General features: G+C 43.5%; 7 protein-coding genes and 1 non-coding gene across 13 annotated transcripts; 2 read left to right on the top strand and 6 right to left on the bottom strand.

Annotated features, from left to right (window-relative positions):
• Positions 1-38,073: 38,073 nt before the first annotated feature.
• On the bottom strand, positions 38,074-39,099 carry LOC116373409 (transmembrane protein 275-like). Its single transcript, XM_031821972.1, has one exon. The coding sequence runs from the start codon at positions 38,998-39,000 to the stop codon at positions 38,257-38,259; it is 744 nt and encodes a 247-aa protein (XP_031677832.1). The 5' UTR covers positions 39,001-39,099; the 3' UTR covers positions 38,074-38,256.
• A 3,410-nt stretch (positions 39,100-42,509) lies between these two features.
• Positions 42,510-54,156, bottom strand: mknk1 (MAPK interacting serine/threonine kinase 1). Its single transcript, XM_020480209.2, has 14 exons — positions 53,819-54,156; positions 53,026-53,088; positions 52,347-52,461; positions 51,693-51,884; positions 51,445-51,542; positions 49,849-49,928; positions 49,675-49,748; positions 49,259-49,363; positions 49,123-49,178; positions 48,898-48,993; positions 48,513-48,707; positions 48,041-48,205; positions 45,804-45,847; positions 42,510-45,523 (listed from the first exon to the last, which is right to left on the bottom strand). Exons 1-14 carry the CDS (start codon positions 53,867-53,869, stop codon positions 45,286-45,288), a joined length of 1,572 nt encoding a protein of 523 aa, XP_020335798.1. The 5' UTR covers positions 53,870-54,156; the 3' UTR covers positions 42,510-45,285.
• Positions 54,157-54,268: 112 nt separating this feature from the next.
• Positions 54,269-65,394, bottom strand: mob3c (MOB kinase activator 3C). 4 transcript variants are annotated; one of them, XM_031822451.1, is made up of 5 exons: positions 64,724-65,394; positions 63,761-63,944; positions 60,724-61,313; positions 57,191-57,393; positions 54,269-55,234 (listed from the first exon to the last, which is right to left on the bottom strand). In XM_031822451.1, exons 3-5 carry the CDS (start codon positions 61,139-61,141, stop codon positions 55,205-55,207), a joined length of 651 nt encoding a protein of 216 aa, XP_031678311.1. In that variant the 5' UTR covers positions 61,142-61,313; positions 63,761-63,944; positions 64,724-65,394; the 3' UTR covers positions 54,269-55,204. The 4 variants fall into 4 exon arrangements, 2 of the variants coding, with proteins under 2 accessions (XP_031678311.1, XP_020335800.1); XR_004209648.1 differs by having other exon boundaries at positions 60,728-61,313; positions 63,761-65,394; XR_004209649.1 differs by lacking the exon at positions 64,724-65,394 and having other exon boundaries at positions 57,171-57,393; positions 60,728-61,313; positions 63,761-64,437.
• elovl1b (ELOVL fatty acid elongase 1b) lies at positions 64,470-99,608 on the top strand. 3 transcript variants are annotated; one of them, XM_031822448.1, is made up of 9 exons: positions 66,091-66,285; positions 88,896-88,994; positions 95,962-96,061; positions 96,202-96,392; positions 96,770-96,850; positions 97,064-97,120; positions 97,225-97,330; positions 97,465-97,601; positions 97,896-99,608. In XM_031822448.1, the coding sequence occupies exons 3-9, from the start codon at positions 96,001-96,003 to the stop codon at positions 98,220-98,222; spliced, it is 960 nt and encodes a 319-aa protein (XP_031678308.1). In that variant the 5' UTR covers positions 66,091-66,285; positions 88,896-88,994; positions 95,962-96,000; the 3' UTR covers positions 98,223-99,608. The 3 variants fall into 3 exon arrangements, with proteins under 3 accessions (XP_031678310.1, XP_031678308.1, XP_020335795.1); XM_031822450.1 differs by lacking the exons at positions 66,091-66,285; positions 88,896-88,994 and adding an exon at positions 64,470-64,555; XM_020480206.2 differs by lacking the exon at positions 88,896-88,994.
• Positions 93,182-93,236, top strand: LOC116374048 (U7 small nuclear RNA). The gene has a single exon (XR_004209877.1). It is a non-coding gene; the product is annotated as a U7 small nuclear RNA (small nuclear RNA).
• A 3-nt stretch (positions 99,609-99,611) lies between the features above and the next one.
• Positions 99,612-112,953, bottom strand: zfyve9b (zinc finger, FYVE domain containing 9b). Its single transcript, XM_031822447.1, has 16 exons — positions 112,791-112,953; positions 109,122-109,942; positions 108,816-108,915; positions 108,467-108,678; positions 107,863-107,995; positions 107,320-107,442; positions 107,019-107,174; positions 105,887-106,111; positions 105,166-105,248; positions 104,857-104,961; positions 104,409-104,559; positions 101,556-101,636; positions 101,132-101,294; positions 100,776-100,881; positions 100,475-100,654; positions 99,612-100,192 (listed from the first exon to the last, which is right to left on the bottom strand). The coding sequence occupies exons 1-16, from the start codon at positions 112,852-112,854 to the stop codon at positions 100,031-100,033; spliced, it is 2,865 nt and encodes a 954-aa protein (XP_031678307.1). The 5' UTR covers positions 112,855-112,953; the 3' UTR covers positions 99,612-100,030.
• Positions 112,954-113,440: 487 nt separating this feature from the next.
• btf3l4 (basic transcription factor 3-like 4) lies at positions 113,441-116,534 on the bottom strand. Its single transcript, XM_020480205.2, has 6 exons — positions 116,429-116,534; positions 115,755-115,822; positions 114,617-114,730; positions 114,198-114,399; positions 113,907-113,966; positions 113,441-113,814 (listed from the first exon to the last, which is right to left on the bottom strand). The coding sequence occupies exons 2-6, from the start codon at positions 115,806-115,808 to the stop codon at positions 113,768-113,770; spliced, it is 477 nt and encodes a 158-aa protein (XP_020335794.1). The 5' UTR covers positions 115,809-115,822; positions 116,429-116,534; the 3' UTR covers positions 113,441-113,767.
• A 21,933-nt stretch (positions 116,535-138,467) lies between these two features.
• Positions 138,468-142,758, bottom strand: ptgfr (prostaglandin F receptor (FP)). The gene is made up of 2 exons (XM_020479690.2): positions 141,940-142,758; positions 138,468-139,027 (listed from the first exon to the last, which is right to left on the bottom strand). Exons 1-2 carry the CDS (start codon positions 142,744-142,746, stop codon positions 138,698-138,700), a joined length of 1,137 nt encoding a protein of 378 aa, XP_020335279.1. The 5' UTR covers positions 142,747-142,758; the 3' UTR covers positions 138,468-138,697.
• Positions 142,759-143,386: the final 628 nt, after the last annotated feature.

Genomic DNA, 143,386 nt, shown 5'->3' with positions numbered 1-143,386 from the left:
TCCCCTCCCATTGCCAACATCACCCCCCCCCCCTCTCCCCTGCCTCCCCATGCCTTGCCTCCAACCCTCCTTCTTCCCTCCCCCTCTCCCCTGCCATTGCCTCCAACCCCCATCCCTCCCTCCCCCTCTCCCCTGCCTCCCCTGGCCTTGGTCGTCTCCCTCCTCTTCCACCTTCTTTAATCCACCTCCACTTGCTCTCATCTCGCTCTTTATCTTGCCTAAGTAAGCACCTGTCACATAGCTTCTGTCCGTTAATGGGAGGCAGCGAGAGGAACATAAATATGTTTTCCCCTCCCTCCATCCTCCTCCTAGCTCAGTATACTCACTGACCTCCATGGAGTGTTGTTATCAAGGAGTGTTAAGCTTTTGGGATTGCTTTTATTGATGTTCAACCAGGAGAGGGGAAGAGTGCTTTTTACGCTCTCTGTGTTGGTTTGCATGCCACTCAAGCCTCATATTAAGAATGGGTATTTAGGATATTTATGCATTAGGGAAATATTTAATCCATCGTTTTTTTCTCCTGAGAAGAAGTAATGAAACCTAGGAGGATAGCAAAATGATGCATCAAGCTGTGTATCAAACATGTGAGTGAGATGCTTCGGGCCTTGTATCAAATTACAATTTAACTTTGCATCTGTCCACTGGGTTTGAATCTAGAGGCCATGGGAACAAAAACAACATCGTATGACGCCCTACTGTGTAGACCTATTTATATACTGTATTTTGGCACTCCAACACAGTCCACACCTCCATAGTCACCAGTTCTCTACAGAAACCCAACTGTGCATAGTAAAGCAGGGCAATAAGAAAAAAAGCATCCTGAGGATCCACTGCATGCGCAGAAAGTCTTTACTGCATTCAGCTACACTTTACTGCAGCTTGTTTCACTGACTCTGCAGCCTCTCACCAGATTGTCACCCAAAGACTTCTTTCATCCTCCTTTTTTCTTTCCATTCAGTTTCTTCTTCCTCCCTTGTTATTTTTCTTCCTTTCTGGATCAGCATTCTGGGAGAAGAATAACAGACGAGAGAAATAAGAGAGAAAGATGGATGAGTTGAGCATGCTAAAAAATCGAATCAAATCAAAGTTTATTGGTCGCATACGCAGATTTGCAGATGTTATCGCAGGTGTAGCAAAATACTTGTCTTTCGAGCTCCATCAGTGCAGTAATACCTAGTTAAAGGCTGGTGTTACTAGCTCCATCAGTGCAGTAATACCTAGTTAAAGGCTGGTGTTACTAGCTCCATCAGTGCAGTAATACCTAGTTAAAGGCTGGTGTTACTAGCTCCAACAGTGCAGTAATACCTAGTTAAAGGCTGGTGTTAGTAGCTCCATCAGTGCGGTAATACCTAGTTAAAGGCTGGTGTTACTAGCTCCATCAGTGCAGTAATACCTAGTTAAATGCTGGTGTTAGTAGCTCCATCAGTGCGGTAATACCTAGTTAAAGGCTGGTGTTACTAGCTCCATCAGTGCAGTAATACCTAGTTAAAGGCTGGTGTTACTAGCTCCATCAGTGCAGTAATACCTAGTTAAAGGCTGGTGTTACTAGCTCCATCAGTGCAGTAATACCTAGTTAAAGGCTGGTGTTACTAGCTCCATCAGTGCAGTAATACCTAGTTAAAGGCTGGTGTTACTAGCTCCATCAGTGCAGTAATACCTAGTTAAATGCTGGTGTTAGTAGCTCCATCAGTGCGGTAATACCTAGTTAAAGGCTGGTGTTACTAGCTCCATCAGTGCAGTAATACCTAGTTAAAGGCTGGTGTTACTAGCTCCAACAGTGCAGTAATACCTAGTTAAAGGCTGGTGTTACTAGCTCCAACAGTGCAGAATTACCTAGCTAAATGCTTGTTACGCTCGTCGTTGGAAGGAGTAGACCAAGGTGCAGCGTGGTAGGCGTTGATCTTTCTTTTATTGATGACACTGAAAAAAAAAAATGAAAAAAAAGTTCTGTAGGGCTGGAAGGCAACAGTACAAAAACAAGATCCCACCAACTAAGGTGGGGAAAAAAGTAGTATGTAGTATGATCCCCAATCAGAGACAACTATAGACAGCTGCCTCTGATTGGGAACCATACCCGGCCAACAAATAAATAGAAAACATAGATTGCCCACCCTAGTCACACCCTGACCTCACCAAATAGAGAATTAAAAGGCTCTCTAAGGTCAGGGCGTGACAATGCTGGTTTTATTAGCTCCAACAGCGCAGTGATAACTAGCTAAATGCTGGTGTTACTAGCTCAAACAGTGCAGTAATACCTAGCTAAATGCTGGTGTTACTAGCTCCAACAGTGCAGTAATACCTAGCTAAATGCGGGTGTTACTAGCTCAAACAGTGCAGTAATACCTAGCTAAATGCTGGTGTTACTAGCTCCAACAGTGCAGTAATACCTAGCTAAATGCTGGTGTTAGTAGCTCCATCAGTCCGGTAATACCTATCTAAATGCTGGTGTTATTAGCTCCAACAGTGCAGTAAAACCTAGCTAAATGCTGGTGTTTCTAGCTCCAACAGTGCAGTAATACCTAGCTAAATGCTGGTGTTATTAGCTCCAACAGTACAGTAATACCTAGCTAAATGCTGGTGTTATTAGCTCCAACAGTGCAGTAATACCTAGCTAAATGCTGGTGTTACTAGCTCCAAAAACTACAACAACTGTCTTGTTTTGCACAGTTTGTACAAAATAATACAATGCAGTACTACAGGATATTTCTTAACGTAGCTCTTTATTAGCTAGCTATAACTGGCATGTTCACGTATCGCCAACCAGGATCAAACTGACCATGACCTAACCATTTGGGTGGTCTTAACCAATCACAGCACAGTATGATATGTCAGTAAAATGCATCCAATTACAATTCAGTATGTTTACACATATGAATATTACAGTGCAGTAATACCTAGCTAAATGCTGATGTTATTAGCTCCAACAGTGCAGTAATAACTAGCTAAATGCTTGTGTTTCTAGTTCCAACAGTGCAGCAATACCTATCTACAAAATAAATGTAAAAAACTATACACACATAATACAGATTTTTTTTTAATTAAGAAATGTGTATAGACTGTATGGACAGTATAGGAATAGAAAAGGTGTGTATAGCAGTAGTTATATAGGATTAGCCATGACTAGAATACAGTATATAAAAACATCCCTTTTTCGGGACCCGGTCTTTCAAAGATAATTCGTAAAAATCCAAATAACTTCACAGATCTTCATTGTAAAGGGTTTAAACACTGTTTCCCATGCTTGTTCAATGAACCATAAACAATTAATGAACATGCACCTTTGGAACGGTCGTTAAGACACTAACAGCTTACAGACGGTAGGCAATTAAGGTCACAGTTAAGAAAACTTAGGACACTCAAGAGGCCTTTCTACTGACTCTGAAAAACACCAAAAGAAAGATGCCCAAGGTCCCGGCTCATCTGCGTGAACATGCCTTAGGCATGCTGCAAGGAGGCATGAGGACTGCAGATGTAGCCAGGGCAATATATTGCAATGCTCGTACTGTGAGACACCTAATACAGAGCTACAGGGAGACAGGACGAACAACTGATCGTCCTCACAGTGGCAGACCACATGTAACAACACTTGCACAGGATCGGTACATCTGAACATCACACCTGATGGGCAGGTACAGGATGGCAACAACAACTGTCCGCGTTACACCAGGAACACACAATCCCTCCATCAGTGGTCAGACTGTCCGCAATTGGCTGAGAGAGGCTGGACTGAGGGCCTATGGGCACAAACCCACCGTCCCTGGACCAGACAAGACTGGTAAAAAGTGCTCTTCACTGACGAGTCGTGGTTTTGTCTCACCAGCGGTGATGGTCGGATTCGCGTTTATCATCGAAGGAATGAGCGTTACACCGAGGCCTGTACTCTGGAGCGGGATCGATATGGAGTTGGAAGGTACGTCATGGTCTGGGCGGTGTGTCACAGCATCATCGGAATGAGTTTGTTGTCATTGCAGGCAATCTCAACGCTGTGCGTTACAGGGAACACATCCTCCTCCCTCATGTGGTACCCTTCCTGCAGGCTCATCCTGACATGACCCTCCAGCATGACAATGCCACCAGCCATACTGCTCGTTCTGTGCATGATTTCCTGCAAGACAGGAATGTCAGTGTTCTGCCATGGCCAGCGAAGATCCCGGATCTCAATCCCATTGAGCACATCTGGGACCTGTTGGATCGGATGGTGAGGGCTAGGGTTATTCCCCCCAGAAATGTCCGGGATCTTGCAGGTGCCTTGGTGGAAGAGTGGGGTAACATCTCACAGCAAGAACTGGCAAATCTGGTGTAGTCCATGAGGAGGAGATGCACTGCAGTACTTAATGCAGCTGGCGGGCACATTATTCAATTTCTGTTAGTCACATGTCTGTGGAACTTGTTCAGTTTATGTCTCAGTTGATGAATCTTGTTATGTTCATACAAATATTTACACATGTAAAGTTGGCTGAAAAGAAATGCAGTTCACAGTGAGAGGACGTTTCTTTTTTTGCTGAGTTTACATATAAAGTGGGTAAAACAGTGACCAGTGGTCCTTGACTATGTACATAGGGCAGCAGTCTCTAAGGCTCAGGGCAGAGTACCGGGTGATAGCAGGCTAGAATAGTGATTAAGATTCAGGGCAGGGTACTGGGCGGAGGCCAGTCTGATGGCCTGGAGATAGAAGGTGTTTATCAGTCTCTCGGTCCCAGCTTTCATTCACCTGTACTGTCTCTGCCTTTTCGATGGTAGCGGGGTGAACAGGCCGTGGCTCGGGTGGCTGAGGTCCTTGATGCTCTTCTTGCCGTTCCTGTGACACCCTGGGTGATATCCTATTCCCTGGCACACAGAGGGATAAATCCTATTCCCTGGCACACAGAGGGATAAATCCTATTCCCTGGCACACAGAGGGATAAATCCTATTCCCTGGCACACAGAGGGAGAAATCCTATTCCCTGGCACACAGAGGGGGAAATCCTATTCCCTGGCACACAGAGGGATAAATCCTATTCCCTGGCACACAGAGGGATAAATCCTATTCCCTGGCACACAGAGGGAGAAATCCTATTCCCTGGCACACAGAGGGAGAAATCCTATTCCCTGGCACACAGAGGGGGAAATCCTATTCCCTGGCACACAGAGGGAGAAATCCTATTCCCTGGCACACAGAGGGAGAAATCCTATTCCCTGGCACACAGAGGGAGAAATCATATTCCCTGGCACACAGAGGGGGAAATCCTATTCCCTGGCACACAGAGGGGGACATCCTATTCCCTGGCACACAGAGGGAGAAAGAGAGAGAGAGAGAGGCACAGTGCTGCGTAGTGGTCAAAGTAAGAAACACAACTGGACTGGTTCTACTGGTCGGGCCTGGTCGGTCCTCTCTGGACTGGTCCGGTCCGCTACTTCCTCCTACCTCACTTCCTATTTCCTTCCTGTTACTTCCTTGCGGTTACAACAGTGAAGTGAGTGACTGGTGTATCTGGCAGAGAAGGAGAGGGGGAGTTAAAGCCACAGCTCACATATTTGTTCTCTCTCTTCTCTCTCACTCTCTCTCTCTCTTCAACTATGAGAAAAGGAGGATTGTAGATGATGTCTGGCACTATCCAAGCCAGTGAGAGTTGAGGACTGGGAATCACTGTACGAAGAGTTTAAAAGAGGAATGGTCTCACAATAGCGGTCATCCTTATCTGATTGACTATTTAGACTCTGGATTAGGTTTGTGTCTTTGTTTTTGAGGAAAAGGCACAATTTAGACCAGGATACAAGATGTCTATTCAAATTACCTTTAGCCGAGCATGGAGTAGTCACGATATAATCAAGACTTGTTTTGATATGCAAACACACACACACATCGTCTGGGAATGTTTTGGGGGGAAATAGCCCTCATTTGTTATCGCCCCTCTCATCTCGTTCCTCCTCTCGGTTCAGCGGGTGGGCAGCCAAAAGCATGCCTTCCCCCGACAATGTCACACAATTACCTCTTAACTGCTCAAACATCTTAACGCTTAAACAAATAGAGCAACCCACAGAGTGACATGGAATCAAAACTGTCACAGGTGATTGAGTCTTCTCATCAAGGCAACCCGTGTCATGCGAATGAAGAGAACAGAAGTGTAGAGGGGGACAGTATATGTAATGGTAATGATAGGGAACCATGCCGGCTCTGCTCCTGAAAAGACATTGGATACTAATGGGGTTAGATTACATAGGGTGGAGGTTCTAGGGTGCATCCCAAATGGCACCCTATTCCCTGTTTAGTACACTATTTTTGACCAGGGGCACATAGGGAACAGGGTGATATTTGGGAGGCAGCTCTACTAAACTCAACCACATCACTGCTCTGCCACATAAAATACACACAGCTAATGGACAACACAGACAACTTTTATGAGGGAAATGCAATGATCCAATCACATGGCGACTCCCTTATGATTAGGTGATGTTGCGAACTGTATGCATTAGCCTAGGAAATGGAACCCAAACCAGATCCTGTATTTTAGAATGATTTTCACACACAAATCATAGGAGAGAGAGGGGGAGAGAGAGAGATTAGCAACAAGATGATGTTGTCAGTGGCTGATGTCAATTGGAGAGTGACAGTCAACAGACATGGCTGACTGGTTGCCATGGTAGAGCAGTGCGGTGGGGCCGTGACACTGACAAATTTAATATTTTGGGAGGGCAATGGGCTTTGGTCTGCAGGTGACAACTGTCCTATTCCAACACAGACAACACTGACTGCCTGCCTCCAAAACCCCACCATCCCTCCATCTCTCTTCTATTCTCTTAATCTCTCCCTCTTTTCTCTCTCTCTCCTTTCTTCTCTTTCACCACAATCTAAAAATACACCGCCCCCATTATTATTATTATTTATAATAATACACATAACAATAACAACAATATATTATACAGATGTTTAACACAACATTCACACGACAGTATTCATACCTTCGTTTTTGTGGTAAATGTGAATGGAGAAAAAAATCTGTTTTGATAAAGTTTTTCATACACATACCTTGTCCATAATGTAGAGGCCTATTTTTGTTGAAGAGGTAAAGGAAGAGGATGGTACATGTGATTTGCATAACATAACAATACCAATTTACATACCTTTGTATGCCTCCTCGTCTGCATACCTGCAGACACAGACACAAAAGCGAGCAGTTCAGTCATGTGCATCCAATATTGTTAGCCTTCAATATATTCCTATAGCCGACATATTCTTACCTCTGTTGATTGATATCCATTAAATTGTGTCTATTTTCTGTTTTAGAAAGATTTGCACAAATATGAAAAGATAGATGGTATCATCATAAAACAATATCAATTTAGACAAACCTAACTTTAAATTGAGGAGATCTTAACATTTTTCAGTTAAATGCCTCAAATTCAAATCCAACTGTTCCAGTTGGGCAGTTGCGTTCATTTTTGCGTCTTTTACCTTCGGTTTTGTACACCAGCTTCAAACAGCTGAAAATACAATATTTTTGGTTATTGAAAATATATTTCACAGCAGTTTAAATGGTACAATGATTCTCTACACTATACTTGCTTGTTTTATCACAAAAACTGAACTCAGGCAAACTATTAGACTTTTAACAACCAGTAAAAGGCGAAACGATTTCTGCATCGTGCATCCAAATCCCTATCTCCATCCATGGATAATTTAGGAAAGGGACCATTTTAACTAGCTAGCTAGCTACCGGAGGACAAAAACACAACAAAATGCAACAATTCAAGTTTTTTTCTGTCAATTACGTTTTGCTCTTGATGAAATATGAGGGAATCCCATCTGACTTCCCTTGATACGTCTTTCTGGTGCGCCAGGACCAATCACAGTTGAGCTCACTCAGTTTAGCCTAACGCTGATTGGCTATTATTTTATCGTTTTTTTAATCAACGGAGGCCAAATGCTCACTGGCTTCCCTTGCATTCAATGCTACGGCCGGCAACAAGGTCATATTCTTTTTTGACCAGACAGCATCAAATAGATGGCCTACACATACAGAGACAGAGGGGCGCTGTTTCGCTTGCTTTCTCCATTGAAATACATTCAGCCTATTTTGAATTGAAGGGAAATTATGAAACACAGAGAGACGAAAGATACGTTATTTGGTATGTTATTTTTTTTTTTTCTAGGTAAATTTTTTGGGAAGCCTGGCTTCATGAATGCATTCCACTACTCCTTCAACAGATTTTGCTGCTACTTCACTCAATCCTGTTTTAAAAGCTTCTATTCCAAACTGAATGACATTCCCTGAGACCAACCACAAAAGTTTCCTTGGCCAAATATTCCCAGATTTGCATAAAACAGCCAGGTGTGGCATGCCCATTTTTTTTCTCTATGTACTCTTCCATGAACTCGTTCGGTGCAGCGGGAGCAGGGGTGTATTCCTGCCAGAGTACACTGGAGCGTCCTTCGCCACGTCTCACTGGAGCGTCCTTCGCCACGTCTCACTGGAGCGTCCTTCGCCACGTCTCACTGGAGCGTCCTTCGCCACGTCTCACTGGAGCGTCCTTCGCCACGTCACACTGGAGCGTCCTTCGCCACGTCACACTGGAGTGTCCTTCGCCACGTCTCACTGGAGCGTCCTTCGCCACGTCACACTGGAGTGTCCTTCGCCACGTCTCACTGGAGCGTCCTTCGCCACGTCTCACTGGAGTGTCCTTCGCCACGTCTCACTGGAGCGTCCTTCACCACGTCTCACTGGAGCTTCCTTCGCCACGTCACACTGGAGTGTCCTTCGCCACGTCACACTGGAGTGTCCTTCGCCACGTCTCACTGGAGCGTCCTTCGCCACATCTCACTGGAGCGTCCTTCGCCACGTCTCACTGGAGCGTCCTTCGCCACCTCACACTGGAGCGTCCTTCGCCACATCTCACTGGAGCGTCCTTCGCCACGTCTCACTGGAGCGTCCTTCGCCACCTCACACTGGAGCGTCCTTCGCCACGTCTCACTGGAGCGTCCTTCGCCACGTCTCACTGGAGCGTCCTTCACCACGTCTCACTGGAGCGTCCTTCACCACGTCTCACTGGAGAGTCCTTCGCCACATCACACTGGAGCGTCCTTCGCCACGTCTCACTGGAGCGTCCTTCGCCACGTCACACTGGAGCGTCCTTCGCCACCTCACACTGGAGTGTCCTTCGCCACGTCACACTGGAGTGTCCTTCGCCACGTATCACTGGAGCGTCCTTCGCCATGTCACACTGGAGTGTCCTTCGCCACGTCTCACTGGAGCGTCCTTCACCACGTCTCACTAGAGCATCCTTCGCCACGTCACACTGGAGCGTGCTTCGCCACGTCACACTGGAGTGTCCTTCGCCACGTCTCACTGGAGCGTCCTTCGCCACGTCTCACTGGAGCGTCCTTCGCCACGTCTCACTGGAGCGTCCTTCGCCACCTCACACTGGAGCGTCCTTCGCCACATCTCACTGGAGCGTCCTTCGCCACGTCTCACTGGAGCGTCCTTCACCACGTCTCACTGGAGCGTCCTTCACCACGTCTCACTGGAGAGTCCTTCACCACGTCTCACTGGAGAGTCCTTCGCCACATCACACTGGAGCGTCCTTCGCCACGTCACACTGGAGCGTCCTTCGCCACATCTCACTGGAGCGTCCTTCGCCACGTCTCACTGGAGCGTCCTTCGCCACGTCTCACTGGAGCGTCCTTCGCCACGTCATACCGTAGCGTCCTTCGCCACGTCTCACTGGAGCGTCCTTCGCCACGTCTCACTGGAGCGTCCTTCGCCACCTCACACTGGAGCGTCCTTCGCCACGTCACACTGGAGCGTCCTTCGCCACGTCTCACTGGAGCGTCCTTCGCCACGTCACACAATGGTGCTCCATTGTTACATTTAGATCAAAGCTGAATCAATGTCTTGGAAGGTCACATAGTGACATATTTGTATTCTACATAACAGAACCAAAATATAATAGCATAGTATAACGTTACTGTTACAACCTTGTATATAGTTTGTTAACACCACCTGCTCTAGTTTGCTCCAAAAAAAAAGTAATTGAAGAAGATCTAAATGAATATTAACATTGGACCTGATTGAGATCAAATGATTGGCATGCAGATGCAGTTAGTTTGGATGTTTCATCTGTAAAACGTGAAGAATTATCATTCATGATTAACAGTGACGATGGCCTATTTTGGAAAAATGTGTTTGAATGTATTAAAATATAACATTTTCTTGAGATAATATGTGTGGGGATTGGCAGATATTATGCATGTTATGCATATTCCATAATGATATTCAATAGGCTACATATGTGGTAAAAACTTTGAGAAATGATGAACTCATTTACAGGGGTTCTGCCAAAATGGTCTATTTATGTTCCTTCTATGGTGGTCGTGAGTGTGGCTTTAGGCCTCACTTGTTCCAATTACCACCAAACAGAGAGAGCCTATCCTGATATCCTCTCCACGACCCCTTCCTCACCCACTGTGGCCTGGCTGCACCGCTCCCTCTCCCCTCCACCCCGGCCCAGGACTCCCCATCTCTCTCTCTCTCTCTCTCTCTCCCCTCCACCCCGGCCCAGGACTCCCCATCTCTCTCTTTTACCTCTCCCCTCCACCCCGGCCCAGGACTCCCCATCTCTCTCTCCCCCTCCCCTCCACCCCGGCCCAGGACTCCCCATCTCTCTCTCCCTCTCCCTCTCCACCCCGGCCCAGGACTACCCATTTCTCTCTTTCTGTCTCTCTCGCTCTCTCTTCCCCATCTCTCTCTCCCTCTCCCCCTCTTTCTCTCTCTCTCCCCATCTCTCTCTCTCCCCATCTCTCTCGCTCTCTTTCCCCCATCTCTCTCTCTCCATCTTTCCCTGTTTCTCTCTCTCTATCTCTCTCTCTCTCCCCATCTCTCTCTCCCCATCTCTCTCTCTCCCCATCTCTCTCACTCTCTCTCCCCATCTCTCTCTCTCCCTCTCCCCCTCTTTCTCTCTCTCTATCTCTCTCTCCCCATCTCTCTTTCTCCCCATCTCTCTCTCTCCCCCATCTCTCTCTCTCCCCATCTCTCTTTCTCCCCATCTCTCTCTCTCCCCATCTCTCTTTCTCCCCATCTCTCTCTCTCCCCTATCTCTCTCTCCCTCTCCCCCTCTTTCTCTCTCTCTATCTCTCTCTCTCCCCATCTCTCTTTCTCCCCATCTCTCTCGCTCTCTCTCTCTCTTCCCATCTCTGTCTGTCCGCCCGTGTCCGTGTCCGTGTCTGTGTCTGTGTGTAAGGGTTGAGGGGGACAGATTTATCACTGCTGATCCGTCACTGTGATCATCTACAGCTGAGTGAGAGGAGAGAGACCCAGACCCAGCATGTGGCATCACACACTGTGTGCATGTAGTACCAATTTGTTAAAATATATATTTAGTAATTTTATTGGGCGAATGCTTTGTGATGCCAGTAGTTGTTGTTCTCACAAGTAGAATACCATAGAAGTCTCGTGTGTGAGTGAGATATTGAGTGACACAGTGCATTTATGACATATTGATATGCTCTTGTCTTGCAGAAAAAAACATAATTTGCAAATAAATTCATTAAAAATCCTACAATGTGATTTTCTGGATTTTTTTTCCTCATTTTGTCTGTCATAGTTGAAGTGTACCTATGACGAAAATTACAGGCCTCTCATATTTTTAAGTGGGAGAACTTGCACAATTGGTGGCTGACTAAATACTTTTTTGCCCCACTGTATATATCTGATACAGTAAGAAGTGGGCCTTGGTAATGTTCACCCCGTTACCATCCAAAAGGCAAGGTCAGTGCAGGTGTATCAAAGCTGGAACCGAGAGACTGAAAAACAGCTTCTATCTCAAGGCCATCAGACTGTTAAATAGCCATCACTAGCCGGCTACCACCCGGTTACTCAACCCTGCACCTTAGAGGCTGCTGCCCTATATACATAGACATGGAATCACTGGTCACTTTAATAACAGAACACTAATCACTTTAATAATGTTTATATATTGCTTTACTCAGTTCATATGTATACAGTGCCTTGCGAAACTATTCACCTCTATGGCATTTTTCCTATTTTGTTGCCTTACAACCTGGAATTAAAATAGATTTTGGGGGATGGTATCATTTGATTTACACAACATGCCTACCACTTTGAAGATGCAAAATATGTTTTAATGTGAAACCAACAAGAAATAACAAAAAAAAACTGAAAACTTGAGCGTGCATAACTATTCACCCCCCCACTGTCAATACTTTGTAGAGACACCTTTTGCAGCAATTACAGCTGCAAGTCAATGGGATTTCTGCCCGAAGAATGGGCAAAACTGTTCCAGCTCCTTCAAGTTGATGACTTTTTTCAATGACTTTTTTCTGGCCACTTTTTTCTGGCCACTTCCATATGTGGGGATGGTGTTCTCTGGGTGATGGGGGGTGTTGGGTTTGCGCCAGACATAGCGTTTTCCTTTGGCCAAAAATCTCAATTTTAGTCTCATCTGAACCGAGTACCTTCTTCCATATGTTTAGGGAGTCTCCCGCATGCCTTTTGGCGAACACCAAACGTGTTTGCTTATTTTCTTTAAGCAATGGCTTTTTTTCTGGCCAGTCTTCCGTAAAGCCCAGCTCTGTGGACAGTATGGCTTAAATAGGTACTATGGACAGATACTCCAATCGCCGCTGTGGAGCTTTGCAGCTCCTTCAGGGTTATCTTTGGTCTCTTTGTTGCCTCTCTGATTAATACCCTCCTTGCCTGGTCCGTGAGTTTTGGTGGGCGGCCCTCTCTTGGCAGGTTTGTTGTGGTGCCATATCCTTTCAAATTTTTACTAATGGATTTAATGGTGCTCCATGGGATGTTCAAAGCTTCTGATATTTTTTTATAACCCAACCCTGATCTGTACTTCTCCACAACTTTGTCATTGACATGTTTGGAGAGCTCCTTGGTCTTCATGGTGCTGCTTGCTTGTGGTGCTGCCCCTTGCTTAGTGGTGTTGCAGACTCTGTGGCCTTTCGAAACAGATGTATATATACTGAGATCATGTGACAGATCATGTGACACTTAGATTGTACACATGTGGACTTTATTTTTTTTAAATAATTTCATTTCACCAATTTGGACTATTTTGTGTATGTCCATTACATGAAATCCAAATAAAAATCAATTTAAATTACAGGTTGTAATGAAACAAAATAGCAAAAACGGCAAAGGGGGTGAATACTTTTGCAAGGCCCTGTATACTGTACTCTATACTACTGCATTTCAGTCAATGGCACTCCGACATTACTCGTCCTAATATTTATGTATTTCTTAAATCCCTTCTTTTACTTTTGATTTTTGTGTATTTTTGTGAATTGTTAGATATTACTGCACTGTTGGAGCTAGGAACACAAGCATTTCACTACACCTACAATAACATCTGCTAAATATGTGTATGTGACCATTAAGATTTGATTTGACACAGTGAGAAGTGGGCCTTGGTAGTGTGATCTATGGAGTGGATACTGTGAGAAGTGGGCTTTGGTCAAAGCTTACACTGAAAAGAGCAAACACACACACGCACGCACCACGCACGCACGCATCTACCCACCCACCCACCCACCCACCCACCCACCCACGCATGCACGCACACACACACACAGATAGACAAACATTCCCCCTGATCTGTATGGTGGCAGCCTTCAGCTTCTCTCCTCTTTGATTTCTCAACACTCCTCCAGATCCCTTGTTTTTCTCCTCTCCTTTTATAATCCGGTCACACCTGTAATCAGGCTCTACGACAGGAAACTTCACAGAATCAATTAGTCCTCTCCTCATCCAGGAGGCAAGACGATTCCTGGAGACTTGTGCCTCAAACTCCTTCACCCAGCCTCCTCTCTCCTGAGCCCGGATACGTTTGACTGTAAGCCTCTAAAATGTTGACAACGCAAAGCGCCTTTCTCTCTTTCCTCGAACCCCTACTGCCTGCCTCCCTCACCCCAGCCCTTCTCTCTTCTCTTCTCCTCTTTTCTTCTGTCTCTAAACAAAGCTACAGATGTAGGATATTAATTTGAGCCAGTTTGCTACGGCAGGAAAATAAAAATCCTGCAACAGGAAATGTGAATTATTATGTGGATTATAATTACTGGACATTTAGGTAGGAGTTTTTTGTTAGGGCAAACAAAGTCTGATATTTCAAAGTGGAAATGACAAGACTTTTGAAGCATTTTAAAAACTCAAAAACTCAAACTACAAGTTTGCATTTCCTGCTGTGCAGAAACATTCTCAGCAACAAAAAGGTGATCAAATTAAGATCCTACATCTGTAGGATTTGTTTTCACTTTCGCAGCCGGTGATAATGGCTGCCACGTTATATGGCATTTCATCCGCAATTAAATAAACAGTCCTTTTTAAGAATCTCTGAATCTCCCCCTTCTCTCTCTCTGCCACCGAAGCCTGCTCGGGCTCCTGTCTCCATTCCTCCCTTTCTCAAGGCTTGGTGACAAAGAACTCTGGGGGCAAAGCCAACGACTCAAGCCTTTCTTTTGTCGTCCTGGGTGAAATTAGCGACTGAAGAGGCTTCACTGTGGGGGCCGTTGTTTTTAAACGCTGACGCGTCACACAAAGGCAAACCTGGGGGCCTCTCCCTCCTCTCCGGACCCTCCAAAGCCCTCCACTCAGGGAACAAACAGCACATTGAGGGGTCATCTTTAATCCCCCTCCGCCCCTGCCTTTTGTATTCAGATTAGAGACTAAGAAGGATTTGCAAGAGCCCGAAGCCTCTTGTTAAAAGGCGGTTCCCCACTTAACCTGCAATTTACCTGTCACTTAAGCCCGCTGCAGAAATCATACACAGCCAGTCACACACACATCTCCTGCAGTAAGAGACACACACACACCTACCACAGTAAGAGGCACAAGAGGTATACACATACCCCTCCTGCAATAAGAGGCACACACATACACCTCCCGCAGTAAGAGGCACACACACACCTCCCGCAGTAAGAGGCACACACACACCTACCACAGTAAGAGGCACAAGAGGTATACACATACCCCTCCTGCAATAAGAGGCACACACACACCTCCCGCAGTAAGAGGCACACACACACCTCCCGCAGTAAGAGGCACACACACACCTCCCGCAATAAGAGGCAATCACACACACCCCTCCTGCAATAAGAGGCACACACACACCTCCTGCAGTAAGAGGCAATCACACACACCCCTCCTGCAATAAGAGGCACACACACACCTCCTGCAGTAAGAGGCACACACACAACTCCCGCAATAATAGGCAATCACACACACCCCTCCTGCAATAAGAGGCACACACACACCTCCTGCAGTAAGAGTGTCTGTGTTGTGTTACTCCCTCAAGCCACTGCTCTGACTGGAGGCTTTGTGATGAATGTGGATGTTTATTTTTTATTTTTTTTTCACCTTTATTTAACCAGGTAGACTAGTTGAGAACAAGTTCTCATTTGCAACTGCGACCTGGCCAAGATAAAGCATAGCAGTGTGAACAGACAACACAGAGTTACACATGGAGTAAACAATTAACAAGTCAATAACACAGTAGGAAAAAAAAGAGAGTCTATATACATTGTGTGCAAAAGGCATGAGGAGGTAGGCGAATGATTACAATTTTGCAGATTAACACTGGAGTTATAAATGATCAGATAGAGCAAAGCAGTGCAACACAAACAACACAGAGTTACACATGGGATAAACAAACATACAGTCAATAACACAATAGAAAAGTCTATATATAGTGTGTGAAAATGTAGTAAGAGTAGGGAGGTAAGGCAATAAATAGGACATAGCAGCAAAATAATGGTTCTCTCCAGTGATTCTCTCTCCACAGAACAAAGGAACAGCATGTAGTTGTATAACCCAGCCTTAGCCTATGGTTGACCAATTAGAATTCCTTGCAATAAAACTAGCCAACGGCCAAATAACAAGTGTCCTATTTCCGGTGGCCATTTGATAAATCGGCACCCATATAAGGCTCTGGTCAAATGGCACCCATATAAGGCTCTGGTCAAATGGCACCAATATAAGGCTTTGGTCAAATGGCACCCATATAAGGCTCTGGTCAAATGGCACCCATATAGGGCTCTGGTCAAATGGCACCAATATAAGGCTATGGTCAAATGGCACCAATATAAGGCTCTGGTCAAATGGCACCAATATAGGGCTCTGGTCAAATGGCACCAATATAAGGCTCTGGTCAAATGGCACCCATATAAGGCTCTGGTCAAATGGCACCAATATAAGGCTCTGGTCAAATGGCACCCATATAAGGCTCTGGTCAAATGGCACCCATATAAGGCTCTGGTCAAATGGCACCCATATAAGACTCTGGTCAAATGGCACCCATATAAGACTCTGGTCAAATGGCACCAATGTAAGACTCTGGTCAAATGGCACCAATGTAAGACTCTGGACAAATGGCAGCAATATAAGGCTCTGGACAAATGGCACCAATATAAGACTCTGGTCAAATGGCACCAATGTAAGACTCTGGTCAAATGGCACCAATATAAGACTCTGGTCAAATGGCACCAATATAAGACTCTGGTCAAATGGTACCAATATAAGACTCTGGTCAAATGGCACCAATATAATACTCATGACAGATGGCACCAATATAAGACTCTGATCAGATGGCACCAATATAATACTCATGACAGATGGCACCAATATAAGACTCTGATCAGATGGCACCCATATAAGGCTCCATATCAGAAACAGGCTAAGAAGACATTATTTATCCATATCCTCCCTCATGTGAGTTATGCTGTCCAACACCACCACTGGGCTGCGGTTGGCTAATGCCCCTCTAAATCTTCCCTGTGACTTGGGCTCTCCGGGTCCACGATGGTCTTCAAGTGACCCATTCGTTCTCAATTGTAGAGCCAAAGAAAGAAAATAAGAGTAGCTTTGGTAGTAGTGTTGCTGAGACAGAGTCACCCATTTTTTAACCAATAAATTCTTATTTACAATGACGGCCTACCCCGACCAAACCACAACCCGGAGGACGCTGGGCCAATTGTGCGCCGCACTATGGGACTCCCAATCATGGCCGATTGTGATACAGCCTGGAATTGAATCGGGGTCTGTAGTGACGCCTCTAGCACTGAGATGCAGTGCTTTAGACCGCTGCGCCACTCGGGAGCCCCACTATATAGGGAACAGAATGCCCCTATGAGCCCTGGTCAAAAGCAGTGCACTAAATAGGGAATAAGATGCCATTTTGGATGCACACTCAAAACTGGCTGCCAAAGCTCTGCTCCAAGCCCTTCGTGCTTTTAAAACCATGAAGCATCAGCCATCCGTCGATACCCAGGACCAGACAACCGCTCCGTTTCTGCCGGAGCTTTGATTCATTCTCTCTAATCTCTCCATAAAATATCCCACTGGTTTTAACAATAACACCCCAGATCTGTTAGCCTGTCTTATAACTTAAAAGAGTTTCTTGTTATATGCGCAAAATATAGCTATGTTTTTTTCAACTCTGGATTTTAGAACTCTGGGCAGCTTGAATGAGCAGCATACCGATTGATCCATTGTCACAATGCAATACAGGACGGGGATATTGTCCATTGTTTTAAAAATGAGATCCCTACTGCCATTGAGCCATCTCAGATTAAAACCATTTGAAAACTCATCATTTCACCATTTAGGAAATACAATCATCTGGACGGTGGAGATCATTTCCCCTTCATCCTGATTTGTTTAAGTCCCCTACTACAACTGAGAAATGCACCCAAAACAAAATACAACTTGTTTTTTAAACGTCTTCTCTACTAGACCAAAGTAAAGAGCAGCAGTACGGTGTCCATATTAGTACAGCCTGACATTGAAACTAGTCATGCGGAGACTGAGATTGTCCAAATATGGACACCGTACAGGAATATGGAGGATAAAAAACAGGTCAATCATCCAGTGGAAAACGACTTAATTTCCTCCTTGTGTTAAACTGGATCCGTTGCTGGCCTGTTTACATTTCCTCCTTGTGTTAAACTGGAGCCGTTGCTGGCCTGTTTACATTTCCTCCTTGTGTTAAACTGGATCCGTTGCTGGCCTGTTTACATTTCCTCCTTGTGTTAAACTGGATCCGTTGCTGGCCTGTTTACATTTCCTCCTTGTGTTAAACTGGATCCGTTGCTGGCCTGTTTACATTTGAGCCTCTCTCCTCTTCTTTCCTCTGCCCTTAATCCTCCCCTCAGAACCCAAGAGAGTTGCTCCCTTCCCTGTGGAAAAACCCACCTGTCTGGCTGAACATCACGCAGCCTGTCCCGGTGGGGCCCCCGGTTGAATTCCAGTATTAAAACCCATTACAGAGCTATCAGCCCTCTATCAGCCCTCTATCAGCCCTCTATCAGCCCAGTCATAGGATGTGTCCTATACACTCTTTCTTTCCATGACACAGACTGACCAGGTGAATCCAGGTGAAAGCTGTGATTCCTTATGGAAGTCATTTGTTAAATCCACTTCAATCAGTGTAGATGAAGTGGGGGAGACAGATTAAAGAAGGATTGAGACATGGATTGTGTATGTTTGCCATTCATAGGGTGAATGGGCCAGACATAAGATTTAAGTGCCTTTGAACGGGGTATGGTAGTAGGTGCAAGGTGCACCGGTTTGTGTCAAGAACTGTAACGCTGCTGGGTTTTTCACACTCAACAGTTTCCCAACAGTTTCCTGTATCAAGAACGGTCCACCAACCAAAGGACATCCAGCCAACTTCACACAACTGTGGGAAGCATTGGAGTCAACATGGGCCAGCATCCCTGTGGAACGCTTTCAACACCTTGTAGAGTCCACGCCCCAACGAATTGAGGGGTCTGGTGGCGCAACTCAATATTAGGAAGGTGTTCCTAATTTTTTGTACACTCAGACTAATGGCCCCTAGTCAAAAGTAGCAGTCACAGGAGGCTCCGTTGGCCCAGGCTGCCACCACACACCACCGCTGTCTGAGGCTTCCGTCCACTGTGAAGCATCGACATCTCCGCCACCCTCCGGCGCTGCGTGGCCAGTCCTCGTCAAAAACAGGATAGAAATGCTCAATCCGTGGAAATATGTCAAGGCAACTGGGGAGGGAGAGATAGAGAGAAAAAAACGCTTGGATATTAATCAGAGCAGCACAGTCAATCAGGGCCCCATTTTGATTTGAGGTCAGGCACAGAGAAGAGGATGAGGAGAATTGGCACATGATGGCTAAATGGCTGCCGGTCATGGGTTGGCTATCCAAGCTCAACCGTATCAGTCAGGAGGAGTAGGTGTGTATTAAAATAGATGATTACTGAAGTGATCAGACCACTGCTCCAACTCCTGCCCTGGACAGCTTAGGAGGCAGCAGAGAGTGTGTGTGTGTGTAAGTGTGTGTGTGTGTGTGTGTGTGTGTGTGTTTGTGTTAGTGGGTCTTTGTGGAAGAGTGCGTACATGCGTGCGAGTGTGCGTGCATACAAGTTAATGTACACTGCGGCTTTCATCTCATTTCCCTCCTATCCTACTCCCTAGGTCCTTCATCTCATTTCCCTCCTATCCTCCTCCCTAGGTCCCTCATCTTATTTCCCTCCTATCCTACTCCCTAGGTCCCTCATCTCATTTCCCTCCTATCCTACTCCCTAGGTCCCTCATCTCATTTCCCTCCTATCTTCCACTCTAGGTCCCTCATCATCACTCTTGAGGACTGTACCCTCTCTTTAGGACTATACCCTCTCTTTACGACACTCTTTACGACTGTACCCTCTCTTTACGACATTCTTTAGAACTGTACCCTCTCTTTACGACACTCTTTAGGACTGTAGACTCTCTTTAGGACTGTACCCTCTCTTTAGGACTGTACCCTCTCTTTAGGACTGTACCCTCTCTTTACGACACTCTTTAGGACTGTAGACTCTCTTTAGGACTGTACCCTCTCTTTAGGACTGTACCCTCTCTTTAGGACTGTACCCTCTCTTTACGACACTCTTTAGGACTGTACCCTCTCTTTACGACATTCTTTAGGACTGTACCCTCTCTTTCCGACACTCTTTAGGACTGTACCCTCTCTTTACAACACTCTTTAGGACTGTAGACTCTCTTTAGGACTGTACCCTCTCTTTAGGACTGTACCCTCTCTTTAGGACTGTACCCTCTCTTTACGACACTCTTTAGGACTGTACCCTCTCTTTACGACATTCTTTAGGACTGTACCCTCTCTTTCCGACACTCTTTAGGACTGTACCCTCTCTTTACAACACTCTTTAGGACGGTACCCTCTCTTTACAACATTATTTAGGACTGTACCCTCTCTTTACGACACTCTTTAGGACTGTAACCTCTCTTTACGACACTCTTTAGGACTGTACCCTCTCTTTCTGACATTCTTTAGGACTGTACACTCTCTTTATGACGGTACCCTCTCTTTACGACACTCTTTAGGACTGGACCCTCTCTTTACGACATTCTTTAGGACTGTACCTTCTCTTTACGACACTCTTTAGGACTGTACCCTCTCTTTAGGACTGTACCCTCTCTTTACGACACTCTTTAGGACTGTACCCTCTCTTTACGACATTCTTTAGGACTGTACCCTCTCTTTACGACACTCTTTAGGACTGTACCCTCTCTTTACGACATTCTTTAGGACTGTACCCTCTCTTTACGACATTCTTTAGGACTGTACCCTCTCATTACGACACTCTTTAGGACTGTACCCTCTCTTTAAGACATTCTTTAGGACTGTACCCTCTCTTTAGGACTGTACCCTCTCTTTCCGACACTCTTTAGGACTGTAACCTCTCTTTACAACACTCTTTAGGACGGTACCCTCTCTTTACAACATTATTTAGGACTGTACCCTCTCTTTACGACACTCTTTAGGACTGTAACCTCTCTTTATGACACTCTTTAGGACTGTACCCTCTCTTTCTGACATTCTTTAGGACTGTACACTCTCTTTATGACGGTACCCTCTCTTTACGACACTCTTTAGGACTGGACCCTCTCTTTACGACATTCTTTAGGACTGTACCTTCTCTTTACGACACTCTTTAGGACTGTACCCTCTCTTTAGGACTGTACCCTCTCTTTACGACACTCTTTAGGACTGTACCCTCTCTTTACGACATTCTTTAGGACTGTACCCTCTCTTTACGACACTCTTTAGGACTGTACCCTCTCTTTACGACATTCTTTAGGACTGTACCCTCTCTTTACGACATTCTTTAGGACTGTACCCTCTCATTACGACACTCTTTAGGACTGTACCCTCTCTTTAAGACATTCTTTAGGACTGTAGCCTCTCTTTAGGACTGTACCCTCTCTTTACGACACTCTTTAGGACTGGACCCTCTCTTTACGACATTCTTTAGGACTGTACCCTCTCTTTACGACATTCTTTAGGACTGTACCCTCTCTGTACGACACTCTTTAGGAATGTACCCTCTCTTTATGACATTCTTTAGGACTGTACCCTCTCTTTACGACACTCTTTAGGACTGTACCCTCTCTTTACGACACTCTTTAGGACTGTACCCTCTCTTTACGACACTCTTTAGGACTGTACCCTGTCTTTACGACATTCTTTAGGACTGTACCCTCTCTTTAGGACTGTACCCTATCTTTACGACACTCTTTAGGACTGTACCCTCTCTTTACGACATTCTTTAGGACTGTACCCTCTCTTTACGACACTCTTTAGGACTGTACCCTCTCTGTACAACACTCTTTAGGACTGTACCCTCTCTTTAGGACTGTACCCTCTCTTTATGACACTCTTTAGGAATGTACCCTCTCTTTATGACACTCTTTAGGAATGTACCCTCTCTTTATGACACTCTTTAGGAATGTACCCTCTCTTTACGACACTCTTTAGGACTGTACCCTCTCTTTAGGACTGTAAATCGCTGCCAAAGGTGATTCTAACATGTATTGACTCAGGGGGTGAATACTTATTTAATCAGGATATATTAGTGTTTTATAAATGTTAGAATTTTTCATCCACTTTAACATTACAGAGTATTTTGTGTAGATCGTTGACCAGAAATGACAATTAAATCCATTTGAATCCCATTTCGTAACAACAACAAAAAGTCAAGGGGTGTGAATACTTTCTGAAGGCCCTGTAGTGGAGTTGTTACCCTTATACTCCTGGTCATTCACCTGCAGCTGATAGTTTTGTCCAAAGATCGTCAAAAGACATGTTCACCTTGCTATTGTTCCATCTTCCAGAATCATCTTGCACATTGGTATATTTCCCCTGGGAAATGTGTGTTTTAGCATGTCAAGTGGGCAGACTAGAGCGGTTCAGGGCCAATGGAGGGCACGTCCTCTCTTTCTCTCTGAGCAAAAAGTTGGAGAAATTGGGTGCCAAGGACATTGCATTAATATTCCTCTCCAACGTTGCAGAATACCAATCAGGATTCTGGGAAAACCTCTGAATTTTTGCAACCGATTTCTTATTTGACTTCAATGACTTCAATCGATCAATAAATGATAATCCTTTGATCTACAGTACCAGTCAAAGGTTTGGACACACCTACTCATTCAAGACATCAAAACTATGAAATAGCAAATATGAAATCATGTAGTAACCAAAAAAGTGTTAAACAAAATAAAAATATATTTTATATTTGAGATTCTTCAGAGTAGCCACCCTTTGCCTTGATGACAGCTTTGCACACTCTTGGCATTCACCATTTGATGAACTGTTCAACTTTCTTATGGCTTGGGGGTAGAAGCTGTAAAGCAGCATTTTGGTCCCAGACACGGTGCTCTGGTACCGCTTGCCGTCTTTCACAATTTTTAGGGCCTTCCTCTGACACCACCTGCTATAGAGGTCCTGGATGGCAGGTCTTAACTGAAAGGAAAAACCAAAAACTAGCAGACACTAGGCCCTCCATGGAATGAGTTTAACATCCCAGCTTTAGTAAAGCTTTCCACTCACACTTTCTGCCTTCTGTCCTGTACTATGAATGGTTAGACCTCCCTCTAGTGACTAAATTGTACGCTACATACAAACTAACTGTTGGTGTATTCCCCCCCACTCATATCCACTAGATGAGGATTGATAAACTTAGTTTGACTTTCAATTAAAACTCTTGCCTGAGTTGTAATAATGCTGTACGATGTGTTTCAACCAGCGCATGTCAGCGGAGTTGAGTGTTTGGCACTCCATGTCGTTTCCTACCGCTCCATGTCCTTTCCTGGTGCTCCATGTCCTTTCCTGGGGCTCCATGTCCTTTCCTGGTGCTCCATGTCCTTTCCTACCGCTCCATGTCCTTTTCCTACCGCTCCATGTCTTTTCCTACCTCTCCATGTCCTTTCCTACCACTCCATGTCCTTTCCTGGTGCTCCATGTCCTTTCCTACCACTCCATGTCCTTTCCTGGTGCTCCATGTCCTTTCCTACCGCTCCATGTCCTTTCCTACCGCTCCATGTCCTTTCCTACCGCTCCATGTCCTTTCCTACCACTTCATGTCCTTTCCTACCACTCCATGTCCTTTCCTGGTGCTCCATGTCCTTTCCTGGTGCTCCATGTCCTTTCCTGGTGCTCCATGTCCTTTCCTACCGCTCCATGTCCTTTCCTGGTGCTCCATGTCTTTTCCTACCGCTCCATGTCCTTTCCCACCGCTCCATGTCTTTTCCTACCGCTCCATGTCCTTTTCTGGTGATCCATGTCCTTTCCTACCGCTCCATGTCCTTTCCTGGCACTCCATGTCATTTCCTACTGCTCCATGTCTTTTCCTACCGCTCCATGTCCTTTCCTACCTCTCCATGTCCTTTCCTACCGCTCCATGTCCTTTCCTACTGCTCCATGTCCTTTCCTACCTCTCCATGTCCTTTCCTGGTGCTCCATGTCCTTTCCTACCGCTCCATGTCCTTTCCTACCGCTCCATGTCCTTTCCTGGTGCTCCATGTCTTTTCGTACCGCTCCATGTCCTTTCCTACCGCTCCATGTCTTTTCCTACCGCTCCATGTCCTTTCCTGGTGATCCATGTCCTTTCCTGGTGCTCCATGTCCTTTCCTACCGCTCCATGTCCTTTCCTGGTGCTCCATGTCTTTTCCTACCGCTCCATGTCCTTTCCTACCGCTCCATGTCCTTTCCTACCACTCCATGTCCTTTCCTGGTGCTCCATGTCCTTTCCTGGTGCTCCATGTCCTTTCTTGGTGCTCCATGTCCTTTCCTACCGCTCCATGTCCTTTCCTGGTGCTCCATGTCTTTTCCTACCGCTCCATGTCCTTTCCTACCGCTCCATGTCTTTTCCTACCGCTCCATGTCATTTTCTGGTGATCCATGTCCTTTCCTACCTCTCCATGTCCTTTCCTACCACTCCATGTCCTTTCCTGGCACTCCATGTCATTTCCTACTGCTCCATGTCTTTTCCTACCGCTCCATGTCCTTTCCTACCTCTCCATGTCCTTTCCTACCGCTCCATGTCCTTTCCTACTGCTCCATGTCGTTTCCAACCGCTCCATGTCCTTTCCTGGTGCTCCATGTCCTTTCCTGGGGCTCCATGTCCTTTCCTACCGCTCCATGTCCTTTCCTACCGCTCCATGTCTTTTCCTACCTCTCCATGTCCTTTCCTACCACTCCATGTCCTTTCCTGGTGCTCCATGTCCTTTCCTACCACTCCATGTCCTTTCCTACCACTCCATGTCCTTTCCTGGTGCTCCATGTCCTTTCCTACCGCTCCATGTCCTTTCCTACCGCTCCATGTCCTTTCCTACCACTCCATGTCCTTTCCTGGTGCTCCATGTCCTTTCCTGGTGTTCCATGTCCTTTCCTGGTGCTCCATGTCCTTTCCTACCGCTCCATGTCCTTTCCTGGTGCTCCATGTCTTTTCCTACCGCTCCATGTCCTTTCCTACCGCTCCATGTCTTTTCCTACTGCTCCATGTCCTTTTCTGGTGATCCATGTCCTTTCCTACCGCTCCATGTCCTTTCCTGGCACTCCATGTCATTTCCTACTGCTCCATGTCTTTTCCTACCGCTCCATGTCCTTTCCTACCTCTCCATGTCCTTTCCTACCGCTCCATGTCCTTTCCTACTGCTCCATGTCATTTCCTACCTCTCCATGTCCTTTCCTGGTGCTCCATGTCCTTTCCTGGTGCTCCATGTCCTTTCCTACCGCTCCATGTCCTTTCCTGGTGCTCCATGTCTTTTCGTACCGCTCCATGTCCTTTCCTACCGCTCCATGTCTTTCCTACCGCTCCATGTCCTTTCCTGGTGATCCATGTCCTTTCCTGGTGCTCCATGTCCTTTCCTACCACTCCATGTCCTTTCCTGGTGCTCCATGTCTTTTCCTACCGCTCCATGTCCTTTCCTGGTGCTCCATGTCCTTTCCTACCACTCCATGCCCTTTCCTGGTGCTCCATGTCCTTTCCTGGTGCTCCATGTCCTTTCTTGGTGCTCCATGTCCTTTCCTACCGCTCCATGTCCTTTCCTGGTGCTCCATGTCTTTTCCTACTGCTCCATGTCCTTTCCTACCGCTCCATGTCTTTTCCTACCGCTCCATGTCCTTTTCTGGTGATCCATGTCCTTTCCTACCTCTCCATGTCCTTTCCTACCGCTCCATGTCCTTTCCTGGCACTCCATGTCATTTCCTACTGCTCCATGTCTTTTCCTACCGCTCCATGTCCTTTCCTACCTCTCCATGTCCTTTCCTGGTGCTCCATGTCCTTTCCTGGTGCTCCATGTCCTTTCCTACCGCTCCATGTCCTTTCCTGGTGCTCCATGTCTTTTCCTACCGCTCCATGTCCTTTCCTACCGCTCCATGTCTTTTCCTACCGCTCCATGTCTTTTCCTACTGCTCCATGTCCTTTCCTACCTCTCCATGTCCTTTCCTACCTCTCCATGTCCTTTCCTGGCACTCCATGTCATTTCCTACTGCACCATGTCTTTTCCTACCGCTCCATGTCCTTTCCTACCTCTCCATGTCCTTTCCTACCGCTCCATGTCCTTTCCTACTGCTCCATGTCCTTTCCTACCTCTCCATGTCCTTTCCTGGTGCTCCATGTCCTTTCCTACCGCTCCATGTCCTTTCCTACCGCTCCATGTCCTTTCCTGGTGCTCCATTTCTTTTCCTACCGCTCCATGTCTTTTCCTACCGCTCCATGTCTTTTCCTAGTGATCAATGCCTTTCCCTACCTCTCCATGTCCTTTCCTACCGCTCCATGTCCTTTCCTGGTGCTCCATGTCTTTTCCTACCGCTCCATGTCCTTTCCTGGTGCTCCATGTCTTTTCCTACCGCTCCATGTCCTTTCCTGGTGCTCCATGTCCTTTCCTACCACTCCATGTCCTTTCCTGGTGCTCCATGTCCTTTGCTACCACTCCATGTCGTTTCCCACCGCTCCATGTCCTTTCCTACCGCTCCATGTCGTTTCCTACCGCTCCATGTCCTTTCCTGGTGCTCCATGTCTTTCCCTACCATACCATGTCCTTTCCTACCGCTCCATGTCCTTTCCTACCGCTCCATGTCTTTTCCTACCGCTCCATGTCCTTTCCTACCGCTCCATGTCTTTTCCTACCGCTCCATGTCCTTTCCTACCACTCCATGTCCTTTCCTACCGCTCCATGTCCTTTCCTACCGCTCCATGTCCTTTCCTACCGCTCCATGTCTTTTCCTACCGCTCAATGTCCTTTGCCACCGCTCCATGTCCTTTCCTGGTGCTCCATGTCTTTTCCTACCACTCCATGTCTTTTCCTACCACTCCATGTCTCTTCCTACTGCTCCATGTCTTTTCCTACCGCTCCATGTCCTTTCCTACCGCTCCATGTCTTTTCCTGGTGCTCCATGTCCTTTTCTGGTGCTCCATGTCTTTTCCTACCGCTCAATGTCTTTTCCTGGTGCTCCATGTCAGTTCCTGGTGCTCCATGTCCTTTCCCACCGCTCCATGTCCTTTCCTACCACTCCATGTCCTTTCCTACCGCTCCATGTCCTTTCCTACCGCTCCATGTTTTTTCCTGGTGCTCCATGTCCTTTCCTGGTGCTCCATGTCCTTTCCCACCGCTCCATGTCCTTTCCTGGTGCTCCATGTCCTTTCCTACCACTCCATGTCCTTTCCTACCGCTCCATGTCCTTTCCTGGTGCTCCATGTCCTTTGCTACCACTCCATGTCTTTTCCTACCACTCCATGTCCTTTCCCACCGCTCCATGTCCTTTCCTACCGCTCCATGTCCTTTCCTACCGCTCCATGTCCTTTCCTGGTGCTCCATGTCTTTTCCTACCATACCATGTCCTTTCCTACCGCTCCATGTCCTTTCCTACCGCTCCATATCTTTTCCTACCGCTCCATGTCCTTTCCTACCGCTCCATGTCTTTTCCTACCGCTCCATGTCCTTTCCTACCGCTCCATGTCCTTTCCTACCGCTCCATGTCCTTTCCTACCGCTCCATGTCTTTTCCTACCGCTCCATGTCCTTTGCCACCGCTCCATGTCCTTTCCTGGTGCTCCATGTCTTTTCCTACCACTCCATGTCTTTTCCTACCACTCCATGTCTCTTCCTACTGCTCCATGTCTTTTCCTACCGCTCCATGTCCTTTCCTACCGCTCCATGTCTTTTCCTGGTGCTCCATGTCCTTTCCTGGTGCTCCATGTCTTTTCCTACCGCTCAATGTCTTTTCCTGGTGCTCCATGTCAGTTCCTGGTGCTCCATGTCCTTTCCCACCGCTCCATGTCCTTTCCTACCACTCCATGTCCTTTCCTACCGCTCCATGTCCTTTCCTACCGCTCCATGTCTTTTCCTGGTGCTCCATGTCCTTTCCTGGTGCTACATGTCCTTTCCCACCGCTCCATGTCCTTTCCTACCGCTCCATGTCCTTTCCTACCGCTCCATGTCTTTTCCTGGTGCTCCATGTCCTTTCCTGGTGCTCCATGTCCTTTCCCACTGCTCCATGTCCTTTCCTACCACTCCATGTCCTTTCCTACCGCTCCATGTCCTTTCCTACCGCTCCATGTCTTTTCCTGTTGCTCCATGTCCGTTCCTGGTGCTCCATGTCCTTTCCCACCGCTCCATGTCCTTTCCTACCACTCCATGTCCTTTTCTACCGCTCCATGTCCTTTCCTGGTGCTCCATGTCTTTTCCTACCTCTCCATGTCCTTTCCTGGCACTCCATGTCCTTTCCTACTGCTCCATGTCCTTTCCTACCGCTCCATGTCCTTTCCTACCTCTCCATGTCCTTTCCTACTGCTACATGTCCTTTCCTACCACTCCATGTCCTTTCCTGGTGCTCCATGTCCTTTCCTACCGCTCCATGTCCTTTCCTGGTGCTCCATGTCCTTTCCTACCGCTCCATGTCCTTTCCTACCGCTCCATGTCCTTTCCTACCACTCCATGTCCTTTCCTGGTGCTCCATGTCCTTTCCTGGTGTTCCGTGTCCTTTCCTGGTGCTCCATGTCCTTTCCTACCTCTCCATGTCCTTTCCTGGTGCTCCATGTCTTTTCCTACCGCTCCATGTCCTTTCCTACCGCTCCATGTCTTTTCCTACCGCTCCATTTCCTTTTCTGGTGATCCATGTCCTTTCCTACCGCTCCATGTCCTTTCCTGGCACTCCATGTCATTTCCTACTGCTCCATGTCTTTTCCTACCGCTCCATGTCCTTTCCTACCTCTCCATGTCCTTTCCTACCGCTCCATGTCTTTTCCTGGTGCTCCATGTCCTTTTCTGGTGCTCCATGTCTTTTCCTACCGCTCAATGTCTTTTCCTGGTGCTCCATGTCAGTTCCTGGTGCTCCATGTCCTTTCCCACCGCTCCATGTCCTTTCCTACCACTCCATGTCCTTTCCTACCGCTCCATGTCCTTTCCTACCGCTCCATGTCTTTTCCTGGTGCTCCATGTCCTTTCCTGGTGCTCCATGTCCTTTCCCACCGCTCCATGTCCTTTCCTGGTGCTCCATGTCCTTTCCTACCACTCCATGTCCTTTCCTACCGCTCCATGTCCTTTCCTGGTGCTCCATGTCCTTTGCTACCGCTCCATGTCTTTTCCTACCACTCCATGTCCTTTCCCACCGCTCCATGTCCTTTCCTACCGCTCCATGTCCTTTCCTACCGCTCCATGTCCTTTCCTGGTGCTCCATGTCTTTTCCTACCATACCATGTCCTTTCCTACCGCTCCATGTCCTTTCCTACCGCTCCATATCTTTTCCTACCGCTCCATGTCCTTTCCTACCGCTCCATGTCTTTTCCTACCGCTCCATGTCCTTTCCTACCGCTCCATGTCCTTTCCTACCGCTCCATGTCCTTTCCTACCGCTCCATGTCTTTTCCTACCGCTCCATGTCCTTTGCCACCGCTCCATGTCCTTTCCTGGTGCTCCATGTCTTTTCCTACCACTCCATGTCTTTTCCTACCACTCCATGTCTCTTCCTACTGCTCCATGTCTTTTCCTACCGCTCCATGTCCTTTCCTACCGCTCCATGTCTTTTCCTGGTGCTCCATGTCCTTTCCTGGTGCTCCATGTCTTTTCCTACCGCTCAATGTCTTTTCCTGGTGCTCCATGTCAGTTCCTGGTGCTCCATGTCCTTTCCCACCGCTCCATGTCCTTTCCTACCACTCCATGTCCTTTCCTACCGCTCCATGTCCTTTCCTACCGCTCCATGTCTTTTCCTGGTGCTCCATGTCCTTTCCTGGTGCTACATGTCCTTTCCCACCGCTCCATGTCCTTTCCTACCGCTCCATGTCCTTTCCTACCGCTCCATGTCTTTTCCTGGTGCTCCATGTCCTTTCCTGGTGCTCCATGTCCTTTCCCACTGCTCCATGTCCTTTCCTACCACTCCATGTCCTTTCCTACCGCTCCATGTCCTTTCCTACCGCTCCATGTCTTTTCCTGTTGCTCCATGTCCGTTCATGGTGCTCCATGTCCTTTCCCACCGCTCCATGTCCTTTCCTACCACTCCATGTCCTTTCCTACCGCTCCATGTCCTTTCCTGGTGCTCCATGTCTTTTCCTACCTCTCCATGTCCTTTCCTGGCACTCCATGTCCTTTCCTACTGCTCCATGTCCTTTCCTACCGCTCCATGTCCTTTCCTACCTCTCCATGTCCTTTCCTACTGCTACATGTCCTTTCCTACCACTCCATGTCCTTTCCTGGTGCTCCATGTCCTTTCCTACCGCTCCATGTCCTTTCCTGGTGCTCCATGTCCTTTCCTACCGCTCCATGTCCCTTCCTACCGCTCCATGTCCTTTCCTACCACTCCATGTCCTTTCCTGGTGCTCCATGTCCTTTCCTGGTGTTCCGTGTCCTTTCCTGGTGCTCCATTTCTTTTCCTACCGCTCCATGTCTTTTCCTACCGCTCCATGTCCTTTCCTGGTGATCCATGTCCTTCCCTACCTCTCCATGTCCTTTCCTACCGCTCCATGTCCTTTCCTGGTGCTCCATGTCTTTTCCTACCGCTCAATGTCCTTTCCTGGTGCTCCATGTCTTTTCCTACCGCTCCATGTCCTTTCCTGGTGCTCCATGTCCTTTCCTACCACTCCATGTCCTTTCCTACCGCTCCATGTCCTTTCCTGGTGCTCCATGTCCTTTGCTACCACTCCATGTCGTTTCCCACCGCTCCATGTCCTTTCCTACCGCTCCATGTCGTTTCCTACCGCTCCATGTCCTTTCCTGGTGCTCCATGTCTTTCCCTACCATACCATGTCCTTTCCTACCGCTCCATGTCCTTTCCTACCACTCCATGTCCTTTCCTACCGCTCCATGTCCTTTCCTACCGCTCCATGTCCTTTCCTACCGCTCCATGTCCTTTCCTACCGCTCCATGTCCTTTCCTACCGCTCCATGTCTTTTCCTGGTGCTCCATGTCCTTTCCTGGTGCTCCATGTCTTTTCCTACCGCTCAATGTCTTTTCCTGGTGCTCCATGTCAGTTCCTGGTGCTCCATGTCCTTTCCCACCGCTCCATGTCCTTTCCTACCACTCCATGTCCTTTCCTACCGCTCCATGTCCTTTCCTACCGCTCCATGTCTTTTCCTGGTGCTCCATGTCCTTTCCTGGTGCTCCATGTCCTTTCCCACCGCTCCATGTCCTTTCCTGGTGCTCCATGTCCTTTCCTACCACTCCATGTCCTTTCCTACCACTCCATGTCCTTTCCTGGTGCTCCATGTCCTTTGCTACCACTCCATGTCTTTTCCTACCACTCCATGTCCTTTCCCACCGCTCCATGTCCTTTCCTACCGCTCCATGTCCTTTCCTAACGCTCCATGTCCTTTCCTGGTGCTCCATGTCTTTTCCTACCATACCATGTCCTTTCCTACCGCTCCATGTCCTTTCCTACCGCTCCATGTATTTTCCTACCGCTCCATGTCCTTTCCTACCGCTCCATGTCTTTTCCTACCGCTCCATGTCCTTTCCTACCGCTCCATGTCCTTTCCTACCGCTCCATGTCCTTTCCTACCGCTCCATGTCTTTTCCTACCGCTCCATGTCCTTTGCCACCGCTCCATGTCCTTTCCTGGTGCTCCATGTCTTTTCCTACCACTCCATGTCTTTTCCTACCACTCCATGTCTCTTCCTACTGCTCCATGTCTTTTCCTACCGCTCCATGTCCTTTCCTACCGCTCCATGTCTTTTCCTGGTGCTCCATGTCCTTTCCTGGTGCTCCATGTCTTTTCCTACCGCTCAATGTCTTTTCCTGGTGCTCCATGTCAGTTCCTGGTGCTCCATGTCCTTTCCCACCGCTCCATGTCCTTTCCTACCACTCCATGTCCTTTCCTACCGCTCCATGTCCTTTCCTACCGCTCCATGTCTTTTCCTGGTGCTCCATGTCCTTTCCTGGTGCTACATGTCCTTTCCCACCGCTCCATGTCCTTTCCTACCGCTCCATGTCCTTTCCTACCGCTCCATGTCTTTTCCTGGTGCTCCATGTCCTTTCCTGGTGCTCCATGCCCTTTCCCACTGCTCCATGTCCTTTCCTACCACTCCATGTCCTTTCCTACCGCTCCATGTCCTTTCCTACCGCTCCATGTCTTTTCCTGTTGCTCCATGTCCTTTCCTGGTGCTCCATGTCCTTTCCCACCGCTCCATGTCCTTTCCTACCACTCCATGTCCTTTCCTACCGCTCCATGTCCTTTCCTGGTGCTCCATGTCTTTTCCTACCTCTCCATGTCCTTTCCTGGCACTCCATGTCCTTTCCTACTGCTCCATGTCCTTTCCTACCGCTCCATGTCCTTTCCTACCTCTCCATGTCCTTTCCTACTGCTACATGTCCTTTCCTACTGCTCCATGTCCTTTCCTACCACTCCATGTCTTTTCCTACCACTCCATGTCTTTTCCTACCGCTCCATGTCTTTTCCTACCGCTCCATGTCCTTTCCTACCGCTCCATGTCTTTTCCTGGTGCTCCATGTCCTTTCCTGGTGCTCCATGTCCTTTCCCACCGCTCCATGTCTTTTCCTACCGCTCCATGTCCTTTCCTACCGCTCCATGTCTTTTCCTGGTGCTCCATTTCCTTTCCTGGTGCTCCATGTCCTTTCCCACTGCTCCATGTCCTTTCCTACCACTCCATGTCCTTTCCTACCGCTCCATGTCCTTTCCTACCGCTCCATGTCTTTTCCTGTTGCTCCATGTCCTTTCCTGGTGCTCCATGTCTTTCCCACCGCTCCATGTCCTTTCCTACCGCTCCATGTCCTTTTCTACCGCTCCATGTCCTTTCCTGGTGCTCCATGTCTTTTCCTACCTCTCCATGTCCTTTCCTGGCACTCCATGTCCTTTCCTACTGCTCCATGTCCTTTCTTACCGCTCCATGTCCTTTCCTACCTCTCCATGTCCTTTCCTACCGCTACATGTCCTTTCCTACTGCTCCATGTCCTTTCCTACCACTCCATGTCTTTTCCTACCACCTACCGCTCCATGTCCTTTCCTGGTGCTCCATGTCCTTTCCTACCTCTCCATGTCCTTTCCTGGCACTCCATGTCATTTCCTACTGCTCCATGTCCTTTCCTACCGCTCCATGTCCTTTCCTACCTCTCCATGTCCTTTCCTACCGCTACATGTCCTTTTCCTACTGCTCCATGTCCTTTCCTACCACTCCATGTCCTTTCCTGGTGCTCCATGTCCTTTTCTACCGCTCCATGTCCTTTCCTACCGCTCCATGTCCTTTCCTGGTGCTCCATGTGTTTTCCTACCGCTCCATGTCCTTTCCTACCGCTCCATGTCTTTTCCTGGTGCTCCATGTCCTTTCCTGGTGATCCATGTCCTTTCCCACCGCTCCATGTCCTTTCCTACCGCTCCATGTCCTTTCCTACCGCTCCATGTCCTTTCCTGGTGCTCCATGTCTTTTCCTACCGCTCCATGTCCTTTCCTACCGCTCCATGTCCTTTCCTACCGCTCCATGTCCTTTCCTACCGCTCCATGTCCTTTCCTACCTCTCCATGTCCTTTCCCACCGCTCTGTTAAAAACTGCTAAGCAGCACTCACAGGTAAAATGCTCCAAATTCGCACCATTCATTAAAATACCAATTTAACCAACATCCATCTATTTTTGTGACTAACTGGACCTACCAATTGTTTTTTAAGTATTGAAACCAAACCATAAGGATTTGAAAGAAAAGTATTTGAATGTAAGAAGCAAACATAATGTCAAATAGCCAGACAGACAGGGAGCCTAAGAAGTAACGAAAATGAATTATTTAGACTATATTATTTATATTATTTTAAGGCTACTACAAAATACAGTGCGAAGGATTTGCGAGTGAGACACAAGAGGCTGGAAGGGACTACAGCGTTCAGCAATAAACAACATTTCGTTGTATTAAATCATTATAGTCTATAAATTGCGCATAGAGGCTGTGACTTACTTATAATGAAATACATATTAAAACGAAAAGTGACTTATTAGTGCCTTTGAATTCATTTTTAGAATTCATTTTTTGAAACACGAGTTTGGCCAGTCTGGGGCTTCAGGCTCATGTGATGGTGCCTGGAGAGCCGGACAGCAGCGGAGAATTTCCTCTCCACACTAGTAGAGCCACTGAAGATGCTAAACACCATGTAGGCTTCTCTAGCCAGGCTGGGTAGAGATGCATAGTTGTTTAAAAAATATATCTATAGGTAGGCCTAATGTTTTTCTGCAACATTTCACAATCGAAACGGAAAGCTCATTGAACGTGGGAATATGCCAGGCCTATTGGGCCATTGTGTAGATAATAGATGGAAAATGAACGAAATGTTAATGAGATCCTATTTTTTGTTTATAACTACTTTGCTACAATGACACACTTAGTTATCTCCCCACCTCGTTCCTTTATATTAGCATGTGCACATATTAAGTACACCATCATGCTTTTGGGAAATGTGTCTTTTCAGATTCCACAATGATTCTTCAGTTATGGACACTAGCTGACATCACCGCACATTCTCTCTTGCTTTTGGTCCTCTCTTTGTAAGTCACCTTGATTTAGCACGTGTCTTTTATCAGTTGGTTCAAATATTTTGCGAATTCCATGACAGGAGCTAAAGCAAGGTTTATAGCAGAACACAAGTACACTACAAATGCATGCTGGGGCGGGCAAGCCCTGGGCTCGTGACCTGAGCACTACTGGAGCGAAACTGGAGTGGGTGAGAAAGCCGATGCTCCAGACTTTGGGAATCTGGCTCCATGTTCCAGTCAAATTGGGCACGCTCAGCTCCCTGCTCCGCTCAAGCTCCTCTCCGCTCACATGCTCTGGTTTCAACCAAGCATACTGCTCTTTTTTTCTGATGACAAGAATGAGAATGATCGGAATGACACATTATCAAACCCACATATTTGTATTTCCAATACCCCACTTTACTTACCTCCGAGTCAGAGTAATGAATGCATTCTTTATTCAAAGCGTCACATTTGCATGACAAGTGTTGCTTAATAATAATTAATTGTAATGGTCCTTAGCACAGGGCTAATGAGTGATGCAATGTCTTTCTGAATTATCTAGCCAATAGTCTTGTGCTCTGCCCCTGACAACCAAGTGATGGGGCCTTTAGTCTCAATGAGAGGAGAGACAGGGAGATGGCATTCAAATCACATTAGAATTTCTCTCTGTAAGCAATTATTGGAGCCAGTGATTGTGATATGGACAATATGTAAAGAATATTCCCATGAAGGTATAGAATTAATCTAAGGCCACTATGACTGTGCCTGTGCCCCAAATAGGTGTTATTTAGGATGCACTTGTGGCTCATCATAACACATCTAATCTTCTCTGAATGCATCCTAGCCAAATTAGATCACAGGAAACATAAATCATCCTAACTTCCGCTGTGCTGTCCCTCCTCCATCTCAAGACTGCCAACAAAGCCAGTCGCCAGATCTGTACTGTGTTATTGTGATACCAGATGGCCATTTTGTGTCATCTTCCTCTGTGGACAGTCTTGTCTGCTGTGATCTCTGCTTGTTGTAATGTGTAGTTGGGTGGCTAGCTGTGTTTGTGGATGGTGGATGAGTAAACAATCTCGTCTTGCCACCAGCTGTTGCGTAAAATGTCAAGTGTTGGTGTTGGGCATCATGCTGGGGAAAGAGCTGAAGGAGCTGTTTGCATTGGCTGTCCAGGCTTGCTCCTCTCTGATTAGACAGAACTGTCCACACATTCTGCCTGGTCTAGACTATACTGGCCTGTCTGAAAAGTGTACTGTCTGGTGTCAGCTACATGCTAACCTCATTCCCAGGCTAGGGGGAGGAAGTCTGGTGTCAGCTACATGCTAACCTCATTCCCAGGCTACGGGGAGGAAGTCTGGTGTCAGCTACATGCTAACCTCATTCCCAGGGTAGGGGGAGGAAGTCTGGTGCACGAGGCTCGCTACTTTAGACTCCCAGAATGTTTGTCCTCCAGTATATCTGACCTGTACACCTTTCCACATATCTGAGCCAGTTTTTTAGGGTGCAAAATTATTTTCTTTATGTATGTACATTTTTCAGAAGAAAACATCAATTGGTTCTTAATTTTTGCAATTATACATATCACTTTCATTGCACAAACATTACAGAACATTACTTTCAATAGTCAATTGTCCTCTTTTACAACATCTTTCCTTCATCCCACCATAGAAAGAATAAAATACAAAGGACATATATAAGTTTACATTGTACTATACATTAATATTAAAATGCAGCACTTGTAGTCGGTACAAAGAGCCAAAGAAAATGACAGCAGTCACATATTGCATCCCAAATGGCACCCTATTCCCTACATAGTACACTACTTTTGACCAGAACCCTGGTCAAAAATAATGTAGTACTTAGGGAGTCGGGTACAATTTGGGAAACAGACACCATTTCTGTGTGAATGACTGCTAGTCAATGAGTCATCAGCTTTCATTACTTAGGGAACCTTACTTTGCTGAAGATACTAAGTTGTCCCTTTTACAGTATACAGTGTTCAAGGTAACAGGACAAAACAAGAAGCTAAGGAAAAATAGATGAATATCTCAAAATAACATCCTTTTTTATAGGGTCTATCACAGCAGCACTGTGATGTTTTTTAAATCTTAAAGGCATAGTTTACCTAAATTATAAAATCAAATATTGTCTTCCTTACCAAAGCACGTATTTCTGTCTTCCCATGTCCATATACTGCTTACAGGGTAACACCCAAACCAGACCAGCCACGTTGCGTCAACGAGTGTTGCAAAATAAATGTACACGTTATTGGGTGAACTGTCTTTTTTTTTAGCTTTAAAGAAGCAGTGAAGTTAAATTATATTTCCACATTATGAGGTCGAAATAACACTATGGAATTGTGAAAAAGATGTTTGTGTAAGCGCTGTTTGAAAATGCCTGGAATGTCAGGCTGTTCAGGTGGGATGGAACTTTTGGCCCACGTCATGAAGTCACAACGGGATCTGAGTTATTTTCAGTAAATAAACACAGTTATTTATTAGACACATAGTGATGATTTATAGTGATGCATGTGGACTTGAACTGTACTTCATATGAGCTGTATCCTCACTAAAGGCGGTTAGCTGTAAATGAAGCCCGCATCCCTCCCACAGTCCCCAGATCTGAGTAAACCATCTGAGTCATCCAACAAGATTAACAGTGATTATTCTAACATTGATGACTGAGCTCAGCCAGACAGCCAGACAGGGAGACCAATCTACACCAGATCAGAGACTTAGTTCTCCTCTTCTTCATCTTCTCTCAAATTGTTTGCATTTCAAATGTGACCCTCTTTCCTTTATAGCGCACTCCTTTTAACCAAAACCCTATGGGCCCTTGTCAAAAGTAGTGCACTATGTAGGGAATAGGGTGCCATTTGGGATGTAGTCTTTAACTTACAATACGTTGAGACTGACTGACAGAGCTTGCTCTCATAATATCTGAGATAATCTAGTCAACACCTCGTTCACGTATTAATTCATCTCGTCCTCCATCCGGCTCCCTATATGCGGTAGCAATATTGCCTGTGGACGAGGTTACATTTGAAGGACCTGCTGTAACAGTGATTTAAAAACAGGCAAAGTAGCACTTATTGATTTGTTTTGTATTTCAAACATTCATTACATCACCTTTTACGTTCATAACTTTTATGATGGCCTAGTTAATTCCTGCCAATGAGCCTGAAAAGGTCCAGGTTGACCAGAGACTCTAGTGGCTACAGAGAAGTATAAAGTACCAGTTTATAGTACCAGAGGGGTATATAGTACCAGTTTATAGTACCAGAGGGATATATAGTACCAGTTTATAGTACCAGAGGGATATATAGTACCAGTTTATAGTACCAGAGGGGTATATAGTACCAGTTTATAGTACCAAAGAAGTATAAAGTACCCGTTTATAGTACCAGAGGGATATATAGTACCAGTTTGTAGTACCACAGGGATACAGTGGGGCAAAAAAAAACATAGAAAATCTTTGGAGGGAGTTGAAAGTCCGTGTTGGCCTTCAACAGCCCCAAACCATCACTTCTCTAGAGGAGATCTGCATGGAGGAATTGGCCAAAATACCAGCAACAGTGTGTGAAGATCTTGTGAAGACTTACAGAAAACGTTTGACCTCTGTCCTTGCCAACAAAGGGTATATAACAAAGTATTGAGAATCTTTTGTTATTGACCAAATACTTATTTTCCACCATAATTTGCTAAAAAATTCATTAAAAATCCTACAATGTGATTTTCTGGATTTTTTTTCTCATTTTGTCTGTCATAGTTGAAGTGTACCTATGATGAAAATTACAGGCCTCTCTCATCTTTTTAAGTGGGAGAACTTGCACAATTGGTGGCTGACTAAATACTTTTTTGCCCCACTGTATATAGTACCAGTTTATAGTACCAGAGGGATATTTAACCTTTATTTAACTAGGCAAGTCAATATATAGTGATACACAGGTAATTGTCACACAGGATATAGTACCAGTTTATATAATAGCCAGTAGACAGCCATGCTACGTTGGGCAAGGCTTGTATAGTGCCGTCATCTGGATGCTCCCCTTATCTTCAATATCAGCAGTCAATGCCTGGTCCTCAGAGGTCAAAAGCTGGTCCTCAGAGGTCAAGAGCTGGTCCTCAGAGGTCAAGAGCTGGTCCTCAGAGGTCAAGAGCTGGTCATCAGGTCTCACATCTATATCATAGGCCTCTGAGCTGGCGAGATCACAGGCCCTGGAGGCGGGGCCATCCTCACAGGCCCCTACTGCAGAGGTATCCCCATGGGCGGAGTTACTAGACTTGTGGGAGGAGCTCTGAGAGTTGGTGGGACTGAGCTGCACAGCAGTGGTGTCCTGCAGCGTGTGCTCGCTCGTCTCCATCTCAAATGTGACTCCGGCCCCTATCCGCGTCCGACCCCAGCTCTCGTCCCCCTTGGCCTTGCCGGCATTGTGGGTTGGTGGCCGCCGCCCACACACACAACACGCCCCAAAAAAGGACAGGGCCACCAGTAGGAGGAGGGGCCCGATGACGATGGGTGGGTTGCTGGTGGGGATGAAGGACTTGAAAGCAAAGGCCCCCACCAGGGTGATGTTGATGCCCGCCAGCATAATGCACAGGCCACAGGCGCAGCACAGGGCCGGGGAGGGGAGACTCTGGGGCCGTTTCCCGAATACCGTTTTGGGCCCCGAGCTCTTATCGGGAAGGACCATCTCTCCAGGCTTTATGTTGTATACTGTCGAATTCAGATATTTTTGGGATTGCATATTACTTAATTATTTTATGGTGTCAGCTAAAATACAATTTAATAGTCTTGATTAATGACAACATAATCCAGCCCAAATGCAGGACAGGTCTGAGTTTTCTCTGCCCTACAAGAGATAGACAGAAGAGTCAGATGGTGTGTTCCTGTCATAGACATAGGTTTTCTACAAAATAAATCATTGTCACACAGGTCTAAAGGCAACTGACATTGAGGGAGAAAAGCTGATGCATTATGCATACATGACGAGTAATAAATGCTACAAAAACTAGATAAATCAACGGTATTATTATCTTCAGCTCTGCAACATATTGATGCCCAGTTTTTTCACAGAGAATAAGAAATTCTGATTTTCTTGTCTTTTGTTCATATATATATTCCTAAGTACACAATGAACAAGTACACTGGCTTCGGACATGTAAGCAGCCAATCATTACATTTTGAAGAGGTATTGGTCTTATATTACATGGTTAAAAGTGTACTAGACTACATAAATATGTGTCTTAGACTGACACATAGCCAATAAACTGGAGCATTTTGACAGATTAGATTACCCTGATAAAACAATAAAAAATATAATTACCATTACAGGAGTTATTTTATTTAAATGGTCGTTTAATCACTGATTGGCATTGGACTATTCATTCATTCAGAACAGAAAATATTGAATATTCTTTTGGTGATGAAAACAAATACGTCACTGACAGCAATTGCTTTTACTTACAAATGATGAGTCCCATAGTTCAGGTAATCTTGTTTGAAATACAACACTATTCCCGTCGTTTGCCTCTCATTTCAATCGAGTCGTGGACTTTCCATGACACTCTCTCGTGAGCTCGCTCACCCAAGCAGGTGGAATACGACAGAGGAAAAGAGAAGAGCGCTCATGAGTTTTGTGCATGGTTAACCACTAGGGGCGCCATATGAGCGTCATGAACACACACAAGTACAGCGAGACTAATGGTTGAACAAACCAACACAGACACGTGTATTTAAGCAAATAAACATTTTAAAAAAGGTATTCGAGATATCTGTAGAAATTGATTATGAAAGGAAATTATATGTTTTGCAGGAATTGAAAGAGCCCAATATGTATTATTGGGATAGTGTTCATTTGGATGATTAATTAAGCAAATGCTTTGGATATAATCAAACTCTGATAGAAGCACTGAAATATTGCTTGCTTAGAAAACCATCCAGACATGTAGCCCAGATAAACTGCACCACTCTTTGTTCTGAACTACCCACAATGCAACAAAGCATGATTCTGAACTACCCACCCCATACAGTGCAACAAAGCATGATTCTGAACTACCCACCCCATACAATGCAACAACGCATGATTCTGAACTACCATCCCACACACACAGTGGTACAAAGTACTTACGTAAAAGTACTTTAAAGTACTAGTAGGTTTTTGGGATATCTGTACTTTACTATTTCTATTTTTTTGAACTTTTACTTCACTGCTTTCCTAAAGAAAATAATGTACTTTTTACTTCATACATTTTCACTGACACCCAAAAGTACTCCTTACATTTTGAATGCTTAGCGGGACAGGAAAATGGTTCAATTCACGCACTTATCAAGAGAACGTGGTCATCCTTGCTACCTCTGATCTGGCTGACTCACTAAACACAAATGCATCGCTTGTAAATTATGTCTGAGTGTTGGAGTATACCCCTGGCTTACTGTAAAAAAAAATGTAAGAAGAAAATGGTTGTCTGCTTTGCTGAAAATATGGAATTTGAAATGTACTTTTACTTTTGATACTTAAGTATATTTTAGCGATTATATTTACTTTTGATACTTCTGTATATTTAGAACCAAACTTTTTTACTCACATAGTATTTTACTGGGTGACTTTCACTTGAGTATCTTTCTTTTAAGGTATCTATACTTTTACTCAAGTATGACAATTGGGTACTTTTTCCACCACTGCCCATACAGTGCAACAAAGCACGATTCTGAACTATCCACCCAAAATACATGTGAACAAAGCATGATTCATGATGTCTTCCTCTCCAGCTTGTGTGTGTATATCTCCCTCAAGGATGGCATAAGATTTTACTAGACACTCTTATCCAAAGCTACTCCCTGCGGGAATTGAACCCACAACCCTAGCATTGCAAGTGCCATGCTCTACCAACTGAGCTACACAGGACCATAAAAGTGTCTGCTCGTATATCGTTACTGTTACCTTCTTCCTTTAGGCGCTCTAGACCAACCCCCGTACTCCTCTCTTCCCTGTTACCTTCTTCCTTTAGGCGCTCTAGACCAACCCCCGTACTCCTCTCTTCCCTGTTACCTTCTTCCTTTAGGCGCTCTAGACCAACCCCCGTACTCCTCTCTTCCCTGTTACCTTCTTCCTTTAGGCGCTCTAGACCAACCCCCGTACTCCTCTCTTCCCTGTTACCTTCTTCCTTTAGGCGCTCTAGACCAACCCCCATAGTCCTCTATTCCCTGTTACCTTCTTCCTTTAGGCGCTCTAGACCAACCCCCGTACTCCTCTCTTCCCTGTTACCTTCTTCCTTTAGGCGCTCTAGACCAACCCCCATACTCCTCTCTTCCCTGTTACCTTCTTCCTTTAGGCGCTCTAGACCAACCCCCGTACTCCTCTCTTCCCTGTTACCTTCTTACTTTAGGCGCTCTAGACCAACCCCCATAGTCCTCTCTTCCCTGTTACCTTCTTCCTTTAGGCGCTCTAGACCAACCCCCGTACTCCTCTCTTCCCTGTTACCTTCTTCCTTTAGGCGCTCTAGATCAACCCCCATACTCCTCTCTTCCGTTACCTTTTTCCTTTAGGCGCTCTAGACCAACCCCCATAGTCCTCTCTTCCCTGTTACCTTCTTCCTTTAGGCGCTCTAGACCAACCCCCATACTCCTCTCTTCCGTTACCTTCTTCCTTTAGGCGCTCTAGACCAACCCCCGTACTCCTCTCTTCCCTGTTACCTTCTTCCTTTAGGCGCTCTAGACCAACCCCCGTACTCCTCTCTTCACTGTTACCTTCTTCCTTTAGGCGCTCTAGACCAACCCCCGTACTCCTCTCTTCCCTGTTACCTTCTTCCTTTAGGCGCTCTAGACCAACCCCGTACTCCTCTCTTCCCTGTTACCTTCTTCCTTTAGGTGCTCTAGACCAACCCCCGTACTCCTCTCTTCCCTGTTACCTTCTTCCTTTAGGTGCTCTAGACCAACCCCCGTACTCCTCTCTTCACTGTTACCTTCTTCCTTTAGGTGCTCTAGACCAACCCCCATACTCCTCTCTTCACTGTGTGGTCAGGTGAATCACAATCATCCATGTCCCCGTTTCATTCACACGCTACAATAGGCAACTGGTGAGTGACGGGCCCCAAATAAACCCATTCAATCATTTCTTCCAGCCATAAACTGAGCAGTCTCTGTTTATGTACTCAACCTAGAGTACATGTACTGAACCTAGAAGAACAGTCAATCTGCCTAACTTGTTACATGATGTCAGAGTTCTGCCTAGAAGTCAGAGAAAGAAGAATTTCATAAGAAAGAAATGGGTTTTATTGGGAAAACAGCATACCACAGGGGCTATTGATGTACATTGGGTTTTATTGGGAAAACAACATACCACAGCGGCTATTGATGTGCAACATTGTAAGAACATTTGCCATAAGACCTCATACACATGGGTTATAAGGTATTTAGATGCATAGCTTATGCCAATGAATGTATCTTATCCCATCGGATTTGAGTTGTGTTTGTCCCAAATGGCACCCTATTGCCTATGTAGTGCCCTACTTTTGACCAGGGCCTATAGGGTGCCATTTGGGACTAATGAGAGTGAGAGGGCTTTACCATAGCCACTGGGAGATCCCTAATGTGTTACACCTTCTCTGACGGAGAGTCCGTGCCCGCTTAGGAAGGCCCCTTGGTTGCTATAGCGATTGAGTATCCATGGCAACCGGGGGAGATCCAGGCATTGGGTACAAGTTTTACATGGGGGTGGGGGATGCAATACATGAAGTTAAAGGGTGAGGGGAATAAGTGCTAGACTTCCATCAGTGTCCCCACATTAATAAAATGACAAGATCTTACAGAGGTGAAACAGTCAAACTGGTAGAGGTAAATCAAATAATTTCAGTAACCAAAGAGCATTTCAGTAACCCAAGAGCATTTCAGTAACCAAAGAGCATTTCAGTAACCAAAGAGCATTTCAGTAACTATGTTACACAGGATAAAATGGCCGTCTGAACAATTTATGCTTAAAAATCTGAAACCAAATTAATGTGACATGCTAGCATTCACATTCGTCACAAGTTATTTCTATCAGTCTCTATGGTTTCTTTGGCACACTTATTCAGATCCATTTGCTGACAAACCAACCCGACAATACACAAATAAAACTACTACTAAAAAAACCGATATAAAACTATAATTCCCTTTCCGCCAGAGAAAGGTATATTTATCATGGCATCCCCTCTGGAATATAGAATATATAAAAAATAAAGTTATGGACGTTTAAAAAAAACACAATATTAAAAAACAAAAAGACATTTCCAGATTTCTATATCACTTAAACAGATTCTAACAATATTCAGTGAAGTGTGAATAGCCAAAATAGTCATTAATTTGCGTAAAAAAGAAAGCTGCACGTTATTAGTGGTATGACTGAAAATAAGTTAAACACATTTGAAGCAAGCAATGGCAGAATGGTCCTGGAAAAAATGTGCAAAGACATCATACAAATTCTAGCTTGGTCCCCAGATCTGTTTGTGGCATCATGTCAACCCTTTGTAATGTCATGTTTTGCATGACATTAAGTGACAACATAACACAAACAAACTGGCAACCAGGCTAGTGCAATTCGGGTTTCTGAGGTAATCCTTATAGTTTATCAATACTTCAAATGTCAAAAAAAAAAAAAATACTGATGAAATGCAATCATATCAAATAATCTCAAAATACATATGACGAGTGAGTTGTTTCAAAGTATAGAAGTGTTCCAGGTAGCTGATGTTTCGATAAGGAGATAAGAAATGGAATTCCAGGGTGATTGAAATAATAAAATGCTTTTCAAATGAATGATGCACTCTCAAATCATTCAGTAACCCACCTTCCACAAGCACAATGTCTTAAAAGTTCTAGGCCAAACACTCACACTCAACATACTGTAGATATCGACCCATCTGTCAATAATAGGGCCCCAGAATGCTTACTAGGATAATCAAGGAGAGAGTACATTCCCTGAATACCAGGCCATAGTCACAGTGTCTGCTTGCCTTGCCAATATTGGGTTGCAGAATTCTCAAAACATTCCAAAAATTCCCCCAAAAGATTCCAGAAATCCTGCATGAAAAATTAGAGGTTGGATGCTTCATCCCTGCTGTTTCCAAAAATCCTAAAACTGGGATTTCTGGAAAAACCAGGACATTTTGGGAAAGTTTTGAAACCCTCCTCACAGCCTATGTATGACCAGCCCTAAAAACAGGGTCATTATTAAGGGACTGAAAAGTAATGCTCTACTTTTGCAGCATTCAGTAACTCTATAAATAACGCTAAAACCTTTTCACAGCTTGACCAACACAACGTAAATTAAAATGTTTTTTGAAAATTAAAAGGATTTTTACAATAAGACATGCGGACATCATCAAGAATCCATTCCTAACGGAAATAACCGTGCAATTAAGTATAGCTAGCATAAAGCAACCATCACTAGCAGTCTTAACCATAGAAAAATAATCACTAGGACAGGCTTAGACCCGTTTTAGTGACTATTCCTGTCATCTTAACATGGGATTGCGGTCTGTATAGACTGAGGTTATTATCAAATGCAGGAAACTACCTCAACCCAAACTAATCACTGAAACCGATACAAAGCTGGGACTCAGTGTGTGTTAGCTTAGTAGAGGATAAAAGTGCTTCCCTTTGTGCTCCGGTCTCTCTGTTTCTAGGTGATAAAAAGACCACTGGCCATGAGAGCTTGGACAATGAGGCTACCAACCCTGTGAAGCTACACAGGAGTCTCCTGCCAACGGAAGCTATCGTCCATCTCAGATGGTGTGACATGGTAAACACCACGTAGAGAGGAAGAGAGACTAGCACCAGGATGGAGAGAACAGAGGAGAAACAAAAGAGGGGAAAGGAAGGCACAAAGAGCCTGGCAGCAGTTCTGAGGCTGACATTGTTAAATCAGAGAATCTGACCCTGTTGGGATCTTAGAAGCACACGACTATATTAGAAGGATAAACCAGGTGCGAGGGAACTCCGAGCCTGCAGTAGCACCAAAACGGGGTCTTCCTGGGGTTAAACCAGGAGCTGGTTAGGTGACGAGAGTGTCGAGGTTGTCGTCATCAGCAGGCAGGAAGTCCTGGGTGGTGCGCTGAGCGTTGGACTGTGCCCGTCTGCGAGCCAGCCGGGAGTTGGAGGGGGGCGAAAGCCTCATGGAGGTCACAATGGTGGTGACCACTTCCTCCTGCTCCTCGTCGTGCTGCGACAGCTGGCGGTTGAAGGCGATGGCGTCGGCGGCAAACTGGGTCAGGTCTTTGGTGCTGCTGTTCCTGTAGAGAACGAGCAGACGAGCAGTCAGAGATTGATCAAATTATAGATCACATGTTTAGCTCTAGGAGACATACACTCAATTTGTCAGGAACATTCCTAAATCTAATTGTGTCCGATGTTTTCAGGCCTCAAAATGTCAAGTTGAGTCCATTATGCTATTTTGTAGGTCTGGAAAACAAACTTTGATTTTGAAGTGTAACGTCCCTTCAACAATTGAATTTATTAGCCATCTGCTGTAATGTACTGCACATTCTGTGAAATGAGCACTGAGTGGATTACCTTTGGAGGAAGTGTGGGGTTGGGAGACCTCTCTCTGGTGCATTCTAGGGGTAAATAACACATTTAAATAAGATATAACAGGAAAACGGAATCCATTTATTTTAATTGTACCTTTTCCTTCACAGATATACAGTTTGGAGGAAATGTACTGGTGAAAACAAGCCCACTGGTTCCTTGGATGTCTCTTTCACACATTCAGCCTTCTTAGACCAGTGTAGAATAGACAAGGCAAGAAAGCCACTTCAGAATATTGACATCCACCGGGAACAACATAAAGTACAGACCTGGGTTCATATACTGTTTAAGGTATTTCAATTGATTTCAAAAGTAATTTAGAACTTAAGTATTTGGATATTTTTGGATAAGTAGTATTGGAATCTATTTGGAAACACTTGTTTAGTAATGACACATACATACATATACTGCTCAAAAAAATAAAGGGAACACTAAAATAACACATCCTAGATCTGAATGAATGAAATATTCTTATTAAATACTTTTTTCTTTACATAGTTGAATGTGCTGACAACAAAATCACACAAAAATTATCAATGGAAATCAAATTTATCAACCCATGGAGGTCTGGATTTGGAGTCACACTCAAAATTAAAGTGGAAAACCACACTACAGGCTGATCCAACTTTGATGTAATGTCCTTAAAACAAGTCCAAATGAGGCTCAGTAGTGTGTGTGGCCTCCACGTGCCTGTATGACCTCCCTACAACGCCTGGGCATGCTCCTGATGAGGTGGCGGATGGTCTCCTGAGGGATCTCCTGCCAGACCTGGACTAAAGCATCCGCCATCTCCTGGACAGTCTGTGGTGCAACGTGGCGTTGGTGGATGGAGCGAGACATGATGTCCCAGATGTGCTCAATTGGATTCAGGTCTGGGGAACGGGCGGGCCAGTCCATAGCATCCATGCCTTCCTCTTGCAGGAACTGCTGACACACTCCAGCCACATGAGGTCTAGCATTGTCTTGCATTAGGAGGAACCCAGGGCCAACCGCACCAGCATATGGTCTCACAGGGGGTCTGAGGATCTCATCTCGGTATCTAATGGCAGTCAGGCTACCTCTGGCGAGCACATGGAGGGCTGTGCGGCCCTCCAAAGAAATGCCACCCCACACCATGACTGACCCACCGCCAAACCGGTCATGCTGGAGGATGTTGCAGGCAGCAGAACGTTCTCCACGGCATCTCCAGACTGTCACGTCTGTCACATGTGCTCAGTGTGAACCTGCTTTCATCTGTGAAGAGCACAGGGCGCCAGTGGCGAATTTGCCAATCTTGGTGTTCACTGGCAAATGCCAAACGTCCTGCACAACCCCTGTAAGCATAACAACCCCCACCTGTGGACGTTGGGCCCTCATGAAATCTTTTTCTGACCGTTTGAGCAGACACATGCACATTTGTGGCCTGCTGGAGGTCATTTTGCAGGGCTCTGGCAGTGCTCCTCCTGCTCCTCCTTGCACAAAGGCGGAGATAGCGGTCCTGCTGCTGGGTTGTTGCCCTCCTATGGCCTCCTCCACGTCTCCTGATGTACTGGCAGCGCCTCCATGCTCTGATCACTACGCTGACAGACACAGCAAACCTTCTTGCCACAGCTCGCATTGATGTTCCATCCTGGATGAGTTGTACTACCTGAGCCACTTGTGTGGGTTGTAGACTCCGTCTCATGCTACCACTAGAGTGAAAGCACCGCCAGCATTCAAAAGTGACCAAACATCAGCCAGGAAGCATAGGAACTGAGAAGTGGTCTGTGGTCACCACCTGCAGAACCACTCCTTTATTGGGGGTGTCTTGCTACTTGCCTATAATTTCCACCTGTTGTCTATTCCATTTGCACAACAGCATGTGAAATGTATTGTCAATCAGTGTTGCTTCCCAAGTGGACAGTTTGATTTCACAGAAGTGTGATTGACTTGGAGTTAAGTGTTCCCGTTATTTTAATAATTAAATTCCCATGCATTACAACTAGGTCTGTTTGGTATTTGAAATGATGTATTTCCTTATACTTATTTCAAAATACTAGGCTATTTACAGGAAATTATTTGAAAGTACTTTCAAATACTTCCAATAGAAGTAGGTGATTCGAGCCACATTATTAGAAAATACTCAGTTACACAGAAAATAAGTATTCAATAACAAATAATAGACATGTATTTGAACCCAGGTGTGGTATGTTATGACCATACACCCACACAGTGTACAGAAGGGTTAGGAAATTGACACTCACCCCCTGAACCCAGGAGTGCTGCAGGACCTGGGCAGCACTGAGGCGGAGGGTGGCATCCCGCACCAGCAGCCTAGAGATGAGGTCCTTGGCCTGGGCAGAGATGTGGGCCCAGTCCTTCTCTGGGAACTCATACTGGCCATCCTGGATGTTGTCAAACAGATTCTTCTGCAGGGGTGGGACACAATATATTAAAATGGAAAATCATGAATAGTATAATTTTTTGGGCATTCACTTATGACATGAATCAGAAACAGTTTCTAAATTACTATAAGTTTTTATGAATTATAATGGTTATAACACCAATTGCTACTTGCTAAATGCATGGCAGATTTTTTAAATTATTTTTTTATAAACGGTCTTGAAGGTCCAGAGTTTGTGTTCCTTCGAGACAGATATTTATTTTTTTAAATAGTGCTGTTAATGTCTAAGGTGAACCTGGGGGTTTGAAGAAGACTGGTGATGGCTTGTGTACCTGGCAGGTGCGGCAGGTCTCTCCACGGTCCCAGCCACAGTCAGTCCCACAATGACCAGTGAAGGGGGGGCTTCCGCTGAGCAGAATATAGAGGATGACCCCCAGGCTCCAGAGGTCACAACGCTTGTCATAGAACGATGCCTCGTCTGTGAACACCTCCACCACCTCTGGAGCCATGTACTCTGCCGAGCCACACTGAGTCGGGGAAACCAAACACCGTGAGGACATATGTCAAATCAAATTGGATTTAAACGTGCATTTAAAATCGCAACACTCTTTACAGTAAAAAAAAAAAGTGCACTTAGGGACAATTAAGACATTGCCAGACGAACAGATAGACACACAAATATCAGGGTTAGTGGTAGGTTCAGGTTGTGGTATTTACCGGTGTGGTGAGCTCTGGAGTGGTGATTGGAATACAGGCACTGCTAAGCTTCACTCCACTGCCCAAGTCAAAGTCACAGATTTTCACCGGAGACACCTGCAGAGGGAGAGAAAAATAGCAAGCATTCACTAGCTATAACCACAATAACTGTTTGGCAAACATGAGATTTTCTACAGAAAACATATGTTGTTGTTCCGTAGCACATTGGGGGGAAACAAAGGTTACCTGGTCAGTAGACTCACACAGGATGTTCTCTGGCTTTAGGTCCCGGTGGGCGATACCTGTAGAACAGAGAATGTTCATGAGGAAACAATCACACTGTAATTCTATATAGGCACAGCCCCATGTTCAGGGGTCTTACCTTTGTTGTGGAGGAAGTGGAGAGCCTTGGAGATGTCCCTGACCACACGGCTGGCCTCCAGCTCATCAAAGTGCTTACGGTTCTGGATGTGAGTCAGAATGGAGCCTGTATGGGTAAAGAGGAGAGCTTTCAGGAGGAGAGAGAGGAGAGCTTTCAGGAGCAGAGAGAGGAGAGCTTTTAGGAGCAGAGAGCTTTCAGAGAAACACCTAATAGTTTCATGTAATCTGGGTCATGTTCATTAGACCACAAAGCACCACTATGTTTTGCAACAGAAAACAACATTGTTTTTATTGGACAAGTTCAGTTACAGCAGTATCTCCCTAGTTTACCTTTTTCTTCCATTTTATGCATAATGAACATGACCCACCTTCACCCTCACAAAAGTGGGATAATATGGTAAAAACAGGAAGACATACCTCCACGCAACTTCTCAAACACCAAGTAGAAGCAGGAGTCATCTTCAAAAAACTGTATTAGTTCCAGAATGTTCCTGAAAATGTTAATAGGAACACATTAGTGGGTGACGTTTTTTTTTGTAATTATCATTTAACCTTCAGAACTTTCACTTTGTAGAGTGAAAGAGCACATACTTATTGCCCTGGCACTGGTAAAGGGTCTCCACTTCACGGAAGACACGGCTGCGACTGTGCCCCGCGTTCTTCTCAATGATCTGAGACAAAACCAAATAGACACAGGTATCAGTGAGTGAAGAAAGCTTAGTCGCCAAACCCACTGGCTCCATGTCATCTACAAGACCCTGCTAGGTAAAGTCCCCCCTTATCTCAGCTCGCTGGTCACCATAGCATCTCCCACCTGTAGCACACGCTCCAGCAGGTATATCTCTCTAGTCACCCCCAAGACCAATTCTTTCTTTGGCCGCCTCTCCTTCCAGTTCTCTGCTGCCAATGACTGGAACGAACTACAAAAATCTCTGAAACTGGAAACACTTATCTCCCTCACTAGCTTTAAGCACCAACTGTCAGAGCAGCTCACAGATTACTGCACCTGTACATAGCCCACCTATAATTTAGCCCAAACAACTACCTCTTTCCCAACTGTATTTAATTTGTATTTATTTATTTATTTTGCTCCTTTGCACCCCATTATTTTTTTATTTCTACTTTGCACATTCTTCCATTGCAAAACTACCATTCCAGTATTTTACTTGCTATATTGTATTTACTTTGCCATCATGGCCTTTTTTTTGCCTTTACCTCCCTTCTCACCTCATTTGCTCACATTGTATATAGACTTGTTTATACTGCATTATTGACTGTATGTTTGTTTTTACTCCATGTGTAACTCTGTGTCGTTTTATCTGTCGAACTGCTTTGCTTTATCTTGGCCAGGTCGCAATTGTAAATGAGAACTTGTTCTCAACTTGCCTACCTGGTTAAATAAAGGTAAAATAAATAAATAAATAAAAGTCACAGAACAATGAGCCTGATGTATAAATGTTTCCCAGCAGTGGGAAAATATGGAATCAGATGGATTTTGGCTGACATTCTGCACATTTTCACATCAATGAAAAATTTGATCAATAGTTTTCTGTTCCCAAAACTAAAATCTGTTTGGCCAGAGTGGACTAAGATTTGTTGCCCTTTGCCAAAGTTTCTAAAAATGACATTGTCTAGGAGTCCAAGGGCGAATTGAGCTATTGCACAAGTGCACTTCACAGGCGTTCCCTAACGGAAATATGCAACTACATGCTAGAACGCACCAATAGGATCTCATTAGCTCGTGCTCTGCCTACCTCCTGCTAGTTCTGCCCACTATGATTAACTTGCTCCCATTTGAAATGGCAGGCTGTGGGTGTATCTTGGATTAGTTATAAAAAATCTTTGGCTTAGTGGGTGGTATACGTGCACATCCATAAAACAAAAAATATGTCCCAGGTGCTGGATCAGAGAGGACAATGTAGAACAAACAGCTAATCTGCACACTCGTATAACGCTTAACTGTTTAATAGGACAACGTTTGGACAACAAACCGGGCAAAGACAAAACTGTTTGGGGTTGAAACAGCATCCGTTAGTGACTAATTATACTTCAACTACCCTGGAATGACAATAAAACCTTTGCATGTGATGTATGACATTCATCACAAGTCCCATATGTCCTCTACGCACCCTGGTCAAAAGTAGTGCCCTGAATAGGGAACCGTTTCATTCGCAGCCTCAGACTCACCTTCACAGCATATTCATTCCCATTCTGAAGACTGATGCATCCTTGGACCTTTGCATATGCACCCTGACCCAGCATTTCATCTGTCAGTTTGTACAGGTCTGGAGAAAAGAGAAACGCACAAAAGCCTGTCTCTGGTATCTATGGTGTGGGTGCATTTATTAAAACTCTACATTTTGAATGACATGAGTGATTGGATATTTGACAGGCTTGACTGACAGGCTTGTCTGATTTATGTGCACAATGATTACCGTTGAAGTTTCCTGTAAAGCTGTCTGTTGCTCTTGACCTCCTTTTCTTCTTCTTTGGTTTGGCTGAGTTTGGAATGCTTACTGGCTGGTTGGCTTCCATTGGTTTGGCTGAGTTTGGAATGCTTACTGGCTGGGTGGCTTCCATTGGTTTGGCTGAGTCTGGGATGTTTACTGGCTGGCTAGCTTCCACCTCTGTATAAACAAGTCGACTGTTAATTCACGTCAACCACATTGTAAAATATTGCTTGAATTGCAAAGTGTTTGCAACATGCATACTGACTAACATCTATTGACTATGTGCCAATCAACAAAAATAAAATGTTTTCTTAAATTGTGAATGATTGTTTAAAACTGTGACACATTGATAGAGCCTTGAATGGATTAACTATGTTAAGCAAATAAATGATTGCTTAAAGCGTAGTGTGTTCAATGTGTATATTGACTAACATGTAGGACTGCTATGTGCCAATGTGATAAAGCAGACAGGGAGAAGCTGGTTGTGGTGCTGGGTCAGTATCCACAAAGCATCGGAGTAGATGTGCTGATCTAAGATCGGTTCATATAATCTTATTCGTTATGATCTAAAAGGCAAAACTGATCCTAGATCAGCACTGCTACTGATAGGACCCTGGTCAGAGGCCTGAAGTGCAGTACCTGGAGGGCCCTTTGAGAGGCGCTGTCTCTCCTCTGTGGCAGTGGGGGGCACCACATTCTGCTGTTCCCCACAGCTGTCCCCTACTGGGCCAAGGGCCAGAGAGTTACTCTGTAACTGAAAGAGAGAGAGTGGGGAGAGAAAGTGTGAAAGTGAGAGCAGAGCCAGAGAGATCAGGTGGTGGAGAGGGACAGAAAGAACAAGAAGAAGCACAGTGTGTCACTTTTGTTCTTAAAGTACCAGTGCAGTCCTAAACCAATGTCAAATCTACTGATATGGCATATTCTAGATAAAATAACAATACAGTATAATTAGAACCAAGCTTCTGGTTTAAAACAAGGTTATCTTCCCCTGTGGCAGCCTGCCAATAGGGTACACTGATATGCAAACACAAACAGGAAAGCTTACAAAGACCTTATCTGACCCTGGATATTCCCAAACACACTTTCACATCCAGTGATAGCATAGGCATATTTGTACTACTCATTGAAAATGATGCAACATATCCAGTTTAACCTTAAGATAAGCATAATTACTGGCAATCTGTTACTACTAGAAGCTACTCTTATCTGAGCAACAGGACAGAATAAGGGAAGTAACAAGTGTGACAAAACCAGAAGCTATGACAAGTTTGTAAAATAGCTAGTTAGCTAGCTATTTCTGACAGCAATATTGATTTACCTGGAGAGAGTGCTGGAAGGCTTGCAACTCTGCCACCGTGCTCTGCCTCACCATATCTGCCAACTGAAGAAAAAAAATGAAACATTTCAGATAGCTAGCACGTTTTCAAGTAGCGAGCTAGTACAGTAAAGTCATGTCGATGGGGGCAGAAACAGGGAGAGAGGATTAAAAGTTACACTAAGGAATTCCATCAGTGATGATGCGATGTGTTTTCACTTGAACACACATTCCAGAACTGGTTGGACCTTTCCTTACACACATACGCCGGACGGTTTTTTGTAACGTTGGTGTTATTCTGCTAGCTGTAGGTTATACGTCAAACCTATCTGGATAATTGGGTGAGTTATTGAGTCATTCCAGAAAACTCAGCTCCAAATATGCTGATGAAAGCAGCCACGACTTGGTCGTGCCTGACTGGAGGCGGCAAAAATACAGCTACTTAGCTAACACGTTATAGTTAGTTCAATCAAACAGTCAGCAGAAGTAGGCTATGCAATCACACACATTAGCTAGCTAACTATAGTAAAGATACTCATTAGGTTATAAACAGGTCGACCTTATTAGCTGTCTAGCTAGCTGGCAATCCATATATCAGCTCAGTCATAACGATGTTCGGAAAATAATTGTATCAGATGAGTGTGTTATGAAAAGCCAAAACAAATACATTTGCGCTAGCTAGCTACAGTAACGTTACATAGTTAACTATTTTACGTTGGCTAGTTACTATGTCACCTAATCCGTCTTGCTAATGACGTTATGAATTACTGATGATATTAAAAAATATCTATCTAACCTGGAGTCTGTGTCCAAACAGGCCGAAATCCTCCTCCAGAGCCTCGGTCATCCTCTGGGGTTTGCGGTGGGTCGGGGTGGACAACAGAGTGAAATCCAGCTAGTGACGTAAGGCGGTAAACGCAGAGCTCCCGCCTCCTGCATGTCCTGTAGTTTATTCATTGGACGAAAAGAATAAGCCACTAGGACGTCAGGTATTGCAAAACAACTTCCCCAATTTCATAATAGGGAATTTCTGGTGTATGACAGCACTCTCATTCATAGAAAATATACTAGTAGTAGCAAGGTAGGTTATATTATAGTCTAAGGCGTCGTATTTAAGTTAAATAAAGGTTAAATAAAATAAAATACATTTGTAGTGCAAGTTATATTAATGAGTCATGAGTATTTTAAGATGAATGAATAATTTTCCTCAAAAATGAACACAATTAACTCAACAGGAGAGGCCAGGAAGGGTAAAATAGGCTCTTAATACTTGGAAATTGAATCAGTTACACATCAGATCAGTCTCACAGAGTAAGGTTTAAACTGGTTTTGTGTAAATTAAAATTAAGTCAGTAATTCCCAGTATGAGTCCATACTTGTCATTCTGCACATCCCTGGACACTTGTTTTTCAAGTTGTCTGGCTGGGACACATTCCACACATATTTGTCATAAAAATGCAAAACACTGGAGACAGGTCTAGTGTTGTTACCATAGAGAATGATAGAGGCCTCTAGTGGCCAAAAGGCCATATTAGCATGGGCAGCACCATTTAGAGCTTCCACCATTTTAATGTAGTCAACTGGGCTGGACTTCCAACTTCATTGGTTGATCCCTCCTGGTGACCCTGTTGGAGTCATGTCCAATCAGGTCATCATGAGGGATCACCCAATTGTGAAGAAGAAAATGTACTACTTCAAAATGGAGATAGCCTCAATGCCCATGCTGTCACAGACTCTATAATTGCACAGATACAAAGATGAGTCATCTATCTATCTCTATGGTTGTGACCTTCCATCCATTACACAGTGTCTCAAACACCTCGAAGCCGCAAACATTTCCAATGTTGATGATGTCAAGAACTATACATGCGTAATAAAACAGAGCTAGAATAGTTATTACTAAACATTACTACAATTACAATAAAGCTCAGAAGACTGGAGTGCTGCATCATGTCACAGCACTATAGGAAGCAGAACAGTCCTTTTTCATAAAACATAGACTATTGTCTGAAAATGTCACTTTATGAACAAACTTTGTAATGCTTGGGATGGATAACACTTTAGTTCTTCAAATCCACTCAATCCATTCCTTTAGTTTGAGTGTTTGGTTGTATTGAAGCTGTGGGTCTCTTGAAGGCCACAGGGAATGCTGAAATGATGTAAACTCCATTTTCCAAGTGGTTTAGTTACAGATCTTCTCTGTCATTGCCCTCTGAGGGTAGAAAAGAGAGAGTAAAGTTGGGGGATTAACATGATATTGACAAATAATTGCATTATATGCCTACCTTGCTGCAAAAACAAGACATAGGAATGGTTATTACAAAGCTTTCTCCATTGAACAGGGCTACGATTAAAGGGCCATCTGGGAAAACCAAAACAAATAGGTCACTCGTCCCTGTTTTAGTAAGACATATTCTTCAAGAATAACTGTCTATCATTAAGTCCAAAAATGGATGTACCAATCCCAGATCGCCCTGTTCATTTGAGGTGACAGACAGAACTACATGCCTATGCTGATATGCTATATGATGCTAAAATAATTTCCTAACAGATAGGCTAAAGCCATAATCTGAGGAGAACTCATTCGGCTGTTTCCACTCACAAAACAGATGACTTATAGTCAACCAAAAGCAGAAAAACTAAATGCTCAATCCATCACACTGTCTTATGTTAACAAGGTTGATTTCCCCTCATTTTGCAGTGTTGACATAATGTCTCATTGTTATTTATAAGTAGAATCTGTACTTCATAATGATGATAACAGAAGACGTTCATTGTATACCTCAGAGCTCCTACCTTCAACGGTTCAGATGTAATGAATCGCTGCACTAAAGAAAACAACTTGAAAGTGACATCATTCTTACGTATGGCTGACTAGACTGCAATTTCACTTATAATGGTTATATAAACCAAACCAGACTTTTAATTTTTTTTTACAAAGACTAACACTTTTCTTTTATGATTCAAATTTGGGAAACAAGTAGTGCATCACTAATTTCAATGACTGTGGCAAAGGGAACAATTAAAGACAAGCATCTCTTGTATAATTATCTTATACTAAACTGTGATTTAGTCATTATGTTCTATGCCCAGAGAGTGATTGTGTATAATCGCCCAGGTTTGAGCAGACACGCTTGTAGTGTAAAATAACGGTGACAATCCACTGCTTCTGTTTTATGACAGTAAAGCTCCTTCTTCATTGAACTACAGCAAAATTAGACCATCTAAGTCTGAAGGACTGCACTACAGTATGTGAAGGATATTCCCTCATAAATGAATATCCAGACACCCCCTGCACTACACTGCATTCGGAAACTATTCAGACACCTTCCCTTTTTCCACATTTGGTTATGTTACAGTCTCATTCTAAAATGGATTAAATCTTTTTTTCTCATCAATCTATACACATAGCCCCATAATGACAAAGTGAAAACAGGTTTTTAGAAATGTCTCCTGACCCCTCCTGTCTCAGCCTCCAGTTTTTATGCTGCAGTAGTTTATGTGTCGGGGGCTAGGGTCAGTTTGCTGGTCATTTATGAACATTTGAACATGTTGGCCATGTTCTGTTATAATCTCCACCCGGCACAGCCAGAAGAGGACTGGCCACCCCTCATAGCCTGGTTCCTCTCTAGGTTTCTTCCTAGGTTTTGGCCTTTCTAGGGAGTTTTTCCTAGCCACTATGCTTCTACATCTGCATTGCTTGCTGTTTGGGGTTTTAGGCTGGGTTTCTGTACAGCTGATGCACGAAGGGCTATATAAATACATTTGATTTGATAAGTATTCGGACCATATGCTATAAGACACCAAATTGAGCTCAGGTGCATCCTGTTTCCAATGATAATCCTTGAGATGTTTCTGTAACTTGATTGGAGTCCTATGCAACGTAACAAAATGTGGAAAAAGGGGTCTGAATACTGTCCGAATGCCCTGTATATATGTACTGTACATATATTAATAAAAACCTCTCATCCAAGTGTAACAGAGTTAATATCGTGCCGTAAGCTCACCCCTAAGGTTGCAAAATTCAGGTAACTTTCACAAAATTTGATGGTTTTCCAGAAATCCTGGATGGAGGAATCTTCCAACCAGGATTTGAGAAATAAACTGGGAATTTGGGGAAAGTTACAGAAATGTGCAACCCTACTCACCACCACACCTCCTCTCTCACCAGGGGTTCCAGTTCTGAGTGCTCGATGAGGCTGAACTCAGAGATGAAGTAGTAGTAGTGTTTGTAACAGGTATTGATGTGAGCCTCGGCGCCCATGCTACAGATGCTGTCAAAGTGGTGGATGTAGACATGCACAAAGACCCGGAAAAGACGGCTCAGAATCTTCTTACACACCTGCTGGAAGTTCTTAGGGAAAGGAACACCTACAACAAGAAGGATAAAACAGTCAATGAGGAGGAACACTGTACAGTTAGTTACCTTATAATTAAGTATTGCGTCTTTGCAACCACATTAAATGCCTTTTAGAGACCATCCCTGGAAGCATTAATGAAAATCAGTTTGTAATTTTCAGAATATCATTATATTCCATAATTATGTTCCATTATTTTTTTGATAATTGCTTTAAAAAAAAACTAGCATTAAAACACAAATCACATGAGTTTCCATTGAAGATCATTTAAACCCACACGCTGGACATCAGTTTCCATTACATCAGGTATTCCCAAACTGGGGTACGCGCAATGCCGTCAGGGGTACGTCAAACAAAAATGGCATTCACACTTTTTTTTTTTTAAACAATAGTAATTCTTCACATTTTCAAATCCTGTATGTAGGAATCTTCCAACCAGGATTTGAGGGGAAAAAATGGGAATGTTATGGAAATGTGCAACCCTTCGGGGCTATACATTTGGGTGAGTTTTTTCCCCTCGCCTGAGTAACCTCATTTCATCTAGTGTTCAGCAAAAATAACTACACAATATCAAATACAGGTAGCCTAGTCAAATTAACATCCAATCACATTAACCATCACTCTCTTGCGGGAATTCCACTAACGTTCCGTATGTAACCAAATGTAGCTGCTGCTCATTCAGTTTGCTCGAAAATGGATTTAAAAAAGTAAGGCCCATAGAGATACATACAGTACCAGCTCTACTGGTAGTACTGCTACTACCAGCAGTACTACACCTGCACCTGTCAACGACACAAGTGTTTCTGTTTCCATGAGCACATCCAATGCTAGCATCAGTAACTACATTTGTTGTTAGCCCAGCTAGTATGGACACTGACAGTTGTGAATCTGATGTAGCGGAAGAGCTACTGCCCCCTTACCCGGGAAAGCACCGAACAAGAAACAGGGACGTTGGACCATCGAAGAGGCGCAAATATGATGAGAACTACATTGATTTGGGGTTCACATATATTGGGAGTAGTGCCTTTCCTCAGCCACAGTGGATTATATGCGCAAAAGTACTCTCTCACAACTCGATGAAACCTCACTCTTCCGCAGACATTTAGAAGCAAAACATGCCCATTTGAAAAATAAGTCACAGGAGTTTTTTGAGCGAGAATTAAGATGACTTTCGAGTAGTAAGACATGTATAAAAGCAACAGATGCCATTAATAAGAAGGGTCTAGAAGTGTCTTATATGGTGAGCTACCAAGTGGCTAGGACAGGCAAGCCTCATTCTATTGTGGAGGACTTATTTCTTCCTGTTGCTGCAGATATGGCTGGGACAATGCTGGGGGAAAAGGACAAAAAAACTATAGAGACAATGACTTCATCAAACAACACTGTTTCACGACGCATCAGTGACATGGCAGGAGATGTTTTGAAACAATTACTGCTTCGCATACAAGCCAGTGAATTACATGTGTTACAGCTGGATGAGTCAACAGACGTGGCGGGCCTGGCACAGCTCCTGGTATATGTCGTTACGTTTATGGGGGGGTCAATTAAGGAAGACATCCTCTTCTGCAAACCACTGGAAACCAGGACAACAGGAGAGGATATTTTTAAAGTACTGGACAGCTTTGTGACATCAAATGGACTTTGGTGGTCAAGATGTGTTGGTATCTGTACTGATGGTGCAAAAGCCATGACAGGGAGACATAGTGGCGTGGTAACGCGCATACAAGCATTTGCTCCCGATGCCACTTGGGTAAACTGCAGCATCCTCCTAGAGGCTCTTGCTGGCAGGGGAATGCCTGACAGCTTGAAAGTCGTTTTGGACACAACAGTGAAAATGGTTAACTTTGTTAAAGCAAGGCCCCTGAACTCTCGTGTATTTTCTGCACTATGCAATGATATGGGCTGCGGCCATGTAACGCTTTTACAATATACAGAAGTGTGCTGGTTATCAAGGGGCAAAGTATTGACACGTTTTTTTTTTAAATTGAGAGACGAGCTTAAAGTTCTTCACTGACCATCATTTTCACTTGGGTAAATTCACTGGCTTGTGTGAAAAACTTGTCATCGTGCAAGCGGTCAGACGTCTGGCCTATCTGAGTGATGTTTTTCTCGCATGAATGATCTGAATCTAGGATTACAGGGACACTCACAACTATCTTCAATGTGCGGGACACAATTGAGGATATGATTAAGAAGTTGGAGCTCTTGTCTGTCTGCCTTAACAAGGACAACACACAGCTCTTTCCATCATTGTATGATTTTTTGTGTGCAAATGAACGAGGTTAAGGACAATGTCAAATGTGATATAGCAATGCACCTGAGTGAGTTGGGTGCGCAGTTACACAGGTACTTTCCCGAAATGGATAACACAAACAACTGGATTTGTTATCCCTTTCATGCCCTACTTCCAGTCCACTTACTGATATCTGAACAAGAGAGCCTCATCGAAATAGCAACAAGCGGTTCTGTGAAAATTGAATTTAATCAGAAGCCACTGACAGATTTCTGGATTGGGCTGCGCTCAGAGTATCCTGTCTTGATTTAATGATTTAAGACTGAGACTCTCCCCAATACAACCCAACACTGCAGAGTTATGTGCATCCTTTCAAGCACACCTTTCTCATTAACCTGTGGTGAGTTATTCACAATTCCCGATGAACAATAAGATTTTATATGTAAGATGGTTAAATAAAGAACAAAATTATTATTATAATATTATTATTTGTGCCCTGGTTCTATAAGAGTCACTTCTCACAAGCTGGGTTGTGACAAAAACTCACACTCACTCTTATGTTCAATAAATGTATCGTATCATATAGTGTGTGTGTGGCAGGCTGACTCTGGTGCTAGAGGGGGTATGCAGCAGGAGGTTGAATGTTTGAAGGGGAACCACTGCATTAGATAATCTCCCTCCCTAAACAGAGGTTGATGACAACCCTTTAACAATGAACAATAGGCTCAGAGTACCTCATTCAATTTCTTCTAAATGCCACCCTCATTGTATAATTAACCTATCCTTGAACCTTTCTAGATACATTAAAGGTATTGTCAGAGAAGGTGGGGTATGATGCAACATCACAGAAGCATTCACTATCATCCACTTAGATCAACATCAAAGAGCTTTCGTTTTAATTACTGCTGTAAAATGTTCTGTACATTGACTTTCTATAGGACCATTGCAGCCAAGAATGTCTCCTGAACATCAATATACCTTTGCACCCTGAAGCACCCTTATATAGCTAGTAGCTTCCATGGTCACACACCCCATAGATTCAACTCTAACTTCAAAGACAGTCCCCCTACAGAGGAGTCCCTCAGGGTTTAGTATGAGGTCCTCACACACCTACTCTTGTGGGGAAGATGTCCTCATTGTTGATGTTGGTCTCAATCCAGTCCATCAGTAGGTTCATGTATTTCAAGGCAGGTAGCTTGGTGGGCTTCTTGTAGTCGTCTCCGTCCTGCCACCTGTACTCGTAGCGCAGGCCCCCGGACATGATGGGGCAGGTGCGCTCGGTGCAGAACTCGCTGACCGTGCCGTAGATTAGGTTGATGCGGTTGAAGAAGTCCACCACATGCACAGCGATCCAGTCATTGATGTTCTCTCCTTCAGGAAGCTGGACCACTTTCCTCAGGTCCAGGCCGGACTTCAGAGAGGCCTGGGCCTTCTTGTATAGTTCAAAGCGCTGGGTCCCAGGCTCGAAGCGCTTCCGAGGCCTGAACGTTTTGTCTTTGCTGAAGACTTGTCCGAGACAGAGCGCCATTGTCTTAATGGTGGACTAATGGACAGTGTGTGTGTTGGGTGCGGGGGGGTTCCTGAGAGGTAATTGGACACGTTTCACGAACATAAGTTTGTTCAGGTTAAGGTGTTCTCTGAGGAGTTCTGAGGGCAGTGACCTCTACATTGGAGGCGGTTGGGAATGCAGGGACATTTCTCTGAAAAATAGAGAAAACAACAAGAAAGGTCATGAGAAGTTAGAATGGCTTCTACCCCCATGATATCATACCTGCAAACAAAGTACCACAATACTATCATGCCTGCAAATTAGGCAACATGATAGAAATCAGCAAACTAAATCAGCAAAGTATAAACAGTATTGTCAGCTTGTTTACAAAGGAAATAGCTTGAAGGACTTGATAAGCAAAGCTGTGATTGTTGTGATTGTGAAACTGCTCTGAATATAAAATATGACCCCAAATATGAGGACAAACCAACAGTGGAGTGAGTGAACAAGAATCCATTTGTGGCATTCATTTCTGGTGGCTGCTATGTCAAATGAGTTGTAGGTTACAATACTGACAACCATCTGGCCCTTGAAATAGGTCATTGTATGTATGCATGTATTTGAAGTCGGAAGTTTACATACACTTACGCTTCATCATCAAAACTTGTTTTTCAACCACTCCACAAATTTCTTGATAACAAACTACAGTTTTGACAAGTCGATTAGGACATCTATTTTGTGCAAGTTATTTTTTCAACAATTGTTTACAGACAGATTATTTCACTTATAATTCACTGTATCACAATTCCAGTGGGTCATTAGTGTACATACACTAAAACACAGCAACTCTGCCTTTCTGAATTATCGAAGGAGTTCAGTGCAGGGCAGTAGTAGCCCACTGAGTATCTAGCTACTTGGCTCCATGGTTTAGAAGGTTTACTTTTCTTTACTGAGTTAGTTTCCATGACAGAGTTTCATGTGGAGAGCTCTGAAAAGTCAAGCCATATTTACAGCTCTCAAGAAGTCATACAGATATTGTTTTAAAAGGCATACTGAATATAAAACAAACAGTGTGATGTTCTAGAATAGTTTTGAATCTGCTGTTGCTCCTTTCAACCATTCTAAATGACAATGTCTGGTGGTGATGTGACTATATCCGCATTTATGTCCCACGTCCCGTTTCACACAGCAACTCTCAACACTTCCTGGGTTTGTTATGGTGCAGCTTGTGTGGTTAAACTGAGCACCAGTTTCTGTTCTTACAATATATACACAGAGTGTACAAAACATTAGGAACATACAAGTAGACTGCCCAGGTGAATCCAGGTGAACGGTATAATGCCTTATTGATGTCACCTGTTAAATACACTTCAATCAGTGTAGATGTAGGGGAGGATGGGTTAAAGAAGGATTTTTAAGCCTTGAGAAAATTGAAACATGGATTGTGTATGTGCACCATTCAGAGGGTGAATGGGAAAGACAAAAGATTTAAGTGCCTTTGAACAGGGTATGGTAATAGGTGCCAGGTGCACCGGTTTCAGTGTGTCAAGAACTGTAACGCTGCTGGGTTTTTCCACACTCAACAGTTTCCCATGTGCATCAAGAATAATCCACCATCCAAAGGACATCCAGCCAACTTGACACAAATGTGGGAACTGGGAAGCATTTGCGTCAACATGGGCCAGCATCCCTGTGGATCACTTTTGACACCTTGTAGTCCATGCCCCGGCTAATTGAGGGTGTTCTGAGGGCAAAGGGGGATGCAGCTCAATATTATGAAGGTGTTCCTAATGTTTTGTACACTCAGTGTAAGACAATCATATTTGTGTGCTCTGAGCCTGAACTGTACAGAGTAATCCAGAATGAGACAAAGTAGAAATGTTGATTTCCACCTGGTTTAGTGTAATTTTACTGTAGTTTTGCTCTCAGACTGTAGCAGAAACTTCAGCTCTCACTACTCAGAACAGTAGGCCTAAAGTATGACTGTCATTCTCCTTCTGGACAGCTTCCTCCACATCTGTATGGTGTTTGTTACACAGTATGTGTGGTGTGAACAGGATCATCCTCTTTCTCAGTACTTCATTTCTATTATCTCTAGTGGATCAGGTATTGGGTATTCACTTGGAGAATGACCATATGACAGAAGGAGCTGGTCCACAACTGGATAGGTAACTGATTTGATGATGGCCACTTCACTCCCTTAGTTTTGGTATCTAAGTCTAAATCCATAGCAGTTCCACAAATGTGAATACCAGTCATGGGCAGTAAACCTCAGAGTCATTTAATAACAGTGACAGTGCACAGATAAGAAATGTCTATATAGGCCAAGTGATAGGGGATATGTGTCCTTTCTTTTTGATTATGACCTCACTGCTTCTCAGTGTCTTCATGCCTCTCCAGTTACAGACTGGTGCATGTCTGATCATGTATGTGGGACGGTGGACCAGGTCCGCTATGCACCCTGATTACTTTACTGATTTTCCATGGAATTTCCTTCTGACACTGGAGAATAACAATAGATCTTTCAAGGTCTTTCAAAAAGACAGTATGTGGGAGAGAGAAAACAGTAGCTAATGCACAGGAACAAATTCAGTACATCTAGTCATATGGAACAAAGAGAAAGAGCATTAGATAAAAAGGGAAGTTTCCCCACAGTACCTGGCCGGGGTCCGTGTGGATGGCTTGGAATGATGTGGGGAGTCTTTGGAAGGCCAAGGAGAGTTCCTTGGTCAGCCCCCTTTACTTTAATTCCCCCTGGACAACGATCCAGGCAGATCTGTCCCTCTCCGGATCCTATGGAGACTCTCTCCTTCCCAGCCACCAACAGACCTTGAGGCTCCAACTTCACTCAGTTACACAGCAGCGCAGACAAAAAAAAGCTGAAAAAAGTGGTTTGGCTTCTCTTCCTGTGAGTGATGTCACATCCTGACTTTGTCTGCTAGGCCCCTGCAGTATCTGTGTATGTGTGTGTGTGTGTGTGTGTGTATGTGTGAATGGAAGACCTACAAATCAACAGAGGAGGTTCCTGTACTATAGGGGCGGGAAGAAGCCACCCTGGCCCTCTCTTCCACTCCTCTCAAACCGCTCAGCTCTGCTTCCAGGACAAGATTCATCCCAATAAACATCAACCTGCTATAATTTCTATTCCATTGTCAAGATGTAACCAAATCCATAAATTTTGACTTGCAGAAATGTATTGTCTGGTGCAACATACACAATCAAGCGTCACAAATCTACAACAACAAAAAATAGACTCGAGCCACTGAGACCTGGACCGTTCTCCATGCTCCTGTAACGAGTGTTAATATTGCCTTGTGTATTTCACCTAAATCCTTTCATATCCATGGATTGTGAGTGTATCGATTGCTCTGTGGTATATTGCTCTGGCCTGCAGTACCTTCAAGTCAGACGCAGGAGTTCCCTCTCAGTATGTTTTGGTTCTACTGAGGAGAGGTATGTGTAAATGCATATGTTATAAATGCTTAGAAGTAGTAAATCGTCATATAATTGTGATATAATGTATTCCAATAGTGTTGTGTTGCTAGCCAACCGTTTCTGATGAAATATTCTGCTGAAAGAGTTTACGAAGTGGTGCAATTTTAGGCTAGCTAGTTAACTTACATGCTAGCAGGCTGTCTGTAATGTAACTTCCCTCGTGCAGGTACTTGCTTGCATTACTTTCCTCACGTTAGGTGTGCAGTATTGAGAAGCTCACCATCCAGTGCATTGCATGTATTCCATCCAATCCAGATAAATAAAAGACAACTACTGTCCAGACTAGACCTGTTCGTTACAAATACAGCAGAATCAAACTGAACGCAGAAAAGTAGCCAAACCGGCTGCACTCCCATCCGGCAGGCTGGACCGGTGAATCAAGGCTCAGACCAACAGACTCCTAAACAGCTTCTATCCCCTGGCCATAAGACTGTTAATTGGCTAACAACTACAGCTCTCCCAGAGACTATCCATACGGACTATATGCCCATCCACAGGTCTCTACGGGGTATGGTAGTAGGTGCCAGGCGCACGGTTTGTGTCAAGAACTGTCACACACATATTTCCGTGTGTATGAAGAATGTTCCACCACCCAAAGCCAACTTGACACAACTGTGTACATTTATATTCATGCACGATCGGATACGAAAATAAATAAGTGTATATATATATATGTATTTATTTATTTTCTTCATTTGTGTGTATTGTCAGGTATTTCCGCATTGTTGGAGATAGAAACAAGCATTTCGCTGCACTTGCGATAACATCCGCGGAATGTGTACAGCCTATTGAATACAAATACTAAATCAAATAGTGTAGAACATTGTAAATCAAAGTGTATTGTTCTAAATCATGAGTTCTGTATCTCACAGCTGCATTGAAGAGATGTTTAGGGAATTACAGGTGAAAGGCCCCCTGCAGTGATCCACAACATCCACAGGATGTCATCAGCTACATATCTTGCTTCCAAGGGCTCAGAAATGAGAGAAGTCCCTCTATGGACGGTGTCAACTGTCAAAAGATGTCAATCGCGTAATTGCAGCCATTATTACACAGCTTTCAGACGGGAGCCAGTACTGTAGGCCTAAAGCGGTGTAATAAATGGTACATTGGGTGGCCTATAGGTGATGGGTTAGTTTAGGAGATCATTAAAACAGGTTTTTGAGTGTATGTTTAAAAAATCTATGTATATATTTTTTTCTCAGTTTGGGCAGACTATCAATGTCCTGATCAGTTTCAGCGTGCACATTGGTACGGGTCTAAACTGGTTCGACTGAAAAAAAGACTCCACCTTTTCCTTTAACCGCCCACCCTTTCCTGTTTCATCAAAACGTTAAAAAAGGAGTGCGGTACAATCGTTTGCGATGGGTGCGTTCAGTTTGATTAAACGTTCGCTACATTTGCCTAACGGCTTCTGCTGAACGGAACGTTCTTCAGAGTTCTTGAACAGACTGAGATACGTTTGGTGGGTGTGGCGGAGTGTGGCTTGAACAAATGAGTGACATTTATAGCGAAGCGGCCATGCTGACAGGGTTCCCCATCCCATTTTTAAAATTTTGTTTCCGTTTAATTGAACATTGCATTACCTTTTTTCGTACTGAACTCAGCCCTGAAGGACGACACACCACACCACTTGTTTTAACGGTTCTCTCTTCTAACTTCTCACGTTCTCCACCACTTTGTTCCAGGTGGGTAAAACTTTTATTTCACTAATTATAGCATACTTGCTGTTCTGTATAAAATTCATTTGGGAATTCAACTTATTTTTCTAGTTTAACTATTGTAAAACAGGTAACCTATTTGGCTGAAGGCAATCTACATCACTGTAGTCGCCTATTATATTACCATGTATATGATTAGTCATGGTAGGGGATTTGAAAACCACTTAACTTGATCAACTTTGACAGTGAAGTTACACATTTTATTTTGTAACTGCGTCATGTGGCTATGCAGACCCTATTTCCTACAACTTGGACAGTTTTGTTGTCAACATTATTGCGCACCCTATTGGCCATAAAGTGTTTGAATCGACGTAATTTATGGACGTATTGTGACGTGGAAATACATTGGATTTGAAGAAAGTCATCAACGTAAACGGTTGATTTGAATGTAAAATTTCAGCCACAGGTTTACGTCATCATGGTAACCAAATTTCAACAGAGATAAACCTTGTATAATATATGTTGAGTTTTACCCTTAAAACAATGTCAGACCTTTGACTCTATATCCACTTATCAGATGGAAAAAAGATATAAGCAGGGCAGCACTTCCTACTGGAAAATGTCTTTAACTACAGCGACCCTTTGGTCTCCCAGCCAGGGTTTTAACCAAGCCCAGCCCTACTTAGCTATGCCATTTGTCACTGCCTATGAATAACAATGGCTAAAGTGAGAATGAATGACTGATTTCTGAGATATCTCCACTTAAAACCTAAATAGGTTCACTGCTGCTATTGAAGTCATTCCAAAGGTTGGGTTTAACAGTGCAAATTAAATGTGACAATACTATTGGGCATTTGCAAATTCAACAACCGCTATCGTTTCAATTCAACCCAGAGTAAAACAAAAAATAGACAATACAATAGGCCTAGGGTTTCAAGCTCATTTAAAAAATAGTGATATTGAATTGTGTTTGGTTATCAACTCAACCAAGTGTGGAGAATCTGCAGTCTGAACTGAACACATTGCTTCTGTAAGTGCCAGGGCAAACCAACTTGCCCTTGAGCTTCCGTTGCAAAGCATTCCACTTTCCCATGAAGGCTCCTCTCACTTTCCATTGCTCTCTTTTTGTCAAAGGATACTATCACTGTCACAATACACACTGATGCCAGCTATCAGCTTATCAACATTAATGATTATTCTGTGTATTCAACTCTTCCATGGTAGTGTGGATAAATGATTTGTTCCATTGTTAATGGTTACGTCCATGTATGTTGATTACGGAGGATTGTTATCTCTCTCACATCACAAGGCTATTTCTTTGACATGTAAATGTTTCGGGCCATTGGGGCAACGGTTTGAAACTATAGCCAAATATTTTAATGGCGTGTGAGAAACTGCTTCAAGGTGACTGGCCCTGTTTGTTTTCTGATGCTAATGTAAATATTAGGATCTTAATGGAGCGGTGTCACTGTTTACACACAGTATGCATCATGTTTCTATCGTCCGATGAGTGTCAACGGCTGCTGCCTAAAGGGATAAGCTTGTCTCGAGGCGAATTGTGCAAAGCAATTGCATCAGATGTGTAAGAACATTTTCTGCCGGATCCCCGGACACCGATTAAGCCCCAAAATAAAATCTAGGCTTTTTAGTTCAGGACTGAGGTTAATCTCTGTCTGTGAAACCTACAGTATACCTACAGTCTACAGTCTTTGGGTCATCATTGTTGTGATACAGCCTGGAATTGAACCAGGCTCTATAGTGACGCCTCTAGCGCTGAGATGCAGTGCCTTAGACCGCTGCTCCCTTAGACTACTGCACCACTCAGGAGCAGCGGTCTAATACAGAGAGGACAATGGCTTAACTTGTTCCTCTTAAGAGTTGGCCAATTGCTCTACTCTCCCATCAGATTAAGGCATTTGCTTGTGTCCTTAAGAGGAGCCTCGTGATAGCTCAAATGAAATCACTTACTTTGCCTCCGCACATTGAGTTGATAGAAGGCACTGAAGAATACTTTTTTTTCCCGTAAGACTTTTGCGAACCAACTTTCTCTTTCACGTACGCTATACTATGTGGAATGTTTAGTCACCTCAGACGGCCAAGAAATCTGCACCTGGATCGAACATCAACATAATTTCCTCGAGCAAGTCATTCTAGGTTTACCATAAGCGTTCAATGGATTTATTAATTGATGTGATATGTGGTGCTTATTAGTGTGATGAAGTTATTTTCACAAGAGGCAATGCATTCCTCACAGACATTATGGATGCTGTCATTCCATACATTGCGTAACCTACATAGTCTTGTATAATCCTACGCTGTCTGTGAGACCTGCTCTACACTAAAAGCTCAGTTGCACCAGTAGGATTGTCAAACGTTTGCCTGCCAATAGCACTTAGCGCCTCTGAACAGTGTCGACAGTCAACCTTTTGTGTTCACACAGCAAAGACCTTGGAAGCAGTCAGCCACTCAGCCTTGTTAAAATACTCCAAACCAGAAGGTGGCAGTAGCGTTGTTTGGCATTGCATGTCCGTGTGTGTTGCATATGGTCTTGATTCCAAGCTAGCTGCGCTAATGTTGCTATTTTGTAGAAAGCCCTTGTTGATACTATTTTTATTTATTTTTATTTCACATTGAATTCACAATAGTTGACACCTCAACCAAATGTAAATCAAAATGTTGATGTTGAACTGACATCTGTGCCCAGAGTGTAGTTCCTTTTTTCAAGTGCGGAGATAAGTTTTAAAAAAAATATGAAAAAACGTTCTATTTATCAGAAGGGAAGTGGTGACCTTGTGTGACCACCCATACAGAACTTAAAAGAGGAAGGTGTTTTTGAAGTGTGTGTCAACCCTACACACAGTCCCACTTTGATACCAAAAGGTATAATCATGACATTTGTAAGGAATGATTGACATGTTTTAGTGTTGTGATGAGGGAGAAATACCTGCAAATATTTATCCTGACCAGTGACTCAAACCCTCTACCCCTCCTCCCTGTTCCCACCTTTAGAGGGTAGTAAACATCTTCGAGGCAGGTTTCATATGCATCTGATTGTTTGGAACAGTTATAATTCTGTAATGAGCACTTTTTCAAATGTCATCTGAGGATAACATTACCTGCTTATGTTGAAACCAGTTCTGATAAGATATACTTCAGTAATAATTGTGGAAGGGTGTTTTTGGAATGACGCTGTTGGAGTAATAATCAGTACTACCTCTTGGTTATTATCTTAAGGCAAATGCCAGGAATAGCCTAGTTTGAGGTAGGTGACCAAACTGACAGAGCTGTCACCAGGGGCTGTACTCCTACACAACCTTGGAAAACTACTGAATGACACTTCTCTCTGTAGAGCAAGTGTGCCATCCCGCTGGCTTGCTGAATGATTGTCTGTCCCCCCCAGTAGTCAAATATGTGATGTTTTCACAAAGGTTTTAGTATGACAAAGATTCATTCAATAGATGGAGTAGTTAGATAAGGTAATGCAATGTTGAGTAAACATTTTGGTGGTTTACACAAGTAGTGAAGGAGAGATGGAAATGTACTTTTTAAAAGTGAATATTTTATTTCAAGGTATGTTATTTTTAGTGCGGAGGTATGCTATAGGGTTAAAGAAGGGTTGCTTATTTTTGTTTATGTACACAAATGTGCTTTTAAAAAGAGGTCAAAAGCGTTAAGGCAAGCTTCTGATCCATTGCACAATCATAAAATAACAGAATATAACATTCATTTCAATGAGTGGTGACATTCAAATCAAATGTATTTATATAGCCCTTCGTACATCAGCTGATATCTCAAAGTGCTGTACAGAAACCCAGCCTAAAACCCCAAACAGCAAGCAATGCAGGTGTAGAAGCACGGTGGCTAGGAAAAACTCCCTAGAAAGGCCAAAACCTAGGAAGAAACATAGAGAGGAACCAGGCTATGTGGGGTGGCCAGTCCTCTTCTGGCTGTGCCGGGTGGAGATTATAACAGAACATGGCCAAGATGTTCAAATGTTCATAAATGACCAGCATGTTCGAATAATAAGAAGGCAGAACAGTTGAAACTGGAGCAGCAGCACGGCCAGGTGGACTGGGGACAGCAAGGAGTCATCATGTCAGGTAATCCTGGGGCATGGTCCTAGGGCTCATGTCCTCCGAGAGAGAGAAAGAAAGAGAGAAGGAGAGAATTAGAGAACGCACACTTAGATTCACACAGGACACCGAATAGGACAGGAGAAGTACTCCAGATATAACAAACTGACCCTAGCCCCCCGACACATAAACTACTGCAGCATAAATACTGGAGGCTGAGACAGGAGGGGTCAGGAGACACTGTGGACCCATCCGAGGACACCCCCGGACAGGGCCAAACAGGAAGGATATAACCCCACCCACTTTGCCAAAGCACAGCCCCCACATCACTAGAGGGATATCTTCATTGAACTTGTTCCACTTTTCTAAACAACCTCGTGTATGGAACGAGTTCATACAGAACCATGCTGGGGGTGTTATTTAACCACATCCTGGATTCAACTTCCCTTTCCTCTCAAATAAAATGGCTGGTGCTGAAGTTAAGTTAAAATAAGCTGGTGACTCACAGTGGAGACACTGTGCTGGGACATGATAGGTTGTCCCTGCCTGGAAACACCAATTTTTGGTATCAACATAGTAAGTAGATCATTCTGTCACTGTTATTAGTCAATACATGTAATTTACATAACTAGAGGGGAGTTAACAGTATACTGGTATTTGTGATTTACAATATCCGTTACTAGGAGTTGAAAGACTAGAATGTTAAACCGTCATGGTGAAGCCCCTCCCCCTCCACCATAGAAATTAAACAAATATGCCTAAGTCAAACAAAATAAATGCCATATATATATATATATATATACACTGCTCAAACAGTAAAGGGAACACTAAAATAACACATCCTAGATCTGAATGAATGAAATATTCTTATTAAATACTTTTTTCTTTACATAGTTGAATGTGCTGACAACAAAATCACACAAATTATCAATGGAAATCAAATGTATCAACCCATGGAGGTCTGGATTTGGAGTCCCACTCAAAATTCAAGTGGAAAACCACACTACAGGCTGATCCAACTTTGATGTAATGTCCTTAAAACAAGTCAAAATGAGGCTCAGTAGTGTGTGTGGCCTCCACGTGCCTGTATGACCTCCCTACAACGCCTGGTCATGCTCCTGATGAGGTGGCGGATGGTCTCCTGAGGGATCTCCTGCCAGACCTGGACTAAAGCATCCGCCATCTCCTGGACAGTCTGTGGTGCAACGTGGCGTTGGTGGATGGAGCGAGACATGATGTCCCAGATGTGCTCAATTGGATTCAGGTCTGGGGAACGGGCTGGCCAGTCCATAGCATCAATGCCTTCCTCTTGCAGGAACTGCTGACACACTCCAGCCACATGAGGTCTAGCATTGTCTTGCATTAGGAGGAACCCAGGGCCAACCGCACCAGCATATGGTCTCACAAGGGGTCTGAGGATCTCATCTCGGTACCTAATGGCAGTCAGGCTACCTCTGGCGAGCACATGGAGGGCTGTGCGGCCCCCCCAAAGAAATGCCACCCCACACCATGACTGACCCACCGCCAAACCGGTCATGCTTGAGGATGTTGCAGGTAGCAGAACGTTCTCCACGGCGTCTCCAGACTGTCACGTCTGTCACATGTGCTCAGTGTGAACCTGCTTTCATCTGTGAAGAGCACAGGGCGCCAGTAGCGAATTTGTCAATCTTGGTGTTCTCTGGCAAATGCCAAATGTCCTGCACGGTGTTGGGCTGTAAGCACAACCCCCACCTGTGGACGTCGGGCACTCATACCACCCTCATGGAGTCTGTTTCTGACCGTTTGAGCAGACACATGCACATTTGTGGCCTGCTGGAGGTAATTTTGCAGGGCTCTGGCAGTGCTCCTCCTGCTCCTCCTTGCACAAAGGCAGAGGTAGCAGTCCTGCTGCTGGGTTGTTGCCCTCTTACGGCCTCCTCCACGTCTCCTGATGTACTGGCCTGTCTCCTGGTAGCGCCTCCATGCTCTGGACACTACGCTGACAGACACAGCAAACCTTCTTGCCACAGCTCGCATTGATGTACCATCCTGGATGAGCTGCACTACCTGAGCCACTTGTGTGGGTTGTAGACTCCGTCTCATGCTACCACTAGAGTGAAAGCACCGCCAGCATTCAAGTGACCAAAACATCAGCCAGGAAGCATAGGAACTGAGAAGTGGTCTGTGATCCCCACCTGCAGAACCACTCCTTTATTGGGGATGTCTAAAATTTCCACCTGTTGTCTATTCCATTTGCACAACAGCATGTGAAATTTTTTGTCAATCAGTGTTGCTTCCTAAGTGGACAGTTTGATATCACAGAAGTGTGATTGACTTGGATTTGCATTGTGTTGATTAAGTGTTCTCTTTATTTTTTTGAGCAGTGTATATACAGTGGGGCAAAAAAAGTATTTAGTCAGCCACCAATTGTGCAAGTTCTCCCACTTAGCTACACTTCAACCATGACAGACAAAATGAGAAGAAAAAATCCAGAAAATCACATTGTAGGATTTTTAATTAATTTATTTGCAAATTATGGTGGAAAATAAGTATTTGGTAATAAAGTTTCTCAATACTTTGTTATATACCCCTTGTTGGCAATGACAGAGGTCAAATGTTTTCTGTAAGTCTTCACAAGGTTTTCACACACTGTTGCTGGTATTTTGGCCCATTCCTCCATGCAGATCTCCTCTAGAGCAGTGATGTTTTGGGGCTGTTGCTGGGCAACACGGACTTTCAACTCCCTCCAAAGATTTTCTATGGGGTTGAGATCTGGAGACTGGCTAGGCCACTCCAGGACCTTGAAATGCTTCTTACGAAGCCACTCCTTCGTTGCCCGGGCGGTGTGTTTGGGATCATTGTCATGCTGAAAGACCCAGCCACGTTTCATCTTCAATGCCCTTGCTGATGGAAGGAGGTTTTCACTCAAAATCTCACGATACATGGCCCCATTCATTCTTTCCTTTACACGGATCAGTCCTCCTGGTCCCTTTGCAGAAAAACAGCCCCAAAGCATGATGTTTCCACCCCCATGCTTCACAGAAAGGTATGGTGTTCTTTGGATGCAACTCAGCATTCTTTGTCCTCCAAACATGACGAGTTCAGTTTTTACCAAAAACGTATATTTTGGTTTCATCTGACCATATGACATTCTCTCAATCTTCTTCTGGATCATCCAAATGCTCTCTAGCAAACTTCAGATGGGCCTGGACATGTACTGGCTTAAGCAGGGGGACACGTCTGGCACTGCAGGATTTGAGTCCCTGGAGGCGTAGTGTGTTACTGATGGTAGGCTTTGTTACTTTGGTCCCAGCTCTCTGCAGGTCATTCACTAGGTCCCCCCGTGTGGTTCTGGGATTTTTGCTCACCGTTCTTGTGATCATTTTGACCCCTCGGGGTGAGATCTTGCATGGAGCCCCAGATCGAGGGAGATTATCAGTGGTCTTGTCTGTCTTCCATTTCCTAATAATTGCTCCCACAGTTGATTTCTTCAAACCAAGCTGCTTACGTATTGCAGATTCAGTCTTATGAGCCTGGTGCAGGTCTACAATTTTGTTTCTGGTGTCCTTTGACAGCTCTTTGGTCTTGGCCATAGTGGAGTTTGGAGTGTGCCTGTTTGAGGTTGTGGACAGGTGTCTTTTATACTGATAACAAGTTCAAACAGGTGCCATTAATACAGCTAACGAGTGGAGGACCGAGGAGCCTCTTAAAGAAGAAGTTGCAGGTCTGTGAGAGCCAGAAATCTTGCTTGTTTGTAGGTGACCAAATGCTTATTTTCCACCATAATTTGCAAATAAATGCATTAAAAATCCTACAATGTGATTTTCTGGATTTTTTTTCTCATTTTGTCGGTCATAGTTGAAGCGTACCTATGATGAATATTACAGGCCTCTCTCACCTTTTTAAGTGGGGGAACTTGCACAATTGGTGACTGACTAAATACTTTTCTGCTCCACTGTACATACATACAGTTGAAGTCAGAAGTATACATACACCTTAGTCAAATACATTTAAACTCAGTTTTTCACAATTCCTGACATTTAATCCAAGTAAAAGTCCCTGTCTTAGGTGAGTTAGGATCCCCACTTTATTTTAAGAATGTGAAATGTCAGAATAATAGTAGAGAATTTCTTTCAGCTTTTATTTCTTTCATTACATTCCCAGTGGGTCAGACGTTTACAAACACTCATTTGGTAGCATTGCCTTTAAATTGTTTAACTTAGGTCAAAGGTTTCGAGTAGCCTTCCACAAGCTTCCCACAATAAGTGAATTTTGGCCCATTCCTCCTGACAGAGCTGGTGTAACTGAGTCAGGTTTGTAGGCCTCCTTGCTCGCACATGCTTTTTCAGTTCTGAACCCACATTTTCTATAGGATTGAGGTCAGGGCTTTGTGATGGCCACTCCAATACCTTGACTTTGTTGTCCTTAAGCCATTTTGCCACAACTTTGGAAGTTTGCTTGGGGTCATTGTCCATTTGGAAGACCCATTTGCGACCAAGCTTTAACTTCCTGACTGATGTCTTGAGATTTTGCTTCAATATACCCACATAATTTTCCACCCTCATGATGCCATCTATTTTGTGAAGTGCACCAGTCCCTCCTGCAGCCAAGCAACCCCACAACATGATGCTGCCACCCCGGTTATTCATGGTTGGGATGGTATTCTTCGGCTTGCAAGCCTCCCCTTTTTCCTCCAAACATAACGATAGTCATTTTGGCCAAACTGTTCTATTTTTGTTTCATCGGACCAGAGGACATTTCTCCAAAAAGTAGAATCTTTGTCCACATGTGGAGTTGCAAACCGTAGTCTAGCTTTTTTATTGTTGTTTTGGAGCAGTGGCTTCTTCCTTACAGAGCAGCCTTTCAGGTTATGTCGATACTGCCGAGACTCATTTTACTGTGGTTCTAGATACTTTTGTACCTGTTTCCTCCAGCATCTTCACAAGGTCCTTTGCTGTTGTTCTGGGATTGCGTTGCACTTTTTGCACCAAAGTACGTTCATCTCTAGGAGGCAGAATGTGTCTCCTTCCTGAGCGGTACAACTGCTGCGTGGTCCCATGGTGTTTATACTCGCATACTATTGTTTGTACAGATGAACGTGGTACATTCAGGCGTTTGGAAATTGCTCCCAAGGATGAACCAGACTTGTGGTGGTCCACAATTTGGCTGATTTCTTTTGATTTTTCCCATGATGTCAAACAAAGAGGCACTGAGTTTGAAGGTAGGCCTTGAAATACATCCACAGGTACACCTCCAGTTGACTCAGGCTAATTGACATCATTTATCAGAAGCTTCTAAATCCATGACATCATTTTCTGGAATTTTCCAAGCTGTTTAAAGGTAAAGTCAACTTAGTGTAATTAAACTTCTGACCCACTGTTATTGCGATACAGTGAAATAATCTGTCTGTAAACAATTGTTGGAAAAATGACTTGTGTCATGCACAAAGTAGATGTTCTAACCGACTTGCCAAAACTATAGGTTATTTCTTCAATCCCAAAAGAAAGATGGGTATCGTATTAATAATACCAGAATTTCAGACAGTACCTTTCTTCTCCGCTTGGAGTTGAGGCCTATAGTTTCATCAACATAACAGAAGTCGTGGAACATGGGACTTACTTTAACATTAGGCCATTAAGTGATCTTTAATTTGCCATCTGAGATTAAATGGTGTGCGACGTCGTAAATAGCTCAGCCATATTATTCCATTTCAGAACAGACTGCTTCTTTTGTGAAAAATCAGCATGTTGCCTTGGTAATTTTACTGTATATTTCATAGCCTGTAGCTCATTCCATTCAGCGAGTGGGGAAGGCCTTGGTAGTGTTGCACCATAGTACAGCATACGGGTGGAAATATCAGGAGACATGTGCTTACTTGTTGTGTAACAATTAGAACACACAGACACTTGACGCAACCTCACTCACACAAACCTGGGGCGTAGGCCTATTCACTAGAAACCAAACAAGTTTCAAGATTTTATTAGTCGTATGTAGGGGATACGCATGGTATACACCGTCCAACGAAATGCTTATTTGCAGTTTCCTTCTTGACAATGCAATAATAAAAGATAAGAGTACGAACATAAAGTAAATGGTTCAGTAGAATTTAATAAACATTTGAGCATAAGTATAATACAGAAAGGCACAGTTTTTATAGTCCCAATATTTACATGTGTATTGGGGAACGGGGGATGTGGGGGCAGTGTAATAAGAGTCTGGGAGCAGCAGTTGTTTTGTGTGTGTGTGCAGAGAATCCGAGCAAGTGGTCAGTCCAGTTCAAGTGTTAATCATTCTGATGGCTTGAAGATAGAAACTGTCTGAGCCTGTTGGTATCAGACGTCATGTTCCGATACCATCTGTTTCCAGTAGATATCCTGGATCGGTGGAAGCACGGTCCCAGTGATGTACTGGGCCGTCTTCACCCACTGGAGGGCCTTCTGGTCGTGGACAGAGCAATTCCGTGGTGCAACCGGTCAGGATTCTCTCGACAGTGCAGGGGTAGTATTTGGAGAGTGCCCGGGGCGGCAATGCCGCTTTTCTTCAGCCGCCTTTAGGAAGTAGAGGCGCTGTTGCACCCTCTTGACAAGAGTGGTGGTGTTGTAGGTCCATGACAAGTCCCTGATGATGTGGATGCCGAGGAACTTCTGCTGACTCTCGACTGCAGTTCTGTTGATGTGGCTTGTGGTTCCCTCCACTGCTTCCTGAAGTCAACAATCAACTCCTTTGTTTTGCTGATTTTGAGGTAGTGGTTGTCATGCCAGTTCACTTACCTCCCATTGGTTGACTTGTCGTTGTTTATCACGCCTACAACCGGGATGTCGTCAGAAAACTTGATGATGGAATTGGTGTCGTGCAAAGCCAGTCGTGGGTGAACAGGGAGTACAGCAGAGGATTGAGGACTCATCCCTGGGGCACCCCTGTGTTAAGAGTCAGTGTGGAAGAGATGTTGCCAATCCTCACAGCATGAGGTCTGCCCGTCAAGAAGTCCAGGATCTAGTTGCAGAGGGTGGTGTCCAGACCCAGGGCTCTGAGCTTGGTGTCGAGCTTGGAGGAACCAATAGTATTGAATTCTGAACTGTAGTCAATGAACAGCATTCTCACATAGGTGTTTCTCTTGTCCAGATGTGTTAGGGCTACGTCAATAGTGATGGGAATGGCATTTTCCATGGATCTGTTGGAGCGGTAGGCAAATTGGAGTGGGTCCAGTGTGCTGGCCTTGATGTGGGCCATGACCAGCCTCTCAAAGCATTTCATGATGACCGGGGTTAGTACAACGGGGCGATAGTCATTTGTGAATGTCATCTTTTTTTTCTTGGGCACTGGGATGATGGTGGTCTCCTTTTAAAGCATGTTAAGACAACAGACTGGGGACTCAAACAATTGGAACAAATCGGGAAAGGGCATACTTGAATTTATTCAATATAAACTCTTGTATTGTTGCACAACGTATTCCGTTTTGAGTAAATGATTTCCGTTGCAAAATGTTTAGGATTTATGATTACACCCCAGGCCAGCAGGGAACAGAGGTGAGTTAGTGCTGCAGTTTATGCTGACAGACATACAGCATTGTGGTATAAGAGGCCAATCAGGTGTTTCAATCAAGCAGAGCTGCACATTTTGGGGAACTTTCAGAGGTGGAAACTTTCCATGGGAATATATGGGAAATATGCTAATTAATATTAATAATAAATGTGGATGTTTTTTTGCATTGGATATATTTACCATATCATATGGATACAAACAAACCATTTGACCTTTCCATAAGAAGACATAATTGCAAATGATTAAATCCTTCCAATAGAAAAAAACAACCATTTAGTTACAAATTTTACTTTAATTAAAGGAGATGACTTCACTGAACAACAAAAGAAAAGATCACATCTCCCAAAAACGTTTTCAACATACGTCTGTAAAATGATAGTCTAGAAACTAAAGCTTTGGTTGTCATCCTCTCAGGCTTCCATGTCTTCTCCCTGGACCTCCTCAATGTCCAGCTCTTGAACATCAGACTCTGAGGCCTCATCTTCACTGTCACTTTCCAACCTTGTTGAGGATGGCTCGTTGTCAGGCTCAAAAAGCTTCAAATTTGCCCGGCTGGCCACCAATTGTTCAACCCTTGTATTGGTCAGTCTGTTGAGTGCTTGGGTGTGTGTGTTCCCAAACAAGGACCAGTTGCGCTCTGAGGCAGCTGATGTTGGTTGGATTTGGAGGGTGATGGAGGCAACAGGGGAAAGAGCCTCAGATCCACAAAGTCCCTTCCACCAGGTAGCTGATGAGATATGTTGGCACCACTGCCATTTTGCATTTGCATCCCGATGCCCTTGCTTGGAAGTGTACTTTGCCAGACTGCCAAGAACCTTGCCCTCATCCAGGCCAAAGTGGCGAGACACGGTAGTGATGACACCATAGGCCTTGTTGATCTCTGCATCAGCCAGGATATTCTTGCCAGCATACGTGGCATCCAACATGCACGCTGCGGCATGTATGAGCTTCAGAACTGCAGTTTCCTCTGCTTGGAGCAACAGTGAAGTGGGCAGGGCAGTACGAATTTATTCTCTTACATCTGCAAGCAGAGTCTGAACATCAGACAGGATGGCATTGTCTCCCTCAATCCGTGTAATGGCTACTGCTATAGGTTTCAGGAGTTTCAGGCTGCTTACCACTCTCCCAAAATACATCACCAGGTGGATCCTCTTGATGGGGCTGTCCACCATATGGATTTTTACTATTTTAAAATGGCTTTTGGCGAATGTGTGAATTTAAAACCAACTTTACCTCTGTCTTTTTAATACCGTGGATAAAATGGGGTATGCCAGGTGTAATCTCTGCCTGAAAGAGATCAATTATGCTAACAAAGGGTATCATGCTCTGCTGGCACATTGTAGAACAGATGTCCACAGGCAGAAAGTGTACAATGTAATAAATGTGCAGTGTCAAAGATATTGCTTTAGTTGTGTTGAACTTGACAGTAACACGAGAGTGAGGGGGGGATTATTGAAATGTTTTACTAAGGGAATGTTATTTTTGCACACATGCAGCCTTGTGCACTTGATCGATATCTATAATAGAGCAAAAATAGAATGCCTGTTTGTTTCATTGTATTTCTACTCCCCCCCCCCCCCCCCCCCCCCCCCCCCAAGGGTGTGTGTGGTCACCAAGCATTCTATTATAAAAGCCTTCATGGCTAACTGCAATATTAGTGTATTGTTCTTTCTCAAGACCTGTGTCGTTTTCAGTAAAGTCTAGGCAACAAATAACATTGGATTGCTTTCGTTACATTTTTTAGCTGTGAGTTGGGTTCATATTAACCACTTTTTATTTTACACACCGAGACTGGTCATGTAGATCATATTCTTTGTTGTTTAATTATAGCAGAGATGTTTCGCATGTTTCAGTGGGCCCTCACCAGTTTGCTGGTTAAATTAAGTAGTTAATTAGAATCAGGTGGGTAAATAATTTGATACCAAATGAACCAATCAAAGGAGAGATAGTTTGGGCGGGACTCTGATAGAGGTAAGAAACTTGGTCAGTTTGGTGTTACCCATCCAGGTGAATACAATGCACACCATGCCGAGAGGAAAAGAGATCTCAGAGGACATCAGTCTGGGGAAGGCTATAAAATCATCTCAAAAAGATATGAGCTTCATCAGTCCACTGTCAGGCAAATAATTTACAAACGGAGAGCATTTAACATGTCAGCAACTCGGCTTAGAAGTGGACGCCCTTCCAAAATATCCCCAAGAGCCACAAGAACAATAATAAATAGGGTAAAAGCCAACCCAAACATAACATCTAGAGATTTGCAGACTTCCCTTGCTGCGCTCAGGTGACAATAAGAAGAACACGGAATCGAAATGCCATTCATGGGATGGTTGCTAAGAAGAAGCCTCTGCTAACAAAGAACCAAACTGCCCATCTTAAGTTTGCCAGAGACCACCTGGACAAACCTGAAGGTTTCTGGAAGTCCATTCTCTGGACCGACGAGTCCAAAATGGACCTTTTTTGGATTGGCCAAGCCAAAGTCCTGACCTAAATCCAATCGAGATACTGTGGCAGGACCTGAAGCGGGCAGTTCATGCCAGACACCCCTTAAACCTGTAAGGAAGAGTGGGCAAAAATCATGACTGATTACTGGCTATAGGAGATGTTTACTCCAAGTTATCGCTGCTAATGGAGGTGCCACAAGCTATTGACTGAAGGAGGTCACATTTTTGCACATCAAATCTGAGTTTCTGTTAAACTACTTTTGTTCAATAAACAATATAAATATATATATATATATATATATATATATTGTCATTTACTTGGAATGTCTGTATTATGATTTGGGGTTTCGATAAGGATTTTGTTTATTTTGGTATTTTATAACAAATAATGACCAGCACTGTATGTTTTTTTATTTTATTTATCTGGCTTTGTTGGCGCTTCCATATGGTCTATTTCTGATAAGCTACCCAGGACAGGACTGAAAACAGCCCATATTAATATATGTAACCTTAGAAATAAGGTTCATGAAGTCAATAACTTGCTAACATCAGATGTAAAAAAAAAAAACTTTATTTAACTAGGCAAGTCAGTTAAGAACAAATTCTTATTTACAATGACTGCCTACCCCGGCCAAACCCTAACCCGGATGACTTGGGCCAATTGTTTGCCACCCTATGGGACTCCCAATCACAACCTGGAATCGAACCAGGGTCTGTAGTGATACCTCTAGCACTGAGATGCAGTGCCACTTGGGAGCCCAAATAAGATGAGAAGATTCATATAATAGCCATTTCTGAGACTCACTTAGATAATTAATTTGATGATATAGCAATAAAAGGATATAACATCTATAGAAGAGACAGGAATGCTTATGGGGAGGTGTTACTGTATATATATTCAGAGCCATATCTCTGTAATGCTTACAGAAGATGTTATGTCAAGTGTTGATGAGGTGTTGTAATTGTAATTGGTTAAACAAGTTTTTCCAACAGTATGCTAAGAGCTGGCAGCAAGCTGATAGGCCTGCTGTTAGAACCAGTAAAGGCCACTTTACCACTCTTGGGTAGCGGAATTACTTTGGCTTCCCTCCAGGCCTGACGACAAAGACTTTCCTCTAGGCTCAGATTAAAGATATGACAGATGGGAGTGGCTATAGAGTCAGCTTCCATCCTCAGTAGCTTTCCATCTACGTTGTCAATGCCAGGAGGTTTGTCATTATTGATTGATAACAAAAAAAAATCCAAAGTGGGCAAACATAGGCAGAAAATGCCAACAATGAACAGTGAGCCATCGTACTCATGCATACAAAAACTTATAATGAAAGAAAAGCATTGTAAATTTACATTTTGTAAAGTTAGTGCGGAAGAGGTGGAAAAATTGTTATTGATCAATAATGACAAACCTCCTGGCATTGACAACTGAGGTAGCTGACTCTATAGCCATTCCTATCTGAGCATAGAGGAAAGTATTTGTCCTCAGGCCTGGAGGGAAGCCAAAGTCATTCCGCTACCCAAGAGTGGTAAAGCGGCCTTTACTGGTTCTAACAGCAGACCTGCCAGTTCTTAGTATACTGTTGGAATTTTCTTTTGACCAATTACAATGCTATTTCTCTGTAAACAAAGGAACAACAGACTTTTAGCATGCTTAGAGAGAAGGGCACTCCACATGTACTGCACTGACACACATGACTGATGATTGGTTAAAATAAATAGATAATAAGAAGATTGTGGGAGCTGTACTGTTAGATTTCAGTGCAGCCTTTGATATTATTGACCATAAGCTGTTGTTGAGAACTTGTGACTTTTCAACCTCTGCCATATCGTGGAATCAAATCAAACTTTGTCACATGCACCGAATACAACAGGTGTAGACCTTACCATGAAATGCTTACTTACAAGCCCTTAACCAGCAGTGCAATTCAAGAAAGAGTTAAGAATACCAAACTAACAAAAGTAATACAATACAGTATCGAGGCTATATTCATAGGGTACTGAGCCAATATGCGGGGGTACAGGTTAGTCAAGGTAATTTGTACATGTAGGTAGGGTTAAAATGACTATGCATAGATAAAGCAGCAGTGTAAAAACAAATGACCCCCCCCTCCCCCCACCAATGGGGGCCCATTTGTTTAATTGTTCAGTAGTCCTATGGCTTGGGAGTAGAAGCTGTTAACCTCTAGTGACACCCCATCCTGTGAACGGGACCGTTGTCATCATCTGACACTAATTATCATAACACAACAGATATAAATCTTCCTAGAAAATATTCATATTCATGAAAATCACAAGTGAAATATATTGGAACACAGCTTAGCCTTTTGTTAATCACCCTGTCATCTCAGATTTTCAAAATATGCTTTACAGCCAAAGCTAGACAAGCATTTGTGTAAGTTTATCGATAGCCTAGCGTAGCATTATGCCCTGCTAGCAGCAGGCAACCTTGTTACGAAAATCAGAAAAGCAACCAAATTAAATCGTTTACCTTTGATGAACTTCGGATGTTTTCACTCATGAGACTCCCAGGTAGATAGCCAAAGTTCCTTTTTTCCCAAAATATTATTTTTGTAGGCGAAATAGCTCAGTTTGTTCTTCATGTTTGGCTGAGAAATCGACCGGAAATTGCGGTCACGACAACGCCGAAAAATATTCCAAATTAGCTCCATAATATCGACAGAAACATGGCAAATGTTGTTTATAATCAATTCTCAAGGTGTTTTTCAAATATCTATTCGATAATATATCAAACGGGACAATGGTTTCTCAGTAGAAGCGATTGGAATAATGGCTACCTCTGTATTTTACGTGAGAATTTCTCTGGGAGCATCAGGTGACCACTTGCGCAATGAAGCCGCCTACGGCTATTCTTCAACATAAATGCGTAAAACTACATCACAATGCTGTAGACACCTTGGGGAATACGTAGAAAGCGTAATCTGGTTGATAGGGCATTCACAGCTCAATAGGGACGCATCGGAACGCAGGGCTTTCAAAAGACGAGTCACTTCCGGATTGGATTTTTCTCAGGCTTTCGCCTGTAACATCAGTTCTGTTATACTCACAGACAATATTTTTACAGTTTTGGAAACTTTAGAGTGTTTTCTATCCTAAGCTGTCAATTATATGCATATTCTAGCATCTTGTCCTGACAAAATATCCCGTTTTAATTTGGGAACGTTATTTTTCCAAAAATGGAAATACTGCCCCTTAGTACCAACAGGTTAAGGAGCCTTTTGGTCCTAGACTTGGCGCTCCGGTACCGGTTGCTGTGCGGTAGCAGAGAGAATGTTCTATCTAATAGAACTCAGAGGGTTTTCTTTAATGGAAGCTTCTCTAATGTCAAACACGTAAAGTGTGGTGTACCACAGGACAGCTCTCTAGGCTCTCTACTCTTTTCTATTTTTTCCAATGACCTGCCACTGGCATTTAAACAAAGCATGTGTGTCTACGTATGCTGATGATTCAACCATATAAGTATCAGCCAACAACAGCTAATAATAAGTCACGAAAACCCTTAACAAAGAGTTGCAATCTGTTTTGGAATGGGTGGCAAGTAATAAACAGTATTGGAAAAAGTACCCAATTGTCATACTTGCATAAAGGTAAAGATACCTTTTTTTAAAGAAAATGACTCCAGTGAAAGTCACCCAGTAAAATATACTTAAGTAGTTAAAGTATAAATAATAATTTCAAATTCCTTATATTAAGCAAAGCAGATTTTTTTTCAGGTACGAATAGCCAGGGGCACACTTCAACAGTCAGACAATTTACAAATGAAGCATTTGTGTTTAGTGCGTTTACCAGATCAGAGGCAGTAAGGATGACCAGGGATGTTATTTTGATAAGTGTTTGAATTAGACAATTTTCCTGTCCTGCTAAGCGTTCAAAATGTACCGAGTACTTTTGGGTGTTGGAGAAAATGTAAGGAGTAAAAGGTACATTATTTTCTTTAGGAATGTAGTGGAGTTAAAGTTGTCAAAAATATAAATAGTAAATGTACAGATACCCTAAAAACAACTTAAGTGGTACTTTTACACAACTGGTAATGAAATGGTCCTGAACATCTCTAAAACTAAGAGCATTGTATTTGTTTCCCTAAGTTTTAGACCTCAGAGGAATCTGGTAATGAATGGTGTGGCTGTTGATCAAGTTGAGGGGAATACATGACTTGTTACCTTAGATTGTAAACTTTCATTGTCAAAACATACAGTTTTAGAAAGTATTCTCACCCCTTGACTTTTTCCGCATTTTGTTACGTTACAGCCTTATTCTAAAATGTATTGTTTTTTTCCCTCATCAATCTACACACAATGTCAAAGCAAAAACAGGTTTTCAGAAATGTTTCAAATGTATTAAAAATAGAAAACTGATATTTACATAGGTATTCAGACCCTTTACTCAGTACTTTGTTGAAGCACCTTTGGCAGCGATTACAGTCTCGCGTCTTCTTGGTTATGACGCTACAAAATTGGCACACCTGTATTTGGGAAATTTCTCCCATTGTTCTCTGCAGATCATCTCAAGCTCTGTCATGTTGGATGGGGAACATCGCTGCACAGCTATTTTCAGATTTCTCCAGAGATGTTCGAACAGGTTGAAGCTTAGGTACTGGCTCGGCCACTCAAGAACATTGAGTGGCCACTCCAGCGTTGTCTTAGCTATGTGCTTAGGGCCCTTCTCCTATTGGAAGGTGAACCTTCGCCCCCAGTCTAAAGGTCCTGAGCGCTCTGGAGCAGGTTTTCATCAATGATCTCTCTGTACTTTGCTCTGTTCATCTTTCCCTCTATCCTACCTAGTCTCCCAGTCCCTGCCGCTGAAAAACATCCCCACAGCATGATGCTGCCACCACCATGCTTCACCGAAGACATGGTGCCAGGTTTCCTCCAGATGTGACGCTTGGTATTCAGGCAAAAGAGTTCTTGGTTTCTAATCTTGGTTTCATCAGACCAGAGAATCTGGTTTCTCATGGTCTGAGAGTCCTTTAGGTGCCTTTTGGCAAACTCCAAGCGGGCTGTCATTTGCCTTTTACTGAGGAGTGGCTTCCGTCTGGCCACTCTGCCATAAAGGCCTGACTGGTGGAGTGCTGCAGAGGTGGTTGTCCTTCTGCAAGGTTCTCCCATCTCCACAGAGGGACTTTGGAGCTCTGTGACCATCAGGTTCTCCATTTAAGAATGATGGAGGCCACTGTGTTCTTGGGGACCTTCAATGCTGCAGAAATGTTTTAGTACGGTGCCTCGACACAATCGTGTCTCGGACCTCCACGGAGAATTCCTTCAATCTCATGGCTTGGTTTTTGCTCTGACATGCACTGTCAACTGTGAAACTTTATATAGACAGGTGTGTGTGCTTTTCCAAATCCTGTCCAATCAATTGAATTTACCACAGGTGGACATCTCAAGGATGATCAATGGAAGCAGGATGTCCCTGAGCAGAATTTTGAGTCTCATAGCAAAGGGTCTGAATACTTATGTAAATAAGGTATTTCAGTTTTTTTATTTGAAATACATTTGCAAACATTTCTAAACCTGTTTTTGCTTTGTGATTAGAGGACATTGTGTGTAGACGGATGATAAAACGTTTTTTAGAATAAGGATGTAATGTAACAAAATGTGAAAAGGGAAGATGTCTGAATACTTTCAATGTGGCACTGTCATAGGATGCCACTTTTCCAACAAGTAAGTTCGTCAAATTTCTGCTCTGCTAGAGCTGCCACGGTCAACTGTAAGTGCTGTTATTGTGAAATGGGAAAAGTCTAGGAGCAACAACGGCTCAGCCGTGAAGTGGTAGGCCACACAAGCACATAGAACGGGATCACCAAGTGCTGAAGCACGTAGCGCGTAAAAATCATCTGTCCTCGGTTGCAACACTCACTACTGAGTTCTAAACTTCCTCTGGAAGCAACGTCAGCACAAGAACTGTTCGTCGGGAACTTAATGAAATGGGTTTCCATGGCCGTTCAGCCGCACACAGCCTAAGATCATCATGCGCAATGCCAAGCATCGGCTGGAGTGGTTTAAAGCTAGCCTCCATTGGACTCTGGAGTAGTGGAAACATGTTCTTTGGAGTGATAAATCGTGCTTCACTATCTGGCAGTCCAACGGATGAATCTGGGTTTGGCGGATGCCAGGAGAACGCTGCCTGTCTGAATGCATAGTGCCAACTGTAAAGTTTGGTGGAGGATAAATATTGGTCTGGGGCTGTTTTTCATGGTTCGGGCTAGGCCCCTTAGTTCCAGTTAAGGGAAATCTTAACCCTACAGCATACAATGACATTCTAGATGATTCTGTGCTTCTGACTTTGGGGTAACAGTTTGGGAAGGCCCTTTCCTGATTCAGCATGACAATGCCCCCTTACACAAAGCGAGGCGGTGGTTTGTTGAGATCGGTGTGGAAGAACTTGACTGGCCTGCACAGAGCCCTGACCTCAACCCCATCGAACACCTTTGGGAAGAATTTGAGCGCCGACTGCAAGCCAGGCCTAATCGCCCAACATCAGTGCCAGACCGCACTATGCTCTTGTGGCTGAATGGAAGCAAGTCTCTGCAATGTTCCAACAACTAGCGGATAGCCTTCACAGAAGAGTGGAGGCTGTTATAGCAGCAAAGGGGGGACCAACCAACCATGATTTTTGAATGAGATGTTCAACGAGCAGTGTACACATACTTTTGGTCCTGTAGTGTAAATTCAATGGTTGTAAAGATGGGGAGAGGTCTGTCCATAATAGAAATGCTCTGCTTTTTTGACACCACACTCCACAAAGCAAGTCCTGCAGGCTCTAGTTTGTCTTATCTTTATTATTGTCCAGTCATATGGTCAAGTGCTGCAAAGAAAGACCTATTTAAGCTGCAGCTGGTCCAGAACAGAGCGGCACATCTTGTAATTAAAGGGCTAATATTAATACTATGCAAGGAATTATCTTGGCTAAGAGTTGAGGAAAGACTGACTGCTTCACTTTTAGTTTTTCTAAGAAACGTGTTAGAAATTCCAAATAGTTTTGCATAGTCAACTTACACACGGCACTGACACACTTACCCCCCCCCCCCCCCCCAGACATGTCACCAGGGGTCTTTTCAAGTCCAAAACAAATTCAAGGAAACAAAAAAAACAACACTTGTCTTATATTTATTTATAAAAAATGTAGGACCCCAGTAAGACTAGATGTTGGCGTCGGCTAATGCGGATCCAAAGAACTCCTAAACTAATCAAATCCCTTGGGACAAAGCAACAGGTAAACCCGTCTCTGTCCACAGATAGGTCAGACAAGTACATCTACACAACTATTAACAGTTGATTGGACTAGGGTGCCAGTTGTGATGCACACTTTTAGTCACAACTAAGTACCTAATTTAAGTAGATTGATGTTAGATAAAATATTAGAGCAGTACTTGACGAGTGTCCTTCGCTCTCAGTTAGGGGTGGCTTGTTTGACAAATATTTTACATCACAAAGGATCTGAGAGCTTGCTTAAAGTAGAGAGGAATTTGTAGGCTACTTAACCTGTTAATATACAACTAAAGGGTGGAGTGTATCTGACTCCCACCTGACTGTTCTGTATGGCCTAGGCCTGGAAAGGTACGTGAGTGTGTGTGCTGCACGTCTTTGTTCTAGAGGGAGAGTGAGCGTCATAACTACATAGCTTTAAAGATTGTCTCAATATCTGTTCCTCCTTTTAAAACTGGGCTTGGTAGGGAGATCAGACTCTGATTTCATATGCGTGAGAGCAAGCAGAACGTACAATATACTTACATATTTGCCAGTAAGTCACTGTCTTCCTGTAGGAGCCATAATGGCCTTATCTATGTTATTAGATTTATCAACCAGCCTTGAGTTAACTGTAGAATTATACTTTTTATGTTCCAACTGGTCTTTTCCTCATTGGTGTTCAGTCTCCAGAAGAAGTATTCCATGTTGTTTGATGAACAATACATTTTTTTAAATTACATTTTGGAAAGCCCCTATGATTGTTTTTGTAAGTGTCATTATGGGGTTGTAAATGTTTATTGTAATGACTTTGACTTCCAGTCCAGATAGAGGGTGAAATGGATGTTAGCTTTGCTTTCGGGGTGTTGGCTGGGGAAAGAGACTAGCGGCACAACAACAGTCGCCACTGATTTCTCCCCGCTGTGTATGAGAATAATATAATCAGCCCACCCCCTAGGAGAGAAGCCTGCAGGATGATGCCATATTCTGCTGTATTTAGCTTTGAGAGAGGGGGGAGGATGGAGGTAAGAGGGGAAGGGGCAACTCCTGTCAGACCAGGGCTGTGGTCACAAAACGGCCACCTACCTTTCCTTTATTTTGAGGTTTTCACACTGCCGGTTGAAATACAAGGCCAGCTTCCTCTTGTTTTCACTCTCTTAACCACCCAGCTTGCATTTACACTGACACATATACACTCCTCCCTCTCTCTCTCTCTCTCTGCCTGCCTCGCTCTCTCTTTCTGAACTCGTTATTCATTCACTGTGTGTGTGCGTCACGGTGGGTGGGGAGGACAGCAGTACCAGTCACACTTCATCCGTTTTCTCTGTCTCACTCACTCCTGCTTCCTCTTTCACTCCCTTTCTCTCTCCCTTGACTGCTATCCTGGCGCTTCTCTCCAAAAGGAGCAAGAAAGCTAGCTGTGCTCTTTAGTGTTGGCGTCCACACTGGCATCCTTTGGCCCGCTCTGAGGTGAACAAGAAATAAACCACATCAAAGACGAGGTAAGTCTGCTCACTTAGCACCAGATGGAGTACCCAGGAAACGAACCCTAACGTCTTCTCCCCCTTTATCTAATTTTGGCAGGCTTGTTGAGCTAATGGTTTGGGTTTGTTTCCCTAAGTGGGTTTTTAGGTCTTGTGTTTACGTTATCTCTTCAGGGAACGCCTATATTATGTGTCTTAACAAGCTGGGGTAAACACACAGATGTTGTTTTGACTTTGAAAACCCAGTTTGTGTGCGTACAGTAGATAGAGCATCCCTGCCAACACTTCTGTTAAAGGCCCAGTACAGTCAAAAACGTGATTTTTCTGTGTTTTTATATATATTCCCACACTGAGGTTGGAATAATACTGTGAAAATTATGATTATGCACTTTTTTTAGTGTAAGTGAAAATACATTTCGGCCTGTTTTGTTGGTATGGAGTAAATGTAGTTAATAGACCAGTAAGAAAGAGTTTCAAACCTCTCTGCCAATAACCGCTAGTTTTCAGTTCCCCCAACCCCACCCAGACCACTCCCAGACAGCCTTAGAAAAGTTATTGCTTGAGAAATTGTTCTTTGCTAATAAGCTATTTTTGTTTATTTTTGACCATTTTAATTGAAAACAATCACAGTAAGTTACATAATTGTTAACCAGAAATAAATGTATATAGAAATAAAAACATCTGCATTAGGCCTTTAAACATAAGCTGCACTGTGTTTTTTCTAATTGGCTCCTCCCTCTCTCCCTGCGGACGTTTTTTACCCCTCCCCTCTGTCGTTTTGTTCATCATGAACTCTAACCCTTTGAACAAGGCTCCTTTTTTCATCACTATGATTAATTGACAGGCTTCCCATAACACATGCATTTTCCCTACCCTTTCCACTGTGCTACTCTTCCCTGCAAGTCATAAAAGAGGCACTTAGTCGGCGATTTGAAGAGTTATTCCTAAACCAAGATTTATTCCCAGCGTCACAATTCTGTTCTGGGTTTTCTATGTCAATAGTATAGTCACAGAGAATTGTATCTGGTCAAGGTCTCGAGATGGCTGATCATCACACGATAGGTTGATAGTTTTGAGGAAAGATACACTCCCTCCATTCTGGAACGGAGAGGGATGAGGTGATCTGACAGTCTCCTCCCTCCTGGTTTATGGCTGTTAACTGTGTAGCACTGTTGACTGGAATACCAAAAAGAGCTACATTAAATTGGCTTCATCTGTCTGTCCGCTTTACAGTTAGCTATGCCTATATGGCGTTTCTTTCGTGGAATTGAGGTAGTGTTTATCATATATGCACAGTCACTTTAACTATACATTCATGTACATACTACCTCAATTGGCCCGACCAACCAGTGCTCCCGCACATTGGCTAACCGGGCTATCTGCATTGTGTCCCACCCACCACCTGCCAACCCCTCTTTACGCTACTGCTACTCTGTTTATCATATATGCATAGTCACTTTAACCATATCTACATGTACATACTACCTCAATCAGCCTGACTAACCGTTGTCTGTATGTAGCCTCCCTACTGTATATAGCCTGTCTTTTTACTGTTGTTTTATTTCTATACTTACCTATTGTTCACCTAATACCTTTTTTTTGTACTATTGGTTAGAGCTTGTAAGTAAGCATTTCACTACAAGGTCTACCTGTTGTATTCGGTGCACGTGACAAATAAACTTAGATTTGATTAGTGTAGTGCTTGGACTTTGACCCTCTGGTCAGGGTGATGGGAAGTACCACCTTGTGATCCACCACAGTGCTGGTGGAACGATTATTGCTGACTTAGTAGTCACAACACCATGAGGAAATTCTCCTGGGAGTCTTTACAGTAGCAGTCAGAATGCTTTGTTACAATGTGACTGTGGAGTTTAAACGTGTTTGTAGTGAGCTCATGGGATTGGTATGTCTGGACTCTTGAGACATTTCCGTAGAGTGAGGTTGCCAGATTGAAGTGATGGCACTGTCAGATCAGAACTGAAGGACTACTGTTATCGCACATTGTTTTAAAGTGAATCGAACAAATATGAACAGTGTCACAGGCCTCTGCTGCTGTACCGCTCAGTCAAGTTGAACTACTAGATTCTGTTGGATGGTTTGATGTTGCTAAAGGTTGGAATTAATGTCCTGACTGAGATTTTCCTATCCGTAGTTGTGGTTGTTTGCTTTAGTCTAGATACATTTATAGACATGTACAAGAAGCCAAAAGGGTAAAAAGAAATATCCTGAATATTCCGCATTCATTAAGTTATTGGCCTGTCTACCTTCTCTGGTCTCTGACAGAAGAATGGGGTGTCTCTAGTCTCTCCGATGTCCTTTGGATATCTCCACTATGGCTATTGTACAGGTTTATTTCCTCCTCGCTGGTCTGTCTCTTTCTTTGGTGCCTTCGGATGTGGATTGAAAGAATCGTGTTGTGTTCTCCTGTGTCTGGTTAGGTCCCTCTTAGCTACAAGACCTGCCCCTGACACTATACATTCTCATACTCACAGAGGCGTTCGGGGTTTTGACTAGAAAGATTGGCAATGCAAACTGCCCCTCTGTGTGCAATACTCAGATCTCTGGTGGTGAATTCCATTCAGTAAAATCCAGTTCTTCAGTGAGATTTTTAACAAATCACATGTCTGTTCAGGTTTATACACACTTGCTTTTGAGCAGATATGGCGTTTTAGGTAATGTTGTCTTGGGGGTTATGTTGAATATATTTTTGTCAAAGTAGAGGGGCACGGCAGAATAGGCTTAAAGTAGTGGCGGCAGGGAGCCTAGTGGTTAGAGCATTGGGCCAGTAACTGAAAGGTTGCTGGTTCGAATCCCTGAACTGACAAGGTAAAAATCTGTCGTTCTGCCCCTGAACAAGGCAGTTAACCCACTGTTCCCCGGTAGGCCGTCATTGTAAATGAGAATTTGTTCTTAACTGACTTGCCTAGTTAAAGGCTTGGTCTTTGAGTCAGAAATTTAGGCAAGATGCCAAAACAGTTTTCTATTTTCGTTTCCAAGTGGAAAGCGCAAAGAGGACTCAAAAAATAAATTAAAATGTACATTTGCTCATCTTCCTCGCATGGGTACACTCAAACTAAGGACCAGTAGATTATCACTATCAATAGATATCTAACATTTGTCATAATGTTCACATGATCTCTTAATGTGCAAGTGTTACTCCTCTGATCAAGACAGACGATTGATGTCTGAATCTGCCCGAGTTAGAGGCACTGAGATGTGTGTTGTCACCACAGATATGAGGCACACCTGCCGACTCGCCTTGTTTTCAGGTTCCAAAGGAACAACAGCTATTTGTGTAAGAGCTTTCTGAAATTCTTCGTCTCTGGTCTAAATTAGCATGGAAATGAGAATCATACCGACAGGTGAGCACTCACTCAACAACCAGGAAACTCCCTGCCGGTGCGCTGTAAATCTGCATACAATGAACTTTGCCCTATATCACTTGTAGGCGCCCATGAAGCTTGGCTTTTCTGCTTGGAACACACAATGAATTGTGGTTTAGTAAATGCCAACCTCTGCCTTAGTTGCAGGCTTTTCCTTGAGGTTTTCACCTATTGCATCCATAATGTGACATGGCATGTGCATTTTAAGTTCAAAGGCCTACATGTTCTGATTTCTCAGGAATGTTCTCATAATCAAGACAATAGCGGTTTAGCCTGATATCCCCCTTGCCGTGTGGTTGTTATCGGTGTCCTTGAAGGTTCCAGGTGAACAAAATGTGCAGGTGATCTTAGCTGCTAGATTAGATCTCGCAAACTGGATATTCCTTTGCCTCTTCGAACATGTGCATTTGCTATACCTTCCCAGATGAAACAATATTACCGTTTTACTATAGAATACTACAGTACTTACTATAGAATTCTATAGTAAACTGTAGAATACTATACTACACACTGTAGTATCCCTCGATCATGTGTAGTACTTACATGTTGTAGAATGCTGTAGTAAATACTACAGTTTTATCCACACAAAAAAACACTGGTAAATGCTACTATAGTGTCAGCAAAAACACCACACTTTTTTTTAAATGATAGTGAATACTACAGTTTTTTATTTGCATAGACCCTGCCCATTCCCCTCCCCATATCACAATTTGTGCCATCCATAAGTGAGAAATCTACATACCGTATATTGTGTTCCGAAAAGAGTAGAAGCTCTGAATTATCCTTTCAGACCCCAGTCCCTGTAGCTACCTACCTGTTATGGAAAATTATAGCTCTTTAGTATTTCTCTAGTAGGTTTCCTCAGGAGAAAGCCTCTACTTCTATGTCAAAGATAATAGAACAAAACTCTTTAGTATTTCTCTAGTAGGTTTCCTCAGGAAAAAAACACTACAATTAATACTAATGTATTTTTACCATACTATAGTATTTTTTTATGTGAGTTGTTGCTGGTAAACTACTCCAGACCTTTACCGGAGTTCAAGAGAAGTACAGATAATGCCAGTTAACTTTACATACAGATATGTGTGCAGGTTATATGATTTAAAGGCCATACATCTTATAGAAAGCCCTGTTGGTCTGAAAATGTCTGGCTGCTGATTTTTAAGTTCACTGTTACATAATCACTGTTACATAAAAATAACAAGAGACTGCATTCGGCTCATTGAGTACAGATGCTAAAGTAGATAAATGGAATGGCCTGCTATTCAACATACTTTAGAATATTGGATGCTATCTGTGAGAGCTCCCTTTACCGAGTGTTGACCAGCTTTTCTTTGTCATCGATTCAACTCTGATGTGTATGTAAGTCACAGGTTGTCGTTCACACCACATGAGCGAAATCATGTTGGGCAAAGTTTCAAACGGTGTTAAAGTGCATAAAGGACTAAATATTGACATGTACACAAAGCATTTATCTTGAATATTCCCTTTGGAAAACAGGTGTTGCTTGACATTCTTGCTGTATGAAAGACCTCCAGCCTAGTGTTTGGTTAATTGAAAGGGCTTCTTTCCGTGAGCATACCAGTGGATGGGAGCTGAGAGCGAACACTTCCCACTTGAACTATTGTTGTAATCATGTAGGGTCCCTCCGATTTCAACGATGTGTACACTTGACAATGTCTCCCATACTGTTCCCTGTATGCTCAGACATTACTACTGTTCCCTGTATGCTCAGACGTTTCTACTGTTCCCTGTATGCTCAGACGTTACTACTGTTCCCTGTATGCTCAGACGTTGCTACTGTTCCCTGTATGCTCAGACGTTTCTACTGTTCCCTGTATGCTCAGACGATTCTACTGTTCCCTGTATGCTCAGACGTTTCCACTGTTCCCTGTATGCTCAGACGTTTCTACTGTTCCCTGTATGCTCAGACGTTACTACTGTTCCCTGTATGCTCAGACGTTACTACTGTTCCCTGTATGCTCAGACGTTACTACTGTTCCCTGTATGCTCAGACGTTTCTACTGTTCCCTGTATGCTCTGACGTTATTACTGTTCCCTGTATGCTCAGACGTTTCTACTGTTCCCTGTATGCTCTGACGTTACTGATTGTCATTCCATGTTGATTGTGTACTGTGTGTTCAGCTCTAAGGAAGGATATATGTTTTTGCTCTGTGTTAGACACTTTTCTATACTTTTTTCTGTCCCCCCCCCCCCCCCCCCTGTACATTCCAGTAGGCTGGATCATTACCTCCGATGGTGTTAGCTTAGGGTAGACTTTACTCCTAGGGCAGGGAGAGCTCAGTGTAGGGTTTCTCTGAACAATGGATCCCTCTTGCTCCATAGTGGGGCAAGAATGCTACCGCACCCACACATCCCAGCTATTGACCAATAACATTGACGACATGCCCTATATGGAGTTGAGATTTGATACAGATAGGTTTTGTCAAGACTGTGCTCAGCCCCTGTGTACACTTGTTTTATGTTACTGTATACACATTGTAGTCAGCCAATGTGTCGAGATTAGAAGTTTGAAGATTTTATACCAGTATTGATACTTGTAGTTCAGTTGTTGATATAAATTGCAGGTCGCTGAGTTCAGTCCAATTGTCCTTATAACCCTAAGGTAAAATGTGCCAGTCTGTGGAACACCGGTCTTCAGTCCAATTGTTCTTTTATAAACCTTGAGGTTAAACCGTCCCACCTGTGTTATGCTGTTTGTTCCCAGACGTAACATGTTGGTAAATAAGCCTGTTTGATCTCTCTCTTCAGTCAGGGTAGTTCTGTCGACACCTGGATCTCATGAGACTGGTCTAGAACAAATTCAAACTTCAAAGATGATTGCCTTTTGCCTCCTCCCTCTCATGGCTGGGGTCATTCAGGGAGAGCAGAGAGAGAGTGTTTGTGTTTTGGCCTGGTTCCCATACTTGGCAGGCCCAAACTGAGGCGAATGCTGTGGGATGGAGACGCTCGTCTGTCCCATGTAGCCCCTCCTCTCTGCTGTCAGGCCATGTCTGCCGGGACAGGGGCAAGGCATGCTGGGATGTGGGGGCAGAGTGTGGTATGCTGGGTCAGTGATATTTGTTCAGAACCAGAACACACTGTTGCTGAACAAGGATCATCAACTGTAGCACACGCACATTTCCTGTCTCCTTCTTTCATGTCATGAAACCAGATAAAATACTAGCTGTAAAGTGATGTTCTGTGTCATGTTTTTGTGAGTAAGGGTTGATGGTTTTGCCAAATACAACTGTGACTAGATTATTAAATATGATGCAGGCAGTTTAATACCATGAATGATGTTTGGGTAAAATATATTGTAAAGTCAGTACCTAAAGATATTGCAATAGCATATCACATTAGTCAAGTATGTAAGGGATTTGGAGTAGCATATTATTTTACTTTTTATATATAATACATGTAATTTTTTTATAGCGCTTTTCATTACAGAGTTATCTCAAAGCTCTACTGAGTAAAAAACAAACATTTATATACAATAAAAACAACACATTTAGAATCATGGCAGGTAAAAAATAAAAGAAACCAGGTAATGCAAAATCCATAAAAATGACATCATGACTAATTAATTAGATTTTCCACAGGTGATTGGGTGGTGATACCAGAGGCGGAAGCTAGTCAAAATGCTTCAGGACATTGGTGCTAGAGCCATGGGGGTTTATGAGTATCTCTTGAAGGGAACAGGTGAGGTATTTTTATGCCTAGTTAATTACTTAACTAAACCTCTGCTTTGTGTACCGTGAAAGCTGTAAGCAAGTACATCTTTTTTTCTGGTCATAAACCTGTTTTGTAGTTTATTTTACAGCTCATGTTTTGTTTCTCAGACCCGCGACTATGGAGTTACCCACTCATGGGGAGTCCGGTGAACATGTCGGCCATCTTGCTGACCTACATCTTCTTCGTGCTGGTTGCTGGGCCTCGCTTCATGGCCAACCGCAAGCCCTTCCAACTCAAGGAGGCCATGATCACTTACAACTTCTCCATGGTGGCATTGAACGCCTTTATTGTCTATGAGGTGAAACACTATGATGCAAATCTCTTGTCTCTCAAAGATCGGGGTTCTTGATTGGTTCTTTTGAGGGGCATCTCTACAGGACATGGAGCCAGTCTTTTCCCTAGCAGTGTATTTGGTGTTTGGTATGTGGCAGCTCTGTCTGAATGGATTATTGCCATACTTGGCCAGAGTGTGCTGGATAATTGGACCACTAGCTAAATGAACCATTGCCTAGATTGATGGAGGTAAATAAGATTTGAGATTTACATGTAGAAGATGACCCATATAGTCAATATACACTTGCTTATGTTAATAACAGTATGGCTTCTTTCCAATCTAGTTTGACTACCGGTAGCTACTGTATCTGTTTGTCTCAATCTGTTCTCTTGTATTTTTAGTTCATGATGTCAGGCTGGGCCACGACATACACATGGAGATGTGACGCCGTTGATTACTCGGACAGCCCCCAAGGCCTTAGAGTAAGTCCTGAGTCTTTGCTTCACACATGGTCCCCCCCTCCCCCGTCATGGTCATGAGATGCATCATCTTTGAAAGAAAGTATGCAAGACAAGATACACATTCTTAGGATATTCCTACTGATCCACTGTGACAATACTATCTTTAGATTACTATTAATAGGCTGTTTTGTCCAATTTCTCACGTTTGCATGGTGTGCTGTGTTCCCTCACTAGATGGTTCGAGTGGCCTGGTTATTCTTGTTCTCCAAATTCATTGAGCTCTTGGACACGGTAAGACTTTTATTTCCTACAGATTTGCATCTCTTCAGTCTTTCCCACCTGTTCACGTAATGGTCATCATAGTTGTATTTGACATGTTTCTCTCGTTGGGTCAGGTGTTTTTCGTTCTGAGGAAGAAACATGGCCAGATCACCTTCCTGCACGTCTTCCACCACTCTTTCATGCCCTGGACCTGGTGGTGGGGTGTCAGTTTAGCTCCCGGTGAGTCCACAATATTTGGTATTGTAAAATGGTGGGAAGACAATTCTATTTGCAGTAGACAAAGGTATGTTGTTGGTGGATCCAGTGGAATATGGGCAGGGTTGGTTTGAAGTGTTCTGTGTGTTTTACCTCAGGGGGAATAGGCTCTTTCCATGCCATGGTGAATTGCATCGTCCACGTCATCATGTACTCTTACTACGGCCTGTCTGCGGCTGGACCACGCTTCCAAAAGTTCCTCTGGTGGAAGAAGTACATGACCGCCATCCAACTGGTATGTTTTCTTAGTTTGAATGGATGTTTATGACATTGTCATTTCCAGTATAAATTTGTACTATGAGTAGTAAGCTTTTGCCAGGTCTTCGTGGCTGTTTATACAGCATTTTTTTGTTGTTTCTCTAAAAGGTGATCTGTACTAGTTTAAAAAAAAAAAAAACATTTGTAGATGCAATATACTAAAGTAGTAAAAAAAATAGTCTGAGATACCATTATTCATCTGTGCAATAGCTGTGCCACTTCAGAACATTCTTCTCCATATGCGATTTGTTCCTCTTCATTCCACCAACAGGTTCAGTTTGTGATGGTGTCCCTCCACGTCACCCAGTATTACTTCATGGACAGCTGTGACTACCAGGTCCCCCTGTTCATCCACCTCATCTGGATGTATGGTACCTTCTTCTTCGTGCTCTTCTCCAACTTCTGGTACCAGGCATATGTGAAGGGAAAGCGGTTGCCTAAGCAGGACTCCAAGCCTGGCCTCAACGGCAAGGCCAACGGGACCACCATGGTCGCCAATGGCAAGCACCACAAGAAAGGTAACAGTAATGGCACAAGCAACGGTTCCAGTCACCACGAAAATGGCAGTGCCCATGCGGGCAAGATGAAGAAGTCCTAGGGTCTTCAGAAAAGAACATCCGAGACGCGTGAATACGAGATCCCGCACAAACTACTGTGGATTCCAAAGAATGTTTTGGTTATGTTTATTTTCTGATCATTTTTAGTTTTATTCAGCACAAAAAGCTGGGGAAATGACGAGGTCAATGACTTCTGCGGTTGGGGTCCCACATTTCGTTTATTTTTTATTTTTTAAACTGAACTTACTATGGAACACAATTTATGAAGAGACATGCTATGACCTGATATCTCTTTACTGATGTTGCCACCTATGATAAAGATGAGCAATAATGACTATATAAAATAAATCATAAAAATACTGAGCTATATTGTATAAAAAAAAAGGGAAATATTATTTTATACTAAAAGAAAGAGCTTTTGTTTAACAAGTAATACTCTTTTTTTCTAAAAAAAGGTAAGGTTCAAAATTGACACCTCTAAAGATTATTGTAAATAAAGTAGTCAAAAGTTTAGTATTTGGTCCCATATTCCTAGCACACAATGGCCACATCAAGCTTGTGACTCTACGAACTTGTTGGATGCATTTGCTGTTTTTGATTGTGTGTCAGATTATTTTGTGCCCAATAGAAAGGAATGGTAAATAATGTATTGTGTCATTTTTATTGTAAATAAGAATAGAATGTTTCTAAACACTTGATTATGGATAATGCTAACATGATTATCAATAATCCTGAATTAATTGTGAATAATGATGTGTGAAAGGTACAGGGGGTCAAAGATCATACCACCAAGACATGCTAATCGCTCACCATTTCCAAAAACGGGAAATTCGATGTCTTGGCATTATCTTTGACCCTCTGTAACTTTCTCACTCATCATTGTTCAACCAACCCACATCTCTTTGTGTGGGGGAGGGGCCTGGTTCAGGGTTGGACTAGGGCAAACACATAATACCGGTATATGAGTTTGACTTTGAGCTGGTGACATGTGTACTGTAAATTACCTAATAATGCCAACGACACAACCTCTAATGGTAATGACTACCTGGAAATGTCTACAGTATCTATGACGTGTCGAGGCTAATGCCATTCTTACTTCACAGGGCTGTAAGTCCAACAACCTCAATGAGTTGGTAAATGACCTGCTTGTCATGACAGAGCAACATTATGGTGCTTCTTTCAAAGCGTTTTTGTGAGACCTTGACACTGTAAATAAAGGTGGACATTGTCTCCTTACATCTGCTTGGATACTGATCCTGACGGAAAATGGAACTTTATACCTTGATTTCCACAAGCATTTCAAACAATGTTTGACAAATCCTTGTATGATTGTCCTTTGTGTTCATGTTTATTCACCCTAGGTTGACTGTAATGCATTTTGGGGGTAATCGAGAGGAATTAAAATACATCCGAATTTTACAACGTTATTAAACATGAATGAATTCAGTTTGCATCAAACAGCTAGCTACAGGTCTACTGATAAATAACATCAAGTCATTCTCATTTTCCCATTGGAACTGAATACAGCCCCCAGTTTAAAGGCATTCTCAAAATATGGGTATTTATTGAAAATATACAGAAATGTACCATTCTCAAGCCATATAATATTTACTGCTGCAGATGCCAAGGCAGGGTGAGCTTTGGTGAGTCAGACCACTTACCATCCAGCCACCCTTTCTTAGAGGCTGGCTGAGACATATATCCTGGAGGCGAGTTACTATGTCCCATGAAAGAGCTTACTCCTCCAACCAATGCTGTTTTGAAGCTATCAAACTCACACCAGCACAAATGGAGAACCAGGGGAGAGGATGGTGTGGGGATGAGTGTGTGCACTTTGATCCCCTTTCCCCTAGGAAATGTTCTCCAGGATATAGAAAATGAGCTCCATGACTAAGGGTTCTTCGCCCCTCTTGCGTCCCCTGCTGTGGATGATGGGGATCAGCACTGTTTCCAGGGCTTTGAGGTACGGGGCTGGGAGGGGCAGGCCGTTACTGCCGGCCACAAACCACACCTGGAACGTGGAAAAGCGATGTTAACCACCACATCTATGGGTTCAACTGCTAGCTTTGGTAATATTATGCAGGCCTATATCCAATCACTATTTAAATAAAGAATAACTTTATATTAAAAGGTGGTCAACCACTCACATATTAGTCATTCAAGAAGTATTACAACTATTGAAGTCAGGCAGGAATAAAGTGATATACAATTTCAAAGATTACATTTCCTCAAAGGTCTAAATTGGCCAATGACCTACGTTCAGTATCTTCATCCTAGCCAATGGCGCCCTCACCTGGTGGGAGTCCAGCGTGATGCGCAGCCCCAGTTTAGCCATACCATCCTCCTTCAGCAACTTGAGGTGTGGGCCCAGTGCCAGGCAGAATGCCCGGGCCAGTCTCTCTGTAAGCCTGCTGTGTTCTGTATGGTGGTCACCCTGGCTCTTAGGATGACCCCCCTTCTGTAAGGAGAACACCTGAAGGACACAAGACAACAATGCACTTACAGAATACAATAATAAAGAGGCTTTGAGTAGGAGTCAAGACTAGTGGTTAGATGTGGCCTAGATATTGTTTGGTCCAAAGGCTGGGGTTAACCTCTGTCCAGCGGATGACCTTTCCATTGGCCTTGTACTCAGACTTCTGGAACATCTTGATACTGCTGATGGACTCCATGGACTTGCCATCAATGGGGCTAATAACCCTGGGAGGAAACACACACACACACACACACACACACACGGTAATACAAAGTTGCAGGCAACGATAAAGAGTAGCCTACATCGATAGAGAATGGTTAATGGGCAGGGGGCTCACAGGTCTGAGACAGACTTGGAGACTGGATGAAACGACAGTGGGTTAGGGTTAGTGAGAGGTTAAAGGTAGTATAATGATAGGCTACAGAACTAGCCATGGAACACTGATCAGGGCAGATGTAATGACCAAACCATTACCCCTTGTTTACAGTGCATTCTTTCTCTTGCCATTGGACCTGGACATGCTCTTGGCTGTCTGATTGGTCGATCCGCCCACAGGAGATGTTGTAGTCTTTCATCTCCCGTAGCGACCGGCGAAGCTCCACCATGGTCTCCACAGTGATCTGCACCATCAGCCCATCTGGAGAGAGGGACAGCAATACAGCAAAAACACACACAGACAGCAACAAGGACACGCACACTCACCTGCACATACATACAGCCACACACACCTTGAGTGCACATGGACACACACATACACACAAACATTGAGAGACTCTAAATAAGGGAATCCTATTTAGGATGAATGTTAGTAGTAATGTTCTCTTAATAAGATTAGTACGAAAATGATTAGTACGGTAATGTTCCAGATCTAAATGAAGATACACACGGATGACAGTACCTTCAATGATGCTGGATTTGGCCAGATATCCTGATGCTGCTTTAAGAGCTCCACTGAACAAAAAAAAGCAGGAACCAGTGACTGAAACAAAACACAACACCACATATCACCACTTGACTTGTAAACTTAACAAAAAAAAGAAACGTCCTTTCACTGTCAACTGTGTTTATTTTTTAGCAAACTTAGCATGTGTAAATATTTGTATGAACATAATGAGATTCAATAACTGAGACAAACTGAACAAGTTCCACAGACATGTGACTAACAGAAATGAAATAATGTGTCCCTGAACAAAGGGGGGGGGGGGGTCAAAATCAAAAGTAACAGTCGGTATCCGTTTTGTCACCAAAGCCCCATATACTACCCACCATTGCGACCTGTACGCTCTCGTTGGCTGGCCCTCGCTTCATACTCGTCGCCAAACCCACTGGCTCCATGTCATCTACAAGACCCTGCTAGGTAAAGTCCCCCCTTATCTCAGCTCGCTGGTCACCATAGCATCTCCCACCTGTAGCACACGCTACAGCAGGTATATCTCTCTAGTCACCCCCAAAACCTATTCTTTCTTTGGCCGCCTCTCCTTCCAGTTCTCTGCTGCCAATGACTGGAGCGAACTACAAAAAACTGGAAACACTTATCTCCCTCACTAGCTTTGAGCACCAACTGTCAGAGCAGCTCACAGATTACTGCACCTGTACATAGCCCACCTATACATTAGCCCAAACAACTACCTCTTTCCCTACTGTATTTATTTATTTTATTTATTTATTTAGCTCCTTTGCACCCCATTATTTTTATTTCTACTTTTCACATTCTTCCACTGCAAATCTACCATTCCAGTGTTTTACATACTATATTGTATTTACTTTGCCACCATGGCCTTTTTTTGCCTTTACCTCCCTTATCTCACCTCATTTGCTCACATCGTATATAGACTTGTTCATACTGTATTATTGACTGTATGTTTGTTTTACTCCATGTGTAACTCTGTGTCGAACTGCTTTGCTTTATCTTGGCCAGGTCGCAATTGTAAATGAGAACTTGTTCTCAACTTGCCTACCTGGTTAAATAAAGGTGAAATAAAAAATAAAAAATCTGGTGTGGCAACCAGCTGCATTAAGTACTGCAGTGCATGGACTGCACCAGATTTGCCAGTTCTTGCTGTGAGATGTTACCCCACTCTTCCACCAAGGCACCTGCAAGATCCCAGACTTATTTTGGGGAATGGCCCTAGCCCTCACCCTCCGAGCCAACAGGTCCCAGGCGTGATCAATGGGATTGAGATCTGGGCTCTTCGCTGGCCATGGCAGAACACTGACATTCCTGTCTTGCAGGAAATCACGCACAGAACGAGCAGTATGGCTGGTGGCATTGTCATGCTGGAGGGTCATGTCAGGATGAGCCTGCAGGAAGGGTACCACATGAGGGAGGAGGATGTTCTCCCTGTAACGCACAGCGTTGAGATTGCCTGCAATGACAACAAGCTCCGTCCAATGATGCTGTGACACACCGCCCTAGACCATAACGGACCCTCCACCTCCAAATCGATCCCGCTCCAGAGTACATGCCTCGGTGTAACGCTCATTCCTTCGACGATAAACGTGAATCCGGCCCTCACCCCTGGTGTGACAAAACCACGACTCGTTAGTGAAGAGCACTTTTTGCCAGTCCTGTCTGATCCAGCGACGGTGGGATTGTGCCAATAGGCGATTGTTGTTGCCGGTGATGTCTGGAGAGGACCTGGCTTACAACAGGCCTACAAGCCCTCAGTCCAGCCTCTCTCAGCCTATTGCGGACAGTCTGAGCACTGATGGAGGGATTGTGCGTTCCTGGTGCAACTCGGGCAGTTGTTTTAGCCATCATGTTCGGATGTACTAATCCTGTGCAGGTGTTGTTACACGTGGTCTGCCACTGCGAGGACAATCAGCTGTCCGTCCTGTCTCCCTGTAGCACTGTCTGTCTCACAGACATTGCAATTTATTTCCCTTGCCACATCTGCAGTCCTCATGCCTCCTTGCAGCATGCCTAAGGCACGTTCATGCAGATAATCAGGGACCCTGGGCATCTTTCTTTTGGTGTTTTTAGAGTTAGTAGGCAGGCCTCTTTAGTGTCCTAAGTTTTCATAACTGTGACCTTAATTGCCTACCGTCTGTAAGCTGTTAGTGTCTTAACGACCGTTCCACAGGTGCATGTTTCATTAATTGTTTATGTTTCATTTAACAAGCATTGGAAACAGTGTTTAAACCCTTTACAATGAAGATCTGTGAAGTTATTTAGATTTTTTTGCTGAGTTTAGTATATAAACACCTTCAATATTACAGTTGGACAAACCAAAAATAATGACAGAACTAAGCTTTCTCCACCTGTATCTTTCACCTTCTCACATGACACCACATTGCCCTCCAGTGGTAGCTAAGGCACAGTTCTTGCAGTGAGCGCGTTTAAAAACATTGCAAATCATACATACGATTTTCCCTCGGCTGTCAAAGGCCAGATACATGGTGGGTGTTATGTGGCAGTCAGTATTACATCTCTGTACCATAATCTCTCTCTCCCTGATTGTAGGTGATGTGCTGCTGTGTAGCATTCCTTCTCTACTGGTGGTTCTCTTTGATTACAGGACAGGCAGTGGACTCTGTCTCAGTCTCCCTAATAATCTCTGCAACCCAGAAGTCAAATCTTGCATAATTTGTTCAGATTTGTATTTGTATTTATTAAGGATCCCCATTAGCTGCTGCTAATGTCCAGCAACATTAAGACAGTTATATACAATTTTAAATATTACATGCCCATGAGAGATTACGGTCTCCCCTAGCCCACATCGCCCTCTGTTGATTCTAGGGGAGCTCCCACCTTTGCGAGGCTGATTGTGGATGCTGATGGCCTGGGTCTGGTACTCGCCATCGTCCCCCTGAACACAGATGAGGTGGGAGTCTGCCGCCACGTTGAAGCATGCCCCCATGGCCAGCACATGCTCATTGGACTTATTCAAAGCCTTCATCAGCTGAGAAAGAGAGAGAGATTTTCTATTATCTATTTCACTTGCTTTGGTAATGTATACATATGTTTCCCGTGCCAATAAAGCCTGTTGAATTGAATTGAGAGGTGAAAGATAGGGGTAGAGAGAGAGAGGGAGAGGTGGAAGGGTAGAAAGAGAGGCATGATTGATATCAACCCTTGATCTATTGCTGAAAGAGTTGTTTATAACGGAGTTCTTTATCATTTATATGCATTTATAACGCCGTATTCATTACAGTTATTATAAAGCGTAACCAAGTGCTGCTTCATGATTTGCCTGTACCTCATCATAGCCGTTGGTAGGGATTTTAATGCAGGTCCTCTGAGCTTCCAGATCTACAGTGAGTCCAGGCACCACTGGCAGAGTGTACCGGTAATTCCTGAAGTCCTGGTAAGCAATGAGGGAAAAATGTGTAATTCATTAGGCCCCAAATGGAAGAAAACAGACCTAAACAGAGAGGGATTTTCTGAACTCGTCCAGTAAAAAACGCTCCATTCATTTTCCGTTGTAAAACACTTTGGTACGGTGTGCCCTAATGAACACAACCTTGGTGTTGATTGTTGTTAGTGTAATGAGAGGCAAGCTACTTACTACTAGTAGTCTCATGATGGTGTGGCCGGTTTCCCCAAACAGAGCCTTCCTGAAGCGCACGCTGTACAGAGGACAGGGGTAAACTGGAAAGGGAGAGGAACGCCTTAATGGGATGACACTGGATGTGGCCGTCAAAAGCTGCACACTGTGTCTCTGATGCATACAGGTGCACACACACTTTCTCTCTCACTTACTCACACACATATTCTCTCTCTCACTATCTCTATATATCTCTCTCTCTCTCTCTCTCTCACTCTCTCTCACACACACAAACTCACATAAATATAGGTTGTATTAACAATGGTGTTTGTTATTCACTGGTTGCCCTTTTCTTGTGACAACAGGTCACAAATCTTGCTGCTATGATGGCACACTGTGGTATTTCCCCCAATAGATATGGGATGAGCCAGGTCTGCCTTTGGCGGCTATGCTCACTGAGTCTGTACATAGTCAAATATTTCCTTAATTGTGGGTCAGTCACAGTGGTCAGGTATTATGCTACTGTGTACTCTCTGATTAGGGCCAAATAGCATTCTAGTTTGCTCTGTTTTTTTGTTTGTTAATTCTTTCCAATGTGTCAAGTAATTCTCTTTTTGTTTTCTCCTGATTTGGTTGGGTCTAATTGTGTTGCTGTCCTGGGGCTCAATGTGGTCTGTGGGGTCTCTCTTTCTCTCTCTCTCCAGCCACACATCTCTCTCCTGCCTCCAGAGTGCTGACTCACATCTGTACTCAGCCCCCAATCTGAGCATGAGGCGCAGGGGGAAAGCCTTGGCCCAGGGCACCTCATCCCGGTGGATCAGCAGGCCAAAGAGAAAGGGCTGGTTGGGCATAGGGAGACCCTGCAGGGACTGGAGGGTGGAGCGCACCCAGAGGAACCCTGCATGCTCCTCACAGCCCAGGAAACTACTGGAGAACTGGGAGAGACCCAGGTGGCTCAGTACCTTGCCTGCAGAGAGAGAGAGGGGGAGAAAGAGAGAGGTGGAGCGAATGAGAGAGAGAGAGAGAGAGAGAGAGAGAGAGAGAGAGAGAGAGAGAGAGAGAGAGAGAGAGAGAGAGAGAGAGAGAGAGAAAGAGAGAGAGAGAGAGAGAGAAAGAGAGAGAGAGAGAGAGAAAAAATAGAGATGGAGGGAGGGAAAGAGGTAATCAATGACTGTACAAAACATTAGGAACACCTTCCTAATATTGAGTTGCCCTCAGAACAGCCTCAATTTGTCCGGGTATGGACTTTTCAAGGTGTCGAAAGAGTTCCACAGGAATGCTGGCCCATGTTGACTCCAATGCTTCCCACAGTTGTGTCAAGTTGGCTGGAAGTCCATTTGGTGGACTTCTTTCTTGATGCACACATGGAATTGTCTCAAGGCTTAAAAACCTTACATCCCAACCCGAGCACTCAGTTCCGCCACCTCTGGTCTCTTGGTCCCTCACACCCCTATGGCACGAAAGCTCCCGCTCAGCCCAGTCAAAGCTGATCTCTGTCCTGGCACCCCAATGGTGGAACCAGCTTCTCCCTAAAGTCAGGACAGCGGAGTCCCTGCCCATCTTTCGAAACCCTACCTCTTTGAAGAGTATCTTAAATAACCTTCATGGTGCACCCATCCCACTAACACTGACTTTGTTGGTAACTACTATGTTGAGGGAAAATGTACTTGATACTATTGTGATGTGTTGTGGTCTCACCTAGCTATCTTAAGATGAATGCACTAATTGTAAATCGCTCTGGATAAGAACATCTGCCAAATGACTAAAATGTCAAATGGAAGGACAATGGGACTCTTTCAAGCCCTGCTTCAGAGCTCAATCCAGTGCTGATCAATGGTAGCTAACTTGCCAGACCACGTCAATGCCAGTCTCACCTGTGAGGGCGTCCCTGTAGAGCTGTATAAAGTGGCTGAAGATGTCTTTGGGGAAGCTCTTCTCTTCGGGCAGACATTGCAGCAGCACCACCACTTCCACCTGGCCCACCGCGTGCATGCCCTTCGACGTCACACACCAGCACTTCCTGTTTACATCTGAGGAAAGCCAATGAGAGGTAGGGCTTCAATGTGAGGTTACATGTGACTTGAATGATTCCATAGTGAGCTAAGATGAAAACAGGGTGTCACACAGTGTCAATAACTGAAAAAAGGTTGAATGTTGAGAAAAAATGTCACATACAGTTGACTAGCTTGACCATGGCCAGTAGGTTGGCGTTGAGGACAAAGACCAGGGAGTTGGGCCTGCCGCTCTCCAGGTCCTGGATGAGAACCCTCTCAGAGGGCCTTTCCTCCACCGTGTAGTCTGGTGAGACAGATGAAACGGTGACCTAGACATCCTTAGAAACTATTCAAAAGAAGTGTCCATTTGACAATCCCAGTACAGTGAACTAGCCAGCCATTAGCATCTCCAGTAGCTAACTACCTAATGCTATGACAATCCCAGTACAGTGGGCTAGCCTTCTGCATATCCTGTAGCTGACTACCTAACCCTATGACCCTCAAACTCAACCTCGAAGCCAGGTCCAGTTCCACTGCGTTTTTGTTGTTGTTCCCCTCTAATTGGGGACTGATTTAGACCTGGGACACCAGGTGTCTGCAATTAAATATCAGGTATAACATAAAACCAGCAGGTACCGGTCCTAATAGGATAAGGGTTGTGAGTTAGCGTTTAGCTAAAGTGAGCTAGCGGTAAGCATCTCCAGTGTTGGTAGCCTGGTTGTACCTCCTTTGACTCCAGTAGAGGTGAGGATGGGAGGGAGGCCATCCAGTGGGATGAGGTTGGCAGAGCTACTGATGTGGCTACTGACCAGGGTTGCTGTACCCCAGCCACAGGGCCCACACACCTCCTGCAGAGGCTATACGGAGAGGGGAGAAGAATACTTTATTCATCCATACAAGACAGACATTGGTCTTCTGTTGTACCACACACACACACACACACAGTGGCTGGAGCAGTGGGCAGCTACTAGTACCACACCAGTGAGCAGTTTAGGGGTTAAGTGCCTCGCTCAAGGCCACAACTGCAGGCGATGGCATCTAGGACACTCTCAACCAGATGTCCCCCTGTCAGACATGGGATTAGAACCAGCAACGACCCACTTCTCTAGCCTTGAGGCTCTCGGCTACCTGCTGCCCCAAGGAAGAGGAGAGAGGGAGGAGGAAGGAAAGAGAGAGAGAGCTTATAGATTACTTTGGGTTATGGATATCAAAGGTATCAACAGAAAGACTGATAGTACACTACATGTGAGCACATCCTTAGCTATTTTATGTTCATTTGAAATCAATTGCATTAAATGAGTCTTGTCTGACAATGGTTTGTTACATACATTGAGCAGGGGCGGCCCCTGTGCTATTGGTGTCCTCCGGCTGGTCTGTGGTGACCCAGTGGCGCTTCTGATTGTAGCAGCTATACTTCTCCTCAATAATAGCGGTGAGAAGGTGGGGCCTCTGATTGGTGTACAAGGAGCAGAGTCTGATTTCTCATTGGATAGGATTTCATCAGCAAACAACACCCTCCTTCTCCCCCTGGGAGGGGTTCCTAAAGAAAATAACAAGAGAGAGAGAGTGTCAATAATATTGACAGGAACATGTTTCTGCATGTTGCACCAATGAACTGTGTAAAACACCGTTGTTGCCTGTAGTGTCACGGTAATAGTGTTGTCAGGTGATACTCACCTTTCACTAGAGTTGAGTGACAGGAGACACAGACACGCCCCTCCTTCCCATCCAGGTGCGTTAGTCGGAACTTCAGACCGGAGCACACTGAACAGAATACCTGTAGGACACACACACACACACACACACACACACACACACACACACACACACACACACACACACACACACACACACACACACACACACACACACACACACACACACACTAACGGGGTCAGCCTCCTTTCTCAGGGACAAGAGACCATAGACAAACATGCAATCCCTTCTTAATTTAAATACAACCAAGTGGTGTAAGGCCCTCACCTTGCCACAGGCGCGGCAGTGGTGCCTTCTCTTTGTGAAGGTGAACCTGACTTCACACATCATACAGACCAGCGTATGGGCGTCAGGGACCCACACGGGGGCCACCTCCCCCAGGATAGTGCCTCGCTCCCTGGACAGAATGCCCGTGGGGCCGGCCTGTAGCTCATTGTCTGGATCCACTGATGGGGAAGGCGTGCAGTCCCCCACAGCTCCCTCTTCACTGTCTACCTGTGCTCTGTTGGCATTAGTCTCATCATTAGTCAACCCGTTGGCTTTGGTCTGGTTCTGAAGCCCCAGTCTGGGCCCCTGGGTCTGGCTGCCTTCATAGAGCTCCTCCACAGGATGATCAGACGTGGCGTCCAGGTCAGTACCTATGCCATCTGAGCCACTGGGTGAGTCGTGCAGCTTACGTTCACTCTCTTCCAGCTCCTTCTCCTCAACCACAGAGTCCTCCTTGAAGGAGGGCAACTGAGGTCTCTTCTTCTTCTCCTTCATCTCCACCTCTGGCACTTTGGAGGGTATGAGCATCAAAGGGGTGGAGGCCTTCCCGAAATGCCTCTCTCCCCATGTGGAGAGAGTTGTCACAGCGCAGTTCCCCTCCTCCAGCTGTCTCATCAGCCTCTGAGCGGAGGTCTCTAGTTGGGAAATGGGACCCTCTTTTGTCGCCCCTGGGATTTTGGATTTTGCAGGGGACTCTGATCCGATGTGCCCACAGCCCAGCTGTCCTGGCTTTGTGACATCCCCATCTTCGAGCATCAGCAGACAGGGTCTGTGGAGCCAGTGGTGCTTAGCATCCATCAGAGACGGAGCATCCGATTCATCTGTTCATACAAAGACGTGGATGCAGATCAAAACCATTGGAAGAGAAACGTCAAATGAACCTGACAAAGACCTTCTGCTTCACGCTGAGAGAAAAAAACTGGCTATAAGGAACATAAAACATTCAGTCCACAAGCGCATACACGCACTCACAAAAGCGTTCGTTGTATGCACGCACGCACACACACACACACACACACACACACACACACACACACGATAACCATGACCCCAGATTTGATGGGCTGTGTTCCTAGGTGGTAATTGGCCATTTATCTTGTTGCATCTAATAGGTTGAACCAGATCTATATATATAAATTATCCACTGACTCCAACATAAGTGCACTGTTGTCCTTGAGAGAGCTTTTCTTGCATCCCAAATGGGACCCTATTCCCTATGAAGTGCACTACTTTTGAATAAATGTTACTTTTATTTAACTCTTCAGTTAAATAAAGGTTAAATTAAAAATTCAGCCCACGGCTGACTGAAAACATCTTTATCGGTCTGCTAATACATGACCGGTAAAGGCCCAGTGCACTACTTTTGTGAAAAATGTAAACAATGTATTTGTGTCACGTTCTGACCTTTATTTCCTGTGTTTTGTATTTAGTTAGTATGGTCAGGGCGTGAGTTGGGTGGGCAGTCTATGTTTGATTTTCTATGATTTGGGGTTTTCTATGTTTCGGCCTAGTATGGTTCTCAATCAGAGGCAGGTGTCATTAGTTGTCTCTGATTGAGAATCATACTTAGGTAGCCTGGGTGTCACTGTGTGTTTGTGGGTGATTGTTCCTGTCTTTTGCACCAGATAGGGCTGTTTAGGGTTTCACACGTTTCTTGTTTTGTTGTATCAGTTGTTCATGTGTAAGTTTACATATTAGAAGAACCATGGACACTTACCACGCCGCATATTGGTCCTCTGATCCTTTTCGCCTCTCCTCTTCGGAAGAAGAGGAGGAAATCCCTTACAATTTGAGTGTTTACCAGCATTTGTAACTTCAGTCTGATAATTATCTGTATCTATCTATACTTGTGGAATATAAAAATACTTGCTTGATATGTTTTCCAGTTTCTTGAAATACTTTGCAAATGCAACTCTATGTGAAAACTGAAATGATCTATTCATTCCTTTTCGTAGATGCTCTTACAGTAGTGTGTGCAGACATTTCCATACTGGTCCCCTGTGGGAATCAAACCCACAACCCAAGCATTGCAAGCGCCATGCACTACCAACTGAGCCACATCCTCACATCACATCATCACATCATCACAAACCACTTGATGGCTCAATGTACTCAATTAATGCACTGTGCATTATTTTCCTTCATTGTGATGAAAAGCCTGCAGGTACAACCCTAGATGACCAGCCTATGTACAATACAGTAATATACACTTACATTAAATGGTTTGTAAGGATGGTAAATTAGTACTGCACAAAAAGTGGTTGTTTTCCACATAATTTGATTAAGAAAAATATTTTATTTGATGTGGACATTTTGTGTCTTGCCCATAACTTTGAACCTTTTGATGTAAATGTTTGAGGACAGGGTTTTGTTCTTTCTAGATTACGTTAGAATGACAATTGCAGAGAAGGGACAAGGCAATAACTCTTACAATTCTAACTATTGAATCCTACAAGATACTGTTCTCAATTATAAACTGGGTGATTCGAGCCCTGAATGCTGATTGGCTGACAGCCATTATATATGATACCGTATACCACAGGTATGACAAAACATGTATTTTTACTGCTCTAATTATGTTGGAAACCAGTTTATAATAGAAATAAGGCACTTCAGGGTTTTGTGGTATATTGCCAATATTTCATGGCTAAGGGCTGTGTCCAGGCACTCTGCAACAGCCCTTAGCCAAGGTATATAGGCCATATACCACACCTACTCTGGCCTTATTGCTTAATTATACAACTACTGCACACACAAAAAAAGGCCAGCACTATAGACGCCTATATCAGTCCGCTAATACTAGCAAAGGCCCAGTGCACTACTTTTGTGAAGAAAAAATATATATAGATATTTTTCAGGGGGTGCTGCAGCACCCTCAGCACCCCTACTTCCCCAACAGTGGCAAAATTGGATGTTAGATTATGTAGCCTGCATTATTATTATACATTATGAATCAAAGTGTATACAAATAGCTATAGGCTTAATGACAAGATAATGAATGGATAACGACAAGAACACAAATTAAGACAATATTAATGTAATTCTATATTGTTTAAAAATTCTACTTCACTATCGACTGAAATGCACCAAAATGTTATTACCATGAGAAAGAAAATCGGAATCATAATTCAGATTTTGAGATATGCTGTGATTGATCTCTCCTCGGTTGGTTATTGTCTCTATTGCACAATTTCACATAGCCTTTACTGGCGTTGGTGAATTATTTTCGGGGTAAAACTGCATTGCAGCTTCAACCCCGTTATCGCACCCCAAACCTTCCATTCATGCTGACAATTACTAAACAACAATAGGGCCCAACCTATTCAGCTGACTGAGCGTTTGCGGTACGGTGACTCAGTATCCAGCACACGTGCAACTGTTTTAAATCCCCTCAACCAGCGAACACGGCAATGCGACATTTGCTGATCATATCGCTTCATTAAATGTTGCAGAGTAATTAAGCACAATATTATCTTTATCACGCTATTCCCAAAAATAGTCGTTTTTTCCCAGTAATTCGTATAGGCTGAACAATATTCTCACTTGTGCCTCGATCTGTCGTTCTATGAATGTGTCGCGAGCAGCAAGACGCATGATTGCAGATCAGCTATAATTTCCCCTGATTGAAATACATCTTGCATCTCTATACAATAGAATTAAAAACCTTACCGTCTGTCAATGCACCCAAGAGGCTTTCATTCTCATCGTCCCGGGCACTGAAGAACTTCAACATTTTGTAACAGTAGCGAAGAAAATAAAACAGTCTTGCTCACTATCAGAGGGAGGATTTCCCTCTATTCCCCCCTCTCCTTCTGCCCCCGTGCTACACTGCAGGTATTCTTGAATGAACTCAAGGATGTCCTCATATGTCCTTTTCTAAACCAGTGTACACTGTACAGTAGACCACACAAGCCAGTTTAATTGTATCTAAATCTTGCTCTCACTTCTAGCCAAGTGTCTACTGCACATAAGAATTAATGACTCCTGATTAAACATTTTAAAAGTCTTAAATCATAATACAAGTCATGTGTACATGAAACCTCAGAAAGAAAACATTTGTCTAAAAATACAACCACAAAAGGCCATTATCTTTGACCAGTGATATTATCATCCAAGTCAGTCTGATATCTGCTGCACAGCCTGATGCTGGAGTTGAATGAATTACTTTTGAGTTTAAGGCAACACCTGCTTGAATTTAAATATATAGTGACAAAGAAAAGCTATGCATCTTGATACTACAATAATGAACCAGGGTGGCAGACATTGTGAAAATTGTAGTATCCAAAAACAACAGCTAGAAAGACCACAGCACCATGTACAAAATGTTAATCACCTTTATTTTGTTTCATAAACAAACAAAAAAAACTCTGAAGACTAGCTTTATTTTAAAGACCACCGCAATCCTGATCGAGACTGACAATGTGGTGCAAAGTACTGAACTGTAGACCAATGTGTTGGGAGTTTAAGTGCGCAAGTCAGTCTGATAAGGGCTGCATCCGTGGGCCATTTCAAAATACACAAGTCTCCGGTTGACAGGATAGTGTTTGAAATGATATGCCTTCATAGCTAAAAGTTAAAACACAGGAGAAGTCGCCTTTCTTAATTGCAATTCCAATCCTTGTTTTGGGTCTTGAGGGGAAGATCAATCAGTTTGCCTCGTTCTTTGATGCTTCGTCAAAATTCTCCACCAGGTCTGAAGAGAAAGGGAGAGGAAAACAAAGGATGGTTTTACAGGTTGAAATTATGTGAGGTTTCCTCTGAAGTCTTAAACAGAATCATCCTTACCTGGAACGTCATCATCTTCTTCTTCAATATCTTCTGCTTTAGGGGCTTTGTTGTCAAGCACTGAAACAAAACAAGAAATTGTACGCAATAACCATCAAGACGTTCTTTGGGTCTCAGGTTGCAGAATAATCCCCAGGGGTGCATTCATTAGTGCACACAGCAGAAAGCTATAGCAAAAGTTAAACAAAAACAAGAGTTTCTATTGGACAAATTCAGGTAGGTCCCTCCGTTTTTATTTACCCGTTTGGTTCCTCGAAAATACACCCTAGCCTACTGCATCTGCCAACCCACCTTGCCGAGGGAACTGCTCTGCCAGTTTACGCAGACTGGTGAGGCTGTCGGCACCCAGCTGACTGAGGATGCCCGGGAGCATCTCTGTGAGCTGCTTGGTCTCGGCGTGGCCAGTGATAGCGAAGGTGTTGGCCGACAGAGACGCCTGCACTTTGGGGTTGTTGAAGTGGATCACCGTGCCGTCATCCTTGATCATGTTTACCTAGTGACAGAGCAGGTGGGGGTTTCGGTTACTTCAGATTCTTCTCTAAGTTTGGTGCCCAAAGTGACTGACATACAAGACTGTAGCCCATGCAAGAGTCATCAGAAGTGCAGTCATTTCATTCAAATTAATCTATAAAGTGGAGACAGGAGTCTCAAAGGAGGGAGGAAATATATATGAAACGTGCAATGCATGTGAAACGGTTGCTGTTGCTTACCTCTTCAATACCAGCAATGTTGTTGACAGCTAATTTCTTTAGCGAACTCTGAAGTTTTTTGTCATCGGCTGTTGCCGTTCTGTGTACGACCTTCTTCTTCCTACGTGCCGAGCCCTAAAAACAATACAGGGAGATGTAGGAACATACTTAGAGGTTAAACACAGCAGGGGTATATCCAGTCCTCTGAGACCTCCACCTGGTGATTTGTACCAGGCCTAAAGCCCCCCAAAATTAAGAGCAATTAAAAATAAAAATAAAGTCCCTCTGGGCTTACAACGGCAACCAACTAAGACAGCCAACACAATGGTTCTCAACAAGAACAGTGTTTGGACACTCTACGTGTCTATATTTCCTTCAATGGCACGTGTGTGTATCTCATGTTGTAGCCCTGGGGTATTCAAATCCGAGTCTGGAGGTCCCAAGTACTGCGTGTATTCTGTTCTAACTCATAATGAATTGCATAACAGAACGATGTTCAATGTTTCATTTTACAGAAATGGCCTGCTGAACGACCATTTGAAGAAAGGAGTGATTATGGTGGCCCAGAGGGCGATTGTCTATGGTGTGCTGCACGAGTTTTACGATATTAAAAATGCCACACCTCGTCAACCAGGAGCAAATATACCTCAAAGGCGGTTGAAGACTGTGCACAACATTTTGGGGAAATGTGTTGTTCAGTACAAACCATCAAGCAATGTAGCAAACGTTGAACAGAACACACCCCTGGTGTCTCATGTCTAAATCAGTCCTTCATTACAGCGGGAGAATGAAAACATCATGTGCCACCGAGTTGAGGTTCAGACTTGAATTTGCCCCGTGAAGCCCATAGTCCCTAAATCAGGGGTGTGTTCAGTTCATTAAACGTTTATGTTGTGTGACTGTTTATACTGAACGATACATTTCCCCAAAACGGTGCACATGTCCCTCAATAGTCTCAGTTGTACATATGCTACTGTTCAGTGGGTGTGGCCGGATCAATATGGGTGTGTGAGCATTTGAAAGAACACTCCTGCCTCCATAATCACATTCTTCAATTTGTCGTTCAGAACTGCACCGTTTTTGTTGAAATTACGACTGCACACCGTTGCTGTCCATTTCAAGGGAAGTAACCATCACTAAAGACTGATAATTATCTTACCTTTCCTCCTATCCGGACCTGGGCTTGAAGTTTCGCTAATTTTTCTTGGTTCATGTTACTAACGTGTCCTGGAAAAAATGAGAGGGGTTATGAGTTAGAGTAAAACATGACAATTTATCTGTTTTCATTTGGAGGCAGTCAATATGGGTTGGCAATTTATCAATTATCAAATATCAGTAAAACAATGTGTTCCATAGATGACCAGTGTCAGATAACCTCTCCACTCAGGTTACAACACCATACGGCTGCTGCTAACTAGGATAGCTAACTTACTATGTTTAGTTATGAGCCCTTTATCTAGTTAGCTAACCACATTTAACATGAGGGAGGGGGGGGGGGGGGGTGTAACTAACTACGGTGAACAGTAAGTAGCGAACACAAGAACATGCCATTTGAAAACTAGTTTAATCCACGTGCGACACCTTTCACAAAATATGGTGTCTGTCGCCGACGTAATATAAACACATTTCCAGATATAACTAACATTAGCTAGCCAGGCTAACGTTAACCAGACAGGCTGGCTAGCAAGCTAATTTAGTGGACTTGCTGGGTATCACACGAAGTGTCAACGCCTCTTTTCGCCTAAAATACTTCGTTCCCGGTCAACTATCAAACACACATGTAATTGTAGACCACGAAACCTCTCGTATTTACGTAAACACGATATACCATACCTGATCCGAAGATATCCGAGGAAGCATGCGACAGCGAAAGATGGAGGATGACTATGAGCGATAAATGACGTAACTCACCATATGACTAATATCTTCTTCCGTGGTATCATAAAACCTTTACGAATCCCCCTACCGCACAGGAGTAGTATAAAGGGGACTGTCTGAGACAACATTTTGATAAGATTTCTTTGTTGAAATGCAATTAAACAGAACCATTCTAAGTCTCTGTATAAACAATATCCCTCATCACCTATCCATCACTGGAAATGAATTTGAATTAAATCACTTTTATCACCTGCCAGCATAGCCTATAACCAAGACATCATCAAGGACCCCACACACCCCAGCCATGAGCTGTTTACTTCCTTACTGTTGGCAGATGGTATCAGAACTAACGTTCCGATAGCAACAGTCTCAGAGACAGTTTCAATTTACAAGCCATCAGACTGCTGGACACTTGAACTAGACTGACCACCTGCACTGACTCTCTCTCTCTACACACACACACACACACACACACACACACACACACACACACACACACACACAGTGCTGCTACCAGACTCTTATTTACTATTGCACAATTTAAACACTTGCGACCCAATGAGACATATGTAAATATTGTGCTTTCCTCTATTCTACTTATGCTAAAATGTCTATTCTATTGAGCATTTTACTATATTTACGTGTTCTTATTTTATCATTTGATTTCTTATTGTTGTTGCATTGTCGAGAAGGAAACTGCAAGTAAGCATTTTGTTGGATGGTGTATACCACGTGTATCTTCTACATACGACCAATAAAACTTTAAACTTGCTACACACCAGCGGTAATCAGTCTGGCAGACTGGTTAGTATGGGCTTCGGAGTGGCGCAGTGGTCTAAGGCACTGCATCTCAGTGATAGAGGTGTCACTACAGACCCTGGTTTGATTTCAGGCTGTATCACAGTCTGCTGTGATTGTGAGTCCCATAGGGGGGTGCACAATTGGCCCAGTGTTGTCTGGGTTAGGCTGTCATTGTAAATAAGAATTTGATCTTAACTGACTTGCCTAGTTAAATATAAAAATTACCAGGCTACATAGGCTAGAGTTAGTGCTGTCTGGAATCCTTGGAATGTCCCTACTCTAACCTTAATTCCTACTCTTTACCATAATAACCCTTACCTTTAACTGTTTTAATTTTCAACTTCATTGGGGTGACGAAATCCGAGTAAGGGTTGCCTTCGAGAGACATCAGAGATTGTAACATTCTCTGTTTCACGGAAACATGGCTCATTCGGGATACGTTATCAGAGTCGGTACAGCCACCTGGTTTCTTCCATCTCTCTGGTAAGAAGAAGGGCAGGAGTGTATGCCTTATGATTAACGAGTCATGGTGTAATCATAACACACAAGTCCTTCTGTTCACCTGACCTAGAATTTCTTACAATCAAATGCTGACCGCATTATCTACCAAAGGACATTCTCTTCGATTATAATCACAGTCGTGTTCACCGCTCACCCCCAAGCAGACACCTCGATGGCCCTGAAAGAACTTCAATGGACTCTATGTAAACTAGATACCACATATCCTGAGGCTGCATTTATTGTAGCTGGGGATTTTAACAAGGCTAATCTGAAAACAAGGCTCCCTAAATTTGATTTGCATGTCTAATATGCAACCCGGGCTGGAAAATTTCAGTGGAAAACTTCCACGACGCATACAAAGCCCTTCCTCGCCCTCCTTTCGTTAAATCTGACCACGGCTCCATTTTGTTGCTCCCAGCCTATAGACAGAAACTAAAACAGGAAACGCCCGTGCTCAGGTCTGCTCAACGCTGGTCCGACCAATCTGATTCCACGCATCAAGATTGCTTCGATCACGTGGACATGTTCCGGATAGCGTCGAACAATAACATTGATGTAGACGTTGATTCGGTGAGCGAGTTTATTAGCATCTGCATCAGTGATGTTGTGTCCACGGAGACAATTAAAACCTTCCTCAACCAGAAACCGTGGATTGATGGCAGCATTCGCACAAAACTGAAAGCGCGAACCACTGCTTTTAATTAGGGCAAGGTGACTGGAAACATGACCAAATACAAACAGTGTAGCTATTCCATCCACAAGGCAATGAAACAAGCTAAGCATCAGTATAGAGACAAAGTAGAGTTGCAATTCAATGGCCCAGGCATGGAGGTATGTGGCAGGGTCTACAGTCAATCACGGACTACAAAAAGAAAACCAGCCCCGTCGCGGACCCCGATATCTTGCTCCCAGACCATGCTGGTCATTTGAACATCTTGGCCATGTTCTGTTATAATCTCCACCCGGCACAGCCAGAAGAGGACTGGCCACCCCTCATAGCCTGCACCTTATGACAAAAAATACAACATTCAAAATACGAAAACGTAACAAAACCATTAATTACAGTAAGAATGTAGTTTGAGATTTCTAACTGTTTCCATCAAACAGGAAAACAAGAAAGTTGTATAAATGGATTTAGATTGTAGATACAGCGCTTTGCATTACCCATATAGGTGTTTAAACAAAATACAGAGTGCATGATCTGCATTTTAGGGGGCATAGGTCAAATCAGTGTTCATGGTTGATATGCATAAAGTATTACTCAATAATTGCATTATACATCATTGCATTTTCACTTATCTACCAAACACATTTGGCTGGCTAGTAAAAACATCTTTCAAGCCATTTCAGTTTTGCTGATGGCGTATTTACTGAGTTTTGCCTTTGTAGGGCAGCATAGCCTAGGGCAGGGGTGTCAAACATATGCAAGGGGTTCCGATCCGACGTTGGTTTGAGTAAAACAAAACTTTTTATTTTTTAAAGAAACAAAAAAAAAAGGGGGGGGGGGGTGAACAAACTTGATATTTAAAATGACTTAAACCAAATTGGGAAAAAATAAATAAAAATCCAGAAAACCGTCAGACAAAAAGTACTCTCACTTAGGACAGAGACACATGAATCCAAAATGTGTTCATTTTTTATCTACCAACCATCTGCCAGACACAACAGCAGAACAATTAATTTTACCAGAGGAACACCTGCTGAGGCAATATTTCAATCACTCACTGACTGAGCTGTAAAACAATCAATTGGCCTTGTCATTATGCACTTGCTTTGAGGGCTGTGAGGGACTCTAGAACTACAGATGTCTTTAGTTCTGAGCAGCTGGGTTTATAAGCCATAACTGTCACAGAGAAGACTCAAGAAGACAACATTGACATCCTAGTGCTGATTGCAGAGTTCAACCTTTCAAGGTTAGGTAGTAAGGTACTAATAGGTTGGCTAGAAGCAATCAATAGGTGTCCATCTGGGTCTAGCCATTAAGTGTTTGTCACGGTCAATGATAACTAACATGCCAGTGTATTGTATGCCTCATGAATTGACAGCACAATATTGTGTCTGGTAGGCCTCTGACATTTCCATCCAAGCAGAAGCAGTCTGGCTTACTGCTGATGGAGGTGCCGTTGGTCTACTTCCAGTGGTTGAGAGGGTGGGGGTGGGACTTGGTGCACCAGCAGAAAGACCTTCTTGAGGATGGCCTTCCTCAGGAGGATGTAGACCCAGGGGTCCAGAAACACACACTCGCCCTGGACCTGGGTGCTCAGTATGATGACATTAACCTAGGAGAACATAGGACATTATGTGAGACTGAATATAATTACTTGAAGAGAACCGTTGAAAGTGTTGTTATAAGGGTTTAGTTCAACACTTCAAAAACATATTACAGTATATATAGGGTCAGTTTGTTATATCTGGAGTACTTCTCCTGTCCTATTCGGTGTCCTGTGTGAATCTAAGTGATTTGATTTGATTTATACCCAGCTCTCTTGAATCAAGGGAAAATGACAAGGGATTTGCTATCGCAGTGCATTACATTCTCATCTTAAACTTCCACATATGACATTTTAGTCATTTATCAGACACTTATCCAGAGCGACTTACAGTTCGTGCAGTCATCTTTAGATAGCTAGTTGGGACAACCACATTTCAGTCACTAGCTAGGTTTTCATCCAATTGGCAAAAGACTTATGCAAATTTTTTTTTAAAAATATGCATAAAGTAAATATGCACATTTTCCTGCCAGTGGTGTGTTTCCACCAAACGGACTTGTTGCAGATAAAAAGCCGTGCGTAATGACAGTGCACACAAAATGTACTTTTTTTGCATAAGTTCTCATGTCCCGACAAAATCTAAAGTTCAATGTGTTTTCATTGCATGTTCAACTCTACTGATAGTTGTCACAAAAACGGTTGCTTTAAAATATCAAATGTGCCTAATCTGATCTTGGCACATGTGCTCTAGTCAACAGCTGGCATATAGTGCGGGTTGTTGTGCGGGTAGGCAAGTCTACATTATGAAATTATTACGGATGAGAGTGAGAATATTTGTCATAAGGCAGTCATGCATCGATCATCATGTGACCAGAATAAAACCGTCAATATTTTTTGGAAAGTATCATCAAGATAATGTGCAGTTTTATCACCACCCTAGGAAATTAATCATGAAATCATTTATCTGTAGCCTAAAACTGTATGGAACCCGAATTGTAGTGGGAGGACCACACACACCATATCACTTTACGAAAGGCACGTTTTTTTTTAAAACTATTTGAAGAGGTAGGATTTCAGATTTTTTTTCAGAAGATGGGAAGGGACTCTGCTATCCTACCTTCAAGGGGAAGCTGGTTCCACCATTTGGTTTCCAGAACAGAGAAGAGCTTTGACTGGGCTGAGCTGTAGCTTCCCTCCCGTAGACCTGGAAGGACCAAGAGACCAGAGGTGGCAGAATGGAGTACTAGGGTTGGGGTGTAGGGTTTGATCATTGCCTGAAGGAAGGAAGGGGCAGCTTCTCTTGCTACTCTGTAGGCAAGAAACTATGGTATTGTAGTGGATGCAAGCGTCAACTGAAAGCCAGTGGAGTATGCTGAGGAGTGGGTTGCCATGGGAGAACGTGGGAATGTTGAACTGCAGTATTCTGGATAAGCTGCAGGAGTTTGATGGCAAGCGGGGTGCCCAACCAATATCAACTTGCAGTAGGTCAGACAGGAGATGACAAGTGCCTGGATTAGGACCTTCGCCACTTCCTGTGGGAGGTAGGGTTGTACTCCACGGATATTGTAGAGCATGAACCTGCAGGAGCAAGTCCCTGCTTTGATGTCACTCCAAGGTTCTTTTCATTCTGGGAGGGGGACATCATGGAGTCTTTAACCGTGATGGAGAGTTCTTGAAGGCAGGGCCTTCCCAGAGAAGAGCAGCTCCGTCGGGTCGAGATTGAGTTTGAGCTGATGGGCTGACATCCAAGCGGAGATATCTGCCAGGTGCGCAGAATTGTGTCACCACCTAGGTGTCAGAAGGTGTGGGGGGGGGGGGGGAGTGGTTGAGTGTCATTCGCATAGCAATGATAGGAGAGACCATGTGAGGATATGACGTAGCTGAGTGACTTGGTGTAGAAAGAGAAGAGGGCCTAGAAACAGATCCTTGCCACGTCACCTGGTAGGAGTGGCCTGCCAGGTAGTATGAAATCCAAGAGTGTGCAGAGCCTGAGACGCCAGCACCCAGCGGTGAGAGGAGAATCTGATGGTCCATGATGTCAAAGGCAGTGGATAGATATTGGAGAAAACACAGGAGAGAGAGTCCAAGCAGGTCATCCGTGATACAAGTCAGTATTCGACATCCATCCATGTCTGAGGATGTCGGAAGATGTGGAAACCGGCCACAAGGGGCAACAGTGAGCACTGTTACTTTCAAGTAGGTTTTGCTAAGGCATTGTGGGTGGGGAAGGTGGATGGGCGTAAGCGCCAGCTTCTTATTCCAAAGGTTGCATGTTCGAATCCAGCAATAGAAAGTAGTTTATATTTTTGTTTTCAGCCTTTAATAGTTAATGCCTAAACTTAACCTTAAATACTTTGAAATTTGGAACAACGTCAAAATGTGGAGTTTGATAAACATTCATTCTGATGTGAGACTGAGTTTGTACAGTCAGCTTTTTGCAGTGCGGAGAGCCTCCATGACACAGAGAAAAGCAGTCTCGGTGGAGTGACCTGTCTTGAAGGTCTGGTTTGGGTCAATAGGCGGAGTGAATGAGGAGTAAATGTTGCTTTTTCTTCAGCCGATTAGGGAGGTTTTTAAGGTTAACACACACCGTCTATGGTCAAACTATTTCTACCATGCATTGAAACACGATCTGACGTCACCTTCCATGATATCTTAAAAAAAACAAAAAAAACAAACAGATCATAACAGTTAAGTTCATACCAATTCTGTTTCAGGAAACTAGACAAACATTATGACATTAACCTTTTATTTATACCCTCTAAGACAAATGTAAAAAACATCATAACATAATGTTACTGCTAAAAACTATTTTCTAAATGAGTCCATACTCCCTTATTCTATTGGTGACCTCTAGGATGGTTATCAGATCATGAAGATAGCCGTACACATATTTTCTCCTTTCTACATGCAGCCTAAACACAGTACCACTGTATAAGTACACCAAGACCAGGACCTCAGGGAACTGGTAATTTACCGCTTTCAAACACATCATTCATTTTTTTTAAACACATTGAATCAAAAATAAACTAATTCTAATAACTAATCAACTTAGAATTACAACTGGTTATACCTCCCCATGGAAAATAATAGTCTCCCAAAGTAATGCTACAATTTGGATAGAGAATGGTTATGTACAACTTCACTCTGCTTACACTTCTACTAAAGACTATAATACTCTAGTATTAAAATTCTAACAGAGCTACACACATCTTCACATAATCTTCTTATGATTCTCAAACATTTCCCACACACACAATTTCAGAGTGGAACACTTTAGCCATAATCTTAAAACATACCAATTATTCTATCACTGAGTGAGGGAGAAAATAAAATAACTTAGGAGAAATTAGTAGCTCTGTGCTACCATCACAATGACCAGATACTCTTGGAATATGAGAGAACACAGTCAGATGGAGAGCAGCAGTGTCTCCATCAGGGCCAAAAAGTCAAGGGATTGAAGGGTAGCATAGGCCGAGTTAATCTCAGCCTTCCAAATGCTGCCGGACACCAGGAGTTCCATATGGGTGACACTAAATTACACTGAACAAAAATATTTAAAAAAAAACAGGATGTAAAGTGTTGGTCCTTTTCCATGAGCTGAAATAAATGATCCCCAAAAATTCCATATGCACAAAAGCTTCTCTCAAATTTGTTTACGTCCCTGTTAGTTAGCATTTCTCCTTTATCATGATAATCCATCCACCTGACAGATATGACCTATCAAGAAGCATTTTTATTTTACCTTTATTTAACCAGGCAAGTCAGTTAAGAGCAAATTCTTATTTTCAATGACTGATTTCCTCATATGAACTGTAACTCAGTAAAATCTTTGAAAATGTTGCATTTATATTTTTGTTCACTAGAGAAGGGATACAGGCCAAGGTATAGAAAACACAGACAAAGCTACAAAGGTACTAATTGCTGATTGCCTAGGAGAGGAGAAACCACTCCATCTCCAATACAGCCACTGATTGCCAAAACAACAACAGTCATAAATTCCTGCCCGTAATCCTGGTTGATGTGTCAACAGTCTGCTGCAAATGATGTGCAGTCAGCAGTTCACACACAAAGTAGACTACTGGGAAGACAGACAGCTCTTAATTAAAGCCTTTTACAGCAGTGGGCTAAATCAGGGTCATGCAGAGTGCTTCTTGGGAGTCTTAAACAAATCTAATTTGAAGCAAATGTATGAACCTCACACACATGGTAATGAGCTTATAAAAAAGAAGACGCCTGTATCATACCAGATCTAGAGTTGTAATGTATTACATTTTGAGTTTGCATCCCAATATTACACTTTATATACATCACAGAACACTGAAATATAACAACATTGTTTGACATAGAAACACCAGATTTTTGGTGGATTTAAAAAAATAACATTTATTAATTATGATATTATGAAAAATATTTATAACATCCCAACCATGAGGCCACCAGAGGGAGATTTGGTCCATTGACTGCAGGAATGGGTTTGAAGTAGATGGCCCTAGCTGGTAAAAAGACAGTACTATACAACAACAGATTTAAAATAATATACAGTCCATTCAGAAAGTATTCAGACCCCTTGACTTTTCCCACATTTAGTTACATAACAGCCTTATTCTAAAATGGATTAAATTGTTGTTGTTTTTTGCCCTCGTCAATCTACACACAAAACCCTATAATGACAAAGCAAAAAACGTTTACAAATGTGTATAGAAAAAACAGAAATATCACATTTACATAAGTATTCAGACCTTTACCTCAGTACTTTGTTGAAGCATCTTTGAAAGCAATCTCTAGTCTTCTTGGATATGATGCTACAAGCTTGACACAACTGTATTTGGGGAGTTTCTCCCATTGTTCTCCACAGATCCTCTCAAGCTCTGTCAGGTTGGATGAGGAGCGTCATTGCACAGCTAGTTTCAGGTCTTTCCAGAGATGTTCCATCGGGTTCAAGTTCTGGCTCTGGCTGGGCAACTCAAGGACATTCATAGACCCCTGAAGCCACTCCTGCATTGTCTTGGCTGTGTGCTTAGGGTCTTGGCCTGTTGGAAGGTGAACCTTCGCCCCAATCTAAGGTACAGAGAGGTGCATTTGGAGGTTATGCACTATGAACTTAGCAACATTTAAATTTTATTCAGAGCTTCTTTTGAGGCTCTTTTTTTCAAAACAGACAAACCCTTTGGGAAATGAGGTAAACTTTGCATACAACTTCCAGATAACACTTTCCCTAGGTTGGGGATCCAGTTAGCTAGCAAGGTAGCTAGCTAGCTACGACCGCAATTAGGATACTGACATCATGAACATGCACAGACAGGGCTCTACCTGTGCAGAGCACATGCCCCTTTGCCCTTCCAGTCTCCAAAGTGCCCTTTTCAGTGGTTTTATAATTTCCCCCAATTTTGTATTTTTTTAAATAAAATGTTTGCCGTTGCTGTTCTGAACCCATCTATTCTTCAGATCCAAAAAGTTGCGCATCTTGATTGTTGACCAGTGACCAGTCATCAGCATTGAAGAGCAAAGGCCTCATATCCAGATTAGCGACCAGAAATAACTTGTTTAATTTCCTCCAGTTTTGCAGAAACAGAGTAGGCCTACGTTCATCATCCATATAAAATATAGTTTTGCAATCTACTAACTCATCTTACCAGAACAATAGGCTACCTGGTGATTTGATTGATCAGTGAAGGGCCTAGTTTGGGTGGCTACTGGCTATATGTCTGAAGATAAACAGCTGCCTTCAATATTATGGGATTAAGACCTAACATTCTGGAAAATTTCTTACGAAGAACAGGGCTATCCGGTGGGCAAGGAATACTCTGCAAGCTGCAGATAGCAGTGGAGGCTGCTGAGGAGAGGACGGCTCATAATAATTGCTAGAGTGGAGCGAATGGAATAGCTACCATGTGTTTGATGCACTGTATTTGATACCAATCCACTGATTCCGCTCTAGCTATTACCATGAGTCCAACCTCCCCAATTAAGGTGCCACAACCTCCTGTGGTAGATAGAACATGCTTTCCCATCCGATCCTGCAACCTCAGCCACAAGAAGGTCTTGTGGTTTTGCTTGCTTTGGACATAGAAGTGACATGATACTGTATATCCCTGGTTGATATTGGCTGCTAAGATGAATGACTTTCAACTCGAAATGCAGGTGTAAAACTCAGTTTCTGTAGCCTATCTTGCATTTCGCATTATAGTTTATGGCTGTAATGACAGGCTACATTTGTGCAACGATTGTGCGCGCATGTTCGCGTTTGCAAGTGCATGTGCACCCATGGGAGGGGCTTAAGTTTAGTTCGATATGCACAAAAAGCAAATTTCTCTCAAATGCTGTACACAAATCTGTTTACATTGCTGTTCGTGAGCATTTCTCCTTTGTCAAGATGATCCATCCACCTGACAGGTGTGGCATATCAAGAAGCTGATTAAATAGCGTGATCATTACACAGGTGCATCTTGTGCTGGGGACAATAAAAGGCTACTCTAAAATGTGAAGTTGTCACACAACACAATGCCACAGATCTCCCAAGTTTTAAAGGAGCATGCAATTTGCATGATTGTCCACCAGAGCTGTTGCCAGACAATGGAATGTTAATTTCTCTACCATAAGCCACCTCCGTCGTTTTAGAGAATTTGGCAATAACATACCAGCCCAGGACCCCCACATTCGGCTTCTTCACCTGTGGGATCGTCTGTGATCAGCCACCTGGACAGCTGATGAAACTTAGGAGTATTTCTGTCTGTAATAAAGCCCCTTTGTGTGGAAAAAATCAGTCTGATTGGCTGGTCCTGGCTCCCCAGTGGGTGAACCTGGCTCCCAAGTGGGTGGGCCTATACCCGCCCAGGCCCACCCATGGCTGCTCCCCTGCCCAGTCATGTGAAATCCATAGATTAGGGCCTAATTAGAATAGGGTCCACATCACCAATGAGCTATCATCCAAACACACCAAGACAGTCGTGAAGAGGGCACGACAAAACCTTTTACTCCTCAGGAGATTTGGCATGGGTCCACAGATCCTCAAAAAGTTCTACAGCTGCACCATCGAGAGAATCCTGACAGGTTGCATCACTGCATGTTATGGTTGAAGTCGGAAGTTTACATACACTTAGGTTGGAGTCATTAAAACTCGTTTTTCAACCACCCCACAAATTTCTTGTTAACAAACTATAGTTTTGGCAAGTCAGTTAGGACATCTACCTTTGTGGATGACACAAATCATTTTCCAGCAATTGTTTACAGACAGATTATTTAACTTATAATTCACTGTATCACAATTCCAGTGGGTCAGAAGTTAACATACACTAAGTTGACTGTGACCTTTAAACAGCTTGAAAAATTCCAGAAAATGATGTCATGGCTTTAGAAGCTTCTGATAGCATAATTGACATAATTTGAGTCAATTGGAGGAGTACCTGTGAATGTATTTCAAGGCCTACCTTTGCTTGACATCATGGGAAAATCAAAACAAATCAGCCAAGACCTCAGAAAAATAATTGTAAACGTCCACAAGTCTGGTTCATCCTTGGGAGCAATTTCCAAACACCCGAAGGTACCACGTTCATCTGTACAAACAATAGTACGCAAGTATAAACACCCAGCCGTCATACCGCTCAGCAAGGAGACGTTCTGTCTCTCCTAGAGATTAACGTACTTTGGTGTGAAAAGATCGATCCCAGAACAACAGCAAAGGACCTTGTGAAGATGCTGGAGGAAACAGGTACAAAAGTATCTATATCCATAGTAAAACAAGTCCTATATCAATACAACCTGAAAGGTCGCTCAGCAAGGAAGAAGCCACTGCTCCAAAACCGCCATAAAAAAACAGACTACGGTTTGCAACTGCACATGGGGACAAAGATCCTACTTTTTGGAGAAATGTCCTCTGGTCTGATGAAACAAAAATAGAACTGTTTGGCCATAATGACAATCCTTATGTTTGGAGGAAAAAGGGGGAGAACACCATCCCAACCGTGAAGCACGGTGGTGGCAGCATTATGTTGTGGGGTGCTTTGCTGCAGGAGGGACTGGTGCACAACTCAAAATAGATGGCATCATGAGGGTGGAAAATTATGTGGATATATTGAAGCAACTTCTCTAGACATCAGTCAGGAAGTTAAAGCTTGGTTGCAAATGGGTCTTCCAAATGATCAATGACCCCAAGCATACTTCCAAAGTTGTGGCAAAATGGCTTAAGGACAACAAAGTCAAGGTGGAGTGGCCATCACAAAGCCCTGAACTCAATTCTTTAGAACATTTGTGGGCAGAACTGAAAACGCGTGTGCGAGCAAGGAGGCCTACAAACCTGCCTCAGTTACACCAGCTCTGTTAGGAGGAATGGGCCAACATTCACCCAACCTAATGTGGGAAGCTTGTGGAAGGCTACCTAAATTGTTTGACCCAAGTTAAACAACTTAAAGCCAATGCTACCAAATACTAAATGAGTGTATATAAACTTCTGACCCACTGGGAATGTGATGAAAGAAATAAAAGCTGAAATAAATAATTCTCTCTACTATTATTCTGACATTTCATGTTCTTAAAATAAAGTGGTGATCCTATCTGACCTAAGACAGGGAATCTTTACAAAGATTTAAATGTCAGGAATTGTGAAAACATTTAAATATATTTGGCTAAGGTGTATGCAAACTTCTGACTTCAACTGTATATACTGTAATAGGCAGTGTCAGAGGAAAGCCCATAAAATTGTCAGAGACTCCAGCCCCCCAATCATAGACTGTTTTCTCTGCTACCGCACGGCAATCGATACTGGAGCGCCAAATCTAGGACCAAAAGGCTCCTTAACAGCTTCTAACCCCAAGCCATAAGACTGTTGAACAATTAATCAAATGGCCACCGGACTATTTACATTGACACCCCCCCCCCCCTCCATTGGTTTTGTACACTGCTGCTACTCACTGTTTATTATCTATGCATAGTCACTTCACCCCTAGCTTCATGTACAAATTACCTCAACTAACCTGTACCCCCGCACATTGACTCGGTACCGTTACTCCCTGTATATAGCCTCATTACTGTTATTTTATTGACATCACAGCAATTGCTAGCTAGCCTAAATTTAGCTAGCTAGCAGGCTCAGCTAAATCCAAATCCCCTAGATACAGCCATGTCTCATAGTCACTTAATGATATTTGTAAATGAAAGAGGAATATAATAATATAAATTGAATAGAGTTTCCCAGCTTCCCATTTAGAGTTTCTGACACAGCACAGAAATGTCCTTATCCAGATGGTGTGCAAAGGCAACTCCTAACAGACCTGCTAACTTTTTGTGGTTGTTACCTTTAAGGTTGGAACCAACATGCAGTACCTCCAGCAGAAAAAGAGGCAAGAACAATTCCTCCACAAGCTCAGGGACAAGCTACACTATTTACAGCCCTGTGTAATGTTCAATGTAATTGCATTGCTTATCTAAGAGACTGGAGTCATGTCTTCCCCTGTTGGTCAACCAACTGGCTTCATAATTAATAGATTGTCCTCCAATAATCTCAGAAAGTTCTTTGATGTAATTCATCTCGCTAATAAAAACAAAATACCTGGTGTAGCAGTCTCCCTTGACGCTGAAAAGGCCTTTGATAGGGTTGAATGGCCATACCTCTTTCGCGTCTTGGAAAAGTTGTTTTAGGTACCGTGTTTGCAAATTTTATAAAATCACTCTACAAAACTCCTAAAGCTAGGATTGCTACCAATGGGATTACTTTCTCCACTTTCCCTCTCTATAGGGGGAACAGACAAGGTTGCCCAATTAGCCCCCACCTCTTTGCCCTCGCTATCGAACCGCTGGCGGAGGGTATTAGACCGTGCCCTGACATACATGGCTTTGAGGTGGGCCCTCCATACCCATAAGTTATAACTCTTTGCGAACAACTTTATCTTATTTCTAACTAACCCAGAACACTCCCTCTCTCACTTACAGAACCTACTACAGTGTTATAGTTCTTTCTCTGGATAGAAGGTCAATTTTGATAAAAGCAAAATTTTACCATTGTCTGTCTTTGACCACCATACCATCAAGCACAAGTTTCCTTTTAGATGGTCTCCTATGGGCTTCACATATTTGGGCATAACGGTGGATGGTAACCTGAAGAACCTCTATAAACTCAATCTGGCCAGCTTATTGCAAAAGGTGGAGGGTGACCTGCGTAAATGGATGGACTTGCCTCTCACTCTACTGGGTAGAATCACTGTAATTAAAATGAATGTTCTGCCCAGATTTCTATATGTGTTTCAATCTCTCCCTATCCCTGTGCCCGCAGCATTATTTTCCTCTCTCGACAAGCTGACCAGACGGTTTATCTAGCACGGCAAAACCCCTAGGGTAGGCCTGGATAAACATACCCTTGATTATGGTCAAGGGGGCTTAAACCTCCCCAATTTTAGAATATACTACTGGGCTGCACAGTCTAGGTTTCTCAATTTGACAATTGTCCCTCTCCCTCATTATTGAACATTGAAAAGTTTGAGGTAAATGATGACACTGGGGCAGAATTGTTTTACAAATGGGAAAATATATAAAAAACATCACAGACAACCCTCTAATCATACAGTCTGTCCTGGCATGGTGCAAACTACATGAGCTGTTCAGACGAGGGGGATTCCTTTCCCCTAAAACCCCTTTATGGAACAATAGATTGATTCCTTATGTTTTTCCAGAATAGTAACTTTAGACCATGGTCTGATAAGGGGATCACTCTTCTGGAACATTGTTACGAGGAGGGAGTTCTCACTGCCTGAGGTAGATAAACCCTGACTTAGATGGGAAAATATCTGGGTATTAATCTTGATGAGGGTCTATGGAGTGACCTATGCAAGGATGGTGTTACTTCCACATTGAACTCCAGATACAGACTGATCCAGTTTAATTTCCTCCATCAGCTCTATATCACCTCATCTAAACTACACAAGTTCAACCCTGATATCTCCTCCCTATGTTTTAGATGTGGCTCAGATGAAGGAACATTCCTCCATTCCACTTGGCAGTGTTCAAAACTACACGGTTTCTGGCAGGGGGTATGCGATACCATATCCTCAATTCACGGGGTTGCATTCCCTTTAGACCCGGAGGTCTGTCTACTGGGTAGCTTTACTAATTCCAATCTTAGGCAAAGCCATACTATAAAGCTAACAGAAATATTGCTAGCGATGGCCAAGAAATGTATTGCCTTGAAATGGAAATCAGATTCCCCCCTGCCAGTTGCAATGTGGCTATCGGAAGTTAATAGTTGTATTCCACTGGAGAAAATCACTTCCTGCTTGAGGAATAAGTTAGAGACATTTTACAGAATTCAGCAACCTTTTATCGACTATATGCAGATTCTCCCCTCACATCACATTGATTGAATCTCTGTATAATCCTCACATAATGTTTCACACGTAATGTATAATATTGTCACCCCCCTGGTCTTAGTATTTTGTGTTTTCTTTATTATTTAGGTCAGGCCAGGGTGTGACATGGGTTTATTATGTGCTGTGTTTAGTCTTGTTTTTTTGTAGGTATTGGGATTGTGGTATAGTGGGGTTTTCTAGAAAAGTCTATGGCTGCCTGAAGTGGTTCTCAATCAGAGGCAGGTGTTTATCGTTGTCTCTGATTGGGAACCATATTTAGGCAGCGATATTCTTTGAGGGTTTTGTGGGAGATTGTTCCTGTCTCTGTGTCAGTTTGCACCAGATAAGGCTGTTTAGGTTTTCACGGTTCTTGTTTTGTGTTGTTCGTTTTCATCTTCATTAAAGATGTATACAAATAACCACGCTGCATTTTGGTCCGCCTCTCCTTCACTGTAAGAAAACCGTAACAGAATCACCCACCACAACAGGACCAAGCGGCGTGGTGACAGGCAGCGGCAGGAGGAGCAGCGATCACAGGACTTCTGGACATGGGAGGAGATATTGGACGGAAAAGGACCCTGGGCACAGCCTGGAGAATATCGCCGCCCGGAGAGGCGCTGGTATGAGGAGGCAGCACGGCGACGCGGATGGAAGCCCGAGAGTCAGCCCCAAAAATGTATTGGGGGGGGCTCACAGGGAGTATGGCTACGCCAGGTAGGAGACCTGCGCAAACTTCCTGTGCTTACCGGGGGGCTAGAGAGACCGGGCAGGCACCGTGTTATGCTGTGGAGCGCACGGTGTCTCCAGTGTGGGTGCATAGCCCGGTGCGGTACATACCAGCTCCTCGTATCGGCCGGGCTAGAGTGGGCCCTTGGTGAGGGTTACTAGGCCAAGGTCGGCGGCAAGAGTCGCCAATCAAAGGACGCGATGCATGCGGACTAAGACTTTGCTGGAGTGGGGTCCACGTCCCGCGCCGGAGCCGCCACCGTGGACAGACGCCCACCCGGACCCTCCCCTATGGGTTTTGGTGTGCAGCCGGGAGTCCGCACCTTGGGGGGTTCTGTCACGCCCTGGTCTTGGTATTTTGTGTTTTCTTTCTTTATTTGGTCAGGTTTAGTCTTGGTTTTTTTGTAGGTATTGAGATTGTGGTATAGTGGGGTTTTCTATAAAAGTCTATGGTTGCCTGAAGTGGTTCTCAATCAGAGGCAGGTGTTTATCGTTGTCTCTGATTGGGAACCATATTTAGGCAGCCATATTCTTTGAGTGTTTCGTGGGAGATTGGTTCCTGTCTCTGTGTTAGTTTGCACCAGAGAAGGCTGTTTAGGTTTTCACGTCACGTTTCTTGTTTTGTATTGTTCGTTTTCATCTTCATTAAAGATGTATACAAATAACCACGCTGCATTTTGGTCCGCCTCTCCTTCACCGCAAGAAAACTGTAACAAATATGTACAGTAGCCTATGACAGGTGACCATATGATCCAATGTCTCATTATTATTTTTTATTATGACTTATTTATTTTTTGTATATATGGAAATGTATGTATAAAAGGAAATGTATGGTTTAACCATGTTGTCATGACTGTCCTGTGAGTATCACAATGGGTCAGATCAGCTCAGCAATGATTGACAATAACCAGACCCCTTCTTTCCCCTACAGAAAAGGGGAGGAACTGGGCCGGTTTGACAGTTCATACCCTGTTGCAAATTACAGGAGGCTCTTTCTCCCCCTTTAGTATCAACCAAAGGAATGTCTTTGTTTCACAGACAGTTTTCACTCTTAAACTCTAACACTGTCAAAAGTGGATACTGGATCAATATTTCTAACAACAATGTGGGGAATGGTCAGTTGGGAGCTATAGAAAACTAATGTCATATGGGTTTTCATTTTGTGATGTCATTAAAACTGGTGATAAATAATGAAACTCAAAGTATTTACACTACAGGTATGAAGTCTCCATCCTTAATGTTGTGCATATAATATAAACAATTATGAAAGTATTTTTTGTTAAGATATGAATGTGATTTTAGGAGGTATGAGAGAATCAATCTCCTATAAACTATGCATAAGTAAGTAGCCACGCCCTGAGCGAGGTCGGAGAGCATGTCAGACAGAAGGAACAATGCGCCTTTGATGAGAGGGCATAAAAAGCATTGCCAACTAAATTAACATTAGACCAGGAAAGACGGGGAGTTGCAGCCCATGTCTGAAGTGGTTAAAATGCTGAATCTCAGAGACCGGGAAACATGAGCCGAGAGCTACATGTTTGAAATGGTTGGAACTTTGAACCTCAACTCGAGGTGAAGAAATAAACTCGCCTTCCTTTAGACCAGAGAGACGGCGAGCTGCAGCTCATGTCCATTGTGGTCCGAATCCTGAATACCATCACGAGGGGGAAAACAAACTCTCATCAGACAATCCCTAAAACAGCTGATGAGCTGTCTTGAGTCAGATATCAAGAAAAGCTAGTCTAAGTGAGACTATCCTACTACGCTCATCACCAATGGGAACCATTGACACGGCTGGCTATCTTTCAGAGTGAACAACAGAAGAAGGGAAAGGGGAGACCCCTTTTGGACAATCAGAGCCATACAGCTTGCCACTGAAAGGCCAACAATCTTCCTAAGGAGGGCTGGTTTCGACCGAACAAAGGCACTCACATGTAAATACATGAATGATTTCGTATTCCAAACGGGCAACGGTTCGTGTGCAATGTATATGATTAGTATGAGAATAGTTCTAAAATGTATCCACGAAAAGTGTCCCTTTTCCCCTCTCTCTCTCTCTCTCTCTCTCTCTTTCTCTCTCTCTCCTCCCCAACACTCTTCATCCGTTGTGTATAAGCCGCCATATTTTGTCAGTCCACTAGGGACCTTTGTCTCATGTAAAGGCTGTATGTTTATTCTGTGTTATTATTTAGTTAGTTAGTAAATAAATAATTATACCAATTTGTGTAGTACTGAATCATGAGTGAGACTGGGGATTTAGCAGATGCATGAGGTTACGACTGTTTAGAATGATGATATGAAATGAAGTAATGATTAATAAGATGACAAATCAGAATGATGATATGATAAGAGGTAATGATTAATACGATGACAAATCAAAATGATGATATGATAAGAGGTAATGATTAATGAGATGACTGGTCAGAATGATGATATGATAAGAGGTAATGATTAATAAGATGACAAATCAGAATGATGATATGAAATGAAGTAATGATTAATAAGATGACAAATCAGAATGATGATATGATAAGAGGTAATGATTAATACGATAACAAATGAGAATGATGATATGATAAGAGGTTATGATTAAAGAGATGACTGGTCAGAATGATGATATGATAAGAGGTAATGATTAATAAGATGACTGGTCAGAATTTTTTATTTAACCTTTATTTAACTAGGCAAGTCAGTTAAGAACAAATTATTATTTGCAATGTCGGCCTAGGAACAGTGAGAAACCGTGTTAATGTTTGTGTAAAGTCACCCCCTGGCTATTATACACATTTCCACAATGTATCTAATTAAAATTGTATTTTAAACTTAACCCTAACTAATGAAGGCCAAGTTTGATGCGTTTGTCCACCAGACCTTCCGCACATTTGGGAGGAAGTGTCTTGGAACGAGATTAGGTGTAATGTGACTAACATGGCATCACTTTAGAGTGTATGCAGTCCTTCAGCACAACATGTCAACCTTTATAAAGCACATGTTTATATTATGTTCGACAAAGTGGGTTTTATCACATTTGACATGGTGATTATGTCACACAGTTAGGCCACATTTATGAATCCTTTATAAAGTATGACATAATGGTTATAGATGCTTTGTAACACATTTATGTAGTGCTTATGAATGCCTTATGAAGGCTTTATGAAGCCTTTATAAGCTGAATGTCATTTAAAGTGTGATCCCTTCTCCCTCCTGACCTCTTTGAGCCTACTCTACTCCCTTTCCACATCCTTTGACTCTCCCTGTCCCCTTTCCTCCTGGCCGGCTCTTCTTTCCCCTCCCGCTCCATGGCTGAGTGACTCATTCCATTCAAAGCAAATATGGCTGCGGGCAGTTGTTGGCAACTGTAACATTGAAGCTAACCTTAACCCTAACCCTTTTCCTAACCTTAACCTCAGTCTTCTGACCTGCCACGCTAATTTACCTAACCTGCCACGTTAGTTATCCTAACCTGCTATGTAAACAAATCATTTTTGTCGAGAAACCATCTGCTATGGAACTGACCAATGGCAGGTATCAATGAGCATTTCCTGATATCAGGGAACACCCACATAAAGAAATGCCCCGAAATACAGTCCGCAATTACACCCTATTCAAGAATTTGTCAAAAGCTGTAACCCTTTTAGCCATGACTCAACAGAAGATAAAGGATATGAGGAAGAAATTATCACTTATCATATGACTAATATCTTCTTCGGGGGTATCATAAAGCCTTCATGAACCCCCCTACCTTATGGGAGTGATTTAAAGGGGCGTCAGACATAAGTTTTGTGTGTTGAAATGCAATATAACAAAGCTATTTTCTAACAAGTCTCTGTATAAACAATATCCCTCATCACTTATCCATCACTGCCAATAAATGTTATTGCCTGTCTGTCGGCATAGCCTAGGCCCACCTCCAAAAGCCTTCACAGTTTGAACATAAATGTTATTGCCTGTCTGTCGGCATAGCCTAGGCCCACCTCCAAAAGCCTTCACAGTTTGAACATAAATGTTATTGCCTGTCTGTCGGCATAGCCTAGGCCCACCTCCAAAAGCCTTCACAGTTTGAACATAAATGGCAATGACAATGTGTAGAAAAGTAAATATAATTGAGTTTATACTGAAGGAGATCATTGCACAAACGAAGTGGTAGCCTATATCGTTTTTTCAAGTAGAAAAGAGCAGATATGGAGGTTTAAATGATGTGCTTACGATACAACAATACAATATCAATGCGTTTTAATTTACATACATCATCGTTTTTCACTCTTGCAGGTCTTTGGCATGCATATTGTTGGCATGATGGTTGACACAGACACAACATAGTTCTCTTTGTTCTGTTTCGGCAATAAAATAAAATAGTAGCACTTTACATTATAATAACGCCACCTAATAGAGAATATATTCTGGCTTAATAAATAGTTTAATCATCATTCGCTAACCTTTCCTCCCACATTGTAAATGCTAGTAATCTTGTATACACTGAGTCACTGAGTGTACAAAACATTAGGAACACCTGCTCTTTCCATGACACAGACTGACCAGGTGAATCCAGGTGAACGCTATGATCCCCCCCCCCCCTTCAAAGTTATGTTTTAAAGTAAATTTCCTGCAGTTCTGCAATTTTGCCATAGGGTGGAGGCAAATGTTAGCCGTTTTTAAAATGATAACTGAGAGCTAGTTGATAACTAGTTACTAGTAACTAAACTAGCCCCGGAGAGCTAGTTACTCCACGCTAACCTACGTTTAGAGAGTTACTATATTTAAAGGTCCAGTAGAGGTGACACCAAACAAAGCCATGTGTGAAAATAGTCTGCAGTTAAAAGACTGAAGCACTGGAAGCATTTAAAGTTTATACATATACCATTCTACCTGCAAATCATACATGTAACACGTATACCTCAATCACATACAGTAATAATTAAGTAATACAAATCCACTAGAGAACAACTGTCTGGTCCGGCCAGCCGTTGTGTGTAGTCTACATCTCCATGTTTTATGATCAGTTCATATTCTCCAGGTTCACAATATTAGCAGAACATTCACATTATACAGCTCTTCCTCAAGCCCTTGTAACAGTTGTTTCACAACAGTTTTTGTGAATAAAATGTCAATATATTTCCTTATTCTTTAACCATTGATATGTTTTAGGGGCCATTTTGAGACCTTAAGGGAGCATCAGGTACTGCTGGAATGTCTACCAACGGCAGGTTCATCTTTTTGTGAGTAATTACACTGCTCACTCAAAACATTTATAAAGTATTTCTAAAGCATAAATAGCTCACATTTGATTTTAGATGAGGCCATGCAAAAAGCTGTAACTTATGATTAGTAAATGGTTTATAAGGACCTGCATACATATTCCATAGATACGTCATGTTACATCAACACACAGTATATCATATAAGAAAACACTGTTAAATTAAAATGATCATGCTGAGTCATTTTAAAACCACTGAAAGGATAGAGGTGATCAACTCATCAGATGAGCTTAACTGAGTTACTGTGCTGTAAATGGAGAAACACCCATGATGAGAGAATGACTTCAGAAAATGTTTTAATACAGAAAACCTGTGAACAAAAAGTACTCTCAACATGGACAGACACATAAATACAAAATGTGTCAAAAACTCATTTTTCATCAGTCCATAGCACCGCAGAAGGTCAAAGAGATATACCAACCATCTGCCAAACACAACAGCAACTTCAACAGACGGGCCAGCCAGAAGAGTCTCTTCAGAATCCAAAACAAATCATTCTACGTGGAAATGATGTCATAACTGCCATATTGGGACTCCAGAAGATAGTGAAACAAGAGAACAATTAATTTTACCGGAGGATCACCTGCTGAGGTGATAATTCAGATTGCCTGGCACTCACTCACTGACTGATGGGGAGATGAAAACAATCAAATGGTCTTGTCATTCTGCACAATCTTCGAGCGCTGTGAGGAATTCCAGAGCTACAGATGTCTTTAGTTCTGAGTAGCTGGGTTTATATGCCATAGCTACTGTCACAGAGAAGACTCAAGAAGACAACATTGACATCTAGTGCTGATTGCAGAGTTCATCCTTTCAAGGTCAGTTACAGGTTAGACAGAAATATCAGTAACTGGGGCTAACTAACTCCAGGGTCCATCTTAGTCCTGTGTGTCACTGTCAATTATGACCAACACACCTATTACCAGTGTCTGTACGCCTCATGAGTGTACAATTAAGCGATAAGGCCCGAGGAAGTGTGTGGTATATGGCCAATATACCACGGCTAAGGGCTCTTCTTAGGCAAGATGCAATGTGGAGTGCCTGGGCACAGCCCTTAGCCGTGGTATATTGGCCATATACCACAACACCCCCGAGGTGCCTTATTGCTATTATAAACTAGTTACCAGTAATTAGAGCAATACAAATAAAGGTTTTGTCATACCCGTGGTATACGGTCTGATATACCACGGCTGTCATCCAATCAGCATTCAGGGCTCAAACTACCCAGTTTATAATACTTTGAATGATCCTTCATATGCTCTTCCTAAAACAAACCTTATCTGGTTCCTTAGCTTATCGCCTACTCCAACTATACATCAATGTGCTACAGGTGCTGCCTGCAAACACTCCACCTGGGACCCAGGGTCTCTCAATTCAGATGCCCCATCCAGGGGTTCAGGTGATGGGCTTAATTATTGTGTCTGGTAGGCCTCCAACACTTCCATCCAAACAGAAGAATTCTGGTTTAGTGCTGATGGAGCTGCCGCTGGTCTCCCCAGAGCCTTTCACTGGGCTGCACTTCCACCGGTTGAGGGGGTGGGAGTGGGACTTGATGCACCAGCAGCTGTGCACCAGCAGGAAGAGCCTCTTGAGGATGGCCTTCCTCAGGAGGATGTAGACCCAGGGGTCCAGGATCTGGTTCCAGGTGGCCATGCGGACTGCCAGCAGCAGGCGGGCAAACGCACGCTCGCCCTGGACCTGGGTGCTCAGTATGATGACGTTAACCTAGGAGGATAAACATAGGACATTATGTGAGACTGAATGTAATTACTTGAAGGGAACCATTTAAATTGTTGTTAGTTGAATACTGTACTTTGTTCAACACTTCAAATTGCGTTATTACAGTATAACCAGCTTTCTTGAATCAAGGGAAACTTATAAAAAGGGATTTGATTTAAGCTACCACTTTTTTTTTATTGTCCTAGAAATAGCTGAATAGAATATGATTAAATTGTGTTTGAGAATGTGTAATAGTGTTTTGTGTACACAGTGATGTGTGAGGGGCAGTAAGTGAGTGAACGCTTTTTATATTGAGGGATACCTGGAGGTAATCGGACCTCTCTGAAATGAAAATGGATGGCAGTCCCCCTGAGGATAATATATTTTCACCTGGCCCTCCCCGAGCATTTGAAAAAGAAAACATGTAACCCTCCAAAATGATCATTAAAACAAAATAGCTGAAATATAAATTCCCCTTTAACCAGTTGGCTATCAATGTTGCAGTCGTGATTTCTATCAAATCACTGAGAACCACTGCTGTAGTTCATACCACATTCATCCGTTAGAGGGTGGCATTTACCAATTTAAGAATTAAGGGCCTTCCACACTAAGGACGATAACTATAACAATACATTATTGACGTTGGTGAGCATCCACACTAGAGGAAAGGTTGTCGTTCTACAATAGCCTATACCTGTCAATCAACTGACCAAAGCATCCTGCTGTACAACATCCGTAGCCTATAGCACATTGTGCACGGGAACAGCTGGAAGAGAGGAGCTAGAGTTGTGTAGCCAAAGAAGCTAAATATTAGCTAGATATTAGGCCACTCATTACGTAAATATTAAGGCTATAAATATTTACCTGTCAAAGTGCATGAAAAGAAAGTTAGGCTAACAGATAAGGAAATGACTGATCTGTGTGTTCCTCCAGGCTGTGCTCTGCAGTCCCCTGGCAGTCGTGCATGCAAAGCTCCACTATTGATTAGGCCGAGGTTTTTAGACAACATTATTCCACCCTGAGGCTACAACAACACAGTGCAATTGGGTATGTATTATTGTTATCAAGTGTGTAGACCTACACATTTATTGTCTAGGGCTGTAAACTGCAGTGATGTAGGCTAATTTGAATAACCGCTCAAACGTCCTGTTTTGAATGCTTCATGCCAAAATACTGCATACAGCCTCAACCTGATAATGCAACCATTTAGATCAGTTATGGATATTTTTTTAGGCAGTTTACAATGTTCAGAAAGGTACATTAGCAGGCTACTCATATGGTGAATTTTAATCACACCATCGAGACCTCTCTTTCTCTCCTTTCAAAATCACATCCAGTTATTTTGGTTTCTGTATTTTATATTCAGCAAGCAAGAGCAAGCTGGAATCTCTCCTTGATCCGTGGAAAATAAAATGCTTGAAATAAGTGTCCAACAGGCTATTGTAGGTCTTGTCTAGCATTTCCTAGGACTCCAAGAGATAAAGAGGAATTATTAGGAATAATACTGCAGTGAATGGCATATAGGCCTACCCAATGAATTTACACAGTGATAAAAAAATATAAAAAGTTTATGAAATGACAGACTGCCTAGGATAAACATATCGCTTGAAAAAGACAACAACTCATAGGCATAAAGGCATACAGATAGTCCAACCATCCACATGGACTGTTGTCCTCCCCATTTAGGAGTAGCATTGAAGAACCATCTCCTTTCAACTTCAAAATTCAATTGAACTTTTCTGGACTGTCTTCAGCGGACAGAGACCGCAAAGAAACCCTTCAATAACTGTGAAGGTAACTTTGTTCACTTGCTGTGGTCCTTGTGTTATTGTGCTATGTCATGCTTGTTATTGTTCATTGGTGCTTTAAAGAGAACTGGAACTCAAAAAACAAGATCAAATCACAAGGTTATTGATTTTCAATTAGGAAAGTCTGAGCTCTAAAAAGATGCCAAGAGTTTTCAACGTTGAAAGTGGAATGCCCATCCAGCCAGGCTCAGCGAGGAGAATGAGAGAGCGAGAGAGCGCAGGGTAGTACACCAAAGTTACACACAGTTGAATTCAATATGTAAATTCCAAAATGCTGAAAATAACTGACATTTAATCGATTACAAAATACATGACCCTCCCAGGACAAAGAAAATATGAAACCCTCCCACATTTTCCTCCGGGTAACTTTGTGTACATTTTGAACACTCCCTAAACATCTTATTGATGTAGGTCTAATGAAATGTCTTGCCAGAGGAAAAAAATGATATTGTTTGACCTTCCCTTACAAGCCTTCTCATCACGTGTTAATGATCCAGCTTAATCTAAGATATTATACTGTCACTTTTCATTTTAAGAATCCTGGTCTACGATTAATGGCAGGCAAAGAAATAAAAACATTTTTAAAATGAGGACCATTTATTTCAATAAGACTCGTCAGAGTTTCCATCACAGAGAAGAAATCTGGATTGAGAATGTTTCCCCTCTACTTTTGCTACATACCATATTTTGCTCTTACAAGGGTTGGTAAAAACAAATGTCATTGAAATGGATGTAAAGTAACTACACAAAGTACTGTGAGAAAAGAAGGACATTACATGCCAGAAATCTTGGCGTGAAATGACAAACTGCCTTAACGTGAACACAAGGGTCAAAAGCACAAAATAACAAACAGGACAGAAATCTGTGCCCTATTAAACATCTTGAGCATCTCTACAAAGGTTGAAATAGCTCCCTTTCCTTTTGAAAGGATTTGTGAGCATTCCGAGTAGAAGAACAAATTGCTTGCTGTGGGAATCTTGGCAGACACCACCAATGCAGAGGACTGTTGGCAGGGATGAGGTGAAAGTGAGTTCTTCATCACTGCTCAACAGACATACCAGAGATAAGCGCTTCTAAGACCCAGGGAAAGGAGGGAAGAAGATGCCTTACCAATAAAGGGCCCCAGCACACACAGGACACAAGCATGATGGTCATGAGCTGGCAGATCATCTCAAAGTGGTGGGAGGTGTCCTTGCGGCGACATTGGCGGTGGCAGCGCAGCTTGGACTGCAGTAGGGTGCAGCTGGTCAGTGTGTTGCACACAATGGACACCAGCAGAGCCAGGAGGCCCAGTGTAGAGAAGATCAGCGGGAGCACCACGTCCAGCCAGTTGCGGGGCCCCTCCATGCGGAAGAAACACCAGCTCTGGGAGCGCTGCACCTGGTAGGGCCTCCACAGCAGCACAGGTAGCAGAGCCACCAGGGCAGCTAACAGCCAGGTCAGCCCCAGCAGCCTCTTCATGTGGTGGGCGGCAAGGGCTGTGGAGTGGAACAGGGGCCTGGTGACACCAATGCAGCGTTCCACTGCCATTAGGCTACCCAGGAGGAGGGGGCTCAGACCGAAAAACACCATGGACACCCCAAAGAGACTGCACAGGATGTGGTGTGGGTCAAAGGCTTCCCACTCCTTGTTACAAGCGTACACATATAGCACCAGGGAGCCGTTAATGAGGTGGCCCAGGAGATCGGTGCCCACCAGGCCGCTGGCGAACAGCAGGAAGGAGGCCTTGGTCTTGAGGCGGAAGCGACGGTAGGCGTTGACCAGGATGCAGAGAGCCAGGATGTTGGAGAAGATGCCAACGGTCATGGAAATGACGGAGGCGGTGACGGACAGCTCCGTCTGGCCACAGGTGGTGTTGGAGTAGCTGCCTGTTGCTGTCTTGCTGCATCCCGCATCGGAACTCCCATTGCCTGGCATTATCAAGTCCTGGTCCAGTCTGAGGATCAACATGTGACAGAAAGGATGGTTGAATGGCTTTGACAAAGCCCCAAAACATTTATCTTCACGACACGTTAATAAACAACACTCAAACACAAATGACATTTAAAACGTCGATTTTACAGAGCAACTGAGTCATGACCAAAGTGAATACGTATACAGAGCTTTTATCTAGTAGGTCTACATTTCAGAGCATCAGACTTATAAGTCAGTGCTTACAAAATATATTATTTCCTTTAAAATGTGCAGTGTACCACTGGGCTACGGTAAATGGTCATTCAAATAAGGAACCAGGAGTACCAGGCTCCCACAGTGCAGTCAATAAATAGTTCATCATTGCAGTGGTAGCAGTGTGAGATGCGTAAAAAGCCATTTATTGTGTTTACTTTATTGAGAGAAATCAAGTAAGGTATTGTGTCATTTTGGAGTCACTTATATTGTAAATAAGAATAGAATATGTTTCTAAACACTTCTACATCAATGTGGATGCTACCATGATTACGGATAGTCCTGATAAATCGCAAATAATGATGAGTGAGAGATGCACAAATATGCACAAATATCACACTCCCTAATAAATGCTAACCCTGTTATTGTACTGTTGAGCAGTTATCATGTC

Source organism: Oncorhynchus kisutch, linkage group LG4 (genome assembly GCF_002021735.2).
Source record: "Oncorhynchus kisutch isolate 150728-3 linkage group LG4, Okis_V2, whole genome shotgun sequence".
NCBI lineage: Eukaryota > Metazoa > Chordata > Actinopteri > Salmoniformes > Salmonidae > Oncorhynchus > Oncorhynchus kisutch.
Note: the sequence above shows the minus strand (reverse complement) of the source record. Positions and strands in the feature narration are given on the sequence as shown.

What these genes read in the sequence shown, in the direction of transcription:
- LOC116373409 (XM_031821972.1), bottom strand. Translation starts at nt 39,000, where the DNA reads ATGCAATCCCAAAAATATCTGAATTCGACAGTATACAACATAAAGCCT.
- mknk1 (XM_020480209.2), bottom strand. Translation starts at nt 53,869, where the DNA reads ATGACCGAGGCTCTGGAGGAGGATTTCGGCCTGTTTGGACACAGACTC. An exon ending in CCTTCCAGCACTCTCTCCAG is followed by an intron (nt 52,462 to 53,025) that starts GTAAATCAATAT and finishes TCTCTCTTTCAG; the next exon opens with TTACAGAGTAACTCTCTGGC. An exon ending in TGTGTGAGTCTACTGACCAG is followed by an intron (nt 48,994 to 49,122) that starts GTAACCTTTGTT and finishes CTCCCTCTGCAG; the next exon opens with GTGTCTCCGGTGAAAATCTG.
- mob3c (XM_031822451.1), bottom strand. Translation starts at nt 61,141, where the DNA reads ATGGCGCTCTGTCTCGGACAAGTCTTCAGCAAAGACAAAACGTTCAGG. An exon ending in CATCTTCCCCACAAGAGTAG is followed by an intron (nt 57,394 to 60,723) that starts GTGTGTGAGGAC and finishes TTCTTGTTGTAG; the next exon opens with GTGTTCCTTTCCCTAAGAAC. An exon ending in ACTCAGAACTGGAACCCCTG is followed by an intron (nt 55,235 to 57,190) that starts GTGAGAGAGGAG and finishes TTCTACCCTCAG; the next exon opens with AGGGCAATGACAGAGAAGAT.
- elovl1b (XM_031822450.1), top strand. Translation starts at nt 96,001, where the DNA reads ATGCTTCAGGACATTGGTGCTAGAGCCATGGGGGTTTATGAGTATCTC. An exon ending in ACAGCCCCCAAGGCCTTAGA is followed by an intron (nt 96,851 to 97,063) that starts GTAAGTCCTGAG and finishes TTCCCTCACTAG; the next exon opens with ATGGTTCGAGTGGCCTGGTT. An exon ending in ACATGACCGCCATCCAACTG is followed by an intron (nt 97,602 to 97,895) that starts GTATGTTTTCTT and finishes TTCCACCAACAG; the next exon opens with GTTCAGTTTGTGATGGTGTC.
- zfyve9b (XM_031822447.1), bottom strand. Translation starts at nt 112,854, where the DNA reads ATGTTGAAGTTCTTCAGTGCCCGGGACGATGAGAATGAAAGCCTCTTG. An exon ending in CTTGGGTGCATTGACAGACG is followed by an intron (nt 109,943 to 112,790) that starts GTAAGGTTTTTA and finishes TTGTATGAACAG; the next exon opens with ATGAATCGGATGCTCCGTCT. An exon ending in AGGTCATCCGCTGGACAGAG is followed by an intron (nt 100,655 to 100,775) that starts GTTAACCCCAGC and finishes TGTGTCCTTCAG; the next exon opens with GTGTTCTCCTTACAGAAGGG.
- btf3l4 (XM_020480205.2), bottom strand. Translation starts at nt 115,808, where the DNA reads ATGAACCAAGAAAAATTAGCGAAACTTCAAGCCCAGGTCCGGATAGGA. An exon ending in AGAGCAGTTCCCTCGGCAAG is followed by an intron (nt 113,967 to 114,197) that starts GTGGGTTGGCAG and finishes GTTTTGTTTCAG; the next exon opens with TGCTTGACAACAAAGCCCCT. An exon ending in AGAAGATGATGACGTTCCAG is followed by an intron (nt 113,815 to 113,906) that starts GTAAGGATGATT and finishes CTTTCTCTTCAG; the next exon opens with ACCTGGTGGAGAATTTTGAC.
- ptgfr (XM_020479690.2), bottom strand. Translation starts at nt 142,746, where the DNA reads ATGCCAGGCAATGGGAGTTCCGATGCGGGATGCAGCAAGACAGCAACA. An exon ending in TGTGCTGGGGCCCTTTATTG is followed by an intron (nt 139,028 to 141,939) that starts GTAAGGCATCTT and finishes TTATCCTCCTAG; the next exon opens with GTTAACGTCATCATACTGAG.